Genomic DNA, 144,179 nt, shown 5'->3' with positions numbered 1-144,179 from the left:
CAATAACCCTCGGTGTCTTGTCTTGTTCCAGGCCTCTCAACCTGGTACCGCCACAGCTTGCCCAAACTTCAGCAGAAGCCTGGGCTGACATACTGTTTCCAGAGGAAGCATTTCCATGATGAACTTATGGTTGAAGTTCTGGAGAGGGCCAACAAGCAGGCCCAGTAACACAGAGAGAGGGACTTACAGCTAGTGCAACGGCATGGTGAGAGGCAAGAGGAAAGGCAGAGGCTGGCTGCACAGCTTGTGGACAGGGTCTCACAACAGGAGCAGACACTTGCATTGTAGTTCCTGGAGCAGGAACGGTGACTAAGGGAGGAGGACAGAGCTGAGCAGAAATAACTGTTTGAGTACCTGACATCACTAGTGGCCGCTAAGGTATTGGCTCCTGCTACATCACCCACACCAGGGCTCGAGTCCCCTGCATGGTACCTTGCGATACAGTCCAGAAACAGCGTGGAAAACTCCACGGCTGGGTGCCCCATGGAATTGGGTCCCAGGAATGGCTGGACTGGATAACCTTGTCCCATGAATCCCTCAATATTGACCTCCTCCCCTGTGGCTGCCTTCACCCCACTTTTTTTTAAAAAAATATGGATATATACCTATCTCATAGAACTGGAAGGGACCTTGAAAGGTCGAGTCCAGTCCCCTGCCTTCACAGCAGGACCAAGTACCATCCCTGACAGATTTTTGCCCTAGATCCCTAAATGGCCCCCTCAAGGATTGAACTCACAACCCTGGGTTTAGCTCAATGCTCAAACCACAGCTCAAACCAATTCCTCCCCTCCCAGTGCCAAGTGCATGGCAAACAGGGAAAGAAGGGGAAAGGGTCAGGGGACATGCAATGGTAGGGGGTTTCTGTTTTGTACTTGGTTTCACTGTTTGCACTTGTTCTTGCACTTTTTTTGGAAGGTTCTGTTGTTCCTGGTCATGTCATTCACAGGTACATTACATGGTAATCAAGGCCCCGATCCTCCCCAAGCACGGAACCTCTCCCCCCCGAAATCAATGAGCCCCATCTCCACTGCTCACAAATACATTCATAGAAGTACTATTCCCCCTCCTCCATTGGCCATGAAAGTCCATAATGTGAGAGCACAGAGCCTCCCTGACTTCTGTTGCCCGGGTGCATCCAGCTCCCGCAGTGCTAGCTGCACGTTCTGGCTGAGGGGACCGATTCAGCAGCCCCTCGCTGTCATAGGTCCATTCATAGGGAAATAGCTCACCTCTGGCTTCACAAAGGTTGTGAAGAGCACAGCAAGCCCCAGTAACGTGGGCAGCATTGATGACACTGGAATCCAAACAGGTCTATAGACATCTGCAACAGGATTTCAAACTGCCAAAAGCACATTCAACAACCATTCTGTACCTTTTGCTAGGGCCTCTGAAATCAGGGTAAGGTTTCATAAGACAAGGCAAAAGGGGGTATGCAGTGTCTCTCAGAATAACGGTGGGAACAGTAACTCTCTTTATGACAGTGTAGGGGGAGGGGAGGAGGGGAGGGAAAATAATGTCCCAGCCTGTCCATGAATACAGATTCCTGATTGGCAAAAACCACAGGTATCATGAACTTTCCCAGTGCAATCCACACCAACATACATAAATTGCCCTCTGTGGTCCATGAGGGACTGCATAACAATGTACCCTTTGGGGTTTATGTACTCATGTACTCTTTGAGGAGGCCAAACTATGGGCATGAGTCCCATCAATGGCCCCAGCACAGGTTGGAAACCCCATTGTCTCAAAGCCAGTAATTTCTTTAGGAATAGCTAGTATGCTGCCACCTTGGGGTAAACCACACATCTGGTAGGCTCAGAAACATGTGCCACCACTTTACCCAAAGTCAAATTTGCAACACCAGTTGGTTGGCAACAAGCCTGTAGCAGTCCTGGGTAGCCAGCTTCCAGACAGTTATAGCAACCTGCTTCTGGATTGGCAAAGGCTGCCCTCATGTGGGTTGGGACAAGCTTCTCCCAAGTTCCAGAAATGTAGCTTTCTTCATGCGAAACTTCTGGACCCACTGCTGGTGATCCTAGGCCTGCATGACAATGTGATCCAGAAAGCACCGGTCTATGCAGGGGGCATCAGCGGCTCTACCGCGAGTCTTGAGCAGCATCAGTCAGTTTGACTCTGCCTTGCTGGGGTACTCCTCCTCCTCCATCACAAGCTCTGCCATTTGGTGGGTCAGAAAACACTGCCAAAATGTCCATCAGGGCCTCACGGAAGCTCTGCCTGTCTCCTGGCACAGCAGTGGAAGCACAAGCAAGAGAAGGTCTTCAAAAGGCACTTCGTCCGTGGTGCTGGTTCCAGTAGCTGGGAGCACACAGGCTAAAAAAACTGCTCGTCAGGCTGTGCCGGTGGGCAGTTTCAACTTCCTGTAACATGCAGGGTGGACAGTCAAGTTTACCCACAGTGCACCAACTAGAGCAGCAACATTTTGGAAGGGTGCTAGGGAGGCTGGGATATGGTTAGTTTGACTCAGGTCTGCATGCTGCAGTGCAGATGCCAGAGCCCCAGGTTCAAACCCATGTTAGAAAATTCTCAACGTGAGGTTAACAATCAGTGTTGAGGCTCAGTCCCTGGGTTCTCTAACCCAGGGTCAGCTACTTGAGTTTTACTAATCCTGGTCTTACATTGCAGCGTAGGGTGTAGACATACTCTTCATCGTTTCTCAGCCCCTCTAGCTCGTGCCTCCCCTCAGAGACATTTTAGGCCATGTCTACACTAGAGAGCTTACAGTGTCACAGCTGTACCAATGCAGCTGCGCCACTGTAAGATCTCCTGTGTAGCCACTCTATGCTGACAGGAAACAGCTCTCCCATTGACATAATTAAACTACCTCCAATGTGTAGCATACTCCTCAGGGCATTCTGCACCAAAAAATTAAAAATTCTGCGCCTAAAAATTCTGCACTAAAAAAAAAAATTCTGCTCACAATATTTAAAAATTCTGCAAAATTCTGCAAATTTTATTTGTCAGATAAATGTGGAGGCTCTAGCATGGTATTGGGGAGCATAGGCCAGTGGTTGCACAGAGGTGGGAGATCACTCTGCAGCCTCCCCACCACCCACCCCCAGGACACGTACTCAGCAGTGAGGCCGCACCCAACCCTGACACAGTGCAAGGACCGGGCCTGTTCCAGAAACACCCCAGGGCCTTGCTCCTCTGTGCCTGGTGCACCAGGTGTGTGCAGACAGGCTCAGTCCACCAGGATCCAAGCATGGAGGGGCTTAGTGTGTGGGGATCCAGGTGTGGGTTGAGAGTGTTCTGTGTGGGGCAATCTGGGTGCAGGCGGTTCATTGGGGGATCTGGGTGAGGGGGCGGGCAGATCTGGATGCACAGAGATTTGTTGGTGGGGGGGATCTGAGTACAAGGGTATTGGGACTCTTCAGGGGCTCCAGTGAAGGTGGTTGGAGCTCAGTGGGGGTGCAGGGTCCAGATGCTGGGGGAATGGGGCTCAGTGGGGTGGGGATCCAGGTGCAGCTGGTGGGGCTCTGGGTACAAGTGACTCGCCGGGGTGATCCAGGTGTACGGGGTGTGGGGCTCAGCAGGGCAGGTTCTGGGTGCGGGGGGTGGGGGGAGAGATTTGAGGCTCAGCAGGAGAGTCTGGGTATGAGGGGGTCTGGATGCAGGGGGTAGATGGGGGAGCAGCTCCCTGTACAGTGATCCCTCCCCCTGCACCTAAGGAGCAATGGGTGCAGGAAGTGGGGGTGGGGAGAGTTTGCAGAGCTTCCTGCAGCCTGGGGAGAAATCTGGGAGTGGGTCTGACCCAGCCCTGGATGCTGTGCTTACCCTGGCGAGCTGCGTGCCAAACGTTGGTGATCCCTTGGGTAAGGGGTGCTTGGGCAGCTGTGGGGAGCCTGGTTCCCTTCACCTGCCCTGGATAGGAGTCCTGGGGTGGGGACGCAGGTAGGGGACTACACAGGTAGGGTCCTCAGGGGGGCCTTGGGGGAAAGAGGAGGTGTGGGAGTGGGGCCTTGGGGGTGGGGTGGGGGCCCTCGCCCAAGCACTTTTGGGAAGGCTCTGCCACCCCTTCTCAGCTGCAGGACATGAATGGACCTGTATGACTGTGGACTCCAGCTAGACATGTAGCTCCAAAAGATCTGCAACATGGTTTGACCTATAGTATGTTTTACTGTATATTTTAAAGACATATTAATTCAGTGCAAATAGACTTTTAAAAGATTTATCAATTTTAAAATATATACATTACACGCATACCCCTATCTATATACAGAGTATTGATCTAAGAGCTGACGGGTGGAACAGGGTTACAATACATAAGAAAAAGTCATAGAATCACCTCCCAGTATACAGCCCCCTTTAATTACAAAGTGGGTCCATCAGAGTAAGATCAAAAAGGTACTACTGATGGGGAGGAAAGGGGAGGATATGTTGCACACCATATAAACACCACAAACAACAAATGGGTTAAAATAGATTGAGCAGAAAGATTACTTTAGTTATTAAAGTTACACATTGGCATGTCACGTGAAAAAAAGAGGCAAATTAACAAGTAATTAGCAATCTTTATCATTTCTGAAAATCCAATCTATCATTTATTCAAAATCTGGGATTACAGATTTCAACAATATATCAGAATGAGCATCATACACTCTACATTCTGTTTATCACTATCTGCAGGATTTTTAGATTCTGCTCATTCAAAATCAAGTACTATAGTAGAGAACAATATTTCCTCCTCTCCCCATCACTAATAGTTTGAAATTTGGCAGCAAATAAAACAGTATAATTAATTCCTAAGTAAATATAGATGTTAGTAATTCTTTTCTTCTGGGCCTGTATTGTTTGGTCTAAATCGGAAAAGTTGTGTATTTTGGTTTTCCCTGTTAAAAGGACATACAATCATGATGTTTTCAGATATTGAACATAATGCAGTCTTTATCTCAAAACAAGGTAAACATTATGACAAGAGCATGCAAAAGCCTATTTTGGTGGTATTTTAGAGAACACTGATTTAAATAGCACTCTGAAAATTTCAGTTATCTGCACTGATAGATTAAATTCTCTCAAGGAAAGATTCCAGTACGGCAAGTAAACTGGTACTGGGATCACCTCCTTGTCTCCTTTTGCATAAATTTAATACTCTGAGATTTAATCTTTTGAGATTATTTGCAGTAATTTCTACTTTTCAATGTAATATGACATTTCCTTTGATAAATACTCCCATTAAAGGGTTAGAATTTGCTCCCTAAACTTGCAACTCCAAATTTTCCTCAAGATGTAACAATACCTTCAATTCAGTATTTCCCCCTCCCCAAAGCTTGTTACAGGGACTGTAGACATCTAGTTTAGTTGCAGGAACCTCAGTGGCTAGGGAAAAGGGAGAAACTATCAAGTGAAATATCTCAAGACCCCCAATTCAACAAAGCACTTGATTATACACTTAACTTTAAGCATGTGCTTAAATGCCATTGAAATAAATGGGACTTAAAGACATGTTCAAGTTCTTTGCTGAATATGGGCATCTGCTCAGGAGATTTAGATTACCCAGAACAGTCACTCATATCTGCATGTCAGAGTGTTTCCATTCTGGTTTCAAAATTAGACATGATGAGGAAGCATTTCAGGAAACACATTTCTTCAATACACTGATATCAGCTTTATCTTTAGGGAGTAGCCATCCCTTATATGTTGGCTCTTAATGACAAGACTGGAAACTAAAACACATGGCAAAGTTCTTTAACCCATGGCGGGGAAAAAAGCCACTCTCAAGTTTAAACTAATCAGAACCCAGTCACATTGAATTCTACACTATTCATGTTGAATGCAGCATATTACAAATAAACTATAAACCATCACCAACAAGAAAAACTAGGAGCCCTTAAATTCTACTCTATGGACGGAATTCAGTCACAGTATATGTAGGTGCTTTTTCCATTGGAGCGGCCATATATCAAGAGCATCAGATGTAGTTAGTGTCCCATATTAAAAAATTCTGTCCCAACAGCACTGGGCATTATACCGGTTTGCCTTGTTCTAAGCCTGTAGGGCCAGTGCATACCTCAGACCCATGCCCTTCTCCGTCAGGAGTACAGCTACCCATTCTCCACCCAGGGTCATCAGCGTGATCACCAGTAATCCGCCAGTCTAGCAGGGCTGAAATATAACACCTGGAGCATTGTCCGTCTCCATGGCAGTACAATAACTGAGAGTAATGGAAAAGCAAAGACAACAGGGACCACCTTTAAAGGCTGCCTTTCAGTACCAGCAGTGGTAGCCCAGAAGGCATCCCAAAGCAACAGCAGCAGTAGTCCAGGCAGCTCAACAAGCACCTGACAGCTGTATTGGCTCAGCACAAATTAAAGCCAGCAGGTCAGATGACATCTCAAAGCAGGTGGCATTTTAAAAAGTCCAATGGCTTCTCAAGACAGTTGCTGATTCTAGCCCAACAATGGGCCAAATTCAGTGGTGATACTGTGGATGTATACCTGTGAAATGAAGGGAAGTTTGGACCATTGTCTTGCTGGAACCATTGAGTATAAACAGTGCTTCAATAAACCAGAACATCTTCCATGTGGACTGTTCTTCCCCTCTTCACAGTCATCTCAATGTCAACCATATTATGTGCATTTTCAGGCTCCCATAGTAATGAACATTAATAAGATATTCTTTGCCCCTGCACATTTCCAGGAATTAACAGTTTAATATTTATTCTCTCAATTCCACCCACACTATGGTTAGGAAAATTGGTTTACTGGATAAGTATGTGTTTGAAATCCCTGGAAGATTTACCCTGCACTGACACAAACCATGTCCAGAATTCATGGATTCCAAAAGACATTTAAAACAGACCTGAATGCTATTCCAGACATAGCATAACTGAGTGGTTGCCATGGATAAAATAGCCTTAAAATGCCCTGCACACCTCCTCTGTACTTTAGAGACATTTTCCAATGACAAGTTTGGATTATTGTATGGTAAATTATATTAAGACTAGCTAGTACCTATAATGTATTTTCCCTAATTAGTCTTTATAATTAGATCATTATTTCTATTTTGATGAGAAATTATCCAAAGGCTAATTGGAAAGCACATCTCTGATGGTCAGTGTTAATTAACCCATGGATACCAGCCTGGGTAATTTCTTGTTAGTGCTCCTGGTTGAACTACTGCTATATATATCACCCTATTTCTATTTATTTATTTTATTAACCAGAGAGTCTTGCCATGCAACAGCTGTTCTCTGCTGAACTAGGGAGGGAAAATATCATCTGCTCCTCATCTTGAATTAACAGGCTATGACCTGCAAAATGTTAATGTGTGGGAACAAAACCAGAGAAATAAATAATGAAACAATCAGTGCCACAACCTACGTGCAATAACCAGATTCTTAGCATATTCAAAGTCTGAATTTCTACAGGAGCTTCTTACTGACCCCAAAAAGGACAAATGCCTGGGCGGTGTCACTGTTTCCCTCAACATTGGTGCTAAAAGAAATAGGATTTTTTCACCCTTATTTCTTAAAACATAAATACCATTTAGTAGTGAGAGATTAAACATTCCAGAGTCAATGTCAGGCAATGAACACAAAATGTATTTAAACGGATTTGTTATTACCTACAGACAGACTGAGAAAACACTTTCACAGAAAAAAGGAAATAACTACTATTCCAGCTGTTGTAATGACTGGTTTTGCTGACATCTCTGTTGATATTTGTCTGCTCTATATTAGTTTTTAAGCTGACACCCACACAATGTAGAAGAAAACTGTGACAGTTTTAATTTTAATCTCCACTCCCTAGACAGATGAGCAGTTTTCTCACATATTTTGTGGGATAATTAAGAAATTATATCAAACATAAAATGTGTTTAACAGACAGAGGGCTGAATTACAGACCACTTCAGAGAACCATAAGGCAGAAGTTGGTGATGATTAAGGCATCTATTCCTCACAGATCTGTACACACAGCTCCCATTAGCAGGCAGTGTCTGTTACAGGGGTTCTTTAGAAGATTTCTATACAGATTGCCACAGTTTTGTCACTTTTTTTTGCACAGATATTAAGCAAAACAAGAAAAAAATTAAAAAGCATTGCAAAGCATACTTCTCAACTGTGCCACATTTTGAGGGACAACACTCATTTAAACTCCAAAATTATCTACATTTCACTTTACTCCAGTGTCCCTTCACTTTCATGTTTGACAATAATTTACATTAGAAATGCAAAATCATAAAACTGAGGTTATAGAAAGTTAATGACACCAAATGAATGAATTCCACAGCATTTTAATACATAAATAATTTTCTCTCTCCCTTTAATTTGGGGCCTGCACCACACACTGTATACCACATTTAGGCTTTGACAGATGGTCAAAGGCAAGTTGAGCAGTGACTCACCTCAATGCTGAGGAGATTTTCTCCTAACAAAAAAGAATGAAATGCCAAGAGACACAAGTAACTGCAGGTATCAAGCTAAAGAAACTGTTGGCTGTATACTCCGGGGAATCTACTGGTGTATCTGATTAAGCAACAGCAATGGTTTAATGCACACAAAGTTTATACATAGTGGAGAATTTGAAAAACAAGTTTTGTTGAGTAGGATATCTACTAATACAACTATTGCCAGCACCGAGCCAGACTTAATGAAAATTCTCTGGCTTCCTGAAGCAGAAACTTGCCTAAGTCCCAACAAATAAAAAAATACTGAGGCTAGATTGGCTTCAACTCTATGGAATTCTTGCAGAATTTTAGTAGACACTGCCTCATGACCAATATACTGAAAATTGCTATCTCTACATGTGTACACACGTAATATGGCTACATTAGATGTTACTTAGATTCCTGTAGTAGTTAGTGCTAAGAACTAATGCTAAAATATTTCGGATTTTCTGCCATGGTTTAAGGTTAGCTTCTTAACGCCACACACAATGTAAACCTTCTATATTTATTTAAACAACCAGGGAAAAATTCTAACCGGATTTTCCTTTCTTAACACTTTCATCACTTTAAGAAAAGTGCTAACCAAAGCTGGTGGTTTATCAAGTCATTTCCCCAACTGAACAGAGCCAGAAGGTAGAAAAAAACCTAAACAATAACAAAAACCTAACAGCACTTAGATGGTAATGATTGTTGTCAGCTTCAGCTCAAAGTTGTTGCTACTTCCTCAGGCTGGCAGAATCTCTGGTCCCCTGAGGTCAGCTCGAAAAGCTCAACTGAGGTGAGGTGTTGTTGTTGGATGAATCCCGTCCTCTTTATTAGTGAGTAGGACCAGCAGAAAGAGTATAAGATAATTAGACAAACACCGAATCCTGGACCATCCTGGGCACATTGTTGAACCTGAGAAATACTATAACTCAAGACTCAATAGGCTTAACATTCATCTATCCCATGACCTGGAGAAGAAAATAAAGAAAGTGATAGGCAAAGCAAACACACCCAGTCCCTAAAAAGCAAAGGGGCACCACCTCCCTCTGGGATCACTCTGTTTTTTATACATAGGAAACCTTCTGCCACCTGCAAAATGCTTCAGTGAGAGAATGCTGATAGCATAGTTATCTAGCTGATATACACGATCAGTTTAATAGTCTCAATCTTCCCTTGTCATCAATGTAGCTTAAGCAACTTGAGAGATTTAGTTCTTAATTTTTTTTTCTTTAATGGCACAAGGGTCACTGACTGCCGGGGTAGTCCATTTGTGGACCTCTTATAATTTTAAGGTGTTAAGATGATAGTGACCTGACAGAAAAAATGCAGGAACTGAGCAAGACCCTTGTGGTCCCTTCTAACCCTGTGGTTCTATGATTTTAAGATGAATACTTGCAGCCAAATTCTATTTTCAGTGTTAGTGGGTAATGTTTGACAATCTGCTGGACTTCCCAGAACTGTGAGTTACTCTGTTACCCCTCTTTGCCCCAGCAGTTGAGAGTTTTGCTGCTGCTAAGCTATGTATCAGCTCCCTCACACACCAACTTGTCTGCTCTGCCAGCAAACTCTTCAGGATGGTGCCCATCCAAACCTTGCCCCGCAGGCAACAATCAATGAACCCAGCTCACAAGTTCTTCAGAGGTGTCTCTCTCAGTGTCCAGCCCTCTTACTGAGCACTCACGGAGGTTATTAAGTTCTCTCCTCCCTCAGAGAGTCAGCACTCAGCAGCTTATTACCTTAACTGGGGTTAACAAACACTCTATTTTAATCAAAGCACTGAACTGGTTTGTAGTAAAGGTAAAACAAGTTTGTTAAACAAAAAGTCATAGGTTTAAGTGATGCCAAGTATAAGGAGTAATGATAGAAAGGGTTACAAGCAAACAAAAGTAAAAATACACTTCTAAGACTAAAACCTGAATTAACAAACTAGCTCTAACCAAGTCTTTTTTCCAGCATGGCTGACGGCAATGTTCCCTCTAATTTTTTCGATCCATGTGCGGAATGAATTTTGTTTTGTGCGCCAATAATATTGAAGTAATGTGCAGATGTGCACCACCAGTTGAAACAAAAAACCTAGATATACTGCATTTATTTTCATGCAAATTTTAAGTTATTTTACAGATATAACTAAAAATACAATTTGAAAATAAGCAACTTTCATCTGCACAGTGTCTAAAGTTATTTATTTAACTAATGTTTTTTAAACTAGCACTTCTAAGGTTAGTACAGGCTAAAGTTACATTCTGGAAGGGTACTATTATTTGATTGTACTACTTTAAATAATGAATGACAAAGCACAATATGATAATAAAAGTAATAATGATAATTACTCCAGTCAGGACAGGGTAGGCATTTTAGAACTCACTAGTCAACGCATTAAATTTAAGTAGAAGAGAGAAATAAAATTATGAAATGGACAGACCAGTCAAAAAACTAAAATAACAGCACTCTGAAAGAATAAAATTACAGAGAACATATGTGCATTGCAGGAAGTACCAAGAAGTAACACCAACCACACCGCCAAAAGTATGTGTTGGGAGGTGAGTGTGAAAGAGACAATGTGTGTGTGTGTGTGTATGTATATGAGAACGAGAGAGAGACAGACAGGCAGGGTGTATGTGTGTGAGAGACAGAGACAGAGACAGTGAAAGAGAGAGAGAGTGTGTGTGTTTTGGGGAAGTGTATAGGAGATTGTGCACTGTCACTTTAAGCCGAGCGGCACTCAGCAGTCTAAAGGCTTGTTCAAACACAGGAATAGACGCCAGCAGCTCCATCTCACTCCTGAGCCCTGTCCCCGCTCCCGCCCACTGCTCTGCAGAGATGGGTACATGGGTGGAGGGGAGAGGTTGGAGGAGGGGGACACCTGACATCAGCACTCCTTCCACTCTGCACAGCAAGCAGGAGACTCCTGGAAGCAGCTGACCAGGGATTGCTCCAAGGCAGAGGGCAGGAGCAGCCTGGCAGCAGAGCAGTGGAGGGAGGGGCACTGAACACAAGTCACTGAGGAGGAGGTGTGCAGCTGTAATAATCAAGTGCACGGCACTCGATGGACTGTTGTGCGGCTGTGCAGGTGCATAACTTAGAGGGAACACAGCTGACCAGACTCTCTGGCTAAGACCCTTCACAGAGCTCAAAGTGCTCAGTTTCTTTGACTCCACAGGTGAAGGATAACTTAAGGGTTCTCTCCCCCTCTCTTTATAGTCCAGTTAATCTTTGAAATGCATTCTTCTGAAGGGTGTACCCAGATAAAGTTCCTTTCCCTGGATGGGTGTAGACACCAAGCTGGTTCCTCCCCTGCTGGTGGTTTTTACAGTGCAAATGATCTCTTCCTGCAACAACCTCTGATACAAATGAATAGCCCATAGAATTCGGCCACACCTGGTTTGAGATGTTGTCCTCTTTCCTTTGTCTGGAGAAAACCCGTTTATCAACTCCCTCTGACATGTCTAGTTTAAGTACCTTTTAGTCACAGATTTCCAGCACATCTGTAAAGTTCTTCGTGGGGTTACAATATGGACATCATGCAAGAATGTTAATGATCAGTGGGATATTAGTTTTCCAGTGATACAGTATATGCTACATTCTGGGTAAATATCATAACAGCATGCCATCTGGCATTGGGCACTCCTAGTATGTTAGCTCTCAGATTTGGGAGATGCTCCCTAGTGATCAGATGAAAAGATCCTGATTAGATGCAAAACCTACATACATTAGAGATGGACCCTCCCTCAAACCAAAAACTGAGGTAAAATTCTAACCTCATTTAAGACAATGGTAAAACATATTAACTACGATAGGGTCAAGATTTCACTCCAGAGGTCTAGATTCAAATTTTGCAAATGGCACCTATCTATATAATGGGGTGAATCAAAACCTTGGATTCTCAGCACTCACCGAACTTTGACTTTGCACTGTTCAAAATTTAAATGAGTATCCAGAATTTTCAATTTTGAGCGCATATCTAGTGTGTGGCAAACAAGAACTTAAATACTGTCTATGACTGAATCTGACAAATAGGATGTGGACTTCTGAGTGGAGTTTGCAAAACATTGATTTATTTCTTCACTAGATAAGCCAATTTAAATACTTGTCCACATAGAATGTCTCCCTTGATCAAATTTCAGGCTATCAGCTATTTGATCTCATTGGCACTAGGTTTGCAAAGCTGGATATCTATCATAAACAAATCGTGGGCTTATTTGATGAGTATGTGCTTTAAAGTGGCTCCAACTCGCTTCTCTGAAATATCTTCTTGTAACACAAGTGTCTGATTCAAAAATATCTACAGCTATTTTAATGACTTCTGAAGAGCCTTTCTGCAATTACTTTTTCTATCAACATGAAAGGTGTTTAATGATTCCAAAGATGCTTTCCTCCCTTACATGTAGTAACTGTAATAGTAACTAAAGCCCAGAAAGATTCTTCAGTATGTGGTCCATATCGATTGATTCTTTTGATAATTGAGAAGATGATTCCAGCACAAAAGCTGGCCATTAGGGTGACATGAGAATGACCAAACTGATGTGTAGATCAAAGCGTCTTTATTTCAGAACCTCTTGTGCAACATACAATATCCCTGCCTCTGGCTTTTGAATAACTGAAGAAACTACTCCTCCTCCTGGCTTCTCAATCCTGAGGAGTATATTGGACTTCCTTTATTAGAGAAGTTGGGACACAGAGAGCTCTCATGGTAATGGTTCCTCTTTTGGGTTCAAAAGAGGCTGTACTGTCTACAATATCATTTATTCCTAAAAAAAAATTGGTGTTGAAACTGAGGTATTTCACATTTAGTATTCTGAATATAAATTAACCCTTTGATCATTAGCTGACATATGAGTCAGTTGTTAGACCTAGATGGGACTACCCACTATCACATCTAATATAAGCTAAAGCACTTAACATGATTAGCTTCTGAGAAGGGGTTTACTGAATCAGAGTAGTAGGAAAGAAAATAGAAACATTTAATTTCCTTATCAGGGGGTAGCCGTGTTAGTCTGTATCCACAAAAATAACAAGGAGTCTGGTGGCACCTTAAAGACTAATAGATTTATTTGGGCATAAGCTTTCGTGGGTAAAAAACACACTTCAGATGCATGGAGTGAAAATTACAGATGAAGGCATTATTGTACTTTACACATGAAAAGAAGGGAGTTACCTCACAAGTGGAGAACTAGTGTTGACAGGGCCAATTTGATCAGGGTGGATGTAGTCCACTCCCTATAACTGACGACGAGGTGTCAATTCCAGGAGAGAGAAAGTTGCTTTTGTAGTGAGCCAGCCACTCCCAGTCCCTATTCAAGCCCAAATTAATGGTGTTAAATTTTCAAATGAATTTTAGTTCGGCAGTTTCGCTTTGAAGTCTGTTTCTGAAGTTTTTTTGTTGAAGGATGGCTACTTTTAAATCTGTTATAGAATGTCCAGGAAGATTGAAGTGTTCTCCTACTGGCTTTTGTATGTTAGCATTCCTGATGTCCAATTTGTGTCCATATAGTCTTTTACATAGAGACTGTCCGGTTTGGCCAATGTACATGGCAGAGGGGCATGGCTGGCACATGATGGCATATATCACATTAGTAGATGTGCAGGTGAATGAGCCTCTGAGAGTGTGGCTGATGTGGTTGGGTCTTCTGATGGTGTCGCTATAGTAGATATGGGGACAGAGCAGGCAATGAGGTTTGTTACAGGGATTGGTTCCTGGGTTAGTGTTTCTGTGGTGTGGTGTGTAGTTGCTTGTGAGTATTTGCTTCAGGTTGGGGGGCTGTCTGTAAGCGACAACTGGCCTATCTCCCAAGGTCTGTGAGAGTGAGGGATCGTTTTCCAGGACTGGTTGTAGATCGCTGATGATGTGCTGGAGAGGTTTTAGTTGGGGGCTGTATGTGATGGCCAGTGGTGTTCTGTTATTTTCCTTGTTGAGCCTGTCCTGTAGCAGGTGACTTCTGGGTACCCGTCTCACTCTGTCAATCTGTTTCTTCACTTCCCCAGGTGGGTACTGTAGTTTTAAGAATGCTTGATAAAGATCTCATAGGTGTTTGTCTCTGTCTGAGGGATTGGAGCAAATTCAGTTGTATCTTAGGTCTTGGCTGTAGACAATGGCTCGTCTGATGTGTCCTGGATGGAAGCTGGAGGCATGTAGGTAAGTATAGCGGTCAGTAGGTTTCTGGTATAGGATGGTGTTTATGTGACCATCGCTAATTTGCACTGTAGTGTACAGGAAGTGGATCTCATGTGTGGACTGGACCAGGCTGAGGTTGATGGTGGGGTGGAAATTGTTGAAATCCAGGTGGAATTCTTCAAGGGCCTCCTTCCCGTGAGTCCATATGATGAAGATGTCATCAATGTAGCGCAAGTAGAGGAGGGGTGCTAGGGGACGAGAGCTGAGGAAGCGTTGTTCTAAGTCAGCCATAAAAATGTTGGCATACTGTGGGGCAATGCGGGTACCCATAGCAGTGCCGTTGATTTGAAGGTATATGTTGTCCCCAAATCTGAAATTGTTGTGGGCGAAGACAAAGTCACAAAGCTCAACCACGGCACGCCGGACAGTCTCTATGTAAAAGACTAAATGGACACAAATCGGACATCAGGAATGCTAACATACAAAAGCCAGTAGGAGAACACTTCAATCTTCCTTGACATTCTATAACAGATTTAAAAGTAGCCATATTTGAACAAAAAAACTTCAGAAACAGACTTCAAAGCAAAACTGCCGAACTAAAATTCATTTGCAAATTTAACACCATTAATTTGGGCTTGAATAGGGACTGGGAGTGGCTGGCTCACTACAAAAGCACCTTTCCCTCCTGGAAATTGACACCTCGTCATCAATTATTGGGAGTGGAATACATCCACCCTGATTGAATTGGTCCTGTCAACATTGGTTGTGAGGTAACTCCCTTCTCTTCATGTGTCAGTATAGTAATGCCTGCATCTGTAATTTTCACTCCATGCATCTGGAGAAGTGAGTTTTTTACCCACGAAAGCTTATGCCCAAATAAATCTGTTAGTCTTTAAGGTTTCACCAGACTCCTTGTTGTTTAAATTTCCTTGGGTACTACTGAAGTGTTCTGCATCCTCGAACTGTACCATCATGAGCATGGGAATCTGAGCTTTCTGGAGAGGCATTTGCTTTCCTTTTGTTTTAATTTACAGTACAGAATAGCAGTCACCCAAGACATTTGTTTCCTTTTCAGGTGACATTTTTTACAGTTTACAAGAATCTCAGATTTAAATTTTGTTTCTGTGAAAATAATTCAGACATGTTAATTCTATAAGAGGCATCTCACAGAGATCAAAGACTACGAGAAGCCAGCCTGCCAGCCTATGCATTGTTCTAATGATACCCATATTTTCTGGATCCAGAGCAGTAATGGATTAAGTAGAGAAGACTTTTGTCCCTGTCTTAGTATGAATTAGCCTCTCATTGTCTACTTTTCTTATTGTAACAAAGTCAAAAGCCATGGTGATCCTCTGTCCTCCTGAGGGGTGACCTTCTCTTTAAGAAAAGGTTGATGAGTCATATTCCAAAGTTCAGCCTGACGCAATTTGAAAGAGTGAAGAGATTAAATAACTGGGTAAAAAATGGACTTTCAGGGCTTATAACCAAAAGGCAGATGAACCGTTACAAGAGGCCCTTTCATTGGCAGCAGTGGTATTAATCATATTGTCAGAAGAAGATTTAGTCTGTTAACCATTAAGCAAATGTTACGAACAGTAGCTCCTGTGCATTCATAATAGCCAATTCAACTGAATTTTAGGGGTTTATTTTTATATTACATTTTAGATGCACAAAGCACTGAACAGCAGTAAAAATACAGCGAGGACAGAAAATAAGGTACAAGCTCATCAGAAATTAGTCTAGAAGGAAATAGTACGATTAACACAAGAGGTGGATAGTGGAGCTGCGTGTGAAGACTAGAACAGGCTGATGTCATGGAACAGGGAGGTTTGTAGCAGAGATATGAAAAAGGAGACAAACTGGGCTTCTAGCTTGCTGATTGGGAGGCTGCCCCAACCTCAGAAAGAGGGATGAGAGCAGATCCTCATTCAGCAGATGCAAATTGCTATATTGGCCTAGGATCTGACTCATCAAGTTAAGCGCAGGGCAAAAGAAAAAATAAAGCAGCAGTAGAGAGGGATGAAGTTTAGTGGGACTATGGGAAGCCTGAGTCTCATCTCACTTACCTAAGTGTAGCTCCGTTAACCTCGGTAGAGTTATTCTTGACTTTCACTGGTTGAGGTGAATGAAGAAATAAGCCCAAGGACTGGAATAGGGCAGCAGTTCTCAAACTGTGGGTCCGGATCCCTAAGTGGGTCGCGACCCGCTTGGAATGCGGTCGCCAGGGCTGGCTTAGACTTGCTGGGGCCCAGGGCTGAAGCTTGAGCCCCACTATCCAGGGCCGAAGCCAAAGCCGAGGGCTTCAGTCCTGGGCGGCAGGGCTCAGGGTTGCAGTCCCCCTGCCTGGGGCTGAAGCCCTTGAGCTTCAGCTTTGGCTCCCTTGCCCAGAGCAGTGAAGCTCGGGCTTTGGTCCCTGCTCCTGGGGATCGTGAAGTAATTTTTGTTGTCAGAAGGGGGTTGCGATGCAATGAAGTTTGAGAACCCCTGAAATGGGGCACAGAAAGATTTTCCCAAGACACAACTTTTCCTTTTTGTACAGTTTGTTGCACTAGAGTTTCAAGTAACTAGAAGGTTTTTAGTGGTATTTATTTATTGAATGCTGCTAATCTTCATTTGAGGAAGTACAGGAGGGTCTGGAGCATACAGGAAGAATAGGCAGAAGACTCCAGCAAAGCATCATGTACTTCTGTCCTCCTGGAAGAGGAAGAACTGGTAACTCTTTTATTTGCTCTGGCCGTGGTAGCAATAATCACTGGAGATGCATTTGTGTAATTTTACTAGATACTGGTTTGGAATCAATTACTATGAAGAGAAGGAAAGATGCCTGTTTCAAAAAGCTAGTAGAGTCTGAAAAATCAGTATGTGAAAAATCTAGCTGTTGCCACTGTTTAAATATAGCACAGATTAACCAATTTAGTGCAATATTCAGGATAAACCTGCCAGCTGGCCACCTACCAATCAGTATCTAAGCTGGTTTGAAACAACAAAGATATTGCCCCTCAAAAGCCAGGAGTCATATTGCAATGTCGGAGAGAACATTAATGTAAGATCTTCAGTCGTCATTGCAATAAATCTGATGTTTTAGTAGTGTTAATTTTCCACTAAAAAGAAAAGGAGGACTTGTGACACCTTAGAGACTAACAAATTTATTTGAGCATAAGCTTTCGTGAGCTACAGCTCAATTCATTGGATGCATCTGATGAAGTGAGCTGTAGCTCACGAAAGCTTATGCTCAAATAAATTTGTTAGTCTCTAAGGTGTCACTAGTCCTCCTTTTCTTTTTGCGGATACAGAGTAACACGGCTGCTACTCTGAAACCTTAATTTTCCACTGTTGAGGATAAAGCAAAGAGTAGTTTGCCAGGGAGTGCTCAGTGGTGGTTTTCAAAGTTAAGTTCAGTTTCTCAGCTGTTTTAGAACATTTTTCTTCAAACAAACTGAATGACATTAGTCCACAGTAAGTGCAATTGTCTGCCAAGTTTCCTTTTTCTCTTCAATATTTAATTAGAATTCAAAAGACTGACACAAACATCGCAGACCCCAGTCTCACAAGCTGCCCTTACTGAAACCTATTTCTTTCAACAAGGAGAATGAGGAAGTCAGAACAAGTTTCTTTAGCAGAGCTGAATAAATACTGAAAAAAATTCACATGAATATTCATTCAAATGTTTTAGAATTTTGCTTTGACAGGTCACATGCCAATTTTATTTGCTTTCCATAACTTCACATTCATAACTGGGAGCATACATTCTGGAAACAAGATTCTAAGAATTATGCTCTTAGAATCCATGTATCCAAGCACCATGTGACTTATGTGTCATGGAGGTTACTGGGTTAGCTGGATCTCTGTCCACATGCTGGTCTCTCTGAGTGTGACAGGCCTTGTTACCTCTTATGTGTGGAACTGTGCACTTCTCTCCCTCTTACACAGGGTGCTGTAACACAGGGCACGATCTGTCAACAGTGGTTACTTTGCAGGTCCAACTGTGTTCAGAACCTGAAGTTCTTCTCTTTGGAAATCTGTGACCTGTGGTGAATATAATGACCAGACAGTCTTCTCAAAAACCAGAGAATTGTTTATTTTAACAGATATAACAAAGCATTTAGAGAAAAAGGATTTTTAAAAAGTCCACAGATGTTTACCTTAGCTAAAGGCTTACCATCCCATGATGGTAACTGAAGTAGGCATATGTTTCATTCAGTGGGTGCTTGCGTTTCATTCTGATTTTCCCCCCAAAACTACCCCGCTTCCCATAAGAGAAGGTTCATTTTAATCCTTTCAGGGATCTTGTGTTCTTCTGTGTTCCCCAGCTCTGACCCTTCAGGTCATTACTAGTTTGTAGGCTCAGCAGGAGATTGAACCGGAATCGCAAAAGCATTTAGGTCTGGCATTTCGCCTTAACAACTCTCAAGTGTTTGCAGAGAAGTGGCTTATTTTGAGCCATTCTTTTTCATTCCTGCCTGTTTGTCCAGGCAGCCTAGTTGATTTAACTCAATATATTCATACAGCAAGCATCTCAATAAGCAAGCCAACACACAATATTCATAAATTATTACAGAGTGGTTCCAAATCAGCCGCTCTATGTAGCCAATAAAACACAGTTTTGTTACAAATTATTTGCCCTGCTCTACTTTTTGGTCTTCTTATATTGGGATTATGAATTCAATTTGATTCTTGAGGAAAAAAATAAAATAGAAAGATTACAGTGAAGAAAAAGAGTAGAAGGAAGGAGAAAAACTATTGGTCAAAATAAAATCTTTAAAGATTAACCAAGAAGACAACAAATTTGGACCTACTTGAAATGCCTCTCTTAAAGGCTTAACTGATTTGTACCATATTTTGTTAAAAATATGTATCTTTGTATACAACTTGACTGGCATTTTAACCCTAAAATGTCTGAGATGCTAAGTCTATGACACTGGCATTTATAATGCCTAGTCTGATAGAACCTACTGAAAAATGTATCAGGAGACGAGTTTGAATGTGGACACATATTCATGTAGAAAGTGTGAGCAAATGCAAGGTAACACATTTGGGATAAAAATGAAATGCTGTCATTGGGCTAAAACAGTGGGTAACTCCTTTTGTAATGAAGTAACATCAGAGAGGAAGTTGGCCCATACAGAGACTGAGCCTAAATCATAGAATCATACAATCATTGAATTGGAAGAGACCTCAAAAGGTCATCGAGTCCAGTCCCCTGCACTCATGGCAGAACTAAGTATTATCTAGATGATCCCTAACAGGTGTTTGTCTAACCTGCTCTTAAAAATCTCCAATGATGGAGGTTCCACAACCTCCCTAGGCTATTTATTCCAGTGCTTAACCACCCTGACAGTTAGGAAGTTTTTCCTAATGTCCAACCTAAACTACCCTTGCTGCAATTTAAGCCCATTGCTTCTTGTCCTATCCTCAGAGGTTAAGAAAAACAATTTTTCTTCCTCCTCCTTGTAACCACTTTTACGTACTTGAAAACTGTTATTGTGTCCCCTCTCAGGTCTTCTTTTTTCCAGACTAAACAAACCCAATTTTTTCAGTCTTCCCTCATAGGTCATGTTTTCTAGACCTTTAATCATTTTTGTCGCTCTTCTCTGGTCTCTCTCCAATTTGTCCACATCCTTCCTGAAATGTGGGGCCCAGAACTGGACATGATACTCCATTTGAGGTGTAATCAGTGTGGAGAAGTGCGGAAGAGTTAATTCTTGTGTCTTGCTTATAACACTCCTGCTAATACATCCCAGAATGATGTTCGCCTTTTTTGCAACAGCGTTATACTGTTGACTTATATTTAGCTTGGGGTCCACTATGACCCCCAGATCCCTTTCCGCAGTACTCCTTCCTAAGCACTCATTTCCCATTTTGTATGTGTGCAAATGATTGGTCCTTCCTAAGTGGAGTACTTTGGATTTGTCCTGATTGAATTTTGCCCTATTTACTTCAGACCATTTCTCCAGTTTTACTGCTTTGCATAGCTGCAGCCTATGACCGCCCTGTCTCGCACTTCTTTGTTTCTACTCCTCAGCAGGAAATGTCCCAGGAAACCAAAGACTGCATCTAAAGTTTTCAGGAAGTGTGGCATCTCTACACTTCCTGGAGAACTTAATCAATAGCACAGGTCACATCTGAAAACTGTAGCAGAGCTGGGAATTGAATCAAGGATATAAACTGGCCATCAATAAGTTTAGGCTTGAAATTATACAAAGGATTCTAGCCATCAGAGGAGTGAAGTTCTGGAACAGCCTAACTGACTTCAAGACTGAGCTTGATACATTTATGGAGAGGATGGTATGATAAGATTGCCTGCATTGGTATGTGGCCCATTTGGGACTACTAATAACAAATATCTCCAATGGCTGGAGATGGGACACTAAGTTACTGCAGAGAATTCTTTCGCAGATGTTTGGCTGATGGGTCTTGCCCACATGCTCAGGGTTCAACTGATCACCATATTTGGTGTTGGGAAGGAATTTCCCCCCAGGTCAGATTGGCAGACACCCTGAGGATTTTTTACCTTCCTCTACAGCATCGGGCACTGGTCACTTGCAGGTTTAAACTAGAGTAAATGGTGGCTTCTCTGTAACATGAAGTCTTTAAATCATCCAGAGGTTATGTGTCTATTACAGGAGTGAGTGGGTGGGTGGCGTGTGACCTGAAGGTGGTCAGACTAGATGATCACAATGGCCCCTTCTGGCCTTAAAGCCTATAAGTCTATGAGTCTCCTGAAACCCAATCCTGTGCTGTATCCTGTTAGGAGTTAAATATTTGGAAATTAAAATGAGGATGGATTAATGAGGCGGAGAGGCAGGGGAGGGGACAGCAAGAAACTGAGGAGAGAAGCTCTTATAATGTCATCACATTTGACTGAGCAAAAAGCTGACAACTGTTCTCCATTTTGAGTGATTGAGAATGTCACTTGTTCTATAACTAACATGATATTTTGGATGACTTTTCACATTTTGTTTATTATGGCTGTAGTTTAGGTTTGATTAGGAATGACCATGGACACTGTATGAGGGAGCAACATCTGCTTTGACCCTTGCCCTTAGGGGAAGAGGGAGAGGAAAACAGGACAATGGAGAAGGAAAAACGATACTTAGTGTTTTGAGAACATATAATGTAAATAGCTTAGATATTGATCAAATCACTGGCTCACCACCTCTAAAAGCTGCAAGCCTTGCCCAGGAACCTAGACAAAAAGTTTTAGAAGTGGCCACTGATTTTGGGTGTCTCAGGGAATTAGCTATCCAAATTGAGGCACCTTCGGCCTGATTTTTTTTTGAAGGTGCCGAGCTTCAGGTGCTCAGTGCTTCTGAAAGTCAGGCCAGGAGTACCTCCAGTTGGGCACCTGAAAGTCAGTGGTCACTTCTGACAAATGTGGGCCTTAACCTCTGTCCCTCAGTTTTCTCACCTATAAAGCACAAAGGGTTATTAACAGTTACCAAGCTTGGTGAAGCACTTTGAGAGCTTCAGATCTGGAGTGCTAAAAATTATTATTTAAACATTTTTTATACCCTGTCCCTGCTTTTAATTAGCAAGTTTGCTCTTGCAATAAAAACAAAAATAAATCACACACACTTAACTATTCTCTTCCAAAACAATACTACTGTTATAGAATGAAAATACCAGATTAAAATAGTTAATAACAGCTATAGATAACATTTTCTCTGACAAAACAATCATTTTATAATACATTGTTTTCAATAAAGAGTCAGTCCAACATTTGCAACTGCAATATTACTTACAAGGGAGACAGAACAAAAGAAATCATGTCAGATTAAGGTTCTCCTGAATCATAGCTCAGAACATAGAGCATAGCTTCTGAATAAACAGATTATGTTGCATAAGGTAGAACTAGTAGGCAATCTTCAGTTATGACCGTCTGCATTAAGGCTGCATATGACTTATTGTGGCAGGCCCAAGGGAAAACATCCATTGGCATTATGATTATTATAGATGCATTATTAAGTTTCCTTGTTTTTATTCTCCATAGGCTTCCTCAAAACTAGGAGATATTAACCATTCCATCCCTACTCTGCTCTACAGCAAAAATTAGACTTGAAATTATAATAAGAATCCATGGTGCCCAAAACAAATCAATTGCTTATTTTCAAAGCTTTTTAATCTGTAAAAAGATCCGAGAAATTGCACACAAAAAAGGGTAAATACTGTAAATACTAGAGATAGGTGAATGACAAAATTCAAAGAATTTATGCAAAAAAAAAAATCACAACTTTCATCAAACAAACGGTTCGAATGTTATTTGACCATTTTGAGGCCCTAATTCAGCAAACACATAGGCATGTGCTTGACGTTATACACTGTGAGTAGTCCCACTGACTTCAATGGAACTTCCCAATATTCTGTGCTATATAGATTCTTATACCTTCCTCAGCACAGTAGTATCTAAGCTCCTTCCACTAGTGCATAAAGTGACCAGCGTCGGCCATGTGCGTTCATTCTCTCTCTGACCCCCCTCCCTAGAGGAAGAATAGTATGTGTAGTATAGTGTTTTCTTTTGGTAGAGTTTGGAGTTTGTTTGTTTGTTTTAAATGTACACATTGCTCTGTGGCAGTGGTTCCCAAACTTGTTCCGCCGCTTGTTCAGGGAAAGCCCCTGGCGGGCCGGGCCGGTTTGTTTACCTGCCACATCTGCAGGTTCGGCCGATCGCAGGTCCCAGTAGCCGCGGTTGGCTGCTCCAGGCCAATGGGAGCTGCTGGAAGTGACGCGGGCCAAGGGACGTACTGGCCGCTGCTTCCAGCAGCTCCCATTGGCCTGGAGCAGCGAACTGCGGCCACTGGGAGCCGCGATCGGCCGAACCTGCGGATGCGGCAGGTAAACAAACTGGCCCGGCCCGCCAGGGGCTTTCCCTGAACAAGCGGCGGAACAAGTTTGGGAACCACTGCTCTGCATTTATATTGGAGACCTTGAACTTGACTCCATATTTTATGGGAAGCCAGCAACAGAGATCATAGGACAAATATGCTGTGCTCGTGGTGGCCTGTGTTGCTGAGACCTGCTGCAGGGTTCTGTACAAGTTGGAGTTTCCTGAGGGCTGACAACTTCATGCTCAGTTTCCCACAGTGTGTAAAATTACAGATGTGCATAGGTCTGAGCAGGATCATGGCTTTAGTGAGCACAGTTTGAAGTCATGGGAAAAATAGAGCTGAGCTACAAGTAAGGAAAGTTCCTGAACATTTTAAAGTCCTCTAAATAGATATTTGCTTCAGCTGTGTTCCCACTTTATTCACTTTTCCATGAACATTGAAATGAAAATCAAACAAACAATCAATCACAGGAGCATGCTTGGAAAATGAACATTGGACCCATTGCTGAAACTGGTTTCATCATAAAACAAAACTTGGTTAGTGACTAAACAAAATTTGTTTTTAGGAGAAAAAGACTGGATAAGTCATCCAACCAGGAATCAGAAATAATACATGTGACATAGGAGACCAGTCACAAAACGCAAATACTTAAAGCAATACTTGTAGTGAACAGTTTGCAAGCAACTCTCTTGCCTCCCATGATGTGTAACCCCTGGGGCTCTCTTACATCAAAGGGAGCGTTTCCTACTCTCCAACGAGCCCAGTGACCGCAACTGTCCACTGCAGGGGTGTAAGAAGCAGGGCATCTCCTCCCATACTGAGCAGCTGGGCACAGTCTGGCCTAGTGAGATATGGCACAATAATAAGAATAAATGCTTGTGCACAAATCACAGACAGGAAAAGGCCTGAAGCCACTCAATAAATTGTATGCTAGGAATAAATCAACTAGCTCTAGTGAAGGCTCATTTTCAGTTCATCATAAATCTTTTTGCAGAGGACCGTATATTGCACAACTATTACAGAAAATTCAAAGAGCAATAATAATACAACTGCAGTATATCACATTTTTGCCTATTTTTTTCCCTTTTCCACCCAATTTTAACTAGGGGGATAATTTAAATAAGTAGCCATTTTACATGATCTAATACTGGTACCAAAGTATTATAAGATGCACATGAAGTGACATGTACCATTGAGATCTGCTGCAGAAGAGATATTTAGGGAAAGGCTGCTATTGGTTCCCTCCCCCCTCTATGTAGGTAGCAAGCTTATGTAGGAGAAAGGCCTTTCAGAATTAGCTTTTCCCACCTACCCCTGAATTGAGTTAAATGGAGGTGATGAGTTGCCTGCCTCCTTGCCACCCATGAGCATTAATATGTGTTTTATGTATGGAAAAGAATATTCATTTTTGCGGGCAGAAGGGCTACTGATAACCCCTTATAATAAGGATTGAGATGAACAGCTAAGGCGGGTCTCTTCTATTTGAAAAAAAAATTAGGTACAGTCAGAGATAATTTGGGAACATATAATAGATAGTCTTTAGTCTTTAGTCTGTTAGTCTTTAGTCAGGGTTTTTTTTGCCAGTTTGTGCAACAAATAAACCAACAGCTCCTGCAAGTCGGTGGCAGCAATTTATAGTTTGGCCAGTAAAATAAAAATTGAAAAAAGAGAAGTTTATATAACCCTTCTCCGGCTCCTCAGTGAGATAAACTGGCCTCTGACAGGAAATATTGGGGTACAAGCTGTGGGAGAGTGAGACTTGTTCTCCCCCCAGCAAACCAATTCCTCACTGCTCCTAACCTAGAGACCAGTTCCCATGCACTTACCTCATAGTGTTCCCGATGCCCAACACAATCCAACTTGAGACATTCAGTCTTGACTAGCTTCCCCTCCATGATATAGATACCTTCCCTACTGACCCCATCCCCATTAACCAAATACGTTTTCCCAATGCGCTCCCTCTAGGAGAGCAACCCAGCCTAGGGGCATTCCGTGCTCACTCTTTCATCAGGTACCCGCAAGTGGCAGAGCCAGATTTCGAAATGGGTGTGTGTGTCTGTGTGTGTAAGGGGACGATGGGTCACTAGTGACTGGCGGTGGGCTGGAGAGTGAGCCTGCCCAGCACTCACCTAGCGGCAGTGGCTCCTGTCCTGTGGGGCTAGTCCTGGCTCCCCACTTAGGGTATTGCATGGGTTCGCAGCACCATTCAGGTTTGGCCTGGCTACCTCTCCATTCAGCCCATTGACATCAATAGGAATCAAACACTGAAATACCTTTAAAAATCTGATCCAAAGAGACTTGCCTAAGGTCGCAGAGGAAATCTGCGCAGGGAACATTTTACAGCAAGAAACAATGACTCTTCTGTGTAGTAAGCTTGTGCCTGCTGTCATTTCTCTGGGGATTGTAGCAGTTTGTGCTAGCCCACCAACAAACAGGCTGCTCAGTGATAAGGAAAGCATGTCAGGCTCTCTTTGTAATGTCCCACCCATCACCCTGTCAGCTGTTTGACACTTTCTTCTGCTTGCCTTGATACGATACCACAAAAGAATATTTCTATGGATAATCCAGTCATCTTGCATTGGGTTCACATGTCCGGGCATTCACAAAGACATCTTAATAAGGCAAACAATGGGCTAAATGCTGCTCACCTTACTCCCATAAGTAATCCCAGTGAAGCCAATGGGCCCACCTGTGTGAGTAAGAAGAGTTTGGGCCAAAGTGGCTTCACTGATGTATACAGACAGCTCTCAGGGTAAAGAGAGAGTGCATTGAAGTATGAAATTCAAATATAGACATACAAACATAATTGCCAAAACTAGCTGCCACCTCCAGTATATTTAACATGAAGTTTCAAGCAGTTTTCGAGGAAGAAGCCGGCATATCACATCTGCTTTGGACTTGCCATCGACTAGAGATAGTTGGGATGATATGTAAACCTTGCCATGGGGTCACAATTACTCAACCCCCCCCCCAAAACAAAACAAAACAAAACGCCTTTACAAAACATCACCACCTCAACATTGTATGTATCCCATCCACTAGCTGTGAACTGGTGTAGTAGAGCCCTACTCACTATGGCTTGACATGTTCCTGAGGCATTGCCTCCCCCAGGGTGTGTGTGTGAGAGAGCGTCTGGAACAGAAGCCTGGGTTTATTCCATCTGAGAATTCCACGCTGCTTGGAAAGCTCTTAACTGGCCAGCTGTGATTCTAGCCACATTACTCAGTAACCTGAAAGGAGCTGGGACTATGGCAGGGAATCTGGGCCTAAGATCATAGTGACTGAAAGTTATTAGCATCTAATAGTTGTTCAATGGCCTATGTTAAATGAATCCCATGGATATGTGACCATATGTAATCTTAATTATTTCTAAGTCTGTGTCTTCACTGCCAAAAAGGTATTGTTTTTTTTAAAAAAAGGAAGATAACTGACACAATAGTTATCTTACTGTAAAACCCTAGTGGAGAGAAGACACCTCTAGTTTTTACTGCAAGGTAGCTGGATGAGGTCAACACTATATACGCTACCCATGGATGACCTCACCGAGCCTAAACTCATGATAAAACTACATTGCCATGCCTGCACTAGAATTTTACAGTGGGGTAGCTAACATGCATTGGTTACCCCCTGGTAAAAACAAATTTTTTAGCAATAAAGACTAAAGCTTAAGGGGCCTCTTATCTTGGTGTCTAAGAACTCAGGTATGGAATGGGACCAAACTTCCTTGCCCCAAAACAGACACTGGTCTCACTGGGTTATGGTTAAACTAAATGGCAGCTTCCCCTGCCCCCCATCAATCTTTTACATTTATTCAGTGTTCAACAGAAACAAGGACAAAAACAGATTCCTAACCCAGGGCCACAGGTCAGGTCCTTATGTCACTATAAACAAATAGTAGAAATCAGTGAAACACTCCAACTAAACATATACATTCCCCTCGGTTAATTTTAGTTATTTATATATTTTTAGCATAGAGTTCTGCCTGTAGCTTGTCTTGGATGTGTCTGTGAGGTTCACTTGAGCACAGCTCAACCTATGCTATAGCTTGCTAGGTTAATTGACAAGCTAATGAAGGACACCTGCCAGCAAACCCCACTGTTTTGTAACTCCTGCTGGGTCTGACTACATATCTGCAGTGTGCACAGGGTTATGAGATTTCTACCCAGTGACAAGCTTAGGGTGGGGTTATCACCCTGAATCCCCCAAGGTTGAGCTATTCTCTATGACAGACATTAATCACCATCACAATTAGTCTCAGCAGAAGCCCAGGATTAAATGGGCTTGGAGAATAAACCACTCTTTCACTCTAAAAGGTTATAGCTCAAGAATGTGGCTTAGGAGGTTCACTTGAGGGGCCCAGCTGTTGCCTGTACTGCAAATACTATGTAGATAAAAAGAGGATTCAATGTGCCACTTCCCATATTGGTGCTAAGAAAACTGTCATGTGGTTTTTATCTTCCATCTGAACAGCCTCCAGAACCTGGGAGGGAAAGATATCTCATACAAGAATGAGACTTTAAATGGTACCATAACTCCTATAGGTTTTTTACTGAAATGTCAGCCTGGCGTAGGAGCCCAAGTTCTGGTTCACGCCCCGATCCCTTGATGTTCTAACACACAGGCGAAAAGGCTGTCAGCTGAGACTTGCTGACTCATTTTAGCACGCAATGCTGTGGACACATTTTCACTGCTAACCTTGTATTTGATATTTCCATGGGCAAAACTGAATATTTTGTCATACCCAATTACATTTATGAGTTCAAGTCTTCACTCACTTAGAACCTAACCACATGCTGCATGTATAAAAATGATTATTTCCCCTTCTGAATCACACACAGACTGTCCAATCATACCTGAAGGCAAACAACAGGAAAATGATGTTCCCTGATTGCCTTCTCTCTAATGAATAAGAACTATAAAAAGGAATTTCGTTCAATATCAATTATTCATACTCCAGCAACTAACTGACACATCCTCAATTATGACTACCATCCACACTGGCAATAAAATGCAGTTTCAGTATGACTGGAATATACGTTATTGTCAATTGAAATATATATCATGTACAAGGCAATAGACAATGACAACACCAGAGAGGAAATAACACTTGGCAGTCCCTTGGGAAATACAGCAGCAAGACAAGACAGCAAGATTGTCCAGTATCCTTATCTGCAGATTCTGTACTTTTAAACATTGACCTCTGAGGTATAAATAACAAGAAAATTTACCTGTGCTTACCTGAAAATTTCCTTTCTTCAAGTAATAAGGCCCACTGATCTGTTACAATGGGTATTTCAGCTGGCTTGAGGGCAGAACCAGACCTGTCAGTCACCAGCAGCAACCGCATGCCCTACTCCCTTCAGATGAGATAACATCCACAGTCATGATCATTCAAATCTTTCCTAAATTGTTAAATATACATTGAGAAAACTACACAACAATTTCTTCTACTGCAGGATATGTGAAATTCTCCCTCATTCCAAACCCAAATCTTTGGATATCAATTTTCATCCCTATTCTGGGTAATCTATTTGTGTCCAGGATGGGCTGGATTGGTGCAACTTATTACTTGAAAAAATGAAATGTTCAGATAAGCACAGATAACTATTCCTGTTTGTCATCATGTTCAGGCCCACAGATCTGTTACAATGGGATTTTCATAGCAGTGTGCCTCTGGGGATGGGAAGTAAGAGCATTTTTTAAATATGGAGCTCCAAAAAGAGAGAGATTATATATCCTTCATCTGCCCTTGTCCCCTAAGGCATGGTGAAGCCTTCTGCCAAAACAAAAAAATAAAAATAAAAAAATAAAATAAAATAAAAAATCCTGCATTGCTAAAGATTGGTTGATCAATGTGCGTAATTTGGTGAATTTATGTATGAATGGCTATGCAGCTGCCTAACCGATCTCAGTACAGAAGGCCTCTTTCCCTCCTGTCTTTTGTATGGTACCGAGGGAAGACAAAAGGATGGGAAGGCATATATCAGAGACATTGCCCTTCTTTGTGAGAGGTTATTCCCCACCTCACTCCCAGGTCCTGAGACATGCAGAGGCCACAGGGCACTTTATAGCTGTTTCCAGATGCAAAGAAGTTAAAAGCACCAGCCCACCAACTGGACATAAAATGTGTGAGGTTATTTCTGAGTGCAGGTTCCACTCTGCTTTATCCAAGTTCTGATCTCTATGTATAGGTGTTAGTCTCCCTGCCAATTCGGGAGATAGAAACTTGCTCAGCCCAGGACAGACGTTGATTTCTCTCTTTGGGAGAGGGCTGATCGTGTGTTTCCTACTGTAATGATGAAATCCCCATCAGACACATTGATTGTTATGATTAGAATAGTCTGCTATCGATGGAAGGAACAGTGCTTTACCACTTCAGTGAATCATTGCATTCCAGCTAGTGGATGCTCTTCTGTGTCTCTTCCTGGTAGCCATTCCTTGGATTGACTTGGGGCTTGAATGAGCCCCCTGCATTATTCTCAGCTGGCATCAGACACAAGAATCATGCTACCAGATTTATAATGGGTAGATCCCTTCAAAAGTCTGGTTCTCTGCACTCACCAGTTGAGGGAAGGCTACACAATTGGACCTTGAGCTCTGCGTGGAGGGAGTAACAGTAGTTACTGAATAGGTTTGAGGCTATGTCTACACTACATACCACTCTGGGTGGTGTGTAGTATACATACACACAGAGCCCCCCAGCACAGGCATAAATAGGCGCGTGGCCAGTGAGGCATGGCTTGGGTGAGTAAAGCCACACCTGAAGGGTGTGAGTATGTATGTGAGTACATACCCTATATGCTCTCTACTCACCCAAGCAGTTCCTCCTGATCTACACTGCTCTTTTTAGCACTGTAGTGTCCCACTGCCTTCCTGATGCTGGAGCCTTCCCGCTGCAAGAGAAGACTCCCCCAGCAGGAAAAGGCTCTGGCAGTGGGGAAAGGCTGCCAGCTCCCCGTTACTGGAGTCCTACACCACCATAGGGAAAGACTCTAGCAGCAGGGAAAGGCTGCCAGCATCCTGTTGCAGAAGCTCTTCATTGCCTCAGGGAAAGGCTCCGGTAGCAGGGAGCCGCTGAAGCTTTTCCTGTGGTCTGCCCCCCTGCCAGAGCCTTTCACTGACATGTGTAGCTACCCACTGCAGTGTAGACACAGCCTGCTTTTCACTTTTCTGTGTAGCTCCACGTACACTAGGATGTGTAGTGTAGATGTGGCCTTATAAGAACTCTGAGTCACTGAGGCATGCCTGTGGATGAGATCAATATTCCCAATAAGCTCCAATAAGGACTGGATTTTTGTCTCTGTGATACCACTTATTTTCCTTTAAGGCTCTCTTCAGCTTGTGTTAACATTCTGCTGAGATGGGATCTTGTACATGATAATATTGACTTCCCTATGATTGACTTTCCTGCCACCATGTGTCTGTGTGCAGCATGAATCCCAACGATTCTAGAAACTGTATCACTCTTGTGTTCGTAAGCCAAGCCAGCTTGGTGTGGCGCTCTGTCCCCCTCTGGTGGCACCTAGCCCAGCTAGCGATTGATGAGCGTGCTACAGCCTTGGCTAAGAGCCCTGTGGCTTTTAGTTAAAGCAACAGAGGCTTATGCATTTAGCTACAGAGGCCCCAGGTTCGATCCTCCTAATGACCAGAGTCTGTCAGTGTTACGTGTTCTTTTCAGCTTTCTCTCTATAAGGAGTGGTGATCACAAAAATCGCCCAGGAGAGTTAAAGTGATGTAAAGCCAATATGAAAATTACCATGATCATGGAAAAGACCCTGGGAACCTCTGGTCAGATCAAATGGCAATTTTTAACTTTAGGGGGGAGACAAAACTGCCATCCGTATGAAAGATGGAGGAATTGTCCATGGGATGGTAAAATGGGAATGTGAAGATAAGCCTCCTTTAGGGACTTACTTAGATGTTTGTCAGGTGGAGCCCCTCTCAGTTTGTTCCCAGTTCTCTGAGGCTATAAATACAATGGGGAGCAGTTTGTATGGCTTCAATATATAGTAGATGATGTATGGCTTCATTCTTGTCCTGGCATTTCCATGCTTTCGAGATTGGGAATGGGACAAAGCTGTTCCTGTGATTCTTGCACAGCTCCATAGAATACGCCCCCTGGAGAATGAGTTGGATTGTGTGACAAAGGTGCCTGCAGTGGCAGGGGCACTTGGCTTAGTGGTCCAAAGTGTCCCTTCTGGTCCTATGTCTTACGTTCCTAAATCTCATGCTTCAGGGCTTCGGACAGTCACCTTTGGGGGGAAGGAAGGAAACCTTTCCCCTCAAAATGTTATGGGATTTGTTGGTTTCCTTCATCAGATGCATCAGAGATGGTGATGTCTGTAGAGGGGAGACCAGATGGAATGGGCCGGTGCTCTTCAGGCAATACAGAGAATTATCTTTCTTAGATGCTTGGAAGGTGGGTTTTGCTCACAGGCTCAGTGTCTAACTGGTTGCCATATGTGGGGTTGGGAAGGAATATTCACTAAAAGCAGATTGGCACTGCTCTTTGTTTGTTTTGCCAATCTCTTCCTCATGGGTTGTTTACTAGGATCATCTGGATATAGCTCATGAAATCAATCCCCTTCCATTGCAGGGGCCTTAGGCATTGGTGCTCCTGAGTCCTTCCTGTTCTCTGCATGTCGCACACTATAGTTTAGTCTCCTCTGGGCCGCAATACTTCAGTCTAATCCAGGTTACTGGGCTCGATGCAGGGCTAACTGTTGGTTGCCTCTGATATACAGAAGGTCAGACTAGTTGATCTGGTAGTCTCTTCTGGCCTTAAACTCTATGACCTCATTTTGACCAAAGCTTTAGGTGGACATTTGCTCCCAAATTGTACACCAATCAGGTGGTCTAACTCTGGAAAGGGCTGGCTGGGAATCATACAGGAACTCAGGTATGATCTTCCATCTGGCGCACTGTCCTTCTGCATTGCTCTCCTCATGGAGATGGGGAATGGGGCCAGTCCTGCTTGAGGGAGGGGGCTGAGATAACTCTGCCTGGCCTGGGTTGAGTGGGAGACTGCCCTTTGCCCACAGAGCTAGCCAAGTTCCCCAATGAGACACTTGATAAGGCTAATTAACCTCTTACTCCACCTTTTCATGTTCTCAGTATATATATCTTCTCACTATATGTTCCATTCTATGCATCCGATGAAGTGGGCTGTAGCCCACGAAAGCTTATGCTCAAATAAATTTGTTAGTCTCTAAGGTGCCACACGTACTCCTGTTTTTGTGCATACAGACTAACACGGCTGCTACTGCTGAGACTTGACAGAGATGCCTATGACTGATTTAGCATGAAGTCTAAAGTGCTAATTCAGCAGAACATTTAAGTACATGTTTAACTTTAAACACGTGGGTGAATCCATTCCTATTCAGTAAAGCACTTAAGTATGTGCTTAAGTGCTTTGCTGAATCAGGGCTTAAATCAACTAACCCTTTAATAATAATATGTAACATTTATATAGTACTTTTCTTTGTAGATCTGCAGAGGTGGTATCTTTATATCTAGGTGGAAGCACACTGGTGGAGTAGTGGCAAGAAATTTGTCCTGCTAGTGCCTTTACTTTTTCTATGGATGAACGGAGGTCTACAGAACTCTCAATCTGCCTCCTTTGACAAGCACTAAAATAAAGTTCATGATATTGACAAAGCAACATCAGACAGTTTCCCAGCTTCTTGTAATTTTGTGTTTGCTTTGCTGTCATCTGAGGGTAGAAGTTAAAGAAGAATTGCCTAATTTCCAGATGTAAAGAAAAATATAGGGAGATAGGGGAAGTAACACAAGTCATAGGCCAAGATAAAAGATCAAATGATCTGAGAAAAACTGTCCGAAGAAAATGCGTTTTCTAGATTATTTTTTCTCGCATAAGGACTTTCAAAGAATGTGGCATGTTTACTTGTTGAGAGAAAACTGGAACTTACCTTTAGAGGACCTGCGGTGTTTCCTCCAATCACATTCTAGAAAGTGAATATATGTCTTTGTAAATGTTGTAAAAGTTATGGAATGACTGAAGGTAAAGATGGCCCAGTCACCACTTGTGTGGGAAAAAGGGATCTCAGCAATAACTTCATGCGGGTTTAGAGAAGAGCTCATTGTAAGGATTGGAGACTTGGTTTTCAATGGATTCTCCTTCTATTGTAGCCTAGAGAGCGTATCTTGGGTTGATGTAAATAAACCTAGTTCCATTGACTTTAGTTGAGCTAGGCCATATTACACTAGCTGAGTATCTGGCCCCATATTTTACCTTAATAGCGAAGCATTGTCCTTACCAACTCTCCTAAGCCCCGGTTTTCTTTCATCTCTGTAGGTTTTAGTTAATCCTTCCTAGTTATTATTCGCATTGTGTAGTGCCCAAAGGACCCCCTCATTCACTATGATTGAAAATAATATTTTTGAGGCATGGGTGGCATAACAATAATAATTAAAATTTACATAGTGACTTTCATTCTCAGACAATGTATAAATATTGACTATTTAATTCTCACAACAGATATATTAGGCAGGTAACTATTATCCATCTATTTATTGACACAAATACCTTATATTATCACCTTCCTGAATCTGAGTTTCCCAAATCCTTCTATGGATTATTGCTACTGAACCAGTTATATGTGAATATTTTAATAGATAACTGTAGTTTTCTGATTTTCCTTTATTAAAATATTATAGTTAATATTAATCTTTCTTTTGGATTATATCTAATACAAAGGTACTGAACATTTAATTTCTCTGTGCCTCAGTTCCCCATTTGTAAAATAAAATAATGATAATAATAATAATAATAATACTTTATTTCTTTTACACTTGTATGTACATTGCAAAGTCTTAAAGGCAGGGGCAGTTTTACAATATGGATGTACATCATAGTGAGGCCCTGATCTTGGTTGAGGCCTCTAGGCATTACTGCAACACAAATACAGGCATTGATAAATAAAAATAACACAATAATAGTGACCACTTGCTGTCATTAAAGACTCCAGTCAATCTTTTCTCAAGATTTGTTGTGCAGACCCGGATTTCCAGGGCAAATTCCTATTTGGATAAATACATTCCATCTACTTTAATTCCATGTACAGTTTCAAGGGATTAAGGCATTTTTCTTTGCTTCCTGTCCCAAATTGTCATGTACTGTTACTCTGTGCTCTTAAATACCTGTCCTGTTTCATTCCCTGGTTGAATACATTACAGTGGTGGTTGAAAGATTCCTGTGTATCTCGTTAGTAAAGCTTTCAGGGATCCTTTAGAATGAAAGCTGCTATAGAAATGTAAAATGCTATTAATTATTATTATTCTAATACATGACCACTAGCCCTTTATGAACTATCCCAATCCATAAAAATATGACTGTGGTTTAACAAAAGGTCTTGGAAATATTAGCTTTAAATTGGAAGGATGTATTTCTACAATAGAACACTGTTACTATCGACTTACTTGATTTATGAAGCATTATCGTCTTTGTATTGTGGCATTACTGAGAATGTGGCCTCCAGATTTGCTAAAATTGCTAAACATTCCCTATTATGCTTTCAAACTAATCAACATTAAAAGAGTAAATCCTTTAATTTTTCATTAAGAAAAGTTTATATTACCACTAATGATCTATTCATTGGAGTATGTTATTTAAGTAATGATAGTCTAGTACATTTAACTTCTTATGGCTTTGCCTTGACCTTTTAACTCCTCTAACTGATCATTACCTAACTGTAAAATCCCCCAAATAGGTCATTAATGCTTAAATAGATTTCTCTTGAAATTGCTAGAATATACTCAGGGAGCAGAATGGTCTCTAAAGAGATACCTGTTTGTGAGTTGCTTACTCTGTATGAAGATGAAGCACTGATCCAACTGATAAGACCTTTAATAAGTGCTACTCAGCCAGAAGTTCTGAATTCAACTAAATTTAACTCTGTGCCTATTTAAGATGGTGAAACTCTTCTTTCTTGTTATGCAGCAACTGTTTCTTTGCCATGTTGCTTAAATTTAATAAACCCTCCAAACTTTCTTTCATCTGCTTGTATTGTACATGCACCTCAGTTTGCTTTAAGAAGGCTGTTTCCATTTAAACTCTTCTCAAACACTCTGAAAGTACTCAATTGTATATAGTGTGACAAAGTTCCTCCTCTACCTTGGTGGGTCTTGCACTTATTGGCGGATTTGCTTGCCTCAGAGATTCACGGCAGCCCTCAGTTTGGCCGTTTTCGTGAACCCACAGCCCAGGCCAACTCCTTCTGTGTCTGACCAGGAGTTGGGAGGAACCCAGGCCCGCCCTCTACTCTGAGTTCCAGCCCAGGACCCTGTGGAATGCAGCTGTCTAGAGTGCCTCCTGGAACAGCTGTGTGACAGCTACAACTCCCTGGGCTACTTCCCCATGGCCTCCTCCCAACACCTTCTTTATCCTCACCACAGGACCTTCCTCCTGGTGTCTGATAATGCTTGTACTCCTCAGTCCTCCAACAGTACACATTCTCACTCTCAGCTCCTAGTGCCTCTTGCTCCGAGCTCCTCACACACACGCCACAAATTGAAGTGAGGTCCTTTTTAAACTCAGGTGCCCTGATTAGCCAGCCTTAATTGATTCTAGCAGCTTCTTGATTGGCTGCAGGTGTTCTAATCTGCCTGCCTGTCTTAATTGTTTCCAGAAAGTTCCTGATTGTTCTGGAACCTTCCCTGTTGCCTTACCCAGGGAAAAGGGACCTACTCAACCTGGGGCTAATATATCTGCCTTCTATCACTCTCCTGAAGCCATCTGGCCTGACCTTGTCACAATAGTTACATCATCATCTACTTTGATAGGGCTTGATGTATACTCCTTCAGTGACAAAATTCCAGCCGACTTGCAGGAATGGAACAGTCTTACGCTTCATTCTGCGATCAGCCAGGGCAAGGGATAATGTAAATCAGTTATGAGACATTGAATCATCCTCTGATATGGCCCAAAAGTTTTTTGAGAAAATTAATGTACAAAGTGTGCACCCCAAGGCTCTCTCTTATTGGGTCCCATCAAACAAAAGGATGTTTATTTCTGTGAGATGCTAAAATGAATTTCTAAGACTGTCCTCCTGAATACATGAGCTACTTATGTAATCTAGACACCTTATCCACCAGGACCATCTTTACAACATGATACCATCAGCGATGTGCAATCTCAAAGCTGCGACTTAAACTGTGGGTCTCTTGACCAATGATTTCTCACTAATTACCAGAAATGCCTCTTCCCATAAGAGATGTGCTTTATTACTTGTTCTGACTAATGTCACTATGAGAGAGATCTTCATGATGAGGGAAGATTTATGATCTATGAGACATTTATATTTCCCTTTTCTGTTCAGGAAACTGTAAGAGGTTAAATGTACAAAGTAGCATGAGGTCATCAAATAAAAATGGAACTGCAAAACTGCTCTCAGATGTATTTTTGTATGCAGGTACATTGTTACAGAGCAGAAAATCCAGAAACGAGGGAAGGAAAAGTACTCACTTCATTCGTACCTTCCTCTCCCAAGGGTAATTATTTTGGCATAAAAAGCGTCATCAGGTGTGATCAGCTGTAAAAAGGCATGGGTTACTAATGTGGCATTGCTATGGGAGAGGAGGGACTTCATGCAGAGAATATGATGCTTGCTCTGTTATGCAGGCTGACCACTGGCTGAGACTGGTATATTGGCAGACATGACATCATCCTAACAGATGGTCATGAGTAGGGGAAGCCAAAATATTATAAACAGGACTCCTACTGTCAAGTATATTTTAGGCTCTATCTATGAACAGCTGCCTGTCCCTTGTGAGCAGCCATATTAATGGCTAATGTGACACACCCTTATTACTCCAGCAGAGAGCTGGATTAATTTTAAAAATCAGATAATTTTGGATTAGAGTGCAAAGCACCAAAAGGAATAATAAAATCTCCATTCTTTGTTGAAGGCACTATGAAACTCACTATAACCAAGTTCTGCGGGATAGTCCAATTGCCTCTGAATAGATTAAGAAGTTTGAGTTCTTTACACAATGCTCGGTTTGGCCAAAGACCACGTAACAGCCCTTTTAAACACATTCTGTTGAGAATAAAGGTTTTTTATGCCTTCAGGTGGACTTTTGAGGAGGGTAAAACTGCCCATACTGGAAGGGACAAATGCTACTCCAAAATACTAGCAAAGATAGTTATTAAGGCCTGGATTCAACAAGGTATTAAGCTTGCAAATACCTGTAAGCATGTGAGTACTCCCACTGAAGTCTATGAGATCATTCATGTGCTTAACACTACACTAGCGCTAAAAACCTTACTGAATCAGGGCCTAAACACCTCAAGTGTTCCTCATTTGGGACCTAATTCAAAGCCCAATAATGTCATGGGAGTCTTTCTAGTGACTTCAGTAGGCTTTGGTTCAGGTCCTCAGAGAACCATCTTTCTTTTTAATTTGTAATACATTGAATGCCCATGAAAGTTTCCAGCTGAGGGCTATGTGCTAGTTTTTAAACAAACACATTCTGAGCCTTAAGAATCATGATTAACCTGGAGTTTATATGCATAAAAAAGGCTGTTTCCACAGCTTTGTGAATTCTGGTCACCATAACTTCTTGATATGTTACATCATTTTTCCTCTTCTACCTTTTACATAAGTTGTGGAGCATACAAATAAGGAAGGAAGCCATAAAAAGCCCATACAACAGCTGTAAATGTTACACAATAGTAAGTTAAAATATAAAAATCCATGTTGGTGTTTTTGTTCCAACAACTCTCTAATGAAGGACATTCACCAACAATGCCTGAAAAATGATTCTGAAAGAGAAGAGAAGAGGACAGAATTGCATATACCCCTATTTGTGTGTGCAGTTCTTAAACAGGATGGTAAATCCAACTCTGATCTCCCTTTCAATCTATGGAGCCCAATCACATTTAAATAACCAAGATGACTCATTCCCCTATCTTCCCTGTTGACAGCAATGTTTACAGTCCCTCTGCATGCATCTTCCTTTATGTTGACTATTAACTTGTGAGAACAAATGTCCAATTAAAATAACTACTGATCTTCATACAGTTTAATCAGAAATCAAACTGCAGGAAAAAAAAAAATCTATGAAGCCTTAATAACCTTGGGTTTTTTCCCTCCAAAACTATTTCAGGATTTTGCTGAATCTATATTTACTTTCAAAATTAAAGTACTATCTAGTGACCTAAAAATCTGTATACAGTATTTAAATCCATATAAAAAGATATGTCTATAATTTATAGTGAAATCTACATACAAAAACATTCTGTATGCTTAGATTACAGGCTATAAACCAGGCTTAATCTCCTTAAAAGTAGGCACTTAAAATAGCCTGCATTTTGGTCAAAAGTAGTTACATCAGTCATATTTTGGCTATTGAATGACTAATAAAATTCTTGTTTGCAGTATACCTATCAGATCCTAAATACTGCTATGCTGAACACATCATCTGGTATTCCTATTTGGAATGGAAGTTAATAAGTAGCTTCCGTCTTTCTTGTTCTTCCTTATCCACACCACTTCAAGGAAAGATATGATACAGGTTTGTAGACAACAGTTGGAATTTTCCTCCCAGAATAGACCCCAACTGCTGTATCTCATGCTCTGAAGAGGAAACTTATTAACCATTTTTATCATACATTCCTTTAATTGGAAAAATAATATTCCAGTTCACTTTAACAAGTTGCTAAAGAAAGTCAGCAGAATTGTGGATGATGCTAATCACTGCTGGCTAGGCTGTAAGTCCTAGTAGCTGTTTCTTCTATTGTGCTTCAGTTTATTTGTGAATTACAGTGATCTGGGATGGACTATACTTTTCTTCATCCTTTAGAAGTCATCCTGAGCCACAGCAACTGTCCCCCGTTACACTACCCCAGGCAGTATATGTGGATGTAGGCCCCATTCTATTTGCTCCTGAGCCAACAATATCTGTCCGTAATGTGCTGGCTGATTCAACAGGCACTTTATATCTCTTTAAAGCCAGTTAATTATTTCCCTGAATATCCAGGGTAAGGAGGAGGTGGCGGATACTGTATTGAAGTCTGTGGAGTTGGAGTGTAAGGTGGAGGTAGGTCTGCTGGGTATTCCATCTCATATTCATAACTATAAGGTGGAGGAGCCACTGAAAGTGAAAGAGAAGAAGAATTAGTTTGAAAAGTATAATTTAACCAAATCAATATGATTTAGGTGGGGAAGGTTTCCAGTAGCAAATAGCTCTACACATTGTGGGACAAAGCCTGAGGTCTTCTCTTAAGTGTTTCTCAAGACTTTAGCTGAATAAGACAGAATGAAAACTGAGTAAGAACTTTAGGCTTTGGTCTTATATGTGATAATGCTATCTAACAGGGAATATATGGTAGAGAGATTTGCTGGCTGGAAGTTTTTGAAAATTCTATTAAAATTGTTCACAATTTTGTCCCTTCCAACCAGCTCTATCTGCTGTTAATCCTACAGAACAGGGTCTAACCCAGCAAGCATAAATCTGAAGCTCTTATTATTATTTATATCATGATAGCATCCAAAAATCCCAACTGGTGTCAAGGCCCCATTGTGCTATGCAAATACACAGAAAGACACAGTCTATGCCCTAGTGCAGTGGTTTTCAAACTGCGGGTCGCAACCCAGTACTGGGTCGCGGAATGTAAGGCACTGGGTCGTGACGGCTCTGGTAAGCGCTGCCGATCAGGCCGTTAAAAGTCCTGTAGGTGGTGATGCCTGGCTAAGGCATGCTAGTCCCTACCTGTTCTGACACTGCGCTGCGCCCCGGAAGCGGCCAGCAGCAGGTCTGGCTCCTAGGCAGGGGGGCCACAGGGCTCTGCACACTGTCCCTGCCCCGAGCACCAGCTCCACACTCCCATTGGCTGGTTCCCAGCCAATTGGAGCTGGGGGTGGTGGTGCCTGTGGGCGAGAGCCTCGTGGAGCCACTTGTGTACCTCCACCTAGGAGCCGGACCTGCTGCTGGCCACTTCCAGGGCGCAGCGCAGTCCACAGTGCCAGGACAGGCAGGAAGCCTGCCTTAGCACCCCCGCTGCACAGCTGACCGGGAGCCACCCAAGGTAAGCCCGTGCCCCAATCCCCGGCCTCAGCCCTGACCCCCTCCCACACCGCAACACCCTGCCCCAGCCCAGAGCTCCCTCCTATACCCTGAACCCCTCAATTCCAGCCCCACCCCGCAGCTCTCACCCCCGCACCCCAACCCTTTGCCCCAGCCCTGAGCCCCCCCAAGCCCCTTCCTGCAGGGAAAACTCAGATCCTAGTGTAAAGGAGAGATAATGGCACTTCCCCAAAATCTACTCAGAGCTGAGGTTGAGGCAGAAGGAAAAAATTTCCATAGCTTGCCACCTATATCAAAGACAGCTCCTAGCTAGGGTGGGAGAAATAGTTTCTCAGAGCCTGCTCCATCCTCCAAAAACTGCTTCTTCTGAAGTACAGAGCCTCCCGCTGAAAGGATGTTCATACCAGGGATAGGGAAAATGGAGAGCTAAAATGCCTCCTGCTGGAGATGAATGGATAAGGATGAAACACAGCGAGAAGAGATGTCTAGAGATGTCCATTTTGTTTTTGCATACTAACTTTGCTCGTTCGCAATTCATGATTGAGAATCCTAATGAGTCCTATAGTGCTCTTTATTGCTCAACTCTCTATGTCATGCAAAGCAATGTTGCTATAATGAGGGTGATTATAGCTAAGTTTCGTGCAGCTGACAAGTATGGGAGTGAGGGGGAAGATAGATACATTGAGTACAGGAGACTGCTATACGGACACATGCGCAAGTACTAACTCCGTCGTGAAATGGGGAGATTGTCAGGCAAACATAGTATAGTCTGGAGTGGCATTATCTTTGCTGCTGAACCCCAGTATGGTACGGAATCCCATTTTTAAGGCAAGGGGGAATTCCTGTAGTGCAGCACGACTGATTTTACTGTTTGTAAAATGTGTAACACAAAACCCTTATCAGGGCAATTTCAATAAAGTTGCCAAAATTAGAGCATAAAATAGGCCACAAGCCCAGGTCATACAACTGATAAAAAATACAACGGATTTTTTTTTTAGGCTGTAAGCTCTTTGGTGCAGAGATTGCCTCTTAGCATGTGAATACAAACACTTAATAATATTTTATAAGCTCTGATTCATTTTCACAGACAGCTCCTAGCATTAAGGACCTAATCCTGCCAAGTGTTAAGAGCCCTCTCCTCTCACCCCTGGAATTTGCAGGAGGCACATAAGATGTTCCAGGAATGGGCCCTTCAGTGTACTTTATGTGATTCTACTGTTTCCATGCCACAAGATTTTGCTTACAGGACCTGGTCAATCTCCTACTTATACCTCAGTTTTTGGTGTTTTTTTTTAAAAAAGACCTGTCCTTAAAAAATTATTCACCAAAGCAATTTCCCTAATTTGATATCTGGAAAACCAACTGCATGGTACTGTCACATCCTCCTGAGACAATATAACAAGATCTCTCTCTCTCTCTCTTTATGTCATGGCTTCTTGTGCTGTTTTTCAGCCTTATTGTATCGCAGGTATTCATTTCTGATATTGGAACATAACCACCAACCCCATTTATGGGGGTATCAGATGCCCTGGCTTCACTTTGACATGAAACCAACATGATAGACAACTGATTGCCTTGCATGCCCTGCCACCATGATTATTCCTTATGTGACACAAAGCCATTAAGAAAGGGCTGGATGGTGGAAAACCAGAATATATTTAGTTTAGTAGTATTTGTATTTTCCATAGCAAACCATCACAGTATTTTAGGGATTGACTATGTAGCTTGTAACTTGGAAATGAAGTATATATTTTAATATTAATGTTCATGTGTTTGAAATTAAATGTATTATTCTTTACTAAGCATTCAGAAGAGTTCTACATGCTTCAGAGAAGCAAGAGGAGACACAATTTCTGCTCCAAGGAGCTTACAAGAGAAGGTCTGGGGAATGAACTTTGTGGGGAGTGTAGCTCAGCAAAACCTTCAGAGGGGGATGTGGCTCAGCAAAATCTGCCCCCTGATATGAGCTGGGTGGAATTATGCAAGATGATCCACATCGAGATTTCCTCTTCCAAAACCCCTTGCAGTTGTGAATCTGGCCAATCTGCAATATGTTGGCTTTCCAGAAGCTTGAGACGCAGATACTATTAAATTATTTAGATAAACACTTCCTTACCATTGTATAGACCTTCCCCAAGCACTGAAACCACACCCACCCAACTCTTGAACATTTGATGGAATGGCAGGGTGCACTTTACACTGCTCTGGAGTAGTTTTTGAAGTATCTTAGGGTACGTCTACACTGCAATTGGACTCCCATGGCTGGCCCATCCTAACTGACTCAGGCTCGTGGGGCTGTTTAATTGTAGTGTAGACATTTGGGCTCAGGCTGGAGCCTGGGCCATGGGATCTTGAGAGGTGGAAGGGTATAACAGCTCAGGCTGCAGGCAATTAAACAGCCCTGCGAGCCTGAGTCCATTGACATGGACCAGTTTTAATTGCAGCGTAGACATGCCCTCAGTTATTGGGAACAGCTATCCTTTGTTGACATCTTTATGGCTTTATTTTACTTACTATAAACCAAGAGTGGATGCAACCTCCCCATTCAATGGCTGCACTTAACTAAACTCTTCTTATTGTAGTCAGGAGAGGCACTGACCACTTGCGACCCCGACACCCCTAATCCTGGTCTGGACAGGAGGCCTGAAGATGGGGAGGGAGGTGTTGGAGAGTGAGCCTGGCCCACACTCAACCTGTAGTGGGAGATCTTGTCCTGGGGGGGGATGGGCTTGGCTCCCTGTTCTGGGTGTTGCAATGGGGTGGCCCGGGTTTCAGCACCACTCAGGTTTGCGGCATTAGTGGGGTGGGGGAGTGTGTGTGTCTCATGATTTCTGTGTGTAAAATTGACTCCATGAACCCCTACTAAAATCGCCACTGCTATGAAATCATAATGATTAAAGAATACAGCTCTATTATGAACATGTCCCATGGAATTCTTTGGCAATCTTATGAAGGAGTAACTTAGCACCCTCACCTGGATAGGTGCTGATGGTGTTGATGTGCGTAGTTCTGACGACCCCTACTCGAGTTCCACGGTTGTTCTTCATGCACATGCAGATACAGATGGCGACACCGGCAATCACTCCCATTATAAATACGATACCAAATACAATCCCTGCTATTGCTGTGCCTCTGAAATGTAAGAGGAAATATGCAGTGAGTTTCAGTCAAAGGCAGTTTAAAAAAAGAAATCCTTTCCTCTTCAGTGTTCCTCATTTTAAACAAAAATGCATATTGATTATTGCAAATACCACATAAATCAACCCATCACAGCATCTAAACAAACATGAAGATCCCAGACACACACAAAATGAGACAGTTCATTCAAAGTTACCTAGAACATTGAGCCAGGTCATTCTTTCGATTTACTATATGTTAAATTGTCTCATTCCAAGGCATACATAAATGACTTTTAAATATTGTGCAGGACAATTTCTCCTCCTCCTCCTCCCCATTATGCAGTTTTCCCCCTAGAAGGTATCACTATTCTTTTCTCTTTAGAAAAAGGTAAAGTTTCCCATAGTACTTCTAAGGGCATCCCAAGGTGCTTGCATGGTATGTTTCCATTTGCATTGTTCTTGTCTTTGCTATATTTTGGGTCATGAAGTTTTTTTAGTATGCAGAATTGTGTACCTATCCAACTCTTGGCCCACAGATTTAGGAGAACCTTCTCTATTGTGAACAATAAGAAGCAAATTCAATTTGGTCATTCTTTCCCACATCTTCTGGTGCATCCAGCATGTATACTTGCACAATGATTAAAACAAAACACAACAGTTATAGGGGCTCAATTTACTCCAGTTACCTTTCCCCCAAAGTGATTAATCAGACTGTAGTTCCAAACCATTTGGAAGAAGGAAGCCCTGTTGCACTTACACTTTGGGTCAAAATTTTTCTTTTAGATATACATAAAGAGCTCCTGATATTGAGGACCAAAATTAGCCCTTATTACACCCTAGGCTCGGTCAGTGCATCCGATGAAGTGAGCTGTAGCTCACGAAAGCTTATGCTCAAATAAATTGGTTATACTCCTTTTCTTTTTGCGAATACAGACTAACACGGCTGTTACTCTGAAATCTGTGCAGTCAGTGAAGCATGCACAGTGTGTGAGAAAGTATTGATAGTCGTGACTTTTATAAAGAGAAAACACGGTTTACTGAATATTTGTATTCTGTGCATCATTTTACTTTCAAAGCAGGATTCTAGATAGCAACCTTGTAGATACTGTTACGTATATTTTATGTCTTCTAATTTGATACTTTGTTCAATAACAAATAAGCTACAATAGGATATCTTGCAATGTAGAGAATAAAGAAAGCATTGCGAAAACCTGAAAGTTATAAATAAAACAGGGTTTATAACGTGTTGGTTTTCATATACAAGTGTCAGCCCTGGAATGCATTTTAAAATGGTGAGTGCCCAGCTGCTTCATTGGAAGTCAATGGTAACTGCAAGAGCCTAACACTTCTGAAAATCAGACCATTTATTCAGGTGTCTAAATATGGGTCCAGGGGCTTCTCTAGATCCACAAAAGGGACTTAGGCTCAGTGTTTTGTGCCCAAGGGAATCATCAGCCCCGAGTGAGGCATCCAGGCTCTTTATACAGTGAAGGGGGAGACTCAGGTGCCTAAGAATGGGATTCACAGAGGCCATCACACTGAAGAGCCTAGGCTAGCCAGAAGGAAATGCTTATCCCTCAAAGGGAGTTAGATGCCTGACTCCCCTCAGGAATAACAGATGTGAACCCTCTCCTGATGGTAAGCACCTAAGCCAGCCCTTTCTCAGAAAAAACAGTGGTGGCACCTCCTTATAGCCCAGCATTTAGAGCAGGGGTGGGCAAACTTTTTGGCCCGAGGGCCACATTGGAGTTGCGAAACTGTATGGGGGGCTGGGGAGGGAGGGCTGTGCCTCCACAAACAACCTGACCCCTGCCCCCATCTGCCCCCCCCACTTCCCGCCCCCTGACTGCCCCCTCAGAACCCGTGACCCATCCAACCCCCCCCCGCTCCTTGTCCCCAGACTGCCCCCTCCCAGGATCCCACCCCCTATTCAACCCCCCCGCGCTCCCTATCCCCTGACTGCCTGGACCCCTCTCCACACCCCTGCCCCCTGACAGGTCCCCTGGGACCCAGGGCCAGCTCCAGCTTTTTTGCCGCCCCAAGTGGCAAAGAAAAAAAAAAAAAAAGAAGCAGGACCCACCGCCAAAGAGGGAGAGAGGGAGTGAAGGACCCGCCACCAAAGACGTGGACGTGCCGCCCCAATCACGGACAGGTGCTGCCCCTTTCTAACGGCCACCCCAGGCACCTGCTTCCTTCGCTGGTGCCTGGAGCCGGCCCTGCCGGGACCCCATCCCCTATCCAAACCCGCCCTGTTCCCTGTCCGCCGTCTGCCCCATCCAACTGCCCCCGTTCCCCGTCCCCTGACTGCCCCACCCCAGAACCTCTGCCCCATCCAACCGCCCCCTGGGGCCCTCCTGCCCCTTATCCAACCCCCACACCATGCAGCTCAGAGCAGCAGGAGCTTGCAGCCCTGCTGCCTGGCCAGAGCCAGCTGTGCTAGCCACGCGGTGGTGTTCCTGCGGGGAAGGGGGGACAGCGGGGGAGGAGGCGGGGGCTAGCTTCCCCAGCCGGGAGCTTAAGGGTCAGGTCGGATGGTCCCGCAGGCCAGATGTGGCGCACGGGCTGTAGTTTGCCCACCTCTGGTTTAGAGTGCTTGCTCAGGATGTGGGAGACCCAGATTCAAGTCCCCACTCTGCCTGCTTGAAAGCAGGCCTCCCACATTGCAGGTGTGCCATAGCTAGCAGACAATGGGCTATTCTGGGGTGGGTCTCTCTCAATCTCTCCTGTTGAAGCTATTATACTTTTTTATGCAATTTGTATTGTTATTAGAGCAGAGACTAGAACCATGGTCTCCCAGGACAGTGCCCTAACCCCTGGGCTACAGAGTCATTCTCACGAGCCCAATGCATATGTGAAGTATTTGATAAAACACTAAAATGAGGGCACTCACCTGGGATGCGGGAGACCCTGGGTTCAATTACCTGTTCTGAATTATTCAGAACGGGGATTTAAACCTCAGTCTCTCACGCTCTAACAACTGGACTACTGGGCATAATGGGCACAGAGGCAACTCCTCCTTGTTCTGTAGGGGGCCCAATCCTGTAGACAGCCCCCAGGAACTTGTGTCAGAGCAGGCCCTGCAGCTGAGATAGGCAGGGAATTGCCTAGTTTGAGAATCCTGCCAGGGCTTAGGTGCTAAGCAGCTCAGTGGTGTCAGGAATTAGATGGCTGTGGGCATGCCCACCAACAGAAATGTAGAGGTCTTTACTGGTGGAAACAGACTCCTAAGGACTTTGTGCACCTACAGGGTTATGCAGCAGCTGTGCAGGGGTTCTGAGGGTTTACATGTTTGATTTAGGTGTCTAAAAGTGCTTAAATCCTTTTATTGGTGAACGCTAAGGGTTAGACCAACAGGCTTTAAGTGTTCCATACTTAGAACCAAGCCTAGAAATGTGAGACATGGGAAGCCCCTTATTTGTAACATAACAGAACATTGCAGCATTAGACTATGTGACTGAGATCTTCCAGTTGTCAAGTTCATCCAGTTCTCTCTGGGACCAGGTTAGCCACTTTTGGAACAACGGGCACGTTAAAAAAAAAACATTTAAAAAATTCTGAAAAGACTTTAGTGAGATATTCTTTCATTTCCAATGAGTCTTCTTATGACACTACCAAAAAATAAGACAAAACAAAAACCAAAGGCATAATGAAAGCTCCATTTATTATAAACCATCTCAGTACTGTGAATGCTTCCATTAAATGGATGAATCATTGTGACCTTTCCCTAGAGTGCAATATCAGAAAATCATACAGAAAGTTGTTGTGCTTAAACTATCTCCTTAGTGGAAGAAACAGAATCTGAAACCAAACATCCCTGGACTGCTGGCTATAATTTTACTGTTTTATTTTTCCTTTGTACACATAAAGTAGGTCTCCCACATTAACTGTTCGACAGTAAAGTTCCAAATATGCAAATCTGCTCTGCCACACTCATTCACTCAAGCTCTGAGATTAAAACAATTCACTATTTTTTCATTATTACAGCCTACAAACTGAGGGGAATCCAAACCACAGTTAAAAGAATAAAGGCCAACCCTACCCTCCAACCCCACTTTCCCTCCCCCTCAAACAGCCAATCTCAAAACCAAACAGCACCATCCACTTCTCTGGAAACAGTGACTGACCTAAAAATGCAACAATATAAATACAGTGGGGCCAGATTCTGCACTCCTTATGCCAAGTTAATACTTTACAACAGAGTAGACTTGAAATCAATGGGACTATTCATGGAGTAAGGTACTACTCAATGTAAATGAGGCAAAATATGTCCAAACACCTGGATGAGGAGCAAATACTATTAGTGCTCAAATACTACACTGGTACTTAGGCCTTGTCTACACTTAAAAGTTTGCCAGTATAGCTATGCCAGGAAAACCCTCTTAATGTAGATACGGTTATACTTGGAAAAAAAAGAAAAAAAGAAAAAGTGCTTTTGCAAACATAGGTTACACTGGGGTTCAGTGAGAAAGCTAAGCTATACCAACAGTACTTTGCAAGTACTATTAGGACTTTTACCAGTCATCAAAAACCTGAAAGAACAACACAGCCCTGCCAGCTAAATTTTTAAGCTGAGACCCAGCCTTAGATACTAAGGTAATGAGTCACAAAAAATTGCCTAGATAGCTAAACATTTTTGTTTCTATTTATGAAGTCAGATTTTGCATTAAAGTGGTGTTTAGAGACTAGCTTTTAGACAGTTTGTTAGTGACAACATGAGACATGGAGAAAGAGCTGCCTACCCTCAAATGGCTTCTCTGTTCAAGTAGGGGCTGATCTAAAGCCCGCTGGATCAGACCCAAGGGTCATGCATTTTACATTGATATGTGAGCCAAGTACTTCATTTGTAAAAAAGAAGATTAAGAGGATTTTGAAGAGAGTGTTACAGCATTAAAGTGCTATCAGCTATCTGCTAATCAGCTGAACAGTAAGAACATGCTATTAAGAGGTGCTGGGCACCCACAGCTCCCACTGACTTCAGCTGGAGCTCTGAGTGCTCTGCACTTCTGAAAATCAAGCTCCAAAAGGCTAAAACTCTCAGAATCAAGTCCTGACATGACTAGAGTGTTGGAATGACTGTTCTGTGGATATGATGTGAAAAGAAATACTTGTTCAGTTTGTGGATAACCTTTGGTATGGCTAGAATGTATGAAGCGAAATCATAAATATACTTATTTACCCTTCTGACATGGCCAAATCTTTTTCAATGCTATTTTCATGTTCCTGTTCAATTAAATACCCTATAAAGAAATTTATCTCCTTTTATATTATAAAATGCAATCTCTTTCTCTCTCTTTCACTCAGTACCTAAGAGGATAGAGAGAATATTTTTCATGCTATCACCACTGCAAGTTTCTTCAAGGGGGAGTGTCTTTAGAGAAAAAGGACAGTCAAGGAAAGGAAAACCTAGAAACTGCACAGCAGAATCACATAGCAACTAGGAAGGGTTGAAGGAAAGAGAAAACTTTGAAGTACAACATTTTAAAGGAAAGCTTATGCAAGGTCCTTCATAGAAAAGATGTGCCTGGAGGGAAAAAAATATAGCCATAGAAATAGCGACAGAAAAAGAGTATAAAGAAATGTAAAGGGGGAGAAGAAAAGATTTTTTTGTAAAAAAATGAAATTCCAAGGGACATCCTCAGGGTAACAATAAAATATTCAAAAGACAAGTTTCCTTCCCCATCACTACCACCACATTTCTATTTTACCAGTCAACATTTCTGCTGGTGCCAGGCCCACAGAATCTCTTCAGATCTTCTGCTGGGCTGCACAGGGAGGCTGCCAGTAAACGGTGATCCAAGAAGCCTCTGAATCTCACATTCACCACATAGGAGGTCTCTCAAACCACCCGACATAGGCTGTCACAGAGGGTGGTGATGGGTGGATGAGAGGGAAAATGGCCACAGAACTGGCTACTATGTGAATGCAATCACCTTAATGCCTTGCACAAATGGCAGAGGGGCAGCAGCTACTACTCTAACTCACTGGTGCGCAAACGGGGGGAAGGGCACAAGAGGCTCTCGGGGGAGGGGCATGAAGAAACTGGGACCCGCTGGCAAAATAACAGGAGTGGGATTAAAAAAAAAAATAGTCCTCCCACATTGCAAACAACATGAATGTTCCAGCCAGCAGCTACCACTCTCTGGCTGCCCAATGCTGAAGGCAGCGTCACCACCACCAACAGCATTGTCCCACATTACTACTGCACTGTTACTGGCAGTGGTGCTAGATCGATGGGGGTAGATTTCACCTATTTGACTTCCTTCCCCTGCAAAACTTGATAATTTAGGATTTATGCAAATGAAGTGAATTTCAACCTTGATTAATGAAACAAATACTATAGTTCCAGTGACATCTACTTTGCACTGTGACTTGTGTGCCTCTGAAGCATACAATGCACATGATCCATAGCTCAGATTGGCTTCCGAGTAATTGTGCCTGTTGAACACCTCTCCCTACTTTAACATACAAAACAATGTAGAGGTTTTCCTGAAATTTAAAGAGCTTATCTACAAAGAGTTTTTCTACCTCTATGCAGCAGGGACTTAGCCAGGCTGGCTTCAGCTATCTGCTGCCTCACTTTCTGCCTCTTGGACTCCCCAATGACTCAATATAGGATTTCATGCATCAAACACCCCACCCCCACAACGGGGGCAGGTGGAAGGGAGGTGGAGTGGTGGGTCTGGTTTATTGACGCAAAGTTCAAAAGAAAATACAAGGAATTCCACCCAGTCTTCCTAGCTGTCCCACGGCCCTTAGTGCACAATTCTGAGTCCTGTCCCTGCTGAGACTTTGCTCCAGAAGGCTTGCTCCTGGCATTCTAACCTTCCTAGCCAGCTGCTGCTCTCTGCAGAATTGCACTTACCAGTCTCTCTACCTGAGAGCTAAGAAAGGGCTTTCAATGTTGAGCAGCTCATTCAGCCATCTTGGCTCCTTTAAATCTTTCCCTGACCTCAGGCTGCCCTTATATTTCCCAGCAGGCCTGCTTCTGATTCACATGCTCTCATCCCTTGCCACCTGGACTTATTCCCTTCACCTGTGGAGGTGGGCTGAGCCCACTACTCTTAAAGGGTCAGGTCACTATGTGACACACATGGTTATATCAGTTTAGAACACAACATATAGTTAAAGTAGTACAAGCCTCTAGTATGGACAAAGTTATACCAGCATAAAACTCCTTATATTGGGGTAGTTTACTCTGGGAAATTTACAGAAATCCAGCTTAACAGGGTGCAAGAAATATTGTTCTTAAAAGACATAAGATGGCCATATCCTCATTGTATTTTACTATGTTTCAGTACAATAAGGGGTACTCTTTTCACAATCCTCACTTTATGCATCTGATCTATGAAGTCTCAATTTTCTGTACTTTTTTAGTTCTCCAGTTAATTTGTTCCCAGTTGTTGGTACCAGTGGTTTTCTGGCTTTGAATTTTTGTAAATACTGTACATCAATAATGGTACATGTAACACAAATTTTGTAATAGTACTAATATATCTTTTAAAGGATTTTCCCTAGTGTGTTCAAAAATGAAGCTACCGGATTAGAAAAAGTCATTCTCTGAGATACTATTATAAAAAATAATATTCTGAGCCTCTGTTCCAGCATATGGTATGTTTGAAAAATGAACTCTTTGGACCTTTAATTAGGTCTGATTTTGCTGTGTTTATACTGGCAGAACTTCCACTGAATTTAGTGGGACTAACATGCATGTAAGGTCTGCAGGCTCATGTACACTTTTTCCTCCCACACAGAGGGCAGATTCATGTCTTCTGGACTGTGGGTGTTGAAAGTGCACCCCCCACCCTCCATCCTAGCAGGGGAAGCTGTACCTGAAGGGGATTTACCTCCCCATGGAAGGCAGACTTCTCTACTATTACTCTCCTGCAGGGATTTTGCCAGGGAGGGAAGATTTAATTGGCTGGGACACTATAGGAGTTCCATTGGCAAAGCTTACATTAGACTGATTGATTCAGTACATCCTCTGGCTTCCCAGGGCTTGTTGCTTTTGGGCAGACTTTCCACCACAACGTGACCATAACCCTGGAATACCTTAATAGAAGCCTGTGTAACCTGGGCTGCATATAGTCAGAAAACTGCCAAACCTAGTAGTCAGTGAAATTCGTTGGCTAGCTAGTACCCACTGTTTAATGAAATAAGTGGCATAGAGAATAGTAACTGAAGTAGGACTGGTTTTGCCTTTAAGGCCTTATTCTGCAGTCTTTACTTAGGCAAAACTCCTACTCACTTCCTTATTTTTATATTTTAAAACATAATTTGTATATATAGGAGTCTCTTTTCCCCACTGGAACTGGGTAAAAACAGTACACAGGATATATCCCCTGTATAAGAGCGTTCCCCATTCAGCACAGAACTGGTAGAATGGTACTATGTCCACCCAACCCCAGGTGGGCTTTGGACAGCACATTCTAGCTATTCTTCTTGGCTGTCCATGGCTACTAAGGGACTATAGAGTATATAGGAATAAATGAGAGTACCCCTGAGGCCGCTCTAATTTACTCCAAGTGTCTGGCAGTCCCCCTTGTGGCTCTGAGAATAGAGGGAATGCAAAAATGGCTTAAAGTCACTTTTGCCCCTTCTTCATTTCTGTGCCCAGTACAGAATCAGAGCAACTCAGAATTAGGGCTAGCGCCCAGTCCAGCTGGTACTCTATACATGGAATTCCTTTTTTAAACTAAAATTCCCAAAGCAAGCACCTGAAGGTAATATTATTTTTCAACAAGCAATTACTAATTTAAAGATCTGCACGCTAATCAATCTTTAGTACACCAACAGCTACTTTAGAATTTCAACTGTTACTTCATTAATTCTGTTTTACTGAGATCAGATTGTGTATCTAAATATGTTGCTGATGTTTGATTCCATCCAAATTGATTTTTTCCCCTCTTTGATACTCACAAGGAGAGTTACTTTTTTTTAACAGTTCAGCCCACAAAGTGCCTTGAGAAGTATAAGCACTGTGAAAAAGCAAAAGTACAGCCCTTTGGGCATACACTGCAAACCCTAACCTTCATTCCCCCTTCTCTGCTGGCAGCTCAAGACACACATAACACTACATGGGATTAAGAAGAATATCTTTTGTCTTTTAATATTTTCGATGCGTGAACAGTAAGTTACAGCCTACAAGTTTGTTACAAAGTTGCACGTCCAGTGAAGTGTAGCCAGGGCATATTTAAAGGACCTGAGAGGAAATCACATACACTGCAGCATAAAAGGACACATAATTACAGTCTGTTCTGGTTTCAGTGTAATCCTTGGATGGACTTTTCAGACAAGTTATCTTTCCAGAAACATGTGAACACAGTGTGCTTACTTCCTTTATGCACATCCGCACACTCCTCTCCCTGGCACATAGCCTGAGTAGTTTGTCTGGGCAGTGGAGAACTCCGCCGGGGGTTATAAGAATGGAATGCTACAGAGTGGCAACAGAGTGCTCCAAATAAGCTACACTGGAGAAGTCTGTAAGATACAGGTGCCCACCCCACCCAGGGAGAAAGGGCCAAATGATTTGTATCGTTGTGGATCCTCTAGCCTGTTCCAAAGTCCTCTCACCTGACAACAGCGAGCCCTCGGGATGCTTGAAACACACCATGAAGGGGATGTGTGCTCTCTCCCTTCCCCATGCACTGAACAATAGAGAAGTATCTCAGTTCCTCTACAACTCTGCCCTCTGCCCCCACAGAGGATGATGCAGGATGTCCCGCTCAGTGCATTCAGGACACACACGAAAAGGTCTTTATGTCGATTTTATTTCTTGTAACAAAACAGGAAATGAATTTAGTGCTTGTGAAAACTGCTGACGTGACCTTGGAACTGAAGTCATCTGTCAGTAGAACAAGAGAGTGTCAGCAGCGCATGCATGCCTCCAGCTTCCCAACATCATGCCTCAGCTATGGGATCACCTCCAGGGTACAAAGGTCATTGTTGTTTGAAAACCACATCCATTCAGTCTTGGACTTTCTGTCCTGACTGCCCACCAGGGACAACTCTGGTGCAGAAATGCACCTGACATCCCTAAATCATTTCACATACGATAACATTATTATCAGTTTGTATTACAGTATAGGTGTTCCGGTCAAGGATGAGGGCGTCAGTGAGCAAGTCCCAAGAAGAAGGTCCCTGTCCTGAAGAGCTCATCAGTGGGTTTACGACACCACATGAAAGTCAGATAAAACAGATAAGGAGGAGGGAAGAAATTGGGCGGGGCGGACGATGATGACAACAGAACAGTAAAATTAGCATGTTTTTCATAATAGGAAATGATTTCAGGCTATAACTTGATAATGGCTAAGCAACTACATTTTGATCAGTCTTGAATTTTAAAAGTGAACAGATTCAAATCATGGCATTGAAACCCTGAGACAATCAGTCCAATAGTAGAGAAATTAAATGCTTTTATTGCCATTTGAAAAACTGTCAATACATTTAACTTAAAACAAAAGTGACACAGAAAAATGCTATTAACACTGCAATATCAGAAATGATAGCTTTTCTACTTTTTATCTTAAAGTATTTTGATCAGGACAGTGCCCCAGGCTTCCAATTACTGACTTTGCCCTCCTACCTGTTTGAGCTAGGTACCACAAAGGTATTTGAATCTCAGCCTCTCAGTTTAGTTTGATGTGGCTTTTCTCTCTCTATTTTCTAATCAGTTGCTTTACTCCCCTCCCCCTACTCCTCTTGTTGCAATCTCATGAAATTAGAGTTTTTCAGGGGCTGCCTGGAAAGGAAATAGAATCTGTAATGGAATTTCCACTTTTTGAAATGTTCCACATTGCTGTGCTTGCTCAAAGGCCTTACCCAGACACTGTATCTATAGCCGGGAGGGTGACAGTGTCGCACTTAGTGTCGCACATTTAAATGATTATCACTACAAAAGGTTTTCTCCCCCCCCCCCCCCCGCTCTCCTGCTGGTAATAGCTCATCTTAAGTGATCACTCTCCTTACAGTGTGTATGATAACACCCATTGTTTCATGTTCTCTGTGTATATAAATATCCCCACTGTATTTTCCACTGAATGCATCCGAAGAAGTGAGCTGTAGCTCACGAAAGCTTATGCTCAAATAAATTGGTTAGTCTCTAAGGTGCCACTAGTACTCCTTTTCTTTTTGCAAATATAGACTAACACGGCTGCTACTCTGAAACCTGACATTTAAATGATGTTCTTTTTGTTGCTTTTGGTCCCTGGTATTCCTGGTCTCACACTACTGTTAAAAAGCACCTTCTGAGTCAGAAGCCAAGAAAGGAGATGGGAGCACAACAAAAATGGAGCAACATCTCTAACAGCCAAGGAAGAGAGCTGAGCTCCTTTCAAACCCCCAGCCATAGAAAAGTGGGGAGGACAGATTGCTACCACTCTATAGAACTCTAGTAATAACCCACTTTTGACATCAGCTTGGTTAGGTAGGTTTAAGTGCCTCCCAGAATGTTCTGACTAGTGTTTGTTTGGTAAACGTTTGAAGTCCTGTTTCTGGCACCAATTTCATTTACATCAGCTTCTGAAAACATTTGGCTTCACATATTTCCACCAGCTCATTTCTAGAGCTATGTCAGATTCTGTGTTTTTGCTTCACAGGGTTTGTTTGAACATTTTATTTGCTTTCAGTTTGCAACCTTCATTTACACTTTTGAACTAGGTATTTGGAGGAATCCAAAACCTCAGATCAAAACCCACCAAATTTCACTTAAGTTTGCATCCACAGTGGACGTGCCATAGCTTCAATGCCAAAACAAATCAAATCAAATCAGGTCAGGTCAGGTGCATGTGAGAGGTTCATGGTCCTCCTGAGGCTTTCAGTGAACCTGTTCCATGTTTCAAGTTTCTAACAAACCCCTAAATCAGGCAAGTTTTATATGATTTTAGATTTCACTGAGAACATCACACATAGCTCTGATCATTATCTGCAATGTTACCCACATGAGTAAACACTAATTAAAGGGGTGGCAAGACTAGGCTCTTAATTACAGTCCTGTGAGGCAGAGGAGCACAAGCTTGCGGGGAGAATATGAAGTGGATGAGTGACTTGGAAGGTGGCACTTTATCAGTGTAATCGATAAAACTTCCATAATGCTCAAGTCAGAGACCTGGCAGTTGCTGATGCACAGTGAGAACTGGGTCCAGATATGCTTCACCTGTGGCAGTATATGCCTAAGACTACATAGACAAGTATGCCTCACTCAGCCCTGGAACACAAACATCCAGTTTATGGCCGTCTCCTGCACTAGTGTGCTGAGGCAGACAGGAACGTTACAAATCTCTGCATTGCAGAGAACTGTTGCAAGTACTAGATAAATCTCTTTGCCACATGCATCCACTCACACACACATAGGAAGACTACCTGCTCCCTCTCCCTGTGCATTAGAGATAGAACAGCTATTGTTTAGTCTTAAATGTCAAAACACATGGTCGCTTTTCTTTGAGAAGTGTAGTGGTTGAAAGAATTATTAAAACTAAAAACTGAAAACAAAAGGACAAAATAAATGAACAAAACTCAAAATCAATGTGTGCTTGTGGTTATTATAATGAAAAGGAATAGATTCCCAACGATTCAAAGCTATCTGGCTGAGTTGGAAAAGTTAAGTACCTAGAAAAGCAGAAGTTAGACGTGGAAATCAAACTTCTTCAAAAAGGTAAGACACAACTCCAGTTGAGTGGTGCTGTATGTGCATATGTATGCAATCTCTAATACACCAAAAGAGTCATAAGCCAAAATGTGGCATACTTCAAGTGAGACTATGTGCTATTGATTCAAACTGTTACTGACTCAAACGATCTCCCACAGCTCTGGAAAGGCTAAGGCCACAGAATAACATTCTTTCCTTCATGGTGGCCATGTCTGGAAACACAAGTACTCTAGAAAAACAGATACAACAGCTTATATAAAATTGCTAAGGCTTGTTCTCAAATACAAGAATTTTTCTACTGAATATTATACAGTCTCTAAGTCCTCCATTAGTGAAACACTAGAAAGAACTATATTGCCATCTACTAATGGCTGTCAAAAGAAAATATCAGCCAACAAATGCAAAAATTCAGATAAGCCCTCTGAGGAAAGAAACCCAATTTGCGGAGAGGTGCCTTATAAGGAACGAGTTACTCAAACAAATGCTCAAGGAACAAGCATTATATAGACAACGAGCTCTCCTCTTTTGATAGAGAACCAAAGATACATTGCATTGGAAGAGCCACAATAACTTTTAATTCTGTTCATATCAACGGACCACAAGGACAAGTGGCCACCTAAAGCACAGCAATGACATAATAAGAGCAAAAAAGTTCGACTGATGACATCAGTTCTAGTTCTCTGTACATTTCTTGCTGAGAGTGCTTTTATGTTAGCATCACTGATCAGAATTTGATAGAGATTCCTAGTAAACCATAGTATAAACAGATGGGCACTTTAGTCCTGAACCTGCACCCACTGGAGTTAATGGTAATATTGTCACTCATTTCAGTGGAAGCAGGATCTGGCTCTGTGGATGAAATTCCCCCCAACACTGAGCACTTATGCAAGGCCCACTGCACCACTTCAACAGCACGGTACCTCTGCAGGAGGAGACGATCCTGGAACAGGTAGGGGCACATCCATTGTGTACTGCTGAAGGACAGTCTGTGGCCATGTCTGCACTTACCAGGGATCGCTGCTGCTGCGATCGATGCAGAGGGGGCCAACTTAGCGGGTCTAGTGAAGACTGCTATACTGACTGCAGAGCGCTCTCCAGTCGACTCCGTTACTCCACCAGAACGAGTAGAGTAAGGTAAGTCGACGGGAGAGTGTCTCCCATCAACCCAGCACAGTATAGACACCGCAGTAAGTTGACCTAAACTATGTTGACTACAGCTACATTATTCACCTCGCTGGAGTAGTGTAATTTAGGTCGACTTAGTCCCATAGCATAGACAAGGCCCGTAACAACTCTGACTGAACCCATTTGCATGGAGGCTGTGGTCACTACTCCAGCTTATAGTTCCCACAGCCAGCCAACTGAGCTGATGGAGTACACTCCACCTCCTCCAATCCCTGCAAAATGCACCACACATACAATCTAATCCAAAGACCACTAAAGTCAATGGGACTCTTTCAACTGACTTTAGTGGGCTTTGGACCAGGCCTATGGATGATTAACCCTTGCTTTATTCAGGGCAGGGTGAATTTCACCCCTTAAGAAAAGTCTCTCCTTTATCCTTTTTTTGTGTGAGGCAAAAAAGCACACATAACGGCAAAATAAAAGAATGTGTGATACCCAAACAGAAATCTCTCAAATTAAAACACAGATGCAACACTATTTTTACAGAGTAGGAAAAAAAGCTTTAGACTTTATTTTTGTAACATTTCATTCTCAGAACTTAAGTCATGCCCAAGAAATACAGTTAAGATTTATTAAATTCCAATTCAAAGAGGAAGATTTTATTGTCTTTAGGAAAGCTGGAAAAGAAAGTAAAAATGAAACAGATGTATTTTTTAGAAACTAAATGATCAGAATTATCTCCTGGAACCCACAGTGGAAAATTAAAGGCCCAACTTCATTAATCATTTACACCCTAATTTTTTAAAAAGAAAATTATATCTTTATGAACACTGTCAGAGGAATAAAACAACAGTGAAATATCTTTTAAAAAGGCAACAGTATCTGGTATTGTATTTTGTAAGTCAGAATAATTCTATTTGGACTTTGAATGATCTGGCCTAGACTTTTTTCCAAATCTTCCAATAAAAATAGCACACTGAAAATTCAATTCTGTAGCAGAGTGGGGGAAAAAACACAAAATAAAAATGTTTTCTTCTCTTCTTTCTAATGTACTTCAAAATGTAGCCCTCTTACTAATAAAATGGGCTTTGAATCTTTCAGCTGCTAACTTCAAGGTGAATCTCTTCAGCATTCTTTTCCTTGTCAAATTTACAACATTGTTTACTTTCTTTACCTTTTCTCCTCCCAGAAGCTGCATGAGCCCCCTGGAGACAACTCTCATGTCTTTTGTGAGTTGTAAGAAGGGCAGGGTCCAATTCTGTTCCACTGAAGACAATGGGAGTTCTGCCAATGACTTCAAGAGAAACAGGACTATCTTCCAAGGCCCTGATCCTGCAAATACCTAAATATATATGCATAACTTTAACCACGTGCATATATCTTCTCAAGATTGGAGCCCTATTGTGTAATGTAATAAGCAGAGATCACCAGCAAACTCTGATTAAGGTGATTAGACAAGCACAGGTTAAACATGGCTGTAATATCAGATGTGTAAATTATATTTATTAAGCATGGTAGTGATTGGTGATAGGAATCAATTTACATTTCTAAAGAAATAGATTATGGAGGATTAAACAGGAAATTTCTGTTTGCAAAGGTTTTTTTTTGGGGGGGGGAGGGGGGGGAGACTTTGTTTTGTTTCTCTTGTATGTTCCAGAAAGCGCAATAATTAAGGTCATTTTACCTAAAGAAGGTGATGGTGTTGAGGATGCAGAAGGGGCCAGTGAATTGTAAAAACCTGTGAACAAGATAATTTAAATAATACAGAGCTAGATTCTTCTTTCACCTGAAGGAATGTTTGAGGTACTGAGGAAGGGTAAATTATGAATGAATTAGCCAGAATTCCTCTTAAGGAGTCCCAGAGAACACACACTGATGTGCCCTCTGCACCACCTTATAAATAACAGAGTATACCCTGGCCAGCATGGAGTAAGGGTGGAAACATGACCCAGCCCCTTCCTTCCCCTTTTCAGGCATCTATGTCCAATGGGGTGCAAGGAAGGAAGAAGTACTATGCACTATCAATTCTGGCCAGTTCCTATACAGTGTGTGGGATGAGCTCCTTGTATCCCACTTCCCCTTTGCACATCCACATAGGGGCTGGCCAGAATTTGGCCCATTACTACTAGATACATTTCTCCACAATTTTTATCATAGACTTCAAAAGTCTTCGTCGGCATCGGACGAAGTGGGTATTCACCCACGAAAGCTTATGCTCCAATACGTCTGTTAGTCTATAGTCTCTTTGCTGCTTTTACAGATCCAGACTAACACGGCTACCCCTCTGATACTTGACACCTATCATAGTCTTGTTTTCTTTGCCACTGATAGGCACAGATGCAGGGATAAAACCAGCACACCTTACTCATAGAATCATAGAATATCAGGGTTGGAAGGGACCCCAGAAGGTCATCTAGTCCAACCCCCTGCTCGAAGCAGGACCAATTCCCAGTTAAATCATCCCAGCCAGGGCTTTGTCAAGCCTGACCTTAAAAACCTCTAAGGAAGGAGATTCTACCACCTCCCTAGGTAACGCATTCCAGTGTTTCACCACCCTCTTAGTGAAAAAGTTTTTCCTAATATCCAATCTAAACCTCCCCCATTGCAACTTGAGACCATTACTCCTCGTTCTGTCATCTGCTACCATTGAGAACAGTCTAGAGCCATCCTCTTTGGAACCCCCTTTCAGGTAGTTGAAAGCAGCTATCAAATCCCCCCTCATTCTTCTCTTCTGCAGACTAAACAATCCCAGCTCCCTCAGCCTCTCTTCATAAGTCATGTGCTCTAGACCCCTAATCATTTTTGTTGCCCTTCGCTGGACTCTCTCCAATTTATCCACATCCTTCTTGTAGTGTGGGGCCCAAAACTGGACACAGTACTCCAGATGAGGCCTCACCAGTGTCGAATAGAGGGGAACGATCACATCCCTCGATCTGCTGGCTATGCCCCTACTTATACATCCCAAAATGCCATTGGCCTTCTTGGCAACAAGGGCACACTGTTGACTCATATCCAGCTTCTCGTCCACTGTCACCCCTAGGTCCTTTTCCGCAGAACTGCTGCCTAGCCATTCGGTCCCTAGTCTGTAGCGGTGCATTGGATTCTTCCATCCTAAGTGCAGGACCCTGCACTTATCCTTATTGAACCTCATCAGATTTCTTTTGGCCCAATCCTCCAATTTGTCTAGGTCCTTCTGTATCCTATCCCTCCCCTCCAGCGTATCTACCACTCCTCCCAGTTTAGTATCATCTGCAAATTTGCTGAGAGTGCAATCCACACCATCCTCCAGATCATTTATGAAGATATTGAACAAAACCGGCCCCAGGACCGACCCCTGGGGCACTCCACTTGACACCGGCTGCCAACTAGACATGGAGCCATTTATCACTACCCGTTGAGCCCGACAATCTAGCCAGCTTTCTACCCACCTTATAGTGCATTCATCCAGCCCATACTTCTTTAACTTGCTGACAAGAATACTGTGGGAGACCGTGTCAAAAGCTTTGCTAAAGTCAAGAAACAATACATCCACTGCTTTCCCTTCATCCACAGAACCAGTAATCTCATCATAAAAGGCAATTAGATTAGTCAGGCATGACCTTCCCTTGGTGAATCCATGCTGACTGTTCCTGATCACTTTCCTCTCATGTAAGTGCTTCAGGATTGATTCTTTGAGGACCTGCTCCATGATTTTTCCAGGGACTGAGGTGAGGCTGACCGGCCTGTAGTTCCCAGGATCCTCCTTCTTCCCTTTTTTAAAGATTGGCACTACATTAGCCTTTTTCCAGTCATCCGGGACTTCCCCCGTTCGCCACGAGTTTTCAAAGATAATGGCCAAGGGCTCTGCAATCACAGCCGCCAATTCCTTCAGCACTCTCGGATGTAACTCGTCCGGCCCCATGGACTTGTGCACGTCCAGCTTTTCTAAATAGTCCCTAACCACCTCTATCTCCACAGAGGGCTGGCCATCTCTTCCCCATTCTGTGATGCCCAGCGCAGCAGTCTGGGAGCTGACCTTGTTAGTGAAAACAGAGGCAAAAAAAGCATTGAGTACATTAGCTTTTTCCACATCCTCTGTCACTAGGTTGCCTCCCTCATTCAGTAAGGGGCCCACACTTTCCTTGGCTTTCTTCTTGTTGCCAACATACCTGAAGAAACCCTTCTTGTTACTCTTGACATCTCTTGCTAGCTGCAGCTCCAGGTGCAATTTGGCCCTCCTTATATCTTTCCTACATGCCCGAGCAATATTTTTATACTCTTCCCTGGTCATATGTCCAACCTTCCACTTCTTGTAAGCTTCTTTTTTATGTTTAAGATCCGCTAGGATTTCACCATTAAGCCAAGCTGGTCGCTTGCCATGTTTACTATTCTTTCGACTCATCGGGATGGTTTGTCCCTGTAACCTCAACAGGGATTCCTTGAAATACAGCCAGCTCTCCTGGACTCCCTTCCCCTTCATGATAGTCCCCCAGGGGATCCTACCCATCCGTTCCCTGAGGGAGTCGAAGTCTGCTTTCCTGAAGTCCAGGGTCCGTATCCTGCTGCTTACCTTTCTTCCCTGCGTCAGGATCCTGAACTCAACCAACTCATGGTCACTGCCTCCCAGATTCCCATCCACTTTTGCTTCCCCCACTAATTCTACCCGGTTTGTGAGCAGCAGGTCAAGAAAAGCGCCCCCCCTAGTTGGCTCCCCTAGCACTTGCGCCAGAAAATTGTCCCCTACGCTTTCCAAAAACTTCCTGGATTGTCTATGCACCTACGCTTTCCAAAAACTTCCTGGATTGTCTATGCATGTAAGATGCGAAGGATTTTCCCTACAGATTATAAGGGAAGAGGTATGTAACCTCAGTGGGGTCCCAATTCAGCGAAGTGTTTAGCAGATATTTAACTTTAAGGATATGAGTATTCCCACTGAAGTCGACAGAACTACTCAAGTGCTTAAGTGATTTGCTGAATCAGGGCCTGGGTTTTCATCCATTACATGTTATGCAACTAAAATGTTCCTTTTCCTCATGTTCCCATATCATGCAGGACTTTGGCACTACTAGGCTGCCTTAAAATTATATTATAAAAACATTCTGCGATAGCCTCTCAAAAGAATGCACAACAGCCAGATTCTCAGTGGAAGAAGATGCTCCCAAACTCTTACCATCACACTCAATCATTTAAAAACCAATCTGGAATCAAAAAATATTCCTCACTCTTAGGCGTGTTCCTTCTTATACTACAAGCTTTACTAAATTAGGCTTTTGTAACAGTACTGGAACATTACTACTTTGCAAAACAATGATGATATCCACAAGCCAGAAAAGCTCATTTCTATGCAAATGTCCCTAGTAATAAAAAACAGAAATACTGAAAAATTGAGATATATTGCCAGAATGGTCTGTAAACAGAATTTTTTTTAAAAGTTCTCCTTGAGGCTTTAAGTATTGCCTTTATTTCATAGCCTATTACTAATGTACACTTTTCATGATTTTTATAGTAATGTGAAGGAAGTGACTGAATACTATAATAATATGGCTTACAAAATATTCAAAAGCAAAACCATCTGTAACTGCAAGACCACATATTGATGTGGTTTTCACTGTGGCATACCCCCATAGGGCCATTTTATTTTAAATTTCACACTCCAAGATAGCTACTTGAGACATATGTCTCAGTGTCTCATGATATAGCTCCTGGGTAGAGCAGTTGGGTCAGCTATGTGTCACAATAGCACATCATTGTAAAAGAAAACATTTCTCATGAAAAAAGGGCCAAATTCTGTCCTTCGATGTGTGTGAACAGTTACCCCCACAGGAGTTCTGCACATCACTCTGGGGCAGAATTTTTCTCAAAGAATTGACTAAAATATTCAAAAGGAATGTTTAAAAATATATAAGCAGAAGTATGTTGCCATGCACTACATCAGTGGCTCTCAACCTTTTCAGACTGCCGTATCCCTTTCAGGAGTCTGATTTGTCTTGCGTACTCGCAAATTCCAGGTCACTTAAAAATGACTTGCTTACAAAATCTGACATAAAGATACAAAAGTGTCACAGCACACTATTACTGAAACACTGCTTACTTTCTCATTGTTACCTTACAATTATACAACAAATAAATTGGAATATAAATATTGTACTTACATTACAGTGTATAGTATGTAGAGCAGTATAAACAAGTGATTGTATGAAATTTTAGTTGTACTGACTTTGCAAGTGCTTTTTATGTAGCCTATTGTAAAACTATGCAAATATCTATATGAGTTGATGTACCCAGTGGAAGACCTCTGCATACCCCCAAGGGTAAGTGTACCCCTAGTTGAAAACAACTGGACTACGTCACCAAGGAAGAGACTAAAGCAATTATTGCACATTTTATATCAGACAGGCATATAGGGCTAATTTACAGAAAGGGGCCAAACATGCTTCACCAAAACTGGCACACTATTGGTAGAGCAAACTTTACAAAAACGTATGTGGTCACTCTCAATTCAAAATCTACACACAGCAGGTAAAAAGATCCTGCACAGATTTCAAAAGAAATCACACCTTGTGCCAAAACAGACTCCCCAAAGCTTTGGAGCGAGTGTGTTGGGTGAGTGGAAGAGAAGACAATCTAGGTTCTAACGGATGAATATGATGCAAAAAATAGGTCACCTCTACTCTTTCTGCAGATTGTTGTATGGGAGCTGAGTATTGGGAGCTCTCCGGGATATAACCATATTCCGCACACTGACTACTCACACAGAACAAACTTGTGTTCTAACAGCGGGTATTTTCATGGCTGTAGGCCACATTCATCACTGAAGTGAGCAGGTACAGCTCCATTGCCTCCAGTGCAGTTAATTCTACTGATGCCAGTGATTAATTTGGCCTGAAGAGACTGACAAAATGTTGAGTACCAGAACTGTGCCCTAAGTACACTCCAGTGTAATTAACTAACTACAGGGGAAATGTTCAAAGGCACAAAGGGGAAACAGGTGCCCAACTCCTGGGAAGGCAAATGAGTGACAGAGGAAAAAAGGAGAGGAGTAAAAGAAAGTCAAGAAGGTACAGAAGGAAGAGTCGGAGTGAAAGAATGGTAATCAAGAAGCAAGTGAAAGAACAAGGAAGAAAAAGTAGAAAAGTAGAGAGTGATAGAAGAAAAAAATGAGTTGGGCACCTAATTCCCCTTTGTCCCTTGAAAATCTCTACTATTCCTTTCAAGCTCATAGATGCTATTTTTCCTCACATGAGCTGTGTTTTAGAGTGACTAAAGCCCGGATTCAGCAAAGCACCTCTGCATGTACTTGAAGTTAGACACGTGGTTAAGTGTTTTGATTGACTTGGGGTCCAATTTCTTAAATGGAACGAGGAAAAAGGTAATATAAAGGTTAGTGGCTATATGTTGGACTTGTGGGAAGGAAGGAAATCCACTGCACCTAATGTATCGTATTGATCTAAAACACAGAAAAAGTTGGGAAGGGATTAGAAAAATTAATATGGCTTTAAATGGTGACAACTCAGATAACCCTAGGATCTTCACTCTGGAAGATCTAAGGCCCAGTCCCAATCCTAGTGAAGTCAATAACAAAGCTCATAAGTTTCTATGTGAGCAGGATTGGGCATTTTACAACATCTCAGAGGTCTGACTAATCTTCAAGAACACAGCACCCACAATTGGTAAAAGAGTAATTTTAAGAAACTGGAAGAAAGCAGACAAGCTAAATACTAGTTAGTGGGGGTAATGAACTGAGAGAAGTGGAGAACATGGGATCAATTTTACATGTTATTTATGACTATTTATATTTACGAAAAATATGGTGCTGATTTTTAAAACTTTACAATGGATCATTTATATATCATTTTTTCTGTTTCATTATTTCATGATCGATCGACTCATGTTTGGCTGAGTGAAGTGAGACTTAAAACTCAACTCAGTGGCATTCTCTGTGTGTCTGTAATGTGACAATATTTAAAGATCAATCTGATCAATCGCAACATTTCAGGCAATGGTCTCAGCATCAGTGAGATGAACCTACTGATTATTTTTTTCTGATCTGAAATTCAGTGTCACTACTAATGTGATTAAAGTTATACATCTGCTTGTATTTTTGCAGGATTATGATCTTAGACTAGAGCATAAACCCATATTTTCAGCTTCCATTTCCTACCCTGGTAAATGTTGTATAGTATATTAGGCCCTCAGCAATATTTTAAATATCATTTTTGAGGATGAATATAATAAAAAACCCCACCCCTTGCAATGAACCAATAGCTGCTGCTATTCCTGCCTCTATGGCTCCATATTTTCTCATGGCGTCAAAACTGACAGGACATAAAATTTGTTCAGATCAGTCATCATCCAGGGCAGTGTGGTTATTATAGCATGTTATTATTTTTAAACAGCAATTTTGTGCTAAACAGCAAAATGTGCTAAATTAATACAAACTAAAGTAAAATAAAAAAAAGAGAGTCCCTTTGTGCTTCTAACATCTGAGGTATTCATAAAGCACTGCCACATAATACAGTACATACCTCAAAGGACACCAGATACAATACCGTGGCTGCCACAGAAGAAGAAGAATCATTTAAGTCCCACTGCACTTTTGCTTTCCTTTACCAGACGTTTATCTTGAAAGGGTATTTCATATATCTCACAATATTTTCACAAACCCATTCATTCCTTGAATGGCTTTGGGGATTATGAACATACCTTCCCCTCTACCCAGGAATCAGATAATACTCCTGGAAACATCTGTTTACAGACTCAATGTTGTGGAGGGCCATTACCAGATTATGGGTGGTCTGGAGTCTGTTGTGAATGTTAACTCTTGGGGAGGGAAAAAAGGATAAATTAAAGCCTTTTATTTCAATACAGGAATATGGTAGGGGTTTTTTGTTGTTGGTTTTTTTTTTGTTTGTTTTTTTTTTTGCCACCAAAAAAAGATTTAATAGCACTCAGGAAATTTCAGAAAAAAGGGATTTCACTAATAATGAGAGGCTTCACTGAAGTGTCCACATGGTTAAAACCACAGGGTTCCTTTGTTCCGATCTAGTTTTCAAAGGGCATGGTCTTGTTTTAATTTTGTGTTTTCCTCATTTACTAATTCCAGAGGAAATCATTTCCTTTACCCTATCTGGTTCCTTATGGAATTCAACTCAATGAAAACAAAAATTCAAATTAGGCTCAGTCAATGCCATTTAACACAAACCATGACCAGTTGGTTCTGATTTGAACTCAGAGAATTTAAATGTGTTTCCAATAAGGAAGTCATGATTAAGCACTTTCCTTCTAGGGACCCCTCAATTGTGCCTGGATTTATAGGGAACACCCACCAAACGGGCATTTGTATTGTGCCTGGCTGCACATTAGAAAGCCTAACAATTCCACCTTACTGTCCACTATTCAGTTTTAGTGCTCCTGGGGGATAGACGTGAAAGGGTCATTTTAGGGGTGAGAGAAAATAGTGAGAAATTGCTTTCTTAGATTTCTAAAGCAAATTCAACCCAGCTCTATTTATTAACGCTGTGTCGGTACAAGAATGCTTGCAATAAAGAGAAAGACTTCCCCCTGTTCCTTTCTAGAATACAGTATTTCAGAATAGTACTGTGGGAGTCAAAGGGCCAAATCCTCCGCTGACATAAATCAATGTAGCTCCATAAAAGTCAATGGGGTTATGGCAATTTTCATCAGCTGAGGAACTAGCCCAGACGGATTTATAATGTTTTTCCTCATGGAGCTAAGATAAGTTTATTCTGCCTTTAGTATCCAGATGTATATTAACAGACCTACGACTTGTTTCTTTATTCACTTCCATTGGTGTAAAACAGGAATAACTCTAACTGTGTCAAACTGGTGTAAGTGACAGAAGAATAAAGTTCATAGGTTAAAATGTTTAAAAGTGACTAAATGACATGGGGCCTAAATCCCATTTCCAAAATTGTCTTATGCATTTAGGCTCCTAAATCCCATCAACTTTCAAGGAGATTTAGGGCTTGTCTACATAGCCCTGCAGTTTCAAACAGGATGACATTAACACAAATTAGGTATCTTTTAGTTTGCAGTAGCCGGGTCTACACGGGGCAGTTACAGTGCAACATTTCAGTGTACACTGCAGTTCACACCTCTGTAGCCTGCACTGCAGGGCCATGTAGACAAGCCCTTAGTTTCGTAATTAATTTAGTCGCTTTTGAAAATTTTACCCAAGTTTACAAAGATAAGTAGCAATCAGTATCCCTGTGTCTAAGAAAATACTGCAAGCAACAAACAAACAAAAAACAAAAAGCAAAAATAAATCCCTCCTCTGAAAGTGTTCTAAAGCAATGGTGCAAAAAATATTGTAAAGGGTAGTGTTATGGAGATCTTCTAGCAGAATACTACAGTATTGCAGGTGCTAGTCCAGCAAAGCATTTAAGCTTGAGTAGTCCCATTCCCTGTCCTGATTTTTCACACTTGCTATCTGGTCACCCTATGTGGGGATAGCGTGTGCACTTCCTGTTACACCATGGAGCTGTGTTCTGAGAGGACTTCCTGTGCATCTTTGTGCCAGGGGAGGGACCACGCAAGCCTGCAATCACTGGTGATTACTGTAGCCCTGAAGTTGCAGTTGTTGCTACAGGTTAGATTCACCACTGCTCATGGGGTCCAGGTGGGGAGGATTCTATCCCTCTCAAGTCCTGCTGATTTCTCCAGTTTATAATCTCAGTAACTTTAGCAGAAGAAACCAAACAAAGCTGAGACAAGTTCAGTGGATGGAGATTGTCTAGACAAACTACATAGTGGGGGAGAGGAATTCACCTTCAATTCCTGTTCTTTCTCAACTGTCTGCAGACTCAGTCAGACTACATTGCATCTGTTTACATTTCATCCACATTTAGAATGGTTACTTTGAAAAGGTGGTTTCTAATCCTTACTGTTGCAAAGAGTTTAAATTCTGCTGAAATTGCTGGCTATGGCCCCAACACTAGAAAGCAGATTTTACAAGCCTCGTTTAGAGACAAAAATTAAGCTTCATAATAGCATTATCCAGCAAATACAGACCAGCCCATTTTACAGGTGGGGAAACTGAGGCACAGATATTAAATTTGTGGCAGAGGCTAGGAAAAAATCTATGATTTCTGACTATCAGTCCCCTGCTCCAGCTGCTCCACACACTACTTTTGGCATCAGTTTCCCTAGTGCTAAATTAAGCTTTAAAATGTTATAAAATATTTTATTGCATTTGATATGAAGAAGCTGACAACAGTGGTACAAGCTACGCATAAGATTCAAGGCACAGCAGTTTCCATGGAAGTGCACAATTTGGTGGTGGCTGCAGAATTAGCACTGTGCTCCCTTGTGCTCTGCTAGTGGCAGCAGGATTCAAGAAGCAAGTGGGAAGAGGCTGAGGCCAGTGGCAGGCTCCATGTAGAACTGGCAGTCTAATGCCATGGAGTCATTAAGATCCTGCTGTGGAAATCAACATGGCAGTGTTGTGAAGCAAAACAGCCCTTCAGTGGCCAGCATTCCCATCTGGGCTGGCAGCCACCTCACTATTTTAGTATTAGTTTCCTCTGAGAAGATGGCTAGCCATGCCTAAATGCTCAGTGATTTTGTGGTACACACAAATTTCTACTAAGAATTAGTTTAAACCAGCCTGAGACCTAGGCAATATATGAACCTAAATCCCAGAGGTGACAGGTCAGTGGATTACAGTAGAACCTCAGAGTTATGAACACCAGAGTTACGAACTGACCAGTCAACCACACACCTCATTTAGAACCAGAAGTACGCAACCAGGTAGCAGCAAAGAGAGAGAGAAAAAAAGCAAATACAGTACAGTTATGTGTTCAACGTAAACTACTCAAAAAATAAAGGGAAAGCGGCATTTCTGTTCTGCACAGTAAAGTTTCAAAGCTCTATTAAGTCAATGTTGAGTTGCAAACTTTTGAAAGAATAACCATAACGTTTTCTTCAGAGTTATGAACATTTCAGAGTTACGAAGAACCTCCACTCCTGTAACACACTATACAAGGCCTGTACAAATGGCGACTAACAGACCTAAGGTAGGCCATGGCCAGCTTAATTCTGGCCCATGGGTTTCTATCCTAGAGTAGGCTTCTAATTTTTTCAGCAGCCCTGTCTGGCCCACGGTCCTGGTTGGTACTCCATTCACTTCAAAGTGGCATGCAGAACGCTGATGTTAAGCAATGCCTCCTGCCTGCTGAGCTTAGCTCAGAGAACCTGTGACAGCTCTGTGTGTTCCCTATGACTGGGGAAGGAGGAAAGATTCTTTAGGCCCCTTCCCCCATTGGCATTAGGGTGAGGAACAAAAGGAGAATGCCTCCAGCTTAGTTGAGAGCCAGGAGGGAGTGCAGAGTACTTTTTTTACCTGGCAGAGAGGAGCAGGGGAAGATGAACAGGGTAGACTGCCCCCATCTTCCCAGCAACTAGGAAATGTGAAGAAAAAGGGGACAGTAATGTAGAAGAGGAAAGAAAAAAGCCTGGTAGAGGCACCCCCTCTTTCTATAGCTGCTTGGATAACTCTGCCGTCTGTCTATGGATCTCATGAAAGCATTATGGGTTTGATCCTTCACTGCCTTGCCCCTGCATGTGGTAGTTTACATCTGTGCAGAGTGGTGTAAAACACTAGAAAATCAGAAGGGTGGCATTTTACACTTACTTTGCACAGGTATAAACATCCGCACGAGGCAGTGGACAATCAGGTTTGTGTGTGCCTGCAGGAGATCCAAATGCAAAAAATGTCAAGAATCATACCGAATCCTGGACACTTCTAACTGTGACCTGCAGCACTGTGACATGCAGTCTTCTGTCATTTATTGGTACACAGCAGTACACAGTCCCTCTACAAAGCCATTACTATCATTTAATACGGGATACCCTCACAAGCACAAAAATATGGATGTTTACGTGTCTATATGCTCAGAACCGAGAATAATCACTAGGGAATTCCTATAAAGATGAAGTGTGGCAGCAGCTGAGGAGCATAACACATGGGGGAAGATGAGAATGCACAGGAACCCCTGTGGTATTACAGTCCACTTTGGAGCTTGGCAGAAAAGCCAACGAGGTATGAGATAAAGCATGAATGAGCCTTGCAGAACAAGTCTAATCAAAACCCTCAGAAAAGCTATTTAATTCTCTTAATCTTTGCATCCTCCCCCACATCCACGTAAAACAGCCAGAAACTTATTTTGTTTTATTTTAGGAAATACTCCGATCTTGGCTCCTGATGACAAGACGACAATAGGTCTTAGCACATGGAAGCTCTTGCTTGCTCTCAGTACTGGGTCCGCTTTGACACAAACTATTTGCCAATACAATCAGGGCTTCCCAAAGCAACTCTCTTCACTGTTAGTGTGAGGTTTTAGTCTCACCCTTTTGAAACTCATTGTGCCTGACAGGCAAAAATATTCATTCCCAATATATTTTGGACTTGGAGAAGGGATTGTTGACATTCATGATCCCCTATCTTATTTGCCACGTAAGCTCTACATTGCTGGGTGAACATTAAAAAGTGGTTTTAGATTTTTCATAAAGAAACCCCCCACCCTCAAATATGTCTTTATTTACCATAGCAGAACACTGATTCAAAGTCTCGCATCAGTACAAGACAGAATCTTATTTTTCCTTTTCATAAAGTTTTGTATTAGTTTGCATTCGACATAAAATCTCAAAAATAGCCGAAGAGAGAACAGACTTTCAGACAAGCACATCTCATAATGTAACATCATCTGAGTTCAGAAACATACATTATAAGAAGAGTATATGTGTCAGTCACTCCCAGAGGATAATTCCATTCCATAAAAAGATATCTTCTAAAAGAAACACTGTGACAGTAATTTGCTTATAAAAAGGCATAATTTTACATTACCTAGTATGATGACAGGTTTCAGAGTAGCAGCTGTGTTAGTCTGTATCCGTAAAAAGAAAAGGAGTACTTGTGGCACCTTAGAGACTAACAAATTTATCAGAGCATAAGCTTTCGTGAGCTACAGCTCACTTCATCGGATGCATACAGTGGAAAATATAGTGGGGAGATTTTATATACACAGAGAACGTGAAACAATGGGTATTACCATACAGACTGTAACAAGAGTGACCAGGAAAGGTGAGCAATTATTCTTTTACGTAGAGACTGTCCAGTTTGGCCAATGTACATGGCAGAGGGGCATTGCTGGCACATGATGACATATATCACATTGGTAGATGCACAGGAGAATGAGCCTCTGATAGTGTGGCTGATGTGATTAGGCCCTATGATGGTGTCCCCTGAGTAGATATGTGGACACAGTTGGCAACAAGCTTTGTTGCAAGGATAGGTTCCTGGGTTAGTGTTTTTGTTGTGTGGTGGCTGGTGAGTATTTGCTTCAGGTTGGGGGCTGTCTGTAAGCAAGGACCAGCCTGTCTCCCAAGATCTGTGAGAGTGATGCGTCATCCTTCAGGATAGGTTGTAGATCCTTGATGATGCGTTGGAGAGGTTTTAGTTGGGGGCTGAAGGTGACGGCTAGTGGCGTTCTGTTATTTTCTTTGTTGGGCCTGTCCTGTAGTAGGTAACTTCTATGCTCTGTCAATCTGTTTCTTCACTTCAGCAGGTGGGTATTGTAGTTGTAAGAACGTTTGATAGAGATCTTGTAGGTGTTTGTCTCTGTCTGAGGGGTTGGAGCAAATGTGGTTGTATCGTAGAGCTTGGCTGTAGACAATGGACCGTGTGGTGTGGTCAGGGTGAAAGCTGGAGGCATGTAGGTAGGAATAGCGGTCAGTAGGTTTCTGGTATAGGGTGGTGTTTATGTGACCATCACTTATTTGCACTGTAGTGGCCAGGAAGTGGATCTCATGTGTGGACTAGTCCAGGCTGAGGTTGATGGTGGGATGGAAATTGTTGAAATCATGGTGGAATTCCTCAGGGGCTTCTTTTCCATGGGTCCAGATGGTGAAGATGTCATCAGTGTAGCACAAGTAGAGTAGGGGCATTAGGGGATGAGAGCTGAGGAAGCGTTGATCTAAGTCAGCCACGAAAATGTTGGCATACTGTGGGGCCATGCAGGTACCCACAGCAGTGCCACTGATTTGAAGGTATACATTGTCCCCAAATGTGAAACAGTTATGGGTGAGGACAAAGTCACAAAGTTCAGCTACCAGATTTGCTGTGACATTATTGGGGATACTGTTCCTGACGGCTTGTAGTCCATCTTTCTGTGGAATGTTGGTGTAGAGGGCTTCTACATCCATAGTGGCTAGGATGAAGTTTTCAGGAAGTTCACCGATGGATTGTAGTTTCCTCAGGAAGTCAGTGGTGTCTCGAAGATAGCTGAGAGTGCTGGTAGCGTAGGGCCTGAGGAGGAAGTCTACATAGCCAGACAATCCTGCTGTCAGGGTGCCAATGCCTGAGATGATGGGGTGTCCAGGATTTCCAGGTTTATGGATCTTGGGTAGCAGATAGAATACCCCGGTCGGGGTTCTAGGGGTGTGTCTGTGCGGATTTGTTCTTGTGCTTTTTCAGGGAGTTTCTTGAGCAGATGGTATAGTTTCTTTTGGTAACCCTCAGTGGGATCAGAGGGTAATGGCTTGTAGAAAGTGGTGTTGGAGAGCTGCCTAGCAGCCTCTTGTTCCTATTCTGACCTATTCATGATGACGACAGCACCTCCTTTGTCAGTCTTTTTGATTATGATGTCAGAGCTGTTTCTGAGGCTGTGGATGGCATTGTGTTTTGCATGGCTGAGGTTAAGGGGCAAGTGATGTTGCTTTTCCACAATTTCAGCCCGTGCACATCGGCGGAAGCACTCTATGTAGAAGTCCAGTCTGTTGTTTCGACCTTCAGGAGGAGTCCACCCAGAATCCTTCTTTTTGTAGCGTTGGTAGGAAGTGGCAATTCTTCAACAAAAAAAACTTCAAAAACAGACTCCAATGAGAGACTGTTGAATTGGAATTAATTTGCAAACTGGATACAATTAACTTAGGCTTGAATAAAGACTGGGAATGGATGTGTCATTACACAAAGTAAAACTATTTCCCCTTGTTTATTTCCCCTCCTACTGTTCTTGTAAAGTGCTGGAAATGGCCCACCTTGATTATCACTACAAAAGGTCACACACACCCCCGCTCTCCTGCTGGTAATAGCTCACCTTTCCTGGTCACTCTTGTTACAGTCTGTATGGTAACACCCATTGTTTCATGTTCTCTGTGTATATAAAATCTCCCCACTATATTTTCCACTTTATGCATCTGATGAAGTGAGCTGTAGCTCACGAAAGCTTATGCTATAATAAATTTGTTAGTCTCTGAGGTGCCACAAGTAGTCCTTTTCTTATTACCTAGTATTTAATTCAGTATTTTTCATACTTTCAACACAACATGGTGTCCCACTTGAGCTCTGATTTGTCATCTTTATGAGTCTACAATTTCTGAAACATTGCCTGAAAATGCATATTCATATGCAATGCTCCATTCCAGCATGATGATTAATGTTGAAACTTCAAGTAATAACCTGCATAAATCCTTTAATGTATCTAAATCTGGCTGCCTTTCTGTAGTTCTGTCCTTACTTGCATTGGTAAACATTCAGGGATTCTAAATAGATTCTAAATGCTCTCTTAAGCAAGACTTAACTTCAGCACTTATTCAGGTGGGTCACTACCATTAGATAATGCTCTCTCTGTCCCTCTCTCTATATATATAAAGAGAGAGAGAGAGAGAGAACATACTTGTGAACAAGTGCCAGATTGATAGCCCAGGAAACTGACACCTGGTTACAAAAAAGGAATACAGCATAGGAAGCAGCAGTGCAAACTTCATAACACCCTTCCACTACTGTGCCTCAAACATAACATACAGGGACCAACTTTAGAAGCAAGATGTACAATTAAGTCTCCATGGCAGTTACCATCATCACTTCTATGTGGAGACTTCCAAAAATGATACCAACCAGTAATAATTGTGATGGTGATTTTGTTTCCTGGAGTTGGTCATGTGTCCTCTTGGAACAGGACCACAACAACCAACTTACTGGGGACTGTGTTTCCCTCTGCAACCTGCTATGTGCATTAAGAAAGGATGCTTGGGTGACAGATCCTAGGGTAACATTTTCAGGTACTAGTGGTAGCATATACATAGTGGAGAGCCCTCGGTTATGGAATTCTTTATAGCAGAAAATCAGGGTGCTCCTAAGCCTTGGTGTCGTAACACAGCACCTGCCATTGCCTCTTCCCTCAGTAACAATGACAGAAGAAGAACCAACAATGATTCTCATGGATGACTATTTTCAAATCATTCCCAGTAACTAATAACAGCTGAAAGCAGTGGTGAAAAGGAGAGCCCCAATCATGCAAATACATAAAAGCATGTGTGTAATTTTACTCATGTGGATAGCTCCACTCACTTCAGTGGGACTGCTCACATGAGTAAAGTTGGCACGTGCTAAAGTGTTTGCAGCACCAAGGCCTAGATGTCCTTTTAGGCAATTAATACTATTTTCAACTTTGTACTTGGTGCCTGGTAATAAACTACTGGGTATGACAGAAAAGCACAGATAGATTAATCTAACAGAAATCAGGTGCATAGTGGCTGTTAGCAGAAGCCTGTCTGGATCAGAAGTCCAACTGGCTAAGCAGCAGTTCTGCAGAAAAGGACCTGGGGATTACAGTGGACGAGAAGCTGGATATGAGTCAGCAGTGTGCCCTTGTTGCCAAGAAGGCTAACGGCATATTGGGCTGCATTAGTAGAAGCATTGCCAGCAGATTGAGGGAAGTGATTATCCCCTCGATTTGTCACTGGTGAGGCCACACCTGGAGTATTGTGTCCAGTTTTGTGGCCCCCACGACAGAAAGGATGTGGACAAATTGGAGAGAGTCCAGCGGAGGGCAAAGAAAATGATCAGGGGACTGGGGCACATGACTTCTGAGGAGAGGCTGAGGGAACTGGGCTTGTTTAGTCTGCAGAAGAGAAGAGTGAGGGGGGATTTGATAGCAGCCTTCAACGACCTGAAGGGGGGTTCCAAAGAGGATGGAGCTAGGCTGTTCTCAGTGATGACAGATGACGGAACAAGGAGCAATGGTCTCAAGTTGCAGTGGGGGAGGTATAGTTTGGATATGAAAAAACACTACTTCCTAGGAGGGTGGTGAAGCACCAGAATGGGTTACCTAGGGAGGTGGTGGAATCTCCATCCTTAGAGGTTTTTAAGGCCTGGCTTGACAAAGCCCTGGTTGGGATGATTTAGTTGGTGTTGGTCCTGCTTTGAGCAGGGGGTTGAACTAGATGACCTCCTAGGTCTCTTCCAACCCTAATCCTCTATGATTCTATGATTTAAGATAGTGACCTAGTGGTGAAAGAATCCATAGCCTGTTTCTAATCATCTAAGCCACCCAAGTCCCTGTCTGATGCATCTCTTGGCTTTCACTGGTTATATGAAGTAAAAATGATAGCTAGATGATAAAATAAATAAATAAATGATAAAATAATTAATGACTAAGTTGGTGGTGATATATATTCTGAAGTGACACATTCTTTACACTTTCAGAAACAGGATTAAAGTTAAAATGTCTTTTATGTCGTTTCCTGTCAGTGACCCAGTGCGTTTATAGAAATCTGAGATAGAGGAATGTATTAGCTCATCTAGCCCATCCCTGCAGCAGTGCATAATTATTCTTTACAGTGCATTGTCTAGTTTAATTACCTCAAGTGATATGACTTTATTATGTTTTTCTTGCTGCTCAGCATAATTTTTCCTTTCCTTGATGTCATCCCATTCCTCCTAGTTTTTCTGCTTGTATACACGTGCTGACTTTCTTCTCCGGAGGAAGAACAAACAAGCAACCTCATTGAACTAGAAGAAGGTGGTGGTGGTGATGCTGGGGATGGAACAGAGGAGCCATTCTGTGAGGGAAAGCTTGCCCCATCTGTCACAGCTGTGGAGGCTCCTACCTGTGCTGAAGTGGCAACATCTGGAATTAGGTCAGAGTGAGCCCAGGCAGTGGGTTTGCAACTCTTGAATGCTCCAGAGCTTAGAGTCATGAGGACTCCCTTTGCATCTCTATGGAGCAGGATTAAGGAGAATAGGGCCAAGCGGGAGGAGGAGTGGAGCAGCTTCCAAATGGAACCATTAGCCACTTCTCCCTATAGAAAAGGACTGCAGTAGGGACGACTGCTGACTCAGGATTCTGCTACCTTCCCAATGCCTCTGACAAGCCAGTTGTATGGAGGAGGGATTTGGCCCTGTTGCAGAAGATGGTTTTGTTTTTCAAAGTTTGGAGCAGCTGCAAGAACAGCTGCCAATGCTGAGCCAGATAGGTATTCCCTGTTTATTAATTCAGACAGAGCCATGCTCCTGGAAAGGTAGATTTAATATGGCCAGTGAAGTCTGACCTAAGGTGCTGCAGGAGAGCTTCGAAAAATAAAATGAATGTGAATCTTTATAGAGGGGGATGAGCGAAAAGACTCAAATGTGATGGGCACATAATGAAGAGCGACAAGGGGCCTTATGTGATGGCTCCCATTTTGCCCAACACGCCAGGGACTGAAATGGGGACCTACAGACCTCCATGATCTGCTAGAACTAAAGCTAAAGCACTCTCTAGCTGGGAGCTGTAACAATTCATATGCGCTGTAGATAGGCACAGAGCAAGACATGTAATGCATGCTCACCAGTGGGTTATGCTTGCACCTTGCATAGTTACACCAGTGCAAAATGGATACATAACTCTACCAAATCAGAACATCTGTGTTTTATATGCACTTGGCACAGATCTAAAATGACTGTCCCAAGGTGCAGGGTAGAGAAAAACTGAGTGTAAGATAAGGAAGAAGGGAAGTAGGATAACACACAAAAGGTGGAAGACAGAAACAGGATTCCCAGAGGAGAAGGAAAGAATTCTTGACATGAAGTTATTCTCTCACCTTTTCAGAAACAATTTTATCCTGGTAATGGGAGTCATTTTGATTCAGTTTCAGTTTCTCTCATACTCATTTTCCAAAACTAAATTTTTGTTTTTCTGAGCAGTTCTTCCTCCACCCATGGTATTACCTTTGGTTTGTCAGTTTCCACATTTGGCTGGTCTGAGCTTCCTCCAAGGACTGCTGTTGAACTGTTTACTCCTTTGATCTTCCTAGCAGCCTAGCATTTCTGTTTCTGATCACAAATTCAGGAGCAACACAGTGGCTTGGAGAGAGAAAAGAATGGCATAGCCCAGCGTGAGCCCTTAGAGGAGCAGACCACAGAAAGCATCAAACCAAAGAGAGTCATGTCATTGCCAAACAAATCATCAATAATTCAGAATCTAATCCCTCCCGCCCGGGAGCTGTAACTGTTTAAAATCTCTTGGGGGAAAAGGGATCTCCTTCCTCCATTGTCCACTGATGTGTTTCCTGATGGGCCTGAATGCCAGCCCAGGTGAAGTAAAGTGTCAGGACCTACGCCAACACATGCACACATAGGACCATGCATAAACTGTTGTTAGGAATCTGCTCTTCTAAAGTATGAAAAAAAGAAAAACCAAATGTAGATCAAAACCTTCAGTGAAAACATTACACCAGGATTTACAAACCTCATCTAACCTCAGGATTTTAAAAGTTCTGATTCATAAATCAGTCACTTGTATCTGAAGAGTAATGAAAGAATTTGTATTCCAAAGCTTATTTAGGATTTATTGGTAGGATTTGTATTGTAAAGGCATGGAAGGATTTATAAATCTAATTTCTGACTTATTCAATTTTTTATTTTTTTGTTGGTAACTCCAATTAATTTAATTTAAATTTCAAAATCAGAACTTTGAGCTGTGTCATATTCTCCGACAATAAAACCCAGAGCCCACAGGAGAAGGGGCCCAGGCCACTCAGTGAGGCTCACTTGGAAAAGCATCTGACCATTGTTTCTGTCCAGTGATATGCCCTTGGTGTACAAAAGAGGCAAGGGGCACAGTTTCCAAACTGGACAGATCCTGGAGAAAGGAAGCACTAGTTCCATGGTGCTGCTCAACCTCTCTCTTCTGCTTGTGCAACATCCCTTTTCCTGAGAAGACACATGGAATTGGACCTAATTCTGCCACTGAAAATATTAATTCCCTGCATCCAGCTGGATTCCTCCAGGACCTCTTCTATTTGGTGACTTCTGATTAGAGTTTTCCCCTCTCATATACTATCCACTGAGTCAAGAAGCTACTGAACAATGGAATTGTAACTTTTCTGAAATGGGGCAAATACCTTGAATTCCCAATGCCTGGTATCATTTGGAGACCTAGACTGGTTTGAATCACAAATTAAATTAGATACGAGACTCGACTCCATATGGCAATTTGTCCAAACCATAAAACCACAAGGAAATTTGGCACAATTCAGGCCATTTAGATAATATATGGAATGGTGACATTCTCCCACTTCCAAGTACTGTAATTCTGTCTCCTTTGCAGAGTCTTTTAGTAATTCTCCTTGTTTACTTAACAATGAGTTTACACTTATTAGAAGAACATGCTAAACAACCTATTTCTGAGGCTTAAAACAGCTAATGCAGGGCTACGGAATACCAATTACTTACGGTAATTAAGCCACAACAAATCACTTGATTACAGTGAGCGTTAAAAAACCAACCGGCACCATATACACACTTCCTTTTCAATCAGTGCCTGCACTCTGCATTCAAACTTGCTAATCAATTTCTAACTCCACTGCTTCAGCAGTAATCTGTGTCTTCTCTAACAATCAAAATGATTCTTAGGACTAACGCTCCAACTTCAGTGCTGATTATCTCTTCCAGGATAAGATCATTTTGTAAAGGGAGATTTTCATTTTGTAAGGGTCAGATCCATCAACTGCAATGGAGTATTCCAGTTTACATCAGATAAATCTCTGTCTAGAGATCCAGTGGTTAGAGCAAGAAACGGCTGTCAGGAAGCTTGAGTTGTGGTGCTGAATCTGCCACTGACTCACTGTGTAATCTTGGGTAAATCACTTTGCCTCACAGTGCCTCATTTTCCCCATCTGTGAAATGTGAATGATACTTACCTACCTTACAAGGGTGTTGCAAGTATTAATGTCTGTCAGTAGCTTTGGGACTGATGGATGGAAGGCACTATAAAAGTAATTTTTTAATTTCAAATCCCTCACCTAGGCAAAGTACCTCCAACTTACTCCCTTTATTTTTCATACCTGTATTATGATAGCACCTTGAGACCCCAACCTAGACCAGGATCCTATTGTCCTAGATGAGATAAAGCTACTTAGGAAGAGATAATCTCCACCCCAATGGCTTTACAGACTAAAGAAATCTACATGGAGTATGTGACTTGCCCCAAATTACATGGGAAATCTGCGATGGAGCACATCACTCAATGAAGCTTTCTTGAGTCCAAAATCTAGTGAGTTAACCACAAGGCCCCATCCGTACTGCTCTTTAACACCTTCACAAAATGAATAGGAAAACCCAGCATTAGTTACAACAATGCCAAGGAATCAGAGACTCCTCGTATTGCCAGAATAGATAGTTCTTTCACATGCATCAGAAACGTTGCATAAAATTCTAGCAAACCAGTAAGAAGGACAGTGTCATGGAATACACTCCTGTATTCACGCCCGACACACTACTGTCATAATCTTTGTACATTTGAAAACTCATAATTTGCTGGTCCTGATAAAATGCATCTGGCAACACTGTATGTGAAGTTACGAGAATCTCCTGTATGATCTTATTAACACATGTACCAAATCCCACAGCCCTGCCCTAAACAAAGGAATGTGTGCTTGCCTTAATTTGCATTTAAGCAATAAAGAGTCATCAAGCAGGAAGGGAAACAAAGAAAGCTCAAACAGGTGAAAAAAAGCCAGCAGGGAACATCCTTCCACATAGACTTTTTGTATCCTGGTTTTCAACTGGAAATGTTTTTCAAGACAAGGACTGAAACTATAAAAAGGAGGGACAAAACCCCCAAGGACACCCCCTGCCCCTCCCTTCCCATTACATTCTCTGCACCTGAGAAGACAAAAGGAAAAGGTCATTGGGCTCTAAAGGGGTGGGGGACCTGACCTGAAGAGTTTGGTCAGTAACCTTGCTGGAAGCAGGTAGTGAGACATTTTGCTTGAATCTAATATAGTTTGTTAAGTTAGGCACTAGTAAGTGTTTTACCCTTATTTTTCTTGGAAACATTTGTGACTTTTATGCCTCATTACTTGTACTCAGTTAAAAGCTCTCTTTGTAGTTAATAAACTTGTTTTACTGTTTTATCTAATCCAGTGTGTTTAAGTTGAAGTGTCTGGTTAATTATTTAAGATAATAAACTGCCATATTATTCCCTTAAAGGAATAACGGAGTTCATATAGTTGTACTGTCCACGAGAGGGCTGGGAAGTACAGGATGTACATTTCTGATGGAAAATCTGGGACTGGGTGTGTATTGGGGTCACCCCGCAGTATAACCAAGGCTGTCGAGAGCCAGGGTGAGGCTAGCAGGCTGCAGTTACACACAGACACTCCAGGTGTGGCTTGCATGCTGGAAGGCAGTCTGTGAGCAGCCCAGCTCAGAGCTATTTAAGCAAGGCATTGTAAGGCACCCAAGACTGCAAGTGATGCAGTTCCCCATTGGTCTGAATTGTACCCCAGTATGTCTCAGACAGTAAAGTAATTAACTGCTAACTTCATAAAAAGTTTAGCAGAAAACAATTTATTCTAATGGAACAGCACAATCTTATAGTTCAGTTACACCTTTTGGTGGAAAAACCACATTTGTACTAAATTACTATGTGACTTACATTTTCTGATTCATCAAGTCATGAAAGATTCAACAGATAGCTGAATAAATCACTTCAACATGCAAATCTTCCAGGCATCAGTAATATTTCTCCAAGGATTCTATCCCACTGGCTCTTACCCGCTCATGGAAATGACTATGATTCAGAAAAGGCAATATATTGTATTTTAATTCACTATATGTTTATTTTAGCTGCAACTATTATATTTGGAGTATACCACAGAACACTGGTTTTTCCAGAGATCTCTAGAAATGTGTGAAATCTTCAGAAAAGAAGGGAATTGGCAAATGTGCAGAATAAGCAACACCCAGCAAAATGTATGCATAAGGAAGGATCAAAGATGATAGCAGGTTGCATTACTCTGTTATTAGTGCCCTGATTTTAGGAGGTACTGAGCACTTACAAATTTCATTGAAGTCAACAGAAGCGAGAATTGCACAGTACCTTTGAAAACTCAGGCATTAGCATACAGTAGAGTATAATAATTAAATTATAATTACAGACTTTATAATGTATTTGTTGCAAATTCTGTACTTGTGGCTATTATACAGCATAACATTCACAGAAGATTTTAAGTTGCAGGTCTTGAGATGTGCGGTTATAAAGATCTTAAACTGAGATTCTTATAAGCTACGTATCATCTGAGGGCTCCAACTGAGTCAGGGCTTCATTGTGCTAGGCACTGTATGGACATACAGTCAGAGATAGTCCCTGTCCGCAAAAGTTTACAGTCTTAATTTAAGACAAGATGTAACAAGTTAATACATGTATATATTTTTTAAAAGACTGTCAGCATGTCACCTCTATAACAAAAGTTCTGTGGGCTTCATGGAAGAAATGAGTCTGTGGAGAGATCCAGTACTATGCTTAAAACTTAAATTTTTACATAAATAAAGTAATTAACCGATTGCCTTCCAGAATACAAATAGTACTATACAATTGTGACGCACTGGACCTCAAAGTTTCACCTATAACCCCCATATTTATCATGTATATAGGATTGTGATATTTCATACAAAGCATGCCATGTAAGATACCATGTGAAAGGTCATGATATTATGAAACTCATTGTTCTGTCAAAATACATATATCATTAGTGCGTATGAAGTTTTGAGATTTTGTTATATGGTTGTCATTGAAATATGTTTGGGAGACACCACTGCTAGCTCTCCAGTGACAACAAAGGTGGTGAGACACACCCAAATGGGCGTTAAGCGACCATCACAAGCCATTGACCACCAGGGGAATTGTAAACAAGAAATTTACAATTCTGTAAGAGACAGTTGCGTAACTATGCATTGCTCAACTATGTGACTTAGCAAGGTCGACAAGGACATGCCTGGGTCAGTATCTTTCCTGGGACATGAATTGAGAGTATAAAATAAGGGACAGTGGCATCCTGAGACCACCTCTCTCCTCCCCCATCTACACTGAAGGAAACAAGAACGCTGGGAATACAAAGATTTTCAACTGAGCAGATTGGTCCCAGCCTGTGTATTAAGAACTGTAACTTGCCTGGCAAGGTCCAGTGGGGGTGAGAAAAGCTGTTTGATTCAAATCCTGCTTCGTCTGAAAGTTTAGGATTTAGATTGTGTGTTTGCTTTTTATTTTCTTAGGTAACTCTCTCTGACCTTTATGCCTACCACTTATAATCACTTAACCTCTATCTTTCTCAAAAAGAAAAGGAGTACTTGTGGCACCTTAGAAACTAACCAATTTAATGAACTGGTTAGTCTCTAAGGTGCCACAAGTACTCCTTTTCGTTTTGCGAATACAGACTAACACGGCTGTTACTCTGAAATCTATCTTTCTTTGGTTAATAAATTTTAATGTTTTACCAGTGAATTTGTCTAAAGTGCTTGGGAAATCTGCTCAGATTACAAAAATCTGGTGCATGTCCACTATCCTGTGATAAAGTGGTGAACTAACTAATGAGCTTGCACTGTTCAAGAGAAGGTCTTGAGCAGTGTAAGACAGCACATTTCTGGGGTGCAAGGCTAGAGGGATTTGATGGTGTTTCCCTGTGTATGATTCATGAGTGTCTTAGAGAGCACTGGGTGTGTCCTTGAGTCAAGCTAGGTGTGCCCCTGCCTATTGTTAACTGAGTGATCACAGCACCTCGAGAGATTTGTGGCTTGTCCCTAGCAAAGCAGAGTAAGAGTTCGTCCAGGCTGGAAAGTTAAGGGGGCACAGCTGTCCCAAGTTCCAGGTACCCTGGGGGCCCCATCACAACAACAGGTTATTAAAAACCTAACATGCCTCAGACACCTAAAACAATGTTTCAAGGGAAAACGAACTCTTAGTTCTAGTGGAAATTCATGTGTTTCAGAATCTGGGGTATTTACTTGCCCACATGCTAAGTTAACTGTTCTTCAGAGCCTCCTTTGCAGTGTGCAGCCTCTCTGTTTGGGAGTTTCCAGAGTAGTCCCTGGCAAAAAAGCTCTGGAAGGAAGGTTTCACAGGAGCCATGTTGATGATCAGAGGAGAGGAGTCGCAGGCATGGTCTGTGTGTGTGCGCGCGCGCCTTCAGTGCAAATGACTTCAGTAGAACTTGAGACATGCACAATTTCTGGAGGCTTAATAGCCTGCCCATTGGCCATTTGTGACATGATGGCAGGGCAAAGTCTCTCTTCTTTAATCCCAAGAGAAGGATCTGAGTTTGCCTCCCCCCAGCTTCCTCCTGTGGATATTTCCAGGGGAGGGATAATCTGGCCCCCAATTCTTAACTCCAGCTGTGTCCAACCAGCAGCGCCAAGATTTGACTCTGGGTCACTAAGAATTACTTCTCTATATATCCTTAAGAGCTAGTCGCCTCAAGCCCTGTACTCTGAAATGTGAAAGGAAAGCATATTCCTCAGCTATTCATGCCCTAATGTTACTTATTCAAGTACCTACCAGAAACAGTTAGGCTGATATACTAGAGAAATAATATTATGCAGAGAAACTTTTCCCTTTATATATCAAAACTTGTATAAGATCCTGGAGAGCAAACAAAATGTGCTAGGTTCAATAACAATAAAAATAAAACACATACTCGATTGTAGCAGATCTGGGCATATTGGTTTCAAGATAAGCACATTTCCCCAGTGATCCACCTCAATCAGACTCTTAAAAGAGTGCTTTCCAGTCTTGCAATGTGTTGTGACCCCATAAATTATTTAAGTATGAAATATTTATATTAGAGAAAAAGACCATGCTCATTCTTTAACAAGTTTAATTACTTTTTAATTATGTATGAATGTGATTTGGAAGAGTTTGCAACTTGTTATGTACCATTGGTTTTAATATGCTTGTCCCCATTCTTCAATATTCTCATGCAAGAAAAATATCTGAGATTTTATCTTCTTGGGTCCCCTTTCCCTTAAGAAACTAAAATGTAAGGTGATCTGAATTTTTAAAAACTATCATTATGCTTGGTTATTATTTGTACTACTATAGTGCCTATGAATTCTATTCAAGAAGCAGGACACTATTGTGCTAGGTTCTACACAAACACAGAACAAATACTAATTCCTCTTGTCTCTCTATCAGCTTTGAACAGGACAACAAAAAAAATGTATTTTTTTTTCTGACAGCATTTTGTACCATTTAAATAAGACGGTGACTATTTTCTACAGTCAGACACAATAGAAAAGCTGGCCTTAAAAAAACCAGAAATGACTGGTTTGGTCACTGTGGAAACATGGCAACTTGAGGTATGTCTACACAGCAAAGAAAACCCACGGCTAGCCCATGCCAGCTGATTCAGGTTCCCAAGGCTCGGGCTTTGGGGCTGTTTCACTGCTACATAGCTGTCTGGGCTCAGTCTCGAGCACAGGTGCTAGGACCCTGCAGGGTGGGAGGGTCCCAGAGCTTGGGCTCAAGACCAATCCTGGAAGCCTACATAGCAATGAAACAGCCCCAAAGCCCAAGCCCCGCAAGTCCAAATCAGCTGGCACAGGCCAGCCGTGGGTTTTTCTCTGCTGTGTAGACATATCCTTAAGGCCAGTCCAGTTCCTATTATGCAAGGGTGCTGCGGGGCTGGGATGGATTAACTCTCCTGTGGACCCGGGGCTATTAGATTTTCTGGGGTCCCTGTATACAAATATTTTTCCTGGGAGGGAGTTTGGGTACAGGAGGGGGCGTGGAGTCTTCTGGGAGGGAGTTTGGGTGCAGGAGGGGGCTCCGAACTGGGGCAGGGGGTTGGGGTGCAGGAGGGGATGCGAGGTGCAGGCTCTGGCCAGGAGGCGCTTACCACAGGCAGCTCCCAGCTGGCGGTGCAGCAGTGCTCAGGCTGCCTGCCTGCCATAGCCCCTCGCCACTCCTGGAAGCGGATGGCTGCTGACACATCTCTGCAGTCCCTGGGGGGAAAGGGACAGCAGGTCTCTGTGTGCTGCCTGCGCCCACAAGTGCTGCCCCCATAGCTCCCATGGGCCAGGAACTGGCAGATGGGAGCTGCGGGGATGGTGTTGGGGGTGGGGGGCAGTGCGCGGAGCTGTCTCCCCCACTGCTAGCAACGTGCCAGAGACATGCCAGCAGCCGGCGGCTTCTGGGACCAGCGTAGGGCCAGTGCATGCAGGCAGCCTGCCTGAGCACCCCTTTTAGCGGCCCGGAGATTGCTGCCTGTGATTTATTTTTGGACGGCCCCCCTTGAGCCGGGGCCCTGGCCTGCAGCCCCTAAAGCTTCTGCCTTAATCCGGCCCTGCTGTGGGGAGATGCCATTCATAGACAGATTCCCCTGTTACAGCATCGTATGGCCTACAGAATATAATTCCACCCAAAAATGAGACCAGAAATAATATCTCAAAGGAAAATAGACCCATTAAGACAATGGGGTCCCGCATGGGTGCAGAAGTCCTCTTACATGGAACAGCTTGTAGAATCAAGGCCAAAGTTTACAGTGTGTGCATGTACTTGTAAATTCTAACCATATGGCTCTACTCACTTCTATTTTGAAGTGTTTTTCTGTTTTCTGACGCTTGGAAATATATAGCTAGAGTTATACAATTGACCCTTCCTTCTGTGACGACGCACACACATAGGGTTTGGTATTTACCCATAGATTTTGAAAGAAATATTTACTTACAGTGAACTAGATGACTATGAGGAGAACGAGCCAAATTTCATTTACTGTGAAGTACTGGAAAAAATAATTTCTTGATGAGTAGAAGGATACAGCTGTATTGTTACTATTACTGGATATTTGTGAAGCCATTAGCTCTGTGCCACAGGTAGGTACTCTTCTTTCTCAGAAGATTTAGGTAATTAAAAACTCTCTTTACATTTGGAAAGACAAGGGTCAATTGACATACCTTCAACTTAGTCCTAAAACATTCCTCTCCATCCCTGACCTGCAAGTGAAATCCTTGCTTCACATCTTCTCCTAATCCACTCTATAAATAGACCATTGAAGTGCTACTTTTGCAGGGCTGCTTCTATCTGCTAGAATCATTCTGAACTCCTCTTACAAAATGAACTGGCAAGGGCAAAGCTGAGCAAATGACAAGCAACTTCTTTCAGCTAAAGGTAATGTGGTTTTTGTATTACTCCTAAGGGAATTCTGCACCACTGTGCGTGCACAGAATTCATGTTCCTCACAGATTTCTTTGCTTCCCCAAAGAAAAATGATTTCTGATGGGGAAGCAAAGGGAAGCCATGAGCCATGCACCCCTCACCAACAGTGCCAGTGCATTGTTTTGCGTGTCCAGAGCAGCCGGCGGAGAGAGAAATCACTGGGGGGGGGGGGGGGGGGAGGGGAATAGCTGGGGACGCCCCGGCCGGTGGCTCCTACCCTGCTCCAAGCTCAGCTGCTTGTCCTGGCTGGTCAGGATGAGACTTCTCCTTCCGCTGCAAGGAGTGGCTGGGTCCAGGCCAGACCCACCCCTGGCTACAGGAAGCTCTGCACTGCCCCCCACCTCCTGTCCCCATCACTCCTCAGCTGCAGGTGGCGGGGTCACTGTATAGGGAGCTGCTCCCTGTCCACCTGCACTCCCCCATAACCAGACGCCTCCATGCCAAGCCTCATTTCTCCAGCACCCAGATCTTTCCCACTGAGGCCCTTGCACCCAGAACCACCCTCCACCAAGCCTTATCCTCTGCATCTGGAGTTCCCTTACACCCAGACCCCCCTTCATCCAGACCCCACCCCTGCACCCAGACCACCCCTACTAAGTTCCCTGCACTCGAACCCCCACCCCAACAAGCCCACCCCCCTGCACCTGGACCACCCCAATGAACCCCCTGCACCCAGACTCCAACCCCACCGAGCCCCAAAGAGCTGCACCCAGACTCCCACCCCACCAAACCCCACTTCTCCACCACCCAGACCCCCTCCCGCTGAGCCTCCCACTCTCAGATTCCCCTGCTAAGCCCCAACCCCCCACACCCAGTCCCTCCCTCCCAACCACCTTCACCTGGACCCCCTTGCAGAGTCCCATTCCCCCTGCACCTGGAACCACCACCAAGCCTTTGTGCATCCAGATTCCCCCCCATACCTGGACTCCCACTAAGCCCCCCACAGAACCCTCTCACCCCACACCTGGATCCCCACCCCCACAGTAAGATCCTGCTGGGCTGAGCCTGCCTGCTCCACCCCTGGGGTCAGGGCTGGGCATGTGTGCAAGATTCTGTCTCTCTCACTTCCTATATTGGTGCACCTGGCTTGGAGGGGCAGGGCCTCATGATGTTTTTGAGGCAGGCTTGGCCCTTAAGCTGTGTCAGGGTTGGGTGCAGCCTCACCGTCAAGTTTGTGTCCCAGGGTGGGGAGGGGGTAGGAGGGCTGCAGGGTGATCTCCCACCTTCGTGCAGCCAGTGGCCTGTGCCCCCCACTACCATGCTGGAGCCTCCATATTTTATTTATTGACTAATAAAATGTGCAGAATTTTGAAATATTGTGGACAGATTTTTATTTGTTGGGGGCACAGAATTTTAAATTTTTTGGTGCAGAACTCTCTCAAGAGTATCAGATGAAGGGCGGGGGGTATTCCTAAGCGTCCTGATTTAAACTGATAATAAAGGAAACTTAGGTCTAATGACAGACCATTATCAAAAATACAGTTATAATCTGGGTTGGCTGCTGTACAATTATAACTTGGATTGGCTACTGGCATAGGAAGGGCACTATTTAAACTTATTGGGACAAATTCACTGTTGGTGTCATCAGATGCTTGTCTGAGGACAACAGAGTTACATTCTATTACCTAGTGATGATGGAAGAGTACCAAAGAAAGTAGCTACAAGGATTATTTTTCACATTAAAGAGTGGTTACTCTAGTAACAACCACTCTTTCAACAACCACAAGGAATTTTCCAGGGAATTGAGCACTTGCTGGTGTTAATAGTTCTTTTCTCACCAGGGTCATCAACATCCCTTTGGTTATTAATCCTCAGTGAAACATCACATGCTTGACTGGCAGACACTGCAATGACAGATAATAATGAAAGAAAAAATCCCACAAGTTTGTATATGTCTATCTTAGTGGACATACGCTTACCAAAAAAAAAAAAAAAAAGTATCCACTCCAATCAGCATACTATTGATTGGATTGACTGTACATTACTGTCATGGAAACATACTAGTTTTGATAAACACATGTCCAGATCACACAGTAGTTAGAGAATGATTTATAGATCCTAGTAATAGAAAGTCAAACACCACCATGTGCTTCCATTGCCACCTTTTCTTTTATGTGAAGTTCAAAAACTGTCAGTTTGATAGAGACTTTTAGAAGGAGTTTTCCTCACTACTTGTGATCCTCTTTGTGGCAGCAGAATTGATTCTTGTTTGGAGCACCAAAAGCTCTGAGATATAGGATGTACAATATCCTGACCTCTGGCATCAGCTTCATCTCTAATGCCTCCTTTTGAGCCAAACTCTGCCGCATTGTTTTTATTCTGTGACTTTGCTTCAGGGGTGCTACAGGGAGATTATATTGATTTTAAATACACACCGCTTAAGGGAGACTAGAGATAGTTTAGAGGATTTGTAATGAAATAACAGTGTCTTACCTCCAGGTTGTAGCCAAGGATAAAAGGCATTAGGTATATTTAGGATACAGAGATGAGATATAAAGATTATTAATATTGCATTACTGGGCCTACAGGCCTGTAAAATATTTAGTTTAGCAAAATTAGGATTTAGAACAAATTAGCATAAGTAAATTAATAATAATCATGCTGAGTTTGTGTCTTTATTTGTGATATGCTGATGTTTTGAAAGTTAACTACTGAGTTTGGATAATAACGTCTACAAGAGATTAGCAGACACTGCAAGATGACTATTGGTAGCAAGGTGAAATGTTAGAGACTTCCTTAAGGTAACGGCCTGTTACTATGGCGATAAAGTGACATAAGTGGTAATGAGTGTAAGGGGAACCAATGAGTTAGCCTATGAAAAATGGCATACCCCAAAAGTAGTGGGGTGTGGAAGTTCAAATAAGGGAGAGGTTAATACCTTCAAAAATATGCATGAAGCAAAGCAGGCAACAGTCCAAGGTACTATAAAAGCTGCATCACACACAACCTGTGTGCTTTGATGGGGCGGGGAGAGGGGGGAAAAGATACCAGAAGGATATGGTGATAACGGTGATGGCCATGAGGATGAGAACTAACATTTCGAGTTTTTCCACAAGGCACAGTGTGAGTAATGTAAATATTATGCATTCTGTATTGGTCTCTTGTTCCTTTACCACACTGCAGTGTGTGCACTGATTGATTGGTTAATAAAAAGTAATGATTTTAGCAAGAGCACTATGAAGTCTCTGTTGTACTCTGAGGGGTCCCTCTTCTATTGATAACCTCTCTACTCGATCTTGGGGTCTGAACTCTCACAGATGAAAGTAGGTGTAAAACCCTCACCATCGGGATAGGTAATTAGTTAAAGTAACCCATAACTAAAGATAAGGCTACAAGGTGACCAGTTGAAAAGTGGATGCTGCACGATTGCTCTTCAATGACCTAATGAATAGGAAATGAATTGGTAGCCTCAGCCCAGTTCTAGTGCAAAGGTATCCGTTTCATAAAAGCCATCCCCATACCTGGTACCAGTTGGCACCTGGCAGTCTCAGCAGAAAGGTCATAGACTGAATGAGCCTGGAGACTCGAATGCCCCCTCATCCTTAGAGGCTGACTGTTATTTCTTTGTTTATGATTCAGGCTGTACAGCAGGGGTCAGCAACCTTCAGCACGTGGCCCATCAGGGTACTCTGCTGGCAGGCCACAAGACATTTTGTTTACGTTTACCGTCCACAGGCACGCCCCCCCCCGCAGCTCCCATTGGCTGGGAACAGCAGCCTGCGGACGGTCAACATACACAAAATGTCTCGCAACCTGCCAATGGATTACCCTGATAGGCTGCGTGCCGAAGGTTGCCGACCCCTGCTGTACAGAGTAGCTCTCACGGTCCTTGCTAATAGTGTGGGAATTCTTCAGGGTCATGATCCAGCTCCCTTGACAGTCAATGGGAGTTTTTCCATTGACTTCAATGGGCATTGAATCAGGCCCCATGTAGTAAATCATGCACCTTTCAGAAAACGGTATTAATTTTTAATATAATTTTAAAACAAAAAAGCTACCTGTCTTGCAGTACATTTATACATTCTTAGTAACAACCACCTGTATTTTTTTAAACAAACATTATTTCAATAGAACACATTGCCCCTTTACAAGCATTTTAATGAATGTTACAACATATCCTAGTTAAACATATCCTTCCTCAGTAAAAACACAAAAGCTTTTGGAAAATTTTATTAGTGTTGGCAAACTCCTGTTCTGATTTAAACACCATTGCATAGCTAGCAATAACTAAATAGGTGCACCAGGGCATAAAACCCACCAGAGAGGGTCTTTCCCACTAACACAACTTCCCGTATCTTGTCCCTTGTGACAGCCACCCAGGATGTCCACTCTAACCCATACCACCTCTTGTTACCTGCCTATGCCTCATTCCCCCATACTGGTCCACCTATGCTTGTTACTGGCAAGAGGATGTTGGGGCGATCTGCTTCACTTCTCTATAAAGTGGGCATTAGCTCCCTTTTTACAGGTGCCATTCAGGTGGCCAGTTGTTTTAAGGGCTGTTAACAGAGTTGGGGGACAGCTGGCAGAGAGCTGGGCAGGGAAGCAGCTTCACCAAAACATCTTCAGCTATTTCCTCCCATTTCTGACAGTAGTAGGAGTGCTTCTGGAAGCAAGGAAAGGATTTGGGAGACTTCATCCCCCATCCTGTGCCTCCTGTTGATTATTCTCTACTTTCATATGGCAGATTATTCACTAATGGCAGAGGGGGGAAACTCTTGAAACTTGTCTCTTCTACCTGTGTCAGCAGTGGCTTCTGCATGAGGAGATCTCCCCCCCCCCCCCCCCAAAAAAAAAAAAAACCACTAGTGGGGATGGCAGGCATGCTTGCTTGCTTTAGGGTAATCACACCATTCCTTTTCCATCCCCTTTGTTTCTCTTATTTACCTCCTGCATCTTGCCATAGTGATGAGAGCTTTCTGGGGCAGGGGCTGTCATCTTATTATTGTATTTCTTCATACAATGCCTAGTGCAACTGGGCTCTTGTCCTGGAATGGTCCGATAGGATCTACTGCAATACCATTAATTAAAAACATCAACAACAACAGGCTTAAGTACTGTCTACACAGAGAGAAGCTATCTGACATTAGGGTGGCCTTGAATATAGCAGTGAAAGGCAAACAAGATTCAACAGCTGGAGGATTAAATTAGAAAAATTCATATTAGACACAGGATGGAACCACTGGAACAGCTTAGCAAGGAACGCAGTAAATTTATCTTCATTTGGAAGTCAAAATTGAGACTGTATGTCTTGATAAAATATATGCTGTATTTCAGCTGGACTTGATAGCATACACTTACATAGCTGGGAAAGACAATTCTCTCCATTGCAGGAATCAATGGATGAAATTCTATGGCTTGTGTCACGCAGGAGGTCAGACTAGGTGATCATAATGGTCCCTTTTGGTCTGAAGTCCTACAAATCAGCCAGGATTTACACCAACAGCCAACTTGTTGCAGCTCTCAGGTTGATGAATCTCAGATTGGACTCAAAGTAAGACTTTCTGAGGGTGACTTAGTAAACCAGAGGTGGCCAGCCTGTGGCTCCGGAGCCACATGCAGCTCTTCAGAAGTTAATATGCGGCTCCTTGTACAGGCACCGACTCCGGGGCTGGAGCTACAGGCGCCAACTTTCCAATGTGCCGTGGGGTGCTCACTGCTCAACCCCTGGCTCTGCCACAGACCCTGCCCCATCCCACCCCTTCCCGCCTCCTTCCCTGAACCTGCTATGCCCTCGCTCCTCCCCCTACCCCTCCGAACCTCCTGCACGCCACGAAACAGCTGATTGGGAGGTGCGGGGAGGGAGGGAGAGGCGCTGATTGGCTGGGCTGCTGGTGGGTGGGAGGGTCTGGGAGTGGGAGTGGAGGAGCTGATGTGGGGCTGCTGACATATTACTGTGGCTCTTTGGCAATGTACACTGGTAAATTCTGGCTCCTTCTCAGGCTCAGGTTGGCCACCCCTGTACAACAACGTCCTAAGGAAAGTGATAGAAGCCCATCACAAACATACTGCACTTCTGCACTGCAATGGCATGTATACTAATTTCCATCCATTGGTTTCACTGGTTTAAAGCGGTACACATGAACCATGAATCAGTTATAACAACACATAGGCCAGACCCCTTTATTATTGCCTCAGTCCCATCCCCTCAGCAAAACTGCCACTGATTTAGAGTCAGAGAGATGGGGCCAGAAAGGAAAATATCATCTAGTCTCACCTCCAGTATATCACAGGCCATCAGCACTATCCAGCACTACACACTAAACCGAACAACCAAAATTAGACTGAAGTATGACAACCACAGAAGACTACACTATTATGTGCCACAGGCAGAGAATGGAAAGGACCGAGGTGCACCAGTACTTGATGCACAAACAATAGTAGGTAAATGATTAAGTGATAATCCTTGATAATCCTTGCAAGTGACCCGCACTCATGTGTTGCAGAAGGCAGCAAAAAATCCCCAAGGTCACTGCCAATCTGATCAGTGGGAAAATTCCTTCCCGACTGCACATATGGCCATTAACTAGACCCTAAGCATGTGACCAAGAACCAGCCAGCCAAGCACCGAAGAGAGAGACTGCTCAGTGCCACCTCAAAGCCCTAGCCCAATGTCCCGTCTTCAGCAGTGGCCATCCCAGACGTTTCAAAGGAAGAATATAAACAACCCCTTCCAGAATACACTGAGGGGGGAAAAAATCCCTTTCTGGCTGGCAGAAACCCCAAAGCATTAGCGTTAGGAACATATGACAAACTGGAAGCAAGCCCTGTCATGCTGTCTGGAGTGGCTCATGAGCAAGAATACCAACCTCAGGGCAAAATGTTAAGAAGCAGAGCACATACCCGAACCTGGTTGTGAGTTCTATACTTAGATTTCACCAACCAAGTAACAAGGGTAAACTCCTCAGACACTATACAGCCTTAACATGGAGTCACAGACAGTCCCCTTGGGCATTTCGATCTATTTTGCCACCCAGGCAAGCTTGACTGTGATAAATAGTCACTTAACACCAAAGATCACAAAATATTTAGGTTACTCATAGTCCCAAAGGATCAGTGACTTATCAAGGTCAATATTCACCTTAGATCTCACACCAAAGACAAGGCATGTAGCCAATCCTATCATAAACTAATTAAGGATTTAAGTAAGAAAAAGAAACGAGTTATTTACAAGGTTAAAACAGATAAGCACACAAACACACATGTGGTACAATCTTAAATTCAAAAGGTAATAGGAACTTCTATAATAAGCAAGCTTTTATGTCCTTTTGGGCTAACCCAAGCCAAGCAGCTTGGGGAACTTTTGCTTATGGTCAGGAGTCCAGACAGCATAAAGAATCCCTAATTCCATCTGGTCAGGGATTTTTATCCCCATCTTCCTAGAGTCCACGATGATGGGACAAGCACTTTTGCACATAACCTCTTCATGGGTGGGGAGCAATCAACAAGTCTTTGTTCCACGAAGGCCCATTTGGATTTGATAGGTTTCAGAGTAACAGCCGTGTTAGTCTGTATTCGCAAAAAGAAAAGGAGTACTTGTGGCACCTTAGAGACTAACCAATTTATTTGAGCATAAGCTTTCGTGAGCTACAGCTCACTTCATCGGATGCATCCTTTTCTTTTTGGATTTGATAGTCCTTCCTGATGGACAGGAGATAAAACCTTCTGTAGGAATCCAGCATTTTGCATTAGGTGAAGTTTTTTTTTCCTGTTTGGTGAATTACAGAGTTTGAGAACAAACATTTTACAGTTATAGAGCAAACACTAAAGTATTACCTTACAGCATGGGATACCGATATTATATGTAGGATTAATACATGCAGCATCTTACAAGCATTCCATCAAGTCTATACACTTAACCACTGTATAAAAAGGAAGTTGACAGTCTATACCAGTATTGTCAGCACTGTCACACAATTGCACTAAATTTTGTACAAAATATGCCATGTAAGTGTCACTGGAGAAGTTATAATCTACTATTATTATCCTGTTGAAATGTGTATATCACCACTGTGTATGAAGTTATGAAATTTTACTGTATGCTTGTTACTAAACATTTGTTCTTGGGTAATACCCACAAGACAGATTTACATCAAGACTAGCCAGCTATGTGTTGATGGGCCATTAAGGGGAATCTTCCAGTGGGCTCCTCCCAAGGACGCCTGAGAGAGAGCATATGGACAATGGATGCCCATGACTCAGAAGGGCTTGTAGAATATGTGATCCTTGACTCCATGTTTGAGCTAGTACTTTTCAATGCACATGGTTTGGGAGGTACATATTTGAGACTGTGATATCACCTCCTTGCCTCTTTCCTGTTCCACATCTCTGGACTGTGATTTCTAACAAAGGGAGCTTTGAACAATAGACTGAGGGCTCCAATCTTTTAGATGTACCAGAGAGACTACAAACGGGCAGATTTAACATGACTGCTATTATCCTGACCTACAGACTCTGAAATCAACTGTAATGTCTATGATTTACTTTAACCATTTAATTTTACTGAAGAATTGCCTGCCAGCGTGCATACAAAATTTATATCCATGGATATAAAGTGCACACCCACAGAACTGCAGGGCTCTTCCAGGAACCGCAGCAGCGAAGCAGCAGCACGTCAGGCTGCCGCTCGCAGGAGCCAGCAACCGGTCCAGGTAGCTCCTCCAGTGTAGCTGTATTGCCCCTAGCCCTGCCCATGGGGGCAGGCACCAGGCTCACCAGCAGCTGTTCCTGATCTCGCTAGTGTGCAAGTGGCTTGCATGTTCCCGGACAGGAGTCCCCTTCATGCAGCAGTGTATGTCTCCTATAAACCCATATTGTGTTAACCATTTACTTCTGTGAATTTAAATTGTTCTTTCCTTCACAGTTTGTTCCAAAGCCTTGCATATTGCTGAGATCAGACTAACAGATCAGTAATTGCCCAGATCATTTTTTTCATTTCTGAAATATGGATATGACATTAACTATCTTCCATTCATCATGGGGTAGTACCATATACAGAGATTTATTAAAAATCCTTGCCACAGCACTAGCAATTTCATGTGCCAGTTCTTTCAATATTCTAGACTGCAAATCATCCGGTCCCCCTGATTTAAGCTCTATGTTTTTCTTCTACATCAGATATGGTAATTTCCATGTATAGGCATTCATTTCCATCAAGTGAATTGCCTTCATGCCCATGCTCCATCTTATCATCCCTTCTTGAAAACCCGAGGTAAAGTATTTATTTAATTTTTGGGCCATACCGAGATTATCTTTAATCCCCTCCCCCTCCATAGTAGCCTGGCTTCATCCTTCCTTAGTCTCTCTTTTCATATATTTATATGTAGTGACAAAGTTCCTCCTCTACCTTGGTGGGTCCTGCACTTATTGGCGGATTTTGCTTGCCTCAGAGATTCATGGCAGCCCTTAGTTTGGCCACTTTCATGGCTCAAACTGCCGTTCACTCAGATAACCTCACCACTGGCCAGCATGGGGAAAAAAAGAGTAAGAACAATCCTTGCAGTTTCTGCTGATCCACCATGTGGGTCGGGGACCAGCTCAGAGACCCTCACCTCTGGTGGAAGCTCCTGTGTTGGGTCAAGAGTTGGGAGGTTTGGGGGGAACCCGGGCCTGCCCTCTACTCTGGGTTCCAGCCCAGGGCCCTGTTGACTGCAGCTGTCTAGAGTGCCTTCTGGAACAGCTGTACGACAGCTACAATTCCCTGGGCTACTTCCCCTTGGCCTCCTCCCAACACCTTCTTTGTCCTCACCACAGGACCTTCCTCCTGATGTCTGTTAACGCTTGTACTCCTCAGTCCTCCAGCAGCATGCCCTCTCACTCCCAGCTCCTTACACGCACACCTCACTAACTGGAGTGACAGCCTTTTTAAACCAGATGTCCTGATTAGCCTTAATTAATTGTAGCAGCTTCCCAGTTAGGTACAGGTGTCCTAATTAGCCTGCCTGCCTTAATTAGTTCTAGAAAGTTCCTGAGTGTTCTGGAATAGTCCCAGTTATCTTACCCAAGGAAAAGGGACCTGCTTAACCTGGAACTAATGTATCTACTTTCAACCACTCTTTTGTAGCTATCTGGCCTGACCCTGTCACAATATATATATTATACACACACACACTTATAAAGCCTCTTATTATTTATTTTAATTTCCTTGGTAAGAGCTAATTCCGCTGAACCTTTAGAAATTCTCACTTTATTCCTACATTTTCTAATCTCCGGGATGTAGCTTTCTTTGCTGATCATCCCCTTTTTCTATTCTCTATAGGATCTCTGCTTACTCCTAATAACTTGATTTATGTGGTTCTTCATTCAGTTGCGTCTGGAGCCTTTTCCTACATGTCTTTTCTCCTTTCTTGGGTTGCAATTTTCAAAAAGTTTTCATATACTTGATATGGAGAAACTCCAAGCCTCCCCTACATTTAAGTCCTTAAACTCTTCAGTCCAGCTGACTTCTCTAACTAGTTCCCTTAATATCACAAAGTTTTTCCTTTTGAAATCAAGAAATCATAGATGATGAGCATCTTATCTTTCCATTTAATTTAAACTGAATAAATTCATGATCACTTGATCCAAGGCTATTTCTTATGAAGTCCTCACGAAAATTACATAGCCTCTTGTTGTTTCAGTGACAATTTCATGAAGAAAACTATCACATCCAGTATTAATATAATTTATTCTCCGATCTATATCTGTGAAGTTAAAATCTCCCATTATGACAATTCCCAAAAATATTTCCCTAATAAGATTAAAAAGATCACTATCCATATCCAAGTCAGACTCCTAACACTATCCCAAAAGAACCTCTTTCACAATCCTTCCCCCAAAGTGATTTCAACCCAAATACATTCTCTTTTGTCCATACTATCACTTTGTATTTCTTTACAGTACATCTTTGATGTACAATGGTACCCCACCTCCTTTACTTTTATTCTAACCTCTCCTAAACAGCACATACTATTCATTACCTGTATTCCTGTCATGAATGTTATTCCACCATGTTTCTGTAATTCCTATATCATCTGGTTTGACCTCCTGCATCAGTAATTTCAGTTCCTCAATTTTATTGCCTAGATGCCTTGCATTCATGTACAAGTATTTCAGTTGGGTTTTTTTTGGACCTCACCCAGTTTTTTAGCTTGTGGTGTTCCATTATTCCTTACTATCTCTTGATTTAGCAGATTTTCCTGCTCCTGTGTATTGAAGCCAAGCATGGAGGTTTTATGAGTCTCTCCCTGCCTTCCCTCCTCATATCCTACCTTCTTAACAATCATGCCATCCTCGATTCCAGAAGATTAATACCTCAAATACTCAAGTGGAGTCCATCAGTCAAAAAGAATGTTCTTTCTGTGAATGCCTCTCAATGGTGAATCATCCTAAAACCTTCCTCATAGCACCAACCGTTGACACATCTGTTGACTTTCATTATCTTGACATGCCTTTGTTCTCCTTCTCTAGGAACCAGAAGCTGAAAATCACCTGAGCTTCCACTTCTTTAAATGTCTTACCTATCTGATTATAACTGTCCTTGATACAGTCACCTGGGAATCTAGCAGTGTTATTTGTCCCAACATGTAGCACAATGGATTTTTCCCCGCTCTCATCAGAATTCTCTCAAGCCTCATGTCCACATCTTGCATCCTTGCTCCTGGAAGACAGCACACTTCTGTTCTCTGGGTCTGGTTTGGTGACAGGCCTGTCGATTCAGGAGTATGGAGTCCTCGCTCACATAGACCCATCTCTTCCTGGTGTTCGTATAAATCTGTTTTATGCTCTCTCTTGCAGCATCCTGAACATCATCCTCATTTCATCCTCATTTTAACTCAGGCTCCAGTCCCTGGCTATCTCCATCATCTCTTCTGCAGGTACTGGCTCCCCTTCTTTTTCACACCCCATCTTCTGCCTGTTTCTTTTCCTCTTTCACCAGTGCAGCAAACCGGTTACTCAACTTGATTTCATCACTACTAGCTGGTCTCTTCCTCCACCTTGTCCTCATGGTCACATTCTTCCATGGATCACCCTCCTTTTCTGGCAGTCCATCCTCCAGGTCCTTTCGTTTGGCAGGTATCCACAAATCTTGTGTTGTCTCTACCACCTCTTCTCCTATATTATACCTTCAAATCTCTGTCTGAATTTCCTCATTGTCTCCAGCTGCATCTCCAATCCTTGGATCTTCTCTGCCACGAGCTCTACCAAGTGACATTTCCTGGATAAGTAGCTTCCATCAGATACCCATTCAAGAATGATGTGCATTCTTTCTAGTGCTATCTCATAAGCCATCATTGGTTTCTTCTCCAAGATCTTATTCCTACGGGGGAAAAAAAAAAGACAGGAAAGGGAGGAAACCATCAACTCCCTTGCCCCCAAAATACCCATCTACTTATGAACTCCCACAGAAAGACTTCTGTCAGCTGCTAACTGCTCAGTGCTTCAGTAGATCAGATTGAGGCCCTCAGTAACATGAAAAATCTGTTTTCAAAATAATCCTGAAGGTAATAGTTTAGGCATGAAGCAAACATATTAAGGTAGGTCAAGATTTTTAGGCACAGCCTTAGTAGCATCTCTTTAAAACATAACTCCTCTTCCCTCCCTGGGGAACCAAACCATATTTCACAGCTTTAAAAGTGTCACTAAGAAGATATTTGGAATACCTGTGGGGCTAGACAAAAAACTTATTTCATGGGGCTTATTTTTACTCTATTCTTGACGTTAAACCGGAAAGATGCCCTGAAGCTCTGGATACATTGTCTCATGTTATATCTGGTGCCATTAGTTCAAAGGAATTTTCTGCCAATATTAAGCTATCAAAGATCACAGGATACAAAGATATTGTGTTTAATTAACATCTTTGGACAGTTATCAGAAATAGAAAATGTAATCACATCTGATTAAGAGGCTCATTTATTATTCACAGTTAACAGACACAATGCAGCTATTTTAGTAGACAGTGTATGTAGAAAGATTGAAAAGCAGAGCAATGGTCCAAGGAGAAAATACAGGAGTTTTTGGAAAGGGGGGCAGAGGGGAGCAACCAAGTTGCTGAGACTATAAGTAGATCAGGAACTAAGTGTACCAAAATCAACATACACTCAGAGATTTTGCTCCCAAGCATGGTCCTCACTTCTAGGATTTGCCCAGGGGAAATTTCAACCATAGTAGGCAAAAGCCAAGATTTTCAGAAGTGACTGGTCATTTTGGATGCCTCCATTTTGAGGTGCCCAAATCGGCAACACCATGAAGAGGGCCTGATTTTCTGAATGCGTAGCACACGTCCTCGAACTCAGGTTCCATTCAGGTTTCTCAAGTCTGTCACCCCAAAACAGAGGTTCCTAGACGCATTAGGCTTACCTAGAATCTCTGGTTTTATTGTGCTTAGCTTTCTAGAACAAAAAGAACGTGACAAACAACAACTTTCATCTCAAGTTTAAAAAAACGTACGAACGGTAAAAAGGTGCCGCGTTAATGTCCTTGGAGACTGAACTCTCATATTTATCCCCAAAACAGGTACTGCACAGGCAGCAGCATAGCAAGCTTCTCCGCATTGTCTTGTTTGGAGGCCTTCATTCTGACAAGGAGGTACCACCTCTAGAGATGAAAGAGAAATGCATTCTCCATTCCTCTGTCTCTGTCCTGAGCCAACTGACAAGTGTGTCAAGTTGGTACTAGCTGTGGTGGGTTTTTGTAATATCAATAAAAGCTGGAATAAGACAGTCATAATATTTCAAATAAGCCAACTGATACAGCAACGTCAACAGCAGGCAATACGTATGGTGGTGCTTGCTGGCCACTGCCACCTTGGTCTACATTTGTAGAGGTGACTTAGACATTATGTAATCCATATCCACAGTAAAAACTAAGGCCCTCTGTTGGAGTATTATATGCAATATCCATTTACGGCTCCATTTTAACCTCACATGAAGATGCACATGCCTTTACATACTGAAAAAATCTGCTGTAGTAGATATGCAGAAATAACATTGTCGCAAAACTCTCTGCACACAGAGAAGATAATAATGTAATTAAAGAATGTATCATAACGCATACACACAAGGGGGCTGAATTAAGGCTGCACAAGCAAACTAAATCTGGCACTTCCTAACTTCTGAGTGGGTGCCTCTGTAACCCTAACACTCTTTTAATGGAGATTTTAAAAATGTAATATTATATTAATTGCATACACACACACGTATATGTATGTATATAAAGATTGTTTATATTTGATTGTTTCCCTCTTCTTCACATGCTGCTTGTTTTCATAGATTGCAAACCCTTCATTGCAGGGACTATGTTTAATTCATGTAACTAGTAGAGAGATCAGGGCCTCCGAACCCTAACACAATATTAAATAATAATCTCACAAGTTTGGCCTGGTCAGTCATGCTGTGTACTAGTCATTCAAGACCCCCAAGGAAAAGTAAGGCTCCTGCTTCTCTAGCAGAGTACTGGTGATTCAATAGGTGGCATTTTTTTTCTTTTAGCCAGTAATGAACTAATGGGCCAACATGATATTAAGAGGCATATTAGTGACATTGGGGAAGTTCAGTTATGTATAATGAGACCTAAATGCATAGTTCTGATCATTTATGGTCACTAAAAATTCCACTTTTTGCAAGAGCAGGGGTGTAAGTCATATGCCCACAGGGAGCGCAGACAATAGTGGACAACTTGGGAAGTCCATTTGCTAAAAGCCGGTTATTATTTCAGGGTGATCAACCATCTTTACTACCCAAGGATGAGCCACGCTAATAACTGACTTGCAACCATCCATCTCCACCACTCCAGCAGTTGACTTGACAATGCCAAACTTGACAGACCCTCACCTGTAGCAGTTTGGGGTGACCAGCTCCCAGATTCATTCTGATAGTTTAAGACTAGAAGCAACCATTAGATAGATAATCTAGTGTCTGACCTGCAAATCACATGCCATTACATTTCTCCCAGTCACCCCTGTATTGAGACCAATACCCTGTGTTTGGTTAACTTCCCCTGGTAGTTAGTTCCAGTGGTTAATCAGCCTTCCTGTTAAAAATTTCTGCTTATTTCTTATTTGAATTTCTCTGTCTTCAGCTTCCAGTCATTGATTCTTGTTATGTCTTTCTCCACTAGATTAAAAAACTCTTTAGTTCCTAGTATTTTCTCCCCATGAAGGTACTTAAAACACTGTAATCCAGTCACCTCTCAGTCTTCTTTTTAATAAACTAAAGAGACTGAGCTCTTTAAATCTCACTGCAAGGCATTTGGGTACAGAATAGAAAGAAGTAATTCTACAGTTACCCCTTCAGAAGTGGCTCCTCCTGGGAGGACACAGCTTCAGGGCAAAGGGCTGTTGAGAGAATGAGGCCTGAGATGGTATGCAACTGGAGGGTTACCACAGCTGCTCCAGGAACCAAAACCAGCATGGAGTGATTAAGGTGAATCACCTAGGTTGTAAACAGCTCCAGGGAGAGATGGGGAGACTTACCTATAATGGTTCAAACTGGGTTGTCCAGAGACCAACAGATAAAGAAAGAGCTTTTGATCTAAAAAGGCTGAGTTTAAACTGTCTCAAAGCCTACTTCTGACCCAGCAGACAGACAGGACAGGGTCTTCTGTCCAACAGGGGCCCTAATCCTTGCAGAAGGGTTTTCCAGTGCCCCAAAAGACTGTTGGGTGACTCCTTGTACATTTAGTGTGTGTTTAAATTTATTTATTGTTTTTAATATGTTTTCTCTGTAATGCTTTTGTCTTAAGAATAAATGTGCTTGCATAGAAAGAGTTGTGTAGTGACTTGTAACTCCTGGCAACACACTGTTCATAGCCCTTGGGGGGTGAGGGGGAAGAACAATGCACAGACACTGGCCATTAGGCAGACTGGTTGGCTATGGCTATCACAGAGGTACTGCAAGCCTAAGCCCCAGTCTGTGGGGAGAGAGATAAGTGTCTCTGCCTGAGAGGGGTGATTGATGGGAACCTAAAACCTTAAGAGAAGGACCAGAAGGAGGGGTCAAATTTGCAGTTGACTTTGAAATTGTGACAGAGGCTGCCACAGCAGATCCCAAGGGAGGGAAATAACAACCCCAGCTGCCAATTAAAATTAGTCATATTACAGGAAGACTGAACATTATCATTTTAATAAATTTAAGAGGCCAAACTGAAAGAATTAAATCTATTGTCAAGGGAGTTCTGGAAAACAATGCAGTAACTGCCAGGCCACTTAGATACCTGAATGCGTGCATTCAAAATCTACCAATAGATCAGACAGACGAGACAGAGATTTGAGGCAAAACAACCTGCAGGTCTTCCCAAGGAGAAAAAGCAAAACCACTACAATTACAGCAGAGATGGGGTGGGGGGAGAAGAGACAGAACTGGCAAAAACCTATCTGTAACAGAGGGAAAGGATTGATGTCCAGTTTCAGAAGAGTTCAAAATAGCTCAGAGGGTAGCATCCTGCAAAACTTGCAACTTCAGTTAGTGATGGAGTCTTATGGAACAAAAACTGTGCTTGCATCCCTAGGAATGGGACAGTTTTGGTTGATCACATAATGCCAAAACCATGATAATGTGGTCATTTCTAAGCAGAAAAGCACCCCATAGATTTGAAATCAATTATCACAGCTGTTTAGTCAGGGAGTGCCTAGACATTTTGACAGGCCAGAAGCCAGCAAGACTTTCTGCTGTCTCTAGACCACTTGAGTGAAGGGTATTCCAAACTATTTCCTTTTCTTGCTTTTGAAAGAAGTTTGATGGTCCCCCTCATACTGGGCCAGATCTTCAGCTGGTGTATATTAGCAAAACTCCACTGACATGAACATTAATTTATACCAGCTGAGGACCTGGCTCTCTGAATCTAGGGTTTGAATCCCTTGAAACAGGCCAAATTTTATGCCTAAATTTAAAAATAGTACGGTGATAAACACAGCAACAGCTATGACTGTCCTACTGGCAGTTACCAGTGGGCTGTTAGTTCTAATTGTTAATCATTTGTTGCAGAAGACTGTTTAGGTAACAGTGTAATAAATCTGCTGATTTGTTTTTCCTAATCCACATGTCCTGTATTTTTGTAGGTGTAGCAAATGCCTGGGCAAGGACAATAACATCTCATTATGAAATATCAGCAACTGAAATGTATATCAAATTATCTGAATGAAATGAAGCCTAAATGAAAGGCCTCATCTGAGGCCTAGATTCTTTAGATTTAAACCTTGCTTCACCTTAAAGTACAATGAAAGACTTAGAGAAAAATGTATTTCAAGCTTCCAAACAAAGCTGCTTCCCCTTCCTCAGAACCCTTCCAAACCAGTCTGTGGACATGGTCCATTGCTGAGGGAAGTATATCTTGTATCTGTTGAAAAGATGGCAGAGTTGCCATTGTAATGTACCCTGTCTTAGGGCCCCAGTGAATTTCTGCCTGAGCCAGCACGAATTCTTCCTAGGGCTCGGGCTGCAACACAGACCCTGTACACCCCTACAATGTAGGTTGCAGCTTAAAAGCCACCTTGAGGCTCATATTCATTACACAAAGAAAGGGCTCATTCTTTAATGAGACTGTCATTAACAGTCGCTAAAGTAATTTGGGAGGATAAGTAGGTTTATTGTGACAATAATTCTTGGGAAGGCAAACAGGACAAAATTTAGTTTTGTTTTATAGAATATAAGATGATTTAATTGATACAATCTAAAAAGTACTTCATTACTACTGACCGTAAAGCAGAGTTCAAATTACATACAGGAGTACACGGATGCTATTTTCCTAGATACACCAGAATATCAAACACAATCTTAAGGGGTCACTATAACACAAACCTAGAAGAGAACCCCAAGACTCAGAACAAAAGTCTCTTACTCACAATTTTTCAATACATAGGTAGGGCCCTACCAAATTCATGGTCCATTTTGGTCAATTTCACGGACATAGGATTTTAAAAAATAATAAATGTCATGACTTCAGCTATTTAAATCTGAAATTTCATAGTGTTGTAATTGTAGGGGCCCCGACTCAAAAAGGAGTTGGGGGGGGGGGTGTCACAAGGTTATTGTGTGTGTCGGGGGGGGGGGGGGTTGCAGTACTGCTACCCTTACTTATGCGCTGCTGCTGGCAGTGGCGCTGCCTTCAGAGCTGGGCAGCTGGAGAGCGGCGCCTGCTGGCTGGGATCCATAGGTGCTGGAACTAGTGGTGCGGGGAGTGCTGCAGCACCCTCTGGCTTGAAGTGGTTTCCATCATATATAGGTTTTACAGTTCAGCACAGAAATAGGGAAGGCATGGCATAGTATGGTATTGTCACCCTTACTTCTGTGCTGCTGCTGCTGGTGGGGCGCTGCCTTCAGAACCGGGGGCCCGGCCAACGCAGCCACTCTCTGGCCGCCCAGCTCTGAAGGCAACACAGAAATAAGTGTGGAAATACCACAACCCCCCTAAAATAACCTTGCAACCCCCCTCGCACGACTCCCTTTTGGGTCAGGACCCCCAATTTGAGAAACACTGCTCTCCCCTGTGAAATCTGAATAGTATAGGGTAAAAGCACACAAAAGACCAGATTTCACGGCCCATGATGTGTTTTTCATGGCTGTGAATTTGGTAGGGCCCTATACATAGGTGCCCCAGTTACGGTTGCCAACCCTCCAGAATTGTCCTGGAGACTCCAGGAATTAAAGATTATGTCCAACCCAAACTGGCAACCCTACTACCAAAGTCCCATGTCTACTTTATAGAGTAGATTCTGGGCCTCTGTAGGAGGTAGAAAAAGAGGCAGAAAAAGGGCAGAATTACCTCCCTTACAGAAAGAAGCAGTCTAGCAAAAACAAATCAAAACTACGTTATAAATTGCTAAACCAAAATAATCTAAAACAAAGACCATTTATAAAAGCTCACATGATTTATATGGCTAACTGACATTTTTTGTGGATAAAAAAAAATTACTGTCCCTCTGGTATTCTTTACATGAAATAAACTATATTAGAAGATAATGAAACTCTGTGGCTGCCGGATACAGATATTAATTTGCCAAAGGTCCCATTCTCCTTCCACAGAAATCAATATCCACTATATTACTTGAAACATATTGTACTCAAGTGAAACAGCATTAACAGTACACCTACCATATAGCAATTTTGAAAGCATTATTGTAAAGCTGACATTTTATTTCATTCCTGGAAATATGCATAGTCAAGGATTAAATTTTAGTCAATAAGCTGATGTCTCCAAAAAAAATGTATAAGGATGTGAAATACTGCTTCTTGTGTCAGAAACATATTGTGTTATTGTCGTCATAAAACTGTAGAGAATGAAAGCCACAACTTTTCATTTTTGACTGATTTTATTCTCCTACTGTCCATTTGAATTACATATTTCACATGGTATACATAAGCAGCCGCAAGAAGCAGCAAATGAGAGCTGAATTGTGATTCTGTAGCCCTCTTTCAGAATTTCAGTTTACGTTAATGAGTCTTAGGAATTAGTACAAAGTACAGGGTAGGAGCCACATTGTTAACAAGAAGCTTTCTATTTCTGGTCAGTCACAATACGGTTAAGATTAAATGGCTGAGAGATATGAGAGATGTTATTAGATTGTTTCACTGCAGTTCCTCTTAGGTTAGGACTACACAGCATAATCTGGCACAGTGATATTCAGACTGAGGCTCACAAGCAGCTCTTTAATGTTTCTTCTGCGGCTCTTTGCATCACATGAAATTAAAACAGTGTGTGATTATGAACCAATCAGGATGCTTTCACAGGATGCTTTCACTGTCTTATTAACTAATTGTAGTTGATAAAATAATAATACTTGGAGGCAGTCATTTTGCTGTGAGAATATATATATATCTGTATGTATAAAAATAGTAAATGAAACAAGGAATGCACACGACTGTGGCTCTTTTGGAGTAATGTTGATTGCTAATTTAGCTCCCATATCACTGATCTAGAATATTGCGATTTAGGAGAAACATTTAGGCTTTAAGGCTATTAAGGCTTTTGACAGTGTACACAGAGACAGTCTCTGGAACATTATGGCTTACTATGGAACACTAGCAAAAATACTTGGAATAATCAAAGACATATATGAGAATGCTAACTGCACAGACAGATAGTGATAACATCACCTAAATGTTTGCAGAGACAACTGGAGTAAGGCAAGGGTGTATTATGCCCCACGGCTGTTTGCATTGGTCTTTGACGGCATCATGAGGAAAGTAACTGCAGAAGGCAACTGAGGTATTTTATGGACAAATGATAAAGTACAATTGAATGAATTTGTTTTTGCTGATGACAGTGTCTCGCTCAGTTCAACGCCTCACCTAATGGAAGAAAAGACCCTGGCTTTGGTAGAAATAGCAAAACAAGTTGGTTTGTTTATCAACAAGGGAAAAACAAAATATATCACTATCAATGTTCCAAAAATCAACAGTGCAAATAAATGGAGAAACACAAGAATAAGTAAGTCACTTCACGTATCTAGGGGGTGAGATGTGCCATGATGGTGACACTATGCAATGAATATCAAAATAGCAAACTCTTTTAATAAATGTTAAAAGATTTGGAAAAGTAGAATGATCAGCACCAATACAAAAATACTAATTTTTAACACTAGCATCATATTGGTCCTTGTTTCCATGACTCTGCTCCATGAACATGTAACAGCAATTGATAAGATGATCGATTTATTCCAAAGTACATGCCTGTGGACAATTTTCAGAGTCCACTGGAAAAAGTTCATTATAGTATCAGAAATTCTAAGTAGAACACACCAACTTAAAGCATCATATGGCAAGACGAAGACCATGGTCATATTTAGGGCACACTTTAAGGATGACACCTAACACAACTTCCACGTCAAATGATAACATGGACACCCTCTGGAAAGTGAAAGATAGCATGATCTAGAGAAAGGTTACATAGAACAGAGAAAGAAACTAAATCCATCGACACTCAGAAGCCAGAACAGACCAACACAAGACCAAAACAAATGGTGAAAACTGACTTATGCACCTGATGGTGCGGGAGAAGAAAGAAGGAAAGAAAAGAAAGGAAAGGAAATTTAGGAAGAATATTTAGTCTTGGCCCTCAACAGGGCTCTAAATAAATAGGAACAGATGGAAATAGCCTGTTGTCTCATAAGAATGCAGCTTTTGCAGGTCAGACGGTTTGAGAGAGATTATTTGCATTACAGTAGCACTCAATATATGTTACCTCTGAAGGGCTTTCAGATGATAGAGGCCTGAGGAGTGGAAGGCTGAATTTGATACTCATTCTCTCTGTCATGATAGCACGTAAAACTACTTCTAGTGCATTGAGTAAGCCTTTCCCACATATTTTTGGCATCTTTATACTAACTCCCAACACTCCACACAAGGGTCTTCAGACTCTACCCCCTTCACCTCATGGTTCAAACCCCACTACATCCACTCCCACAGGGGAATCCTCCCACTGGAAACCAGAATTAAACTCAGATGTAAAGTTTTATAAATAAGTCCTTTAGGCTTGCAATAGGGTGGCCCTTATGCTTCTGAAAAGTCACAAGCACAAAACTGTAATTGCCAGAAAATTGACATTTTATAATCAAATGTGCTTCTAGTCATGTGAACCACTGAATATTGAAATTAAACCTCTTTTAATCAGTGTATTTCAAGCAGATTGTAAAAAGTTTTACAATATAGATGCAAATGTATCTCTTAGCCAACGGTTGCTGAGCATTTTAGAATTTATTATGAATTCTGAATTTCACTGTATTTATTGTGAAGTACATAAACCCGGTCTCTGCCCATACTCCTAGTTTATCCAAGACACTCTGAATGTTCATGCACTTTTCCTTCATATCAACTGTCCACACAAAACCATGAATCAACTTAATATACATTTCTTATTCCAGGTCACTGATATCTGAAATGAACAAAATCCCTGTTCATCACAACCCTTGTTGAACTCAGTCAGTCACCTTCCTCATTTACATACTGATTCCAGTCAGAAGTACCCTTTGCTTGAAATCACATATCTTACTGCATATGCCATACTTTCTGCCATTACATATTCTTTTTTTCCAGTTCTGCAGCTTGGAGTATGCACAAAAATTTTATATTGAACATATCTGCCTTTTTTCCTTCCATTCTTTCTGTCCCTCTTCCTTCCTTCCTGCCACAAAACGCAGCCCCCAGACAGTAATAAAAGTATTTTCCCCTGAAGTTCACATAATACCTGTCAATTCACTAATCAGACTGCTACTTTCTCACCATTTCTTTTGGATTTGTTCAGCGTCCTCTTTTGCAAATCACAGATTTCTAAGGTTTTTATTTGCCCTGCATTCCATTTGGTTTTTGGTATCACTGGAGTGATGTGTTGTATTTTTCAGTCCAAGCAGGACTCAAAATAATCAGTCCTTTACCAAAGGACTTCATAAACTTTGCAACAAAATACATCCCTTAAACTGCCCCGACAAACAAAGGAGCCTGGACTGATGGCTATGCCGAGCTGGCCTTTAGATTTGTAAAGCTTGCAGTGCCACTTCTCACTAATTCTGAAGCCTTGAACATCAGTGACAATCTCAGCTTTCATTTTCTTGTCTACCTTTTAAGTAGACATTTCCACTTCTTTCTTTTGTGAAAATATCCCTGAGAATATAAACTGATCACGAGGGTTAAACCTTTGCCAGTGATTTTCCTAAATACCCAAGGAATTCATTACCCAGGAGCGGTGTATGGGGACACAAACCCACACCCTCAAGTCCCTCAGTTTTTTGGAGGACCTAGGTCTGGTCAAATGACAGTCGTCAAAAAATTATTTGGCTTATTTCACACCATTTTGTGACTAAGTTATTCAACATTTTGCCCCATTATTCACCCAGCTCTGGGAAGATGCCAGACCCACTGAGAGCTGTGGGTGCGACTGAGGCTGAGGGTGCTACCTAAGATGCTACTGATGGCACAGGATTTAGTAATGCAATCTCCCCCAGACAGTCCTTTGCAACTGAGACAGCTCCATTGTTAAGCACTCAGCATGGCCTCTGGCTACAAAGAGGGGCAGCTCAATAAAATAAGAGACTGACTGGTGTAATGGACTGTAGAAACTTCCCCAGTCTAACCCTCGCTGTGACACTACCTAGTTCCCTGTGTGGGCTCAGTCAAGTCACTTAATCTATCTTAAACTCTCCTTCTCTGTTGGCATTTATAGTGGTCTCATCAGTACTGGTATCTTAGCATTTGTAAAAACTGGAATAATGTAGATGCCTATTTCACAGAAATGAGGTGACAATTAGTGTTTGCAATGTTCTATCAAGCGGTAAAATTCATCCAAATGCACACAAAATCCTCCACCGGCCCAGCAACTCCCAGGTCTCAAACTTATTTTAGATAACTGTCCATTGCAAAACTGTTTATGCATTGTTTCCAGTCTGTGTAATAAACACCAAGAAAAGCAGGTCGGCTCTACCTCCTGCAGCTGAAGGCGCTGTGACCTGAAGTCTTCCTCCTATCCTCGCCCTTTATATAAAATGGGTCTAATCTTGCAGGATGCTAAGGAATCATTTTGTTGACCCTCCCCAAATCCCTGTGCTGAGCACTGTTACCAGGAAGGGCAGAATTGGTTAGGTTTGTGGGGCAGTGGAAGATTAAAATTGTTCTTCAGGCCCACCCAACGACGATATGGTTGTCTCTGATTTGATATCCTTTGCTAACATTCCCACCACTCTATGCAAGACATACAGACTGGAGCTGGAATAGGGATCTCAGAAACAACAACCCCTCTCTCTCTCTGTTAAAAAATGAGGAAACATCCTTAGAATGAGTTTTTATTACATAGAAAAGAAAATTAAATTGGAACATTTTATTCCCTGGGTGGAAGCAAGAACCTATTTTAATTCTCAGACAATACCAGGAAATCTTGAATACGTGCTCTCCTATTTCCAGAGGAATACAAGATTCTGACACTCTATTGTTAGATTATGTACTTTTGTCTAAAAAATTTCTAATTTGGTCCAAAGGCCTTGGATAAATTAAGATAATATCAATATGCCTGCTCCTTCAAAGCATGATGAAGTATGCTGACTGGAAAAACTGATATACTCCCCATGTTCTAGGACCAAAACAGAAGAAATTTTTTTTTTTTTTAAAGGCATGATATACGTCTCTTTGCTACTCTGGTTTTGATCAAGAATATGTAACAAATAACTCTCACGGTTTGCATTCTGAAAGTTAAATAGAAAGTATTGATGCAATTGCTAAACACAATTTGCAGTGCAATTTATCACAGAATACCATTATATGTTTTAACGTTTGCTTTGTTCTGATGCACATGTGGAACACTTACTGGCTATCACTACATTTAGACACTGAGCCTACAATTAGACTTGCTAGTGCAGACCTGTACACCTACAAGAAACCTTACTGATTTCAAACAGGGCTGCACTTGGGGACAAAGATCTGCATTAGTGGATTTAATTACAGGATTGGGATCTGTTTCTATACATGCATGTTGAATGGAGAATTTAACCCTCTTTTGGTATGGGTATATCCTTGTTTCCGCTCCATCAGCAACCATTGTTTTTTACACATACCACAATGTGCGACACACACTAGAACGTGAAAGGACCAGCAGACCCTAATCTGAAATGTTTACAATGAATTCTAACTAAAGACAAAACACCAGTTTTCAAAAGCATGAACAAATGACACATGCTCAAAACAGGAAGATCAAATTTACAATAATCTAGCCCACTTATCAAATGCCTTTGTTCTGGTCTGTCCTTGGTTTGAATAAATCAGTGTAGCTCCAATGATCACAAAGAATTTACATTAATTTACACAAGCTGATGATCTAGCCAAATCTATTGACATGAATACATATTTTAAAAGTATACAACACTTGGATTTCATGGGACCATTAAGGGTTTTTATTCTGGAAATATTTATAACGTTATTAGCAGGAAACAATCTTGAAATGTTTATTGCCAAACAGTTTTCAGTAACCTAAATTTACAGCAAGCCACGAATACAGGGCATCAATTTTCTCAAGAAAGTGACAATACTTACGAAAGGACATTCCCAATATAGGCATAATACGAGCAGCAGTAGGGGGTAGTCCCATCACAGCAGTAAGCTTTGCAGTCATTGTCACACTGAGCAAGACAATCTTCTGCAGAATAAAAACAACAATGCATTCTCAATAGTAAAAAACTATACAGCAAAGCTTTAAAGAAGATGCATTGTAGCAGCTTTTTGCATTGAACCAGTCACTGATAGGACTTCACTTGAGGTTTGATCTGATTCTGCAATCAGAACTCCAGCAGAATTCCAACTGGCTTGAAGAGTACATCTTCAGGTGCCACTGTATATCTGTATTTTTCAGTCTGGCTATATGGGCTCTCTCCCTCTGTTTTTTAAAAAAGAATTTCAAATTTCCAGCAGCGGAAACCCATTGTCTTAAGGCACCATCTGCTAGCTAAGAACAATTGAAGCACAGTGCACTTTGACTCCTCCCCCACTAACCCTGTCTCCAAATCATCCTCTGTATTAGAGGCCGCAAGCAGGGTAGTGTAGGAGCTGGCTATGCCACCATAGAACACCTTTGTGCCCAGGGAACGCCTAACGAGAAGGATACAACCACTTTTGCCCTCACCCCTCCCAGTCTTTTAATGTGTCATTTTCTGGGAATGACAGAATAATCAAACTGTAAAAAGAAATACAATCAAAAGGTTAGCAAACAAAGAATGAATATCCACATATTGAAGAAAGAGAAAAGTTTTTCACTAGCAGTGGTTTTGTTGTTGTTTTTAAAGAAACAAACCAGTCCTCCTAAGTAAAAGCCACAATCCAAAGTTCAGGTTCTCCTCTGAAAAAGTAGCTCTGTAAAATTGTTATTGCAGTGTTCCAAGTTTATTGCATCTCACTGATCTCCAGTGCAATTTTGTTAAGTTTACACATCAAGATGTTTTTCTGTCATAAACCCAACCTAGGCTCTGGAGTCTACTTGGGTTCTTTCCATCTTCTAGGTTATTAACTCCAGTAATGAAGATTCAACAAGCCAAATTAATTCCTTAGCTAAACACATGCAGCCCCATTGAGGGCTTAATTGGAAGACAATGGATTTGCACAAGTGCAATTGAGGGTTTTATTTGGAGACTTTTGCCCCTATGCAACTACAAATTAAGCCCTTGTTGACATTTCTGCATTAGTTTTCAGTGGGGCTTCTCCTGTCAGTAAGGTCAGGCCCCATATGCTTCAGAGCCTTGCTTCCTCACAATAATTAACATAGCAAAGGAAGTGGAAGAATCCTACAACAATCATCTACATGGCTACAGCAATCACTGCCTCCTGGTTTTACTGGTGCTGGGTCACCTAGCTGATAAGGAGGGATTTAAAAATCTTGCAGTGCTCATTTAGGGGGAGTGAGTGAGTGAGCAAGCTACTTTAATTTTTGGCAGCATTAGAGAGACTTAAAATGGGCATGATTTCCTTTTTGAGAAAAAATGAGGAGTCCTTGTGGCACCTTAGAGACTAACATTTATTTGGGCATAAGCTTTCATGGGCTAGAACCCACTTCATCAGATGCATGGAGTGAAAATACAGGAGCAGGTATAAATACATGAAAGGATGGGGGTTGCTTTACCAAGTGTGAGGTCAGTCTAACGAGATAAATCAATTAACAGCAGGATACCAAGGGAGGAAAAATAACTTTTGATGTGTTAAGAGAATGGCCCATTACAGACAGTTGACAAGAAGGTGTGAGTAACAGTAAGGAGAAATTAGTATGGGGGAAATTAGGTTTTGTAATGACTCAACCACTCCCAGTCTTTATTCAGGTCTAATTTGATGGTGTCCAGTTTGCAAATTAATTCCAGTTCTGCAGTTTCACATTAGAGTCTGTTTTTGAAGTTTTTTTGTTGAAGAATTGCCACTTTTAGGTCTGTTATTGAGTGACCAGAGAGACTGAATTGTTCTCCTACTGGTTTTTGAATGTTATGATTCCTGATGTCAGATTTGTGTCCATTTATTGTTTTGCATAGAGACTGTCCGGTTTGGCCAACCTACATGGCAGAGGGGCATTGCTGGCACATGATGGCATATATCACATTGGTAGATGTACAGGTGAACGAGCCCCTGGTGGAGTGGCTGATGTGGTTAGGTCCTATGATGGTGTCCCTTGAATAGATATGTGGACAGAGTTGGCATCGGGGTTTGTAGCAGAGTTTGGTTCCTGGGTTGGTGTTTTTGTTGTGTGGGGTGTAGTTACTGGTGAGTATTTGCTTCAGGTTGGGGGGCTGTCTGTAAGCGAGGAATCCCATAGAAATGTCCTGTACACACTCTTCTCATTCAAAGAATGTAGATGATCAATTATTTGATCAAGCAACACAAATGAAACAAATTATCAATTTAAATTATCAACAATAATGAAACTTCCCCAAAAGTGGCAAAAGTTATCAGCCAACACACAAGATACTCTTATGTGAAAGAATAGTGCTATGCTTAATTGTTAACTGTACAAACCACAGAATCTCGGTAGCTTCTGATTGATAATTGTACTGTCAATTTTAAAGTTACTGAGTCAGGAAAGCACTTAAGCATGTGCTTCACTTTATCCATATCCTTAAATCCCAAAGAGTACGGTCCTGAATAGGGATTCTTTCCTGATTTGAGGCCTCAGTACTTTTCAAATGAGGGCAATATGAGGTAAATTAGTCCCCTTGGGCTAAATTCAGACCCACTTTAAGTGGCAGCTACTCCATTGTAATCATGGGATTTGTATAGCTTTTTTTTTTTTTTTAAATAACGTCTCCCACCATTGCAGCGCCTCCTTCCTGTATGGCAGTGGTGGGCAACCTGCAGCCCGTCAGGGTAATCCACTGGCAGGCCGCCAGACATTTTGTTTACATTTGTACAGCTGCCCACAGCTCCTTGTGGCCGCGGTTTGCCGTTCCCGGCCAATGGGAGCTGCGGGAAGCGGTGCGGGCCGCAGGGACATTCTGGCCACCGCTTCCCGCAGCTTCCATTGGCCAGGAATGGCAAACCGCAGCCACCGGGAGCTGTGGGCAGCCATGCAAATGTAAACAAACTGTCTGGCGGCCTGCCAGCCGATTACCCTAATGGGCCACAGGTTGCCCACCACTGCCGTATGGCAATGGCAGACATGGGACTGGTTTTCGTGTTTTGTTTTTTTAAAACCTACCATGTCATGTACACCTCCTCTGTGTAAATTTACATGGCAGGTGGTAAAAATGCTGTCACCTGTCTGCAATAGCACTGCCAATGTGCTTCCATTTGTGGTACTGCAACTGTCGAAGGACTGCAAGAGAGACTCATACAGATACAACCATGGAGCTACGGATGCTTACACCTGGTCCGAGTTTGGACTGAACACAGACAACAATTTCCTGAGGTTCCAGGTTTTATTTAATTGCAATTAATATTAAAAGGTTAAATGCACATCCACTTCAGTCTACACTACAAATAGCTCATAAACTAATTATCTACTGTAATAAAATGAGAGAAACAGGATAAAGTGAAAAGAAAAGGAGGACTTGTGGCACCTTAGAGACTAACAAATTTATCTGAGCATAAACTTTCGTGAACTACAGCTCACTTCATCAGGTGCAGGATAGGGTCCTAAATTACTACAACATGAGCATGTTGCATAGGGGAGGATGTTTGGAGAAGCTTTTATTATTATTATTTTGGTTTAGTTCAATTAATTTTAAAGATAATTAAATGTGATTGTTATCAATTTAAAAATCAACATAGTAAAGACAAATGTAATTATTCTCAGGAGCAGATGACAGAGCTAGGGAAAATGTGCCCTTACTTTATTTGCTCTAATTATCGGCAATTTTAAACCTGGAGTGGCACCTGGGGTGGAATACACAGGGTTTTCCTCTGCAGGTAATCCACTGAAAACTGCTCATCCTGGTGCGAAAGAAAAGCTGCCTGGATTCAGAGTCGCTTAGTAAAACTGGGTTGAGCAATTCCACAGTCACTGCAGCACGTTTGCCAAACAAGCCCCTTTCCTCTTCTGAAAGGGGCTGGTCCGAGTCCCAGGCGGGGGGATGCCGCTCTGTGTCCGAGGCAGACAGCCCTGCTCACCGAAACCCCTCAGGGGACGGGGCCGGACACGCGCCAACTTGCAAGAGGGGAATCCCGCTGAAGCGCCCCAGGCGCCGGGAACTCGCCCTTGGCCCGCCACCGCGGCGTTCCGCGGGCTTTTGCCGGAGGCTGGCAAGCCCTGGCACGTGGGCAGGGGGAGAGCAGAACAGCTGCTGCAGGATGGACGCGGTGCAGCCCTGGCCTGCCCGCTTCCCCGAACCGCTCTGCCTCGCTCACCCAGCCCCAGCCCCCGCCCCGGGCTCCCCGGCACCCCTGCAGCCGCCCCCCAGCCCCCGACAAGCGGCACCTCCGCCCCGCGCCTTCCCCACTGACCTGCGAGGACAAAGAGCAGCACCAGCTTGGGAAGCAAGTCTCCTTGGCCGCCCCGCTCCGGTGTGTCCATGCAAGCGGGCTGCGGACTGACAGCGGGACTGCTCCTCCTCCGCTGCGGGGCAGAGATGGGCCCCGCGGGAAAGCAAAGGGCGCAGCCGTGGCTGGGGGCCTGAGCTGCCGCGTGCGCCCGCCCATCAGCGGGGCGCTGCCCTGCACTGCGGAGCGCCGCCGCCGGCCGGGCCTCTCACGCCACCTTCGTCTTGCTGCTGCCTCTCGGGCCTGTCCGGGGCTCAGGTTTCGGCTCGGTGGGTGGCACTGACGTGTGTACAGAGGCAGCGTGTCTGCCCGCGCGCCCTGGCTGTGAGTGGGGGCGGGGGCGGGGGGGCGTTCACACAGAAGCGAGCCGATGGTTTTAGGAGCCGAGCTTCGCAAAGCGCCCTGCGAAGTTACGGCACGGGCACGATATACCAAGCAGCTGTAGTTGCTGATGTGTCTGCACGGGCGGCGGGGAGCCGCGGAGAGCACACAACAGCCCAGCCGGTTGCATTCCGCTGAAGCAGCCCTTTCTCTCACTAGGTGTGGGGGGGAGACATCTAGATGACTGTGAGCCTTTCCTCCTGGGCTGCTCCTCATATAATTGTTCAGCTGGTGCCACAATAGCTTGGGGGGGGGGTTCATAGCGGGCGCTCTGAAAGCAGTCGTTATACATTAGATGGAATACGCAGCACAACCCCAACGTAGCAGTGTGCTAGGCTGTAACTTGATAGAAATCACACACCTTACATGACGGCAGATGCACCTGTCACTTGAAGGAAGTCCAAACAGTTTATCCCCAGACTCTCACTACATACAGCAGAAGCTGGATGCTTTGGGTCAATTTTGAGGACAATTTTTGAAATCTAACAAATTACTAAATGTAGATCCTGTAAATCCCAGCACCCACAACTGATGGGTGCTGGTGTGTATATCTTTTTGTTAATTGTTTTGTACCTGCTGAATGGAGCAAGTACAAGAAAAACATCCATCCATCCCTTTTACTCTATGCACACTCAAACAGCTGTACTTAATTGTTTAGAACATATAGGAACTGCCTGTTATCAGATATGTATTCCGGTGTCTGACCTGTTATTTGTTGCTTACCTCTCTGCTCTGGCTTTACGTCAGACTAGCTTCGAAAAGCAGAAGTTACCTGGAGGATTTTAGAAGTTGCCATTGGCATTTGCAAATACAGACCTCCCTCTTGACTGACATTGTTGCTATACCTATGATAAACCAAAGGCAACTGTGGCATGTAATTACCTAATTTGTGGTTAGTTGTTTTTTTGTTTGTTTGTTTAGATAATGGCATAGAGAGTACACTGATAAAGTTTGCAGCCAATACCAAATTGGGAGGGGTTGCAAATGCTTTGGAGGATATGATTAAAATTCAAAATGATCTGGACAAACTGGTTCAGAAATGGTCTGAAGTAAATAGGATGAAATTCAATCAGGATCAATGCAAAGTACTCCCCTTAGGAAGGAACAATCAGTTGCACACATACAAAATGGGAAATGACTGCACAGGAAGGAGTACTGCAGAAAGGGATCTGAGGGTCATAGTGGATCACAAGCTAAATATAAGCTAACAGTGTAACACTGTTGCAACAGGCCTGCATGGCTCTGCTAATTAGGTGGGTGGCCCTCCATTCTGTCATGTGCAGCTGCCCAGGCGCATATCTTAGAAGGAACTATTTGTGGACTACCCGAATGGAGCTTGCGGACCACGGTTTGTGAACCTCTGGTCTAAATAATACTTAGTCCTTCCATGAACACAAGGGACTGGACTGGATGACCTCTTGCGGTCCCTTCCAGTCCTACAATTCTATGATCATCTACCATAAAAGCCATAGTTTAATTTTTGGCACCAGTCCTGCTCCCATTGATGTCAATAGAAGCAGGATCAGAGTGGTGAGTGGCTTGTGCGCATTCAACTGTAGGGGTTTGGACAATGGTTGTATTTGTACCTGCTTTTTATTTTTTTTTTTTAAATCAGACATAGTATTCAGATCTGATTTTTCTGGATCTACTGGAACTAGACTGCCTATTTTGCTTGCAGCCAGATGGACAGAATCAACATATGAAAAAGTGAATATAAAACAATGTCCACTGTAATGTTTTTTCACTACATCTAAAACACTTTTCAAACATGATTACAGGCCTGTGTACTTATTACACAGTTTGTGGACCTATTTATATTAAGAGAAACTAAAAAACTATATTACCTGAGGAAAATTATAGCATGGTTTTACCTATTGTAGATGATATTAAAAAAATTGCTGTTGATATTGAATAAGAAAATTGTTCTACAACGTAAGCTGGAAACAATATCTTCAAAGTATTTGTCAAGTATGAATCCTACAACCATATATAAATATTTCAGTTAACCTTGTTCAAGAATTAATGGCGATAGGGCCCGGAGGCCAAAATATTTAGCCTATGACCTCAAAGAAACAAAAACCACCCACCAGTCTGTCTTTGTAATGAGTTATATGCTAAGAAATGCACTTTGAAATATTAAAGAATGCACACACAAAAATGAGAACAATCCACAGGTGTTTTTGTTCATAAAAGGCCTGTTGTACATGCATCTATTGGTGGCTAGGAGGGGGAGGACTTGGGGAGGAGAGAGGGATTTAAGGACTTTTTGGGAATATGTTACTTCCCCTCCTCAAAAAAACACAAAACGTTAACACCCCTAAGGCAAATAAACACACAACCCACACACCGACAAAAACACTTTGCAAACCTGTGGCTTTGTCCACCATTCATTTATTAGCATGTATTTTATTTGTGTTAGAAATTAACCATTAAAACAACCCTCTTTTCCTTTATGTTCTTGATTACCATGCAGCATCTCACTTGAGTTAAAGGCTGGAAACAGCTGAACGGTGATTTAAATTATAGTGATTTACAGACCAAGTGGGTGCAACTTCATCAAATTCAGTAGGGTTGCACCTGTTTACTATGTCTGAATTTGGCCTCCTGGCCAACATTTATGCCTCAATAATTTGATAGTTTATCTTTTATCCATTAAATAAATCATTTAGTTTTATCAACAGATACATTGCTTTCACATTTGCTATCTCTGCTATCAGATTGATGAGATTCAGATCTCATACATAAAAAACTGGAGAATCTGCTGATTCTTCTAGAGTTATTTTTAAATTAATCTGCATCTACACCAATAATGTCAAAATACTTTCACTGGCATTTATTTTCTTCTTCTCAGGTTTTTTCTTTTGACTCCTTTCCTGATTCCCTTTAATCTCATTGCTGCTTGTGCTAAATCACTCTTCAGTATACCCTAATTGAAATACTCGCTGGGTGGCTCTTACCATGACCTGGCTTCTGGCCTAGCCAGGGGACACGGCCTCAGGGGGCGGGGGGAAGAGGAGGAACAGGGGGTAGAGGCACAGTTCCGGCGCTGGTGGTCCCCAAATTGGCCAGGATCCCTGGGCATGGGCCCCGTAGGTCCATGCATTAATTCACCAGTGTGTATAACCTAAATAAGATTAGCATTAGGCTCATAGTCATGAAGATGCTTGTTAACAAACATTTCCAGAAGTTTTCCCCAATCACAGACAGCATCCCCTGACAGCAAAATCATATTACCTGAAATGGTTTTCAATAAATGATCTTGAAAACCATTTCAGGATTGGGGAAATTTTGTAAAGAGGACAATGTGCTAGCCTAGTGCTAGCCGTCAGGGATATTCTGAAGAGACATTCCCTCTCCCACTGTGTTAATGTCTTGAAACTCACTTTAATCAGGTATCACTCTCTGTAGCTGAATCAGCAGTTTAGAAATAGTAATTACCTTAGGAAGAGTACAAAAGGCAGTACAAAAGGTTATGAGGACAGTCTCTGAAAGTGGTCAGTATTGTACAAGATGATTCAGCAGAACCTGTAAAACTCCCATAATGGATAATTACACAGTAACATGCCCCTAGGGGATGCTTCATCCTAAACCCAGGCAGTTAGTGGTTGGCTGGCTTGTGCCCTGAAACATGAGGGTTGATACCCCTTATACGTATTTACTTAGTCAGTAGTGGAACTACAGATATTACTCTTACAAAAAAGGATTAGACAGTATCCTACTAAGTTCTTTTCTTCAATATCTATTGGCAAGGAGTCTATTGATAAATTATACTTTTTGCAGTAAAGTATTTCCTTTTATGAGTTTTACATTTGGTATCTCCCCATTGCCTTATCATGAAAGGATAAATAGGAGCATCTGATTTGGAGGATCCAAACACACACTAAGAGAGTCTTCCAGTTGACTTCCATGTTAGCTGGATCAGTGTAGAAGTTCTTATACATTCATTGTATAAACTTTTACTTATCTCCTTTCTACTCTAGTCTTTCATGCTTCTAATCAGTTTCACTGATATTATTTTGATATTGTCTATTTCTGATATATCTTTTTTGACATAAGGTGAATACTGAACATAATATATAAGATGGATATGGCATGATAATATTTTCTGTATTGTTCTGTATCCTTTTCTTAAAGTAAGAACATTTTGTCATGGCTACTCAACTCCAATTATAAGGATCTTAGGCTCCAACGGGCTAGTTTTATATAGTTATCAAAATATTAATTGTTATGACACAGGAAGTAGGTGTTTAGTTTCTTCCATCACAAAAGTCCTCTGTGTCTACACTGGAAGCTCTCAATTTTTACTACTTTACAAACCTTCTTGCTGCCTCCTTCAAGGTCTCTCAGGCTGAGAAAGACTGGACGGGGAATGAAGTTTGTCAGTGCAATTCCATAAATCACCCTAAAAGAGTGCTGCTGAATGATGCTCAGCACTCCTTTTTAACGTTAGCTACTGAAGTCAGTGGCTATAACCCTATCACAAGACAGGAGTAATGTACCTTTCATACCCCTGACATTGTCATATGACTGGACCCAGGAAACACAGACCACAGTCTATTACCAGAACTCCTGAGAATAACACCTTTGTTACATCCCTAGTTGTTGCTGAATATTAACATCATAAGAGAGTGTTATGTAACAAATATAATGTTCTTATGAGTCCTGGATGTGCCTTGTGCCCTTTTATTGAACCTAACTGGCTGAGCGGTTTCTTTTCTGTAATTTATGGAAAACCTAGAGAAATCCTCAGACAGCCTAATATGCACAAAAGCTCAAAGCAGCAAAGGAGGAGGGGTGTTTTTCTTATTGTCTGCTCATCAGACATATTTTGCTGTTCATACCAAGCATTTACCTATAGGAAGAATAGACAATAGAATTCCTCTGGCATTGTTTCTAATAAGGGTGAGGTGTTCCTCAAAAAGGCTATATACTTTCTGTTAAAGCACCAAATGTCCATTTATAAACCTGTGCCAACAGAATGCATTTGGAAAAAGGCTGAATTCCATTCAGCCTTGATAATCACCATTTAAAAATACAGGCATTCATGTTTTTATTGCTTTCCTTAATGAAACATTTATTTAATAAACCCAAACTAATTAGCAGTGCTTAGTGAAGCTTAGCAAATGGTAACAACATCTGGGGCTAATTCACTAGCCACAGGGATCTTGGACATAGGCATTAACATTGCTATATTTCCCTTACAACCCCTCTCCCGCATCAAAACCTTCATAATTCAAAATTAAGGTTGATAACTTTGGGCATTAAATGGTTAAGGTTCCACATTGATTTAACTCTTTCCCTTAACATGTACACTGTAATTAGGGATGGCTAAATTGTCTGGACTCCAGTAAGGAACATCACATATTGATCCAGACTTTTTAACTAACAGACAGACAGACAAACAAACAAATCAAAACCCTCTAGCTCTGAAGCCATGGGCCCAATGTCAGGTAGGCATAAATGTGACTTAAAGCCACTTTTGCTCTCTCTATGCTGAACCAGGAGAAAGAGAGCCAGTCCCAAGGGTTTGGCCCTGCATTTCTAGAATCTTTGTAGAGAAAGTGTAATATCGGGTTTTAGTGTGATACGCTAGGAAGTATGTTTCATGGAAGTCCAGTTATCTCCTTTTCAAACAAAGTTAATTGTTTACAAATATACAATATGCTATAATCTTTGTAGGAATTGTCAGCCTCTATAATGTTTAAAGAAAGCAAAGAAAAACTTGGAGACATGCCAGAAGGCGAAAGTTAAGGAGCTGTTCACAAGCAGAAGATGAATACCCACTTGAGGGCAGCCAACTGTTATTTCAACAAATTTCAACACTCTGCTCAATCTAAAATGTTCTTTTTCGTTTCAGATGCATCATTCTGAGCAGTGCACCCACAATGCAATGTTGAGTCGGAGAGTTAAAAACATACTTTGGGGACAGACAAAAATTTCAGTTGGCCAAAAAATGTCCGTGAGGGAAACGATGCATGAAGGTATACAAGGCAACTGTCTGGTATAGCATTATGGTTTTCTCCCACCTGAAGTATAGTATATTTTCCAGTGCATTAAGTCCTATTGTAACTGTTTTGGTTACTTAGCTCTCGGTGATTCTGGTATAATGAAGGGAGTCTGTATTTTGGCACCATGTTAAAGTGATTCTACTGGAATTTATTTTCTTTATGAATTGTACAGTGAAGACAGCCAAAAGTCACTTTTTCTGCTTAATCCAGCAAGGAAACTGTACCAACCTGAAGACTGCTGGCGCAGTGTCTGACCATAACTGGAGCTAATTAGTTTTTGGCAATTACAGCATTCAGAGAATTTTGGCTTTGCAAAAAATTGACTATCCAGTCCTATTCTTTGCTAATTTAGTCCATATCTGAAAATATTTCACCATAAGTGAACAAAGAGCAGTCTATTAATTATGCACTGTTCTTTGGAATTTGTGCATCACTGATGAGATGAATACACATATATGTTATGTCATATACATGTATTCAGCAGTGAATACACTTGTTCAAAATCTTATGTATGTATTCAACCAAACAATGGAGAGCAGTTTAGAACAGCTGCAAATTCTCAGGGCCTTAGTGCTCCAAACCCTGCAGCTATGTGATATCACAAATCTCAGTTTTTATACATTTTTTGCCGCTCTCATGGTTGTCATGGGTCTGTTGGGGTGGTATCAGAAGGGGCTCCCACCCACACCAAGTCCTCTGCTCTGGTGGAAAAAGGCTTAGTCCTTCCTCTTCCAGGATGGATTCCAGCCTGCACTGAAACAGGCTGCACTGGTCCAGGAGTGGGAGGCCTTGGTCCACCCAAAAAAGTAGCAATGGTGACCCGAAGCCCAGCAGATAAATCATGTTTATGATCCCTGCCATTACACGCCTCCCCCCCGAAAAAAAAATTTGTTAATTGTATTAAAGTAATGAGAGCTTGTAGTTAACAATACTCAATCATTACATAACACAGAAACTGGAGTCTGCTGTTAACTGCAGTCTGCACTACAGAGCTCTGACCTTCTAAATTCTTTTGGCCTCTATCTCCACACCTCACATCCTTACGCAACAAAGCGGCTCCACACACCAACCTGGGGCAGGGACAAGGTGGAGCCCCATGCTAGGGTATGCCTCGGGTCCCTGATTGCAACTTTGCAAATTCTAAAGGGCTTCAGTACAGTCACATTAAATCAAAGCCTGGTATGTGCAAAATACCCACACATTTTCCCCTCAGTATCAGCCATAGAAGTGTAGAACAATTGACAAGAACTAGGATACTGTTACCGTTTAAAACAAACTCCTTGTAAAAAAACCCCACATAAATCTATTTTTCCAAATGATAAATAGGACTGTATGCAAAATACAGGCCCGGTCCTGTTATTCAAGCCTTGCTCAGATTTACAAGCTTTTGCTCTGACACAGAGTAATCAAGGAAGGAAACCTCAGCACCAATACAATAGTTCATGCCCATGTCATCCACATAGCTGATTTGCAGTTGTGTATTGTTGGGTATACAGTTGAAAGTAATGGACTCAGCCTGATAATCCCTCCTACATTGGTTTTGTCCCCTGTGGGTTTCCATCATAGATACTCACTACACATACTCCCAATATGGTCACTTCTACCATCTCTGAAATACAGCAGAGCAGAGTTATGCAGAGGTCTCCTCTGGATTTGCTGTTCTCTTGTGCTGGTTCTCCACTGCTTGGCACATCAACACAAATCCATCACAGTGGAATTTCAGTATACCAGACCCTACCTAATGCTTCTGTGTAAGGCCAAGATCATTCCTTCCCTCATCAAAGCCCCTCCTCTGCAAGATTACCTAAGGAAGATTTCCCCCCGCCCCCCCCCCAGCACCCCTGCCATGTTATTCCATCAGGGGATTGGAGGCTGGCATCCACAGAAAAGACCACAGGGCTGCCCCCAAGCCTAGTGGATACTTTGGGATGGCCAGGGCAATCCATGCAGAGACTCTGTGCTGCCACATTATGTCTGGGCCCTGGCAGGCCTTCTCCATCCCTGACTCCTTGGTAGCTCCAAAGCTCCATCTAAGCTGTGCTACCAGGGGACACACCTGGTTGCCACAGTCCCTAGGACTCCCTGAGACAGGAGCAGGGCTATGCAGAAAAGATAATGCAGCCTGGCACTTTTTCTTTTGTATTCCAGACCATTTGTTTACATTTGCCCAGCTGCCTGCAGCTCCCAGCGGCTGCAGTTTGCGATTTCTGGCCAATGGAGTGGATATCTTGAAAATCTAGCTCCAGTGAAAATCTTTGCCCTACTTTGGTGTCCAGCCTATTTGTATGCCACAAATGGCAAGTACTAGAAATTTTTCCTTTTTCTGTCTTCACTGTCAATGTTGTCATATAATTGATCTAAACTTGTGAGAGCTGGCCAAATGTTGCTTGCAATTACATGAATATAAATCCATAGTAATTCCAGTTAAATCAATAGTTACTCTGATTTAGGTAGCTGTAACTGAGTAGAATTTGGCTTGCTGTTTGTAAAAGTCACAACACAGAGTGAACATATCCTTATTGGTTTCCTTTGTTGTATCTGGTGTTCCTGTCTGGTAAAACTATTAACCTTCTGTACCGCACTAATAATCTCCTTCTTGTCATACATTCCTGTGATAAACTCTTTGCAGTTATGCTTAACTTCTTATGATGATCAAAGGTTATCTAATCAGTTGATTAAAAGGTAGACTTCTTCAAGGGAGCCAGATGGAAGACTGAAGCCAAAAAAAGTCATTTTATCAGCTTTTTCCTCTGAAGATTATCTCCAAAAGTCCCTTATTTATAGCTGTATAAACCTAAAAGTGTAATGTTCCACTGACAGAAAGAACCAGCTAGTTTACTAGTGGAAAAAACATATTAAAAACAATAATAAACACCAATAATCTCAATGATTTCCTATCACCTATCCAGATTTTTAAAATACCATTACTTAATATTCAGTAGAACTGTCACCATTAAAGAATCAGGATTTGTCTACGATTACTACCAAATTATTAGATTCCACAGTCTTCTCTATGCTCAGAACAGAAGATACCCAAGGTACGTTTAAGAGAGAGTTGAATTTTCAATCATGTTCACGGTGTGATATTGATGTTAATACATGCTTGACAAATTGCTAATTACTAGAATATTTATTTTGTTTCAAAATATGCCATGAACAGATTGGTACAGCAAAGTGTCATGTACAAGTCCACAACCACTCTCCTTTTTAAAAAGGAAATATTTTATCTTCATAGTGACAATAATTCTTGTTAAACACTATCTCTACCTATAATACTAAATACTATGAAGGGTGACCTCTTCCTCTATATACCCCTGATCAAAGCAAATATTCTTGTTAGGTAGCCAATCCTCACTTTTGCTTTCAGAGCCAAAAAGGTTAATAAATATATGAACATTTGAATAGTTCTACTTAAGGGTGGGAGGCAGGGCCAGATCCTCAGCTGATGTAAATCGGTGTAGCTCCACTGAAGTCAGGAGAGCTATACCAATTTGCATCTGCTGAGGATCTGGCTCATGACGATAATATTTGTATATTGCTTATGAAGGTACAAACTACAGCAGAGCTTAGGTATAAATCCACAAATTGAGAAAGTGATTGTGCCATGGTATCAAACCCTCATCGCTTTTTGGAAGCCATGGTGACAAGTGACAAAAATAACTGGGACAGAGGACTCAGAGTCAGCAGAAACGAGGGCTATTCTCAGCTCTGCCAAGGATTTCCTTTGTGAGCTACCTGACCTCTGTACACTTGGTGTCCTGGCCTGTAAATTAAAGAGTGCAAATAGTATCAAACTCTCCAAGGTGCTTAATACAAGGTGTTTGCAAAATGCTTTGAGAGCCATAGAAGAAAGCTGCTATACAAGAGAAAATATATGTTATAACTCATATTAGAGATATAATAAGTAATAATTTTAAACACACAAACGTTTTTAGAGACGCCAGCAAGACAGCAGTAAAACAGGATTTTTGGCAGTGATGAAATGCACTTTGGCAAATTGGCACTGTAGCAGGAAACATCATGGCTGACTACGGAGAAGAGAGATCTTGGTCTCCTCAGCAAGAACAGTACGCAGTAACGGGAAAGTCGTTCGTAAGTATTTCTTGTTGTTTGCACCATCATTATAACAACATAAAAAGCAGTCTGTACATATGGAGTGTGCTGGTGAATGCATGTTTCATGGCAGGCATCCACCTTACAAGGATAGAATGTGCCTAAACATACAGAAATAGTGACATTAAGAACTTCTAGTCATTTGCCAGACTGATGGCCATTATACAGGTTTTAATGGCTTTAGATTTTGAAAGGCTGTTTACAGCTGGAGTTCGTCCTTTATCGCCATCCTCCCCTATTGTGCAAAAAAAAGAAACAAATTACACTGAGACCAGGTATTCCTGCTCCTTATTTATCATTCAAAAAATCCATCCTATTTTTAGGAATGCCTCTGCCTATATTCTATACTTTCCAAACAGCTTTGCAAAATGGTCATAAAAATGTTCCCACCTTTTGCCAGGACAATAGATGATAATATGCAAAAGTGAAAATGCTATTTTACTTGCCTGTCAAAAATAATCGCTCACCCGCAGTGAGTGAGCAGATAAAATTTTGCCAGGCTGCTCCCAGAGCTACTGCTAGCTAGAGATCTCTAACTCACACCAACCTAGTTGCTGTTTGCACATGGATAGCTGTAGAATTGTAAAAAGCAATGCAAAGGCTTAAAGTCAGGAGGATGAGTAAGAACCGGGAAGGCTTGAACTCCTGGAATGTAATGACTAGAGGCAGTAGAGGCTTGAACTTCTGGATTATAAAGAGTAAAGGCAAGGTATGTAGTCTCTGAGTTATCTATCCAGGTAAGAGGTCTCCAGGCAGAGAACTTCTGAATATTCGCTGTGATATTCACCCAGTGCAGGTGGAAATCATGAATATGTTTGCAATTTGTATTTACAGGCATTTCCATATATGACAAATTTGGACATTTATCAACTTGTACTAAAATGACACCTTTTTGGAGTAAAATCAAGAAGCTGAAAACAGCCTAATTATTAATGTTTGAAAATCAGCAACTGTCCCATTAGCTTTAATGTCAGTGGAACTACTCACAGGCTTAAAGTTAAGCACGTGCCTCAGAGCTTTGCTGTGTTTGGACCTTAGTACTGTAACTTTTTCATGTCTTTATTGTTTTTTTTTAATTCTTATGTCTGTAGAAATATTATATGTCAAAGTTATATGGCTTGTTGTAATACTGCACATGTTTTATTTAACAGGACTATAACCCGGCTGAGAAGAAACTATTATGGTCTATTGAATAACATGCAATATTATTTATACTCACAGACATATTATTCACACACATAGACACTGACCTGGAACCTTCAGGAAGACTGATGGTTCATGTGGAATCCCACTGATTTCAGTGTGGTTCCATATGTGTAGCAGTCTATCTGCATGCCATAGGTGCTGGAACTAGGGGTTCTGTGGGCGCTGACGCACCCCCAGGCTTGAAGTGGTTTCAATTGTATACATGGTTTACAGTTTTGTTCGATGGCTCTCAGCACCCTCACGAAATATATGTGCCTAAACTATACAAATTGTTCCAGAACCCCTGCTGCACGCTCCACATTACAAGATCAGAGCTATGTACGTTATATACACACACATGCAAAACTATTTATTTACAGAGGATACATGATAGTGTGGTTCAGTATAAAGAAGAGCTGGCCAAACTTTTTCAAAACTATTGAGCAGCAAAGCCTCAAGTGAGTTTTGAGATCCTTACAAGTAGTGCTATTATAGGCCCTGATTCAGAGAAGTGTTCAAGTGCACGCTTAAAACCAATGGGTCTTAATTACATGTCTGAAGTTAAAACTTTAACATATGCCTTCTTGACTAGAATTTGATTTAAGCTCATGTTTAAATGTTTTCCTGAAGTGGGGCCAGAGGCCTCAGTTCTGCAAATACTTATGCACACGTTTCATTTTAATGACAGTGAAATTACTAAGTTTGTAAAGTTAAACAGATACAAGAGTCTTTTGCAGGATCTGTGCCTTATCCTGCACCACGGCATTGTGTATAATGTAGATGCCAGACATTTTACAGAACACAAAACTATCTTAGGAATGTTTTAGAGATTTAATATTCAATGGGTAGTTTTTCTATTTCTTAGCCTAATGTCAGAAACCTTTACCAACTGTACAGGACTCAGAGAGGAATATTATAACTAAGACATTTTCAAAGCCTCTAGAAATTACTTACAATAGATTATGTACAAAGAATAAGATTTTGAAGTTCAAATATTTTGGGACCATAGAGAACGTAGGCCCTAATTCAGCAAAAGCACTTAAGCACATGCACTAACTTTAAGCACATATTTAAATACTTTGGAGAACAGGGATAGACTTAAGCAGGTGCTTAAATGTTTTGCAGAATAAGGGCCTAAAAAACAGGGTCTGTGCATCCCAGTAGACAACTTGGAATCTCTCCTTTCCAATGGTATAGAACTCCCATTTCTAGCTCTGACTGGTGAGATACTGGATCTTAAACCAGTCACTGATGCAGGATGAGAACTGTCCATTTGATACTTCAGACCAATGTTGGGAGGAAATAGTTCTCTGTTTTAGTGTTTTTCTGTTGTTGTTTTCATACCAAACAAATAAATTGGGCATGTGAAGCTTCCCAGGGCTTTGGAATATTAGAAGTCCCAGGAGAGATGCATTAGTGGGCAGACAGCAGGTGAAACACTCAAAGATGCATGATAAATGCAATCTTCACACAGCTGTGAAATTTATCACATGTGGCATGGCATGTACTTACCTGAATTGAAGGTACAATTCTGAGATGGGTGGGGGGAGGTGTGAGTTGAATAAATGACATATGTTTACATAGAAAAACTACATTGCCATTCTGGTCTGCTGGATGCAGAATATGCTTTAAAAAAAGCTCAGTTACATGCTTAGCTGGTAAACTAATATCTCCAGTGGGAGTCATTTTGGTTTATTAAGAATGAATAAATATGTATTTACCCAGAGGGAGCATTTTCATTATCTTGGGTGAAAGATACAGGGATACTTGCTACCCAACTATGAAAGATTTTGAAAGATAAAAGCAAAGGAAGGTTCCCCCTAAACTAACTGTTATTAATAATAATACTAAAAAATCCCACAGAGCAGTGAAATGGTAATACAACACTCCAGTCTCCTACACCTTATTCAATATAGATTTCAGACTATTAACACCCACAGACTAAGCAGGGAGTTCTCCCAAAGTCTTAAAATTTCACCTGTCTTGCAGAGATGGTCCTTTCTGCAGGGTGAATTCCAATGAACATTGAGAAGCTCCATGCCTGCAGATGAAATGGAATTTTAAGGTTCTGGAGCTTGTACATTCATCAAGAAATGTCTCAGTTGAATAAGGTCTGGCTTTCTCATCTACTTGTATAAACTACATAAAAAAACCTATTAGAGGAAAATTAAGGAACATCAAATACTCAAAGGTGAATACAGTGTCTGGAATGCCATATCTCGCAAAATGGGTCTACAGTTTGCCAATCACTATCTTACTTCTTGTATCAGGCAGGGCATCAACCTCCCAGAAGTTTGAGTAGTAGTCCACTCTAATCAAGTACTGCTTTTTTTTAATATAAATAAGTCCACAACCACCTTTTCCATGTTTGAGTGTGCAGCTCATGTGCTAACAGAGTCTTTTTCTGCAGGTGGTTATTACATGACTATCAGCTGTCACACCTTCCTATCAAGGAAAGGAATTGTGTATTCATTCCTGGCCATTAAACACATTCTTGAGCCCATGTAAGACACCGGTCAATGCCCAAGTCTGAGGCATGTATTTTTTGCATAACATCCGTATGTAATGAGGCTGGGATAACAGCTCACTGTCCTCAAAATATGATTCCATCCTGAACAATCAGCTCATCTTTAATTTGCAAATATCGTTCTGCCCCTGCCAGTGGCTTTTGTCTTCTGGCCACCTTACCAGTATCACTCTCTCGACTGCCTGTAGGTGGATGTCTTTTTCTCTAGCCTCTTTGATTTCCATCGGACTGGGAGATAGGACATTAAATCCAGTTATATATATATATATATATATATATATATATATATATATATATATATATATATATATAAATAATATATTGCATTGATCACCTTCCCCAAAATCACCGATGCCGGGTATATATATGCCCTGCTCAGGGTGTCAGCAAACACCAGTAATCATCCTGAACAATGTCTGATCTCTACCTAGTACTCTGGAGATGCATCAACATGTGCTGCAAATCTCTTTGGAGCACTAAGATGGGGCTTTGCCATGATTGTCTCTGAGGCTTTGTGGTCTGATTGCACTATTACTGGGAGGCCATAGGTATATTGATGAATCACTCTGTGACACCCCAAAGCAAAACCCTGGCACCCCCATATTCACCACTGTCATATATTTATGATATGTTTTGTACAAAGTATGCCTTATGAGGCATCATTCTAAAAGTCTTGATCTGTTGAACATTAATATCCTGTTGGATTGTATGTGCTATAATTATATGTGAAGTTATGAAGTTTTCCTATGTGTGTGTTACTGAAATATGTTGTGAAGTTGGAAACACCAAAAACTAGCCTTTCAGGTATAACAATGAAGAAGTTATACAGAAGAAGAAGAAGAACAGTGCTAATGGCCCCCATTAAATGGAACCCACATACCTAGGGACTATCTCAGGAATTGTTTATAATGGAGGCTTCCCAAAGGGAGCACAGTAGGCAATGCAGGATGCTTAACCGGGTAGGCGGACCCCCACATCACGAGCAAAGATCTTTCCAGCAAGCTGGAAGAAGCTATAAAAGAGAGGAAGTGACATCATCACTTGGTCTCACTCCCCCTAGAACACAGCACCTGAAAACACCCAAGGAACAAAGACTGAACTGGGGAAGGGGGTCCCAAGTGGGAAAGAAAGTAGCTCTGCCTGTGTATGGAAGATTGGTGGACTGCTTGTACTATCTAATAGGGTGAGGCACTGCTTGATTCAAATCCTGTCCAGTTTAGAGAATGTAGATTGCATTTTTGTTTTATTTCTTATAATAATCTACTTTGATCTGTACACTTTTACTTATAATCTAAAATCTATCTTTCTGTAGTTAATAAATCTGTTTTAAATTTTTTACCTAAAACCATGTGTTTTGCTAGAAGTGCTTGAGGAATATGCTCATGAACAAAAACTGGTGCATTGTCCTCTCCACATTGAGGGAGGAGTGGACTGGGTAATAAACTTATACTGGTCAGGCTTTTGACCAGGGCAAGATGGTATAGCCCTGGGGACCTAGGCTGTGGAGCTGTGGGGGAAGCTGGCTGGAGTTTCTCTATTGTTAGTTCATGAGTGGCTGAGGAGAAGCATTCATGTAACTGCAGCTGGGTGGTATCCCTGCCTGTGTAGATGTTTGTGTGAGTGCATGGCAGGAAGTAGCCTATAGCTTGTCACAGCCTCACAGTGTGGTTGGTATGCCAGAGGGCTCAGCGGTACCCCAGTTCCAGGTTGTAGCCTGGGAAAGTCCGTCACACGCTCCACTCCAAATACCACAGACAGAAGCTCTTCTTCTATTTTGGGGAGGGCACCCCTATTTAGTCTCTGACAGGCCTCTGCTGGCATAAAGTGACTGGCTGCTCCTGTAAAAGAGCTTCACCTAATTCATTCTCCAATGCATCACACTGGAGTGTCAGTGCCTTTCCTGGATGGCAGCACTTCAGGCCAGGGACATCCATTATGATTTGTTTCAGCATGTCAAATGCTTGCTGTTGGGGACCTGCCCAGTCCCACTTAACATCCTGCCTTATGAGCTGACACATGGGTTCTGGCTACTGCAGCCAGGTGTGGACAGAACTTGGACAGAAAATTGATCAATTCAATGGCATGCTCTACTCCTTTCACATCCACTGGCTCTGGCATGTCTCTGACTCCTTCATCTTGCTAGGATCTACTTTCAGCCCCTCTGTTGAGAGTAGCTGTGTAATGCATATCACCTCACACTGTTTGAATCACATTTTATGTTCTGGTCCCTGCATTGCTATAGAACAGCTAGTAATTTTCTGTCATTGTCTTGTTGAGTTTCTGTATCATTACTCCCTTCACCGATAGCGAGGATAACATCTGCAGTTATTTTCACTTCAGGCAGTCCCTCCAGCAGTTGGTGAGTTTTCTCTGGAGCACATCTGGTGCTGGGCTTATGACTGTTGGCATGCACAGTCATAAGTAGTGACCAAAATATATTGGTAAGGTGTCAGCTTTCTGGACTCTTTTTCCATGCTTATATGCCAAAACCCATTCCTCATGTTTCAGACCATAAAGATTCTGGTTTTGGAAAATTCTGACAAGATATCATCAGTTGTGAGCAGTGGATAGTGGCATTTTTTCAATGCCTGGTTTAATGGCTCTGGTTTAGGCTTCTTTATCACCACCATGCTGCATACCCAGGCTGTACTGGCCTCCATAGGTGCTATGATTCAGCTGCTCTTCAGACTTTTGAGCTCCTTGCATACTGAATTATGTAGTGCTGCTGGAATTTTCTTAGAATCTTTCCAAGCATTTTTCCTAGAATCTTAGAAGACTGGAGTAGAAGTGAACTCAATAGGTCACCTAGTCCAGTCCCTGGCACTCAAGGCAGGACTAAGTAATAACGAGACCATTCCTGACAGGTCTTTATCACAAAGAAGAACAGGTTAGACAAGCACACAGGTTCCACTGTCTATTTCCAGTCACAGCTTTCCTTCGAGACACCTGTCACCTTTGAAAACATTCCCATCTGCCTTTAAAACTTTCTTCATTGTCCATGGGACTGTCCTTTTTGCTTCTTGCACTGCAGATATGCAATTCTGATGTTGCACCCTCATCAGACCCCTGGCTTGCATGGCTCTATTCCCCAACAGGGGTCTGTGTGGTGCTTACTATCCACCACCACATACTTTATTTGATAGTGTCTGTTATTTTTCAGGTTACTCACATTTTCCTATCGGCTGCATAATGCTCTAACTGTACATTATTAGAGTGCCCCTGATCTTTGTAATGGGTGTGTAAGAGTCCAAATGATCCTGAGGAATCACAGTGCATGAGGCCCTACCATACAGCTGAAACCACAGAGAGTGTTTCTCTATTAACATTGTTGCATGCATGGAGGTTGATATTGTCACTGATTGTTTTATTGTCCCAAAGCCTGAACCGAGAATGCTCTTGGACTCAAGGGGAGGTTCATGAAGTCATCACTGCTGTCTGATGTGCCATCCCCCTCTTGTACAAGTCTGACTAAATCTTTCTGGGGCCTTCCCTGGTTTTTACACACACTGCTAAAGTAGTTCAACTCACCACATTCCTTGCAGTGTTGACCTAGTGTGGGACATTTCTCCTTTACACATTCATACAGTCTCCCACAGCAAATGCACCTCACTATGGGTACGGAATCCTGGCCATCCTGCTCTCCTTTGCTGTTGTCTCACTGCATGCACTTCTGTGGGTGTTGTGCTGACAAGAGCTTTCATCCTCTCTCTTGACGTTTCTACCGAACATCCCATGTCAGAACATTTGTCTAATGTGAGGTCACCTTCCTGGAACAGCTGTTCCCCACAAGTGATGGTCCCAAGTGCTGCAGACTATCCTGTCCCGAATCAGGAAGTCTATCAAGTCCCCAAAATTGCATGTAGCAGTGACATATAGGTCCATCCCCTTCCCTTCAGATTGGTCTCTAGTGAAAAACTTATGTTGCTCCACAGTTTTGTTCTGCTTTGGGGAGCAATACGTCACCAGGGCTCCTAAGATTGCTATGAGGCATGAGGCAGTGGTGAGCTTCAAAGTAGTGCAGATCTCTCTGCCTTGTTTTCCCAAAAGGTAAAACAACAGTTTTATGTTCCTGCTATTGTCATCCTCCTGCATGGCCAGGTCTGTGTACAGCTCAAACTCCTCCTCCCACTGGGTCCATCGCTGGGCTAGGTTTGCAAAATCCAGGGTTCCAGGGGCCTTCAGACTTAGTTCCATGGCTCACGCTACTGGCTGCTGCAGCTCAGAGAACTCACAGCTCAGACCCTGCCACCATGCTTCATTAGCAAAGAGTGAAGCTGAATGCAGATTAATTTGAACAAATACAACTTTTTTAAACCCAGTGCACTGCTCTGTCCATGTGGCTGAGTTGTTTCTAGCCTAACTCCACCCATTCCCATGGTGTACCATGCATAACAGGCCCTTCCAGGGAACATGGGCCCTCTGACTCCAGTTCCACTGATCATGGTACAGATTGAACCCGGGAGGTTTTACTCAGGCCTTACTTTGTGTAAACTCCCATTGACTTCACTGGAAATTTTCCATGAGTAAGGACTGAATAAAAACTAAGTAAGGACCTCTGAATTTGGCCTGATTGGTAAAAAAGATAGCTGTGTCTCTCATTTCCCTGCTGGGCATCTTAACATTTACCTTCCTGTGTCCTTCAACATTTTTTTAAAGATACAAATAATAATATTTTGATAGGATATTTGGTTTCTTTTAATACTATGTGTCTGCCATATGGCAGTGAGGTTTCCATGGAGATGCCACACTCCTGAATAGGAGTATAATTAATGTAGAATAATTCACTTCCTTTGATTTGCATCTGAGGTATAAGGCTGCCTCCTCTTTTTTTTGTAGACTTTCTTCTCTAATGAATATACACGTTTTGTGCAACAGAGCGAGGCATGTATGTCTGAAAACAGTCTCCATCCTCCACATCGTTGTGGAAAATATGGAACTACAGTCTAGATCTCCGCAAGCAAATACTGAATGTAGAAATTGTATGGAGAATGCATCCATAACACAACAGCAGCTACTTGCAGTAGGACGCATCAGAAGCAGAAGGAAAGAAGGAAGAGTGATGAATCACCACAAGGCATTTTCTTCCTTACACCTCTTTCCCAAGTAATGCCATAAAAATTCAGCACAAAACAATAGGGAAATGGTTATTTAATTGACTCCTTTGTGGTTTAATAGTTGCCCAGATTACAGCAATATCAGTTCTGACCTGGAAAACTTCCTCCATGCTACAGTAATAAATATGGTGTCACTTGGATAAGACAACCAAAAGCAACATGTTGCTACAGACAACGTAGCACTTTTAAAAAAAAGCAAGTTAAAGCTATATATTTAGAGTAGCGCTGTTAGACAAAGCACCACCAAAGCTTTTTTCATTGGCTCTAAACCAGGGAAAAGCTTCCTTGTTCATATTCAAGGTGACTGAAAAAGCAAGGGAAAAAAACTGGGCTTGTGCTGTCCTTTTTTTCCTCTCTCTCTCTTTATGTTGCATTAAGGTGGCCTGAAACGGTTCTCCTGTTTGTTTTTACATTAGAAATTCAGGCCTCTGTCAGAAGCTTTGAGACTCTGTGTCAGCTAGAGAACTAATGCAGCCATGACTTCACAAGAGGCAAGACAATTTAAGATGAGCTATTAAGAGAGGAAAGGATTTTTAATCACACTGTTTAAAACTTTTGGGTTTTTTGTTGTTTTTTTTTGTGTGTGTGTTAACGCCTATTAACTTTGGTGCCTAACAATCTGTATGTTCAAGCAAGCTTCTGTTAAAGTTTCAATACAGTGACCTATTCAATTAAGAACACAAAACAAACACCTCTTATGTCTTGCAGAGTTACTTCATCAAAAACAAGGAAGACCAGAATTTACACTCGTGCTATTTCTGGATTCATCTTCACTGGGGGAGAAAAAAGTATCTTCTTAACTAGCAAAAACAAGACAGACTATAGAGTTCACTTGAGTTAGTGGGTCAAAGTAAATTCTTGACTCTCCCGTAGACTTTAGCTTGACCCGGTAACTTGTGTGGAAAAACTACAAACTGTCTCGTCTTCGCTAGGATTTTATCTTGTGTTAATTACCGTGCATTAGCTAACACAAGTTAAAAACACACCTTTTATCCTAGTGAAGGCACAGCCTAAGGAAAAAGGCAGGTCGAATTTTAAAAGCCAACCCCCCCCCCCAAAAAAAAAACAAAAACAAAAACAAAACACAAACTTCTCAGGCCTTCATTACACACCAGAAAGAAGCAAAACAGAGTACAAGTCTAAATTTTAAAAAAATCCTTTCCAGGTCACCTTTCAAGTACTTTGGTAATCTGCATAAGATTTAACAGAGCTTTTACTAATCACAAATCAGTGTTTTTTATATTTCTATACAGACCTTCTGTTTGCAGGTGTAGTGAACTCAACTACAGTCCAATAACCACTGTCAAGTAGTTTGCCCATAAATAGTTTCATGCTTTTCTAGTTGTTTAATGTGTGTGAGGCTGAATGAGAAAAGAAACACAGCTTTCCCTTCAATATACAGTACAGTTTTGTTTCCATCACTAGAGCTCCGTTCTGGTTCTTAGACCCAAAGCTAGTGTGAAGGTTTGGGGGAGGTGCACTGACTTACAGATAACTTTACAACTTGAGAAAATGTGTTTCTTTTAGTGCTGCTCTTTAGATAGGAGAAAGAAAAGGAGTACTTGTGGCACCTTAGAGACTAACCAATTTATTTGAGCATAAGCTTTCGTGAGCTACAGCTCACTTCATCGGATGCATTCAGTGGAAAATACAGTGAGGAGATTTATATACACACAGAACATGAAACAATGGGTGTTACCATACACACTGTAAGGAGAGTGATCACTTAAGATGAGCTATTACCAGCGGGGGCGGGGGGGGGGGAGGGGGAGAAAACCTTTTGTAGTGATAATCAAGGTGGGCCATTTCCAGCAGTTAACAGGAAGTTCTGAGGAACAGTGGGGGGTGGACAGTCGTGTGGTTAAGTCACTGGATTGAGACATAGGGATTAAGGGCTCAGATTCTGGGTCTGCCACAGTCTTCTTGTGTGACCATGGACAAATCACTTAATTTCTGCATCTCAGTTCCTCACCTGTCAAATGAAGACACTACTTCTTTTCTCCCAACAACTGTCAATCTCGTCTATTTAGATCATAAGCTCTTCAGGGCGAGGACTATTTCTGACTATGTATTAGTACAGCTAGTTTAACTAAAATCCCACTCAGAGATGTTATAGGTGTATTCTAGAGCAGTGGTTCTCAAAGCCGGTCTGCCACTTGTTCAGGGAATGCCCCTGGCGGACCGCACCAGTTTGTTTACCTGCCGCATCCGCAGGTTCGGCGCCGCTTCCCGCAGCCCCCATTGGCCTGGAGCGGCGAACCGTGGCCAGTGGGAGCTGCAATCGGCCGAACCTGTGGACGCGGCAGGTAAACAAACCGGTCCAGCCCACCTTGGGGCTTTCCCTGAACAAGCGACTGACCGGCTTTGAGAACCACTGTTCTAGAGAAGAGAGATGTCTGCAGATATGTTAATAATTAATAGATAAGGTCAGCTTGTAGATGGCACTCAAGAGTACATAGTACTCCTGGGTTTTGTAGTGCCTGTAAAATTTCTTGTTGTCTACTGCAAATGGCTTTGCGTGTTGGTCCTACTACCTAGTACAGTGGGCCCTCTGACCTCAGTTGGAGTCTCAAGGTGCTACTGTAATACAAATAATAATAGAGTTGTGCAAAGGTCAGGAACACACCCCTTCTGGGGCGATGGGTAATGCTGGCCATGCTAGCAACTTCCCTCTCCTTCTGGGTGCGTGTTCAGGGGTTTGGGTATCTACACTATGGGTCATCCTCTGGGGGGAGCAGGGAGGAAGGAGAAGGACTCTCTGCATCCTCTCGTCTGCACCAAAATTTGACACTAAATGCATGGCTTAGCAATTCTTGACACTCTTCTAATTTAGGGATGGCGAAATTTTAAAATGTCAAAATCTGCATTCTGATACCTGTCCTCAGTCTTCAGCAGGCAGCTTCCCAAATACAGCTAGGAAATGCAGACAGCCTATATTTTCGTTGTGCCCTATATTTCCTCTATTTTAATTTAAATGATTCTCTTGAAAGAGAAATTACAAATTTGGGCATGAACAATCAGTCAGCCGCAGAACTTCTGGTACTTCTAGAGAGACCAATTATAATGACCCAGACGGGATAAAAGACCGGAGAGACCTTAGGAGGGATTTTCACTAATGAGAGCTTTAGGATTTCATTGCACTTTAAGAAGATGTTGACTGTAGAAGCACATACTTGCTTTGACAAAGGGGTAAGCAGAAGGACAGAAGGCTTATCATCAGCTTTTGCTGCACAAACATTACATGTTGTGTGTTTCACTCCTGATTTGGGGCTAGGTGATTATTATGCCATAGTCCACTCCTTATGGCTGCTGGCTCACAGAAGTTGAATAAAAGGGAAAGCAAAAACTTGTGCTTACCATCAATTTATGGAATACATATTACCACATGTGGTCAAATACTATGGTGATGGGTGCAATGTAGACACCTGGATAGATAGAGTCTACTCCAGCAGGAGCACAGGTGTGGTTGAAAATGTAGCCAGTGTCAACAGCCAGTCTTTATTTTACATGTAAGAAGATGAATAATGATTTTACAACCACTATGAAGATGCCACTCCCTGCCGTATATGTTAGATGTGGCCAAGTCAGTGGCTGGTATAGTTGTGTTATAGGGGGTGCCTTGGTAGAAACAGAGCCCTACTGCCATTCCGGTGCCTATTAATACCATTTCCCTTCCTCCTGCTCTGTGCATACAGGAGGCTGCTAGGAAAGTCAGTTGGGAGGACTGCAGTGTTTTCATTATGCAGAGTACACTCAGGCCTATGTTGCTATCAGTCTGAGCCTAATGGTGCAGTGGAATGAATGACTCAGCTTCTGCTGGAGACTGCGGCTTGCATAAGAGCTAGCTGACTGAGACGCAATCCAAATAAGATTGAAATAATGTTGGTAGACTGGGAGAAGCAACTAGAAGATTTGGTGAGTTTATATCAGCACCACTGATTGAGCAAGAGCAGCTGCCACTTGTGACATGTTAGCAAATTAGGAGGTTTATTGGGTCTGAGGCTGCTGGATACATAGGTAATGATGACTCAGGCTGTATTTTCCCCAACGGTACTTGGTAAGGTATGACTGTTTCACTGAGATACTGACCTTGCTATATGTATCCATGCTTTTGTCACCTTGAGACTAGACTACAGTGGTGCAAGCTACATAAGGCTATATCTTGACTCACTGACAATCTTCTTACAAACAGCATGTAACACTGGTGCTCTGTGATCTGCACCGGTTGCTTGTGAGTTTACAGACAGAGAGTAAGGTGCTGTTTTTAACCATTGAAATCCTAAACGGCTTGGGTGCAGATTAACTGAGAGATGATCTCTCTTCCCCCCACCCTTCCAAAATCAACAAAAGGGCTCAAACTAGAGCTCCCTCAACAAACAGGAGGGAGCAGATGGTGGGTGGGAAGTGTCTTTCTGCAGGTCCCTTAGCAGTGCTTCTTCTCTGGGTTCACTAGAGATCAATTTAGTCACCTTCCAGATATGCTGGGAGGCTCAGCTTTTGGGGAGAGGGTGGAATGAAGGGCTGTACTGCTAGGTGTGCTGGTGGGTAGATATAATAATAATTATAAGAGTAGGTCTTGCAGTGTATTGAAATCAACTCATTGTTGAGCAGATTGCACCCATTTTAAGGACCAGGCACAAACTTGCAGGAAGGCACAAGGAGTCTTTTCAGCTGGGCCCTACTCAGTCCACGGTGTAAGGACCAATGCAGTCCTAGTGCTCAGGGGAGTGCCTACACTGAACCATCTCAAATGCCCCCAGTGGCACACGGTGAATACCCCCAATGGGTGAAGAGAATGCAGAGCCAGTGCTCTGCCCTCATTTTCACTGGCCTGCATTGTGGGCCTGGATATGTGGGAGGGACGGGATAGTAGCAGGCAAGCACCCCAGTTGGTTGGGCAGGGCCATGGAGAATGCTTGTGAGAGCTCCCCAGGAGCCAATGCAACTCCACAGTGTCCCTGACTCTGGACTGTGCCTAACTAGCATCATCTAATCCCATGCAATGCTCCATATTTGTTTTTAGATTTTAAAGCCAGAAGATACCTTTACGATCATCTAGTCTCGTCTCCTGTACAGCACAAGGCAATGGATTTTACTGAATTAATTTCTGTTTGTGATAGACCATGTCTTTAAGAAAAAGATCTAATCTTGATTTTAAATTTCCCAGTGATGGATAATCCACCACAGTCCTTGGTAAATTGTTACAGTGGTTAATTACCCTTGCTGTCAAAAATGTGCACCTTATTTCTAATCTAAATTTGTCTACCTTCAACTTCCCGCCATTGAATTACATTTAATCATTATCTTTAAACTGAACAGCCCTCTATTATCAAATTTTTGTCCCCCATGTAGATACTTATAGATTGTGGTCTAGACCCACTTTAAACTTCTCTTTGATAAACTAAATAGATTGAGCTCCCGAAATTTCTCATCCCAGTCCTCTGATCATTATCATGGTTCTTCTCTGAACCCTCTCTAATTTTCAACCCTTTAAAATCTTTGGACCCAGAACTGGGCACACTATTCCAGCATCCATCACATCAGTGCAAATACAGAAATCGTATAACCTCTCTATTTCTACTCTATATTCCATATAATCCTACATCCGCGAATTGCTTTAGTCCTTTTGACCACAGCATCACACTGGGAGCGCATGTTCAGCTGATTATCAACCATCACTCCAAAGACTTTTTCAGAGACACTGCTTTCCAGAACAGAGTCATTTTTGCTGTACATATGGCCTGCATTCTTTGTTCCTAGATATGACTTCATATTGGTCATATTGAAATGCATTTTGCTTGCTTGTGCCCAGAGTATCCAAATCACTCTGTATCAGTGACCTGTCCTCTTTATGATTTATCACTCCCCCAAGCTGTGTGCCATATGCAAACTGTATCAGTAATGAGTTTAAGTTTTCTTCCAGATCACTGATAAAAATGTTTAATAGCGTAGGGTCAAGAACAGATCTCTGAGAGTCCCACTCCATGATTCCCCATTTATATTTGTTTTGAGGCCTGTCAGTTTGCCAGTTTAACCATTTAATGTGAGCAATGTTGACTTTGTATTATTCCAGTTTCTTAATCAAAGCATCATGCAGTACGAAGTCAAGTGCCTTATAGAAGTCTGTTGTAGCCACACTATTATCTTTATCAAATCAAACTTGTAATCTTATCAAAAATAATTTTACATTATATATAACTGCTCAAATTTGAGATGGCTGTTTATAGTTTGTTTTTTTAAATAAATAAGGTCCCAACTGTGCCACCCTCACTCCTCAAGCAAGCTCATTGATTGATTCATGTTACTGCTCCTGGGGTAGGCACTACCCAATGTGAGTAACAGTAGTAGAAACCAGTCCCAGTTAAAGACTATGCCTGAGGTAATGGAGGGATGTGAATACAAGCGTGGTTTCCTAAATTGTAGACTGTTGCTGTCATACTCATTTTTGTTATTTACCCACCTACAATTAGCAATGAATATTCTGGGAAATGCCATCATAAAATATTCTTGGCTTTATATTTTTGATGGGGCAACTCCTCAAAAAATGATATACTTTTAGCTGAAGTTTTCTAAAATCTCAGAGTTTGAACTGTTCATGGATATTTCCAAGATTATCTAATGCAGGTTAGACGCGTAGATTCTTTAGTTTCAATGAAAATGTTACTTTTGTAATCGCAATGAAGATGCATCATGTAGACTTGCTTTTTGTTTGTTTGTTAAGGATATCAGCATATTTTCAAAAGACTATACTGTTTTATTGTCCCTTGGCAAAACAACTATTATCAGAAGGGTAATTATAAAAATCAGTTTTAGTAGTTGACAATAGCAGAAAGCAATGGGAATGTGCATTTTATACTGCTCTCAAGCTATACGCTCTATTTTCTGGGCTTTGAAATGAGGATTTTCCACAGTAGAAAAATGTGATACTTTTCTTCTTGATGTTTGATTCTTCTTACCATGAACTTCTCCATTAACAGCTGTTTTCTTTATTCCCAGAGTTAGTTATTTTAATAGACCCACATAGGACTGTTCATTGAGCAAGCAATTTAAGGGTATGGGAATGAACACCAGTATTGTGCTAAGCCACAATCCTACAACGGTTGCTCTTGTGAATAGTCCCACATAAATGAATAGGATTACTCATATTAATAAGGGTGACAGGATTATGTGTAATTTATACAGCACCTTGGGTCCAGTCCTGCACTTTTTTTATGCCAATAAGAGTTTTGAGTGCACAAGGAATGCAGGATCAAGTCCCTTGACAAAGGGGAACTTCTAGACTCTTCTTTCAGTATCTCAAGGAAGTTTGTTCTTTGAGCAGTGACTGGATAATGCAAAGCACTAACTGGTAATGACAAAGCAATAACTAGATAATGTTACTAATCGAGTTCTAGTGCATTTTATTTGATTGGCTGGAAAGCAATGAGAACGCACACTGCTAAATACTGGTAAGTCTGTTCCAGCTTATCTGCAGAACCTAGGAAGATTAGAAATGCATTTCTAATGTCTACAGAGAAAAGCCTTTTTCCGCTTTTTCCTCATTTATTTCTGTTAATCTCAAAGATTGTACTATGCTTATTTTAAAATTGCTATCAAATAGCCTATCTTAAATTTGATTTTAAACAGTCAGTCCAATTCTGACAACATGCTGCTATCCTGTTCTTGACAGTTATTTTTTGTATTTTATGGATCACAGACTGGAATGTAAGAAAATTCTCTCACTTATGCTGACTTTACAGGACAAGCAAATCCTTGTATCTATCTTAATTAGGCTATCGACCATAATGTTTCTGCTTCATTCAACTGTACTGAACAAGCGGCCTCATTGGTGCAGGAACTAAGGGTGCTATTGCACCCCCTGTCTTGAAGTGGTTTCCATTATATACAGGGTTTACATTTTGGTTCAATGGCTCTCAGCACCCCTGCTATACAAATTGTTCCAGCAACCCTGAGCAGCCTAGTTTAATTCAAAAGTCATCCCAAACATTACTAAACCTGTTCCTTTCATAAATTGACATTCTGTTTGAAAAATAGCAAAACTTAGTTTATTGGGATTGATACTGTATTCTTTTGCCACTGTTGAAGCCATGAAATACTGAAGCCAGGAGACTTGCTCAACAGTGAGAGCTACTAAATCTATATTGTATTTAGGGAGGAAGGATGGTCTGGAGGTTATGGCACTGGCGTGGGACTCAGGAGTTCTGAACTGAACACCTGGCTCTACTACAGATTCTGAGTGCCTTTGGGGATGTCTCTGAATCCCCGTGTGCCTTGGTTCACCATCTGTACAATGGGGACAATACTACTTTCTTTTCCCAATCCTATGTCTTTCTTGTCTATTTAGAGCAGACACTATTTCTGAATGTGTCTGTACTGTGCCCAGCACCATGAGGCCTGGTCTCAGTTGGATCCCCTCTGCACTACTGGAACAGAAATTATAAACCCCGGCAAACAGGTCTTTGGAGATATTTCCTGCACAACGTTTGGCTCCCAAATTATTCTGAAAAAGTCTTTCAATTCCAGCCTTTCATGGTGACATGGATATCCATTCTGTGTTCAGATAGAGCCAAGACACATTGTACAACCCAGCACTGGGGAAGGTGTTAAGAGTTCGGGAGTGTTTGGAGAGATAGAGTGGAGGATTTCATTTCACTTGTTTTCCTTGGAATTTTTCTAAAGTTTGAGGGGCAGCTCTTCAGCTGATATAAATTGCCATTCAACAGAGCTATGACAGTTTACTCCAGCTGAGAATCTGTCCCTGAGGGTTTAATGTGATCACTTGAGCTGCCTGATACGTCCCCCCGGGGCATGTAATTTTGATGGTGAAGTGAGGTAAATTGTTTTATCACACAATTGCTTTTATAACATCCACATTATTGGCATGTTTCATTGTGGGAGAATACAGAGGATAATAATACTAAGAAACAACAAGAATTCTA

The 144,179-nt window shown here is 42.2% G+C and overlaps 1 protein-coding gene across 2 annotated transcripts; it reads right to left on the bottom strand.

The window, feature by feature from the left end:
• Nucleotides 1-34,147: 34,147 nt before the first annotated feature.
• On the bottom strand, nucleotides 34,148-116,166 carry CYYR1 (cysteine and tyrosine rich 1). 2 transcript variants are annotated; one of them, XM_074971172.1, is made up of 4 exons: nucleotides 115,877-116,149; nucleotides 111,500-111,602; nucleotides 43,349-43,506; nucleotides 34,148-39,441 (listed from the first exon to the last, which is right to left on the bottom strand). In XM_074971172.1, the coding sequence occupies exons 1-4, from the start codon at nucleotides 115,944-115,946 to the stop codon at nucleotides 39,308-39,310; spliced, it is 465 nt and encodes a 154-aa protein (XP_074827273.1). In that variant the 5' UTR covers nucleotides 115,947-116,149; the 3' UTR covers nucleotides 34,148-39,307. The 2 variants fall into 2 exon arrangements, with proteins under 2 accessions (XP_074827273.1, XP_074827284.1); XM_074971183.1 differs by lacking the exons at nucleotides 34,148-39,441; nucleotides 43,349-43,506 and adding an exon at nucleotides 98,024-98,811 and having other exon boundaries at nucleotides 115,877-116,166.
• Between the last annotated feature and the right edge of the window lie 28,013 nt (nucleotides 116,167-144,179).

This window comes from Natator depressus, chromosome 1, assembly GCF_965152275.1.
Source record: "Natator depressus isolate rNatDep1 chromosome 1, rNatDep2.hap1, whole genome shotgun sequence".
Taxonomy (NCBI): Eukaryota; Metazoa; Chordata; order Testudines; family Cheloniidae; genus Natator; species Natator depressus.
Note: the sequence above shows the minus strand (reverse complement) of the source record. Positions and strands in the feature narration are given on the sequence as shown.

Bases quoted from the DNA above. Each gene is read 5' to 3' on its own strand.
- CYYR1 (XM_074971172.1), bottom strand. From the start codon at position 115,946: ATGGACACACCGGAGCGGGGCGGCCAAGGAGACTTGCTTCCCAAGCTG. The intron at 111,603-115,876 runs GTCAGTGGGGAA...TTTATTCTGCAG, and splicing joins GCTGCTCTTTGTCCTCGCAG to AAGATTGTCTTGCTCAGTGT. The intron at 39,442-43,348 runs GTGAGGGTGCTA...TTTCACTTTCAG, and splicing joins CACCATCAGCACCTATCCAG to TGGCTCCTCCACCTTATAGT.